The sequence below is a fragment of the Chironomus tepperi genome, unplaced genomic scaffold, assembly GCF_022539635.2.
Source record: "Chironomus tepperi strain 1889 unplaced genomic scaffold, CSIRO-AGI_Ctep_v1 contig_219, whole genome shotgun sequence".
NCBI classification, from domain to species: Eukaryota; Metazoa; Arthropoda; class Insecta; order Diptera; family Chironomidae; genus Chironomus; species Chironomus tepperi.
Window position 1 is genome coordinate 2359419 of NW_027226341.1, and position 123016 is coordinate 2482434.

General features: G+C 30.2%; 12 protein-coding genes and 1 long non-coding RNA gene across 15 annotated transcripts in view; 5 read left to right on the forward strand and 8 right to left on the reverse strand.

Moving 5' to 3' along the window:
• The window catches only part of LOC139090784 (coiled-coil domain-containing protein 170), a 5522-nt gene extending 1374 nt beyond the window's left edge, over positions 1–4148 (forward strand). Inside the window, exons 2-7 of the mRNA XM_070640607.1 lie at positions 693–1446; positions 1707–1888; positions 1984–2406; positions 3106–3378; positions 3495–3665; positions 3745–4148. Of these exons, the coding sequence (XP_070496708.1) occupies positions 693–1446; positions 1707–1888; positions 1984–2406; positions 3106–3378; positions 3495–3665; positions 3745–4113 (2172 nt within the window). The 3' untranslated portion in view covers positions 4114–4148. The remainder of the gene's footprint in view (positions 1–692; positions 1447–1706; positions 1889–1983; positions 2407–3105; positions 3379–3494; positions 3666–3744) is intronic.
• A 278-nt stretch (positions 4149–4426) lies between these two features.
• LOC139090613 (uncharacterized) lies at positions 4427–16920 on the reverse strand. The gene is made up of 4 exons (XM_070640391.1): positions 16548–16920; positions 8231–8453; positions 5599–5845; positions 4427–5516 (listed from the first exon to the last, which is right to left on the reverse strand). Exons 2-4 carry the CDS (start codon positions 8411–8413, stop codon positions 5248–5250), a joined length of 699 nt encoding a protein of 232 aa, XP_070496492.1. The 5' UTR covers positions 8414–8453; positions 16548–16920; the 3' UTR covers positions 4427–5247.
• Positions 16921–17838: 918 nt separating this feature from the next.
• Positions 17839–30903, reverse strand: LOC139090705 (dynein axonemal heavy chain 7-like). The gene is given in 14 exon segments (XM_070640503.1): positions 17839–18717; positions 19116–19924; positions 19927–20109; positions 20177–20382; positions 20471–21886; positions 21954–22057; positions 22126–23208; positions 23266–25161; positions 25222–25482; positions 25544–26965; positions 27026–28655; positions 28719–29008; positions 29073–30589; positions 30654–30903. Coding segments are annotated over 14 exon segments (11946 nt in total).
• A 9657-nt stretch (positions 30904–40560) lies between these two features.
• On the reverse strand, positions 40561–69452 carry Hr38 (Hormone receptor-like in 38). Of its 3 annotated transcripts, none has more exons than XM_070640584.1 (5): positions 69072–69452; positions 45491–45612; positions 44438–45166; positions 43206–44307; positions 40561–43015 (listed from the first exon to the last, which is right to left on the reverse strand). In XM_070640584.1, exons 2-5 carry the CDS (start codon positions 45512–45514, stop codon positions 42759–42761), a joined length of 2112 nt encoding a protein of 703 aa, XP_070496685.1. In that variant the 5' UTR covers positions 45515–45612; positions 69072–69452; the 3' UTR covers positions 40561–42758. The 3 variants fall into 3 exon arrangements, with proteins under 3 accessions (XP_070496685.1, XP_070496682.1, XP_070496683.1); XM_070640581.1 differs by having other exon boundaries at positions 68613–69452; XM_070640582.1 differs by lacking the exon at positions 69072–69452 and adding an exon at positions 45691–45718.
• A 29165-nt stretch (positions 69453–98617) lies between these two features.
• Positions 98618–99521, forward strand: LOC139090722 (heat shock protein 23-like). The gene has a single exon (XM_070640523.1). It carries the CDS (start codon positions 98786–98788, stop codon positions 99350–99352), a length of 567 nt encoding a protein of 188 aa, XP_070496624.1. The 5' UTR covers positions 98618–98785; the 3' UTR covers positions 99353–99521.
• Positions 99522–101672: 2151 nt separating this feature from the next.
• LOC139090736 (heat shock protein 27-like) lies at positions 101673–102547 on the forward strand. Its single transcript, XM_070640538.1, has one exon. The coding sequence runs from the start codon at positions 101796–101798 to the stop codon at positions 102381–102383; it is 588 nt and encodes a 195-aa protein (XP_070496639.1). The 5' UTR covers positions 101673–101795; the 3' UTR covers positions 102384–102547.
• Positions 102548–102676: 129 nt separating this feature from the next.
• On the reverse strand, positions 102677–103881 carry RpS11 (ribosomal protein S11). The gene is made up of 3 exons (XM_070640266.1): positions 103790–103881; positions 103270–103395; positions 102677–103080 (listed from the first exon to the last, which is right to left on the reverse strand). The coding sequence occupies exons 1-3, from the start codon at positions 103802–103804 to the stop codon at positions 102751–102753; spliced, it is 471 nt and encodes a 156-aa protein (XP_070496367.1). The 5' UTR covers positions 103805–103881; the 3' UTR covers positions 102677–102750.
• LOC139090530 (thioredoxin-related transmembrane protein 2 homolog) lies at positions 103863–105073 on the reverse strand. The gene is made up of 2 exons (XM_070640263.1): positions 104739–105073; positions 103863–104651 (listed from the first exon to the last, which is right to left on the reverse strand). The coding sequence occupies exons 1-2, from the start codon at positions 104960–104962 to the stop codon at positions 104039–104041; spliced, it is 837 nt and encodes a 278-aa protein (XP_070496364.1). The 5' UTR covers positions 104963–105073; the 3' UTR covers positions 103863–104038.
• A 48-nt stretch (positions 105074–105121) lies between these two features.
• On the forward strand, positions 105122–106480 carry LOC139090529 (minor histocompatibility antigen H13). The gene is made up of 3 exons (XM_070640262.1): positions 105122–105392; positions 105452–106299; positions 106361–106480. The coding sequence occupies exons 1-3, from the start codon at positions 105210–105212 to the stop codon at positions 106455–106457; spliced, it is 1128 nt and encodes a 375-aa protein (XP_070496363.1). The 5' UTR covers positions 105122–105209; the 3' UTR covers positions 106458–106480.
• A 739-nt stretch (positions 106481–107219) lies between these two features.
• Prosbeta4 (Proteasome beta4 subunit) lies at positions 107220–108117 on the reverse strand. The gene is made up of 3 exons (XM_070640264.1): positions 107967–108117; positions 107530–107886; positions 107220–107473 (listed from the first exon to the last, which is right to left on the reverse strand). The coding sequence occupies exons 1-3, from the start codon at positions 108055–108057 to the stop codon at positions 107316–107318; spliced, it is 606 nt and encodes a 201-aa protein (XP_070496365.1). The 5' UTR covers positions 108058–108117; the 3' UTR covers positions 107220–107315.
• A 75-nt stretch (positions 108118–108192) lies between these two features.
• Positions 108193–111421, forward strand: LOC139090820 (tRNA (34-2'-O)-methyltransferase regulator WDR6). The gene is made up of 2 exons (XM_070640651.1): positions 108193–108299; positions 108357–111421. Exons 1-2 carry the CDS (start codon positions 108242–108244, stop codon positions 111227–111229), a joined length of 2931 nt encoding a protein of 976 aa, XP_070496752.1. The 5' UTR covers positions 108193–108241; the 3' UTR covers positions 111230–111421.
• Positions 111422–119649: 8228 nt separating this feature from the next.
• Positions 119650–120317, reverse strand: LOC139090792 (uncharacterized). The gene is made up of 3 exons (XR_011544453.1): positions 120296–120317; positions 119932–120056; positions 119650–119854 (listed from the first exon to the last, which is right to left on the reverse strand). It is a non-coding gene; the product is annotated as an uncharacterized lncRNA (long non-coding RNA).
• Positions 120318–120337: 20 nt separating this feature from the next.
• Positions 120338–120754, reverse strand: LOC139090706 (putative RNA polymerase II transcriptional coactivator). The gene is made up of 2 exons (XM_070640504.1): positions 120689–120754; positions 120338–120628 (listed from the first exon to the last, which is right to left on the reverse strand). The coding sequence occupies exons 1-2, from the start codon at positions 120752–120754 to the stop codon at positions 120338–120340; spliced, it is 357 nt and encodes a 118-aa protein (XP_070496605.1).
• Positions 120755–123016: the final 2262 nt, after the last annotated feature.

Genomic DNA, 123016 nt, shown 5'->3' on the forward strand with positions numbered 1-123016 from the left:
TACATGTTTAAATTGTGAAATTTATCCATAAATATTTAAGTGTACTTCAAAGTGTTCAGAATTTTTTGTGTTCAATTTTACAAGGCATTCATAAAAAAAATTAGAAAAATGCCAAAAGATCATCATCATCATCACCATCACCACAATGTAAATTGATGAATTATGCTGTCTAAGTTAGATCTTGAATTGTCAAGCTTATGAAAAAATTTGGTTAAATTATTATTGAATTATGAGTGACACAATCAAAGTCAAACCAGCCTTAACAGACAAATTGCATGCTCATGAGTATGCTCACGAAATTGAGTATCTTCAATCAAATTGATTGAGTATACTCAAGAGAACACTCAATTAAGTGGGTATGCCCATTGTCTGTCAGGACAGGTTTTACAATTTTTAACAAAAATGAAGCATTAAGTACCAAATAGCTAATTTATTAAGGAAGGAATGTGTTATAAAATTGCATGGTATTTTTTGCAAACTTCTGTGAATCTATAAATAAAAAAAAGTCCTTCCAACGAAGATATCATAAGCTACCATAACTCAAAAAAATTATTTCTATCAATAAAAACAAAAATGGCAATAAAAGAGCCAAACTTTGACCTAATTTTCCCAATACGAAAGCTTACAAACATATCCAAATGAATAAAAAATTTATCGATTTCTATTAAAAAGCTAAAATATTTATTTTCCAGGTTGAAGCACCATGTACAGTCGATCACCTCACAGGTGATCATTTATCACATTCAATTGACTTAGTAACGACATTACGCAGCGAGCTTGCTGCGTTAACCTATAAACGTGATCGATTAATGAATGAATTATCGGAAACTAAAGGTTCATTATGTGTAAAAGACAATGAATGTGAAACATTAAGAGCACAAAGTGCACGACAGTCAGCACTCATTATATCTCTGCAACAACGGCTGCAAGCAACAGAAACGCGCGAGAAAAATATCCAGGCGCGCAGCGAACATACATCTCATACTTTACAACGAGAGAAGCGTGGATTGGAGGATAAGATCAAGGATATGTGTTCCAAACAGCGAAGATTAGAAATTGATTTGGCATCAGAAGAAACTTTACGGGAACAAGCAAAACAACACCTCTCAGAACTAGTAAGAAAGTTGGCATGCTGCTTTGGTATGGATGTTAATGATAATCTAACATCTGATTGTGTTCTATCAAAAGCCAATGATATAGTCAATGAACTTCAACGTCTACGTTCAAAATTGGCAGCAACATGCGAAAGCCTTACATCATGTGAGGCGGAGCTTCATAATATGAGAAATGCAAGCAATACAGAACGATGCAATTTTTTGGCACAAATTGAATCGCTTAAAACCATAACAACAGGCCTTGAAGCCCGATGTAAGAGTACCGAACGTGACCTACAATTGACACGTGATCGATTGACAGAAACTGACATGGGTGCAGATAAGCTCAGAGGTTTGAGAGATTCCATAATTATTAAAGCTTCTTTCATGTTTTTCTATTACTTTATCCACCATATTTTAAGCATGCGGATTTAGTCATTTTAATCCCCTACTCATTATTCATTTTGGAGCATTTCCGATAGTTTATAAATGCGCCACTGAACATATTTTAAGTTTATCAATATTATTGACAATTTATGCTGTCTATAATAGATTTATTTATATTTATGATAATCAATAATAAATTTATGTTTACCAAAAAATCAAATTTAGAGGAGCTTCGTGGATTTGAATCACGATGTTGCCGCTTGCAGTCAAGTTTAGATCGCGTACAGAACGACCGTTTAGTATTTCTTAAAAATATTGGCTCGATTATAAACGTTAGTGAACCGTGTGAGTCTCTCATCAAAGATAAAGTCCGCGAAATAATGAATGAGAATCAAACGATGCATAATGTGAGTTTTTAAGCAATTCTCTCATGTGACCTTGTTACTTTATACAAAAATCCGTTAATCTCAAATGATTTTTTTTTTATTTTCTCTACTTATAGCAAAATCACAATTTACGAGAGCAATTGAGTGTTGAGACAACACGATTACGTGAAATTCAAGAGACATCACAATGTCGTATAAGAGCTGAAGAATGTCAACGTGCTACTGCCGAAGAAAAATTAGAGAAATCGTGCAATGAATTGTCTCATTTGAGAGACGAACATCTTGCATTATCAGATTATCTTGTGAGATTATCGAGAGCTTTATGTTGGAGTGATTGCATTGATCCACCTGCACATGGAAATGAAACACATGCTTTAGCAGAATCTTTGTTAGAAAGAGCTGAGCATTTAACAATTCATAAGGAACATCCAGATTTGTGTGATAAAAATTGTTACGATTTGCCAACACCACATCATCATCATCATCATATGCCGAAGATTAGACGAGAGAGGAGTTGTCATGATATACCATTAAAGGATGTGAGTAGTTATGAGGTAATGTTGGTGTTCTTTATATACGATTCTGAATTTTTAGAGCATTTTGAGAGAAAGTTTAAGAAAAAGTCCAGTTTATATCGATTCAATGAGAATTGATTAAATGACAATAGTCGAGTGTCTATCAAGTGTAATCAATTTTCAAGTTGAAACTCAAAGGTCACAACTCGGCATTCTTTGAAGTTTGATAGAAACATTTCTTTGGCATCTAGTCAGTGTCAAATATTCATCATAATCTCGTAACATTTAACAGTGTCGTCTAATTTTATCTAAGACTATATTACAATAATCAGATTTCAGTTCATCAGTGCATTTCAAAACGATTTGCTATAAATGAATAACAAGTAAAAATGTGATCACTCTTGACAGATGGAAGCGCATTTTTCCGCAATGAGCTATGTGGGGCTACTTAATTGGGAGTTATACAGGACTAAATTAACTAAGCGTCAACAGCATTGATCAAAAAAAGTTTTAATTGTAGAGTTAGACAGACTTAATGAATTAGAGGACAAAACGCGGACAAGAGCACCTCTTAAAAATATTGTTATATCAATGTTGACCTTTAAACCTTAAACCGTTTCAAATGTCTATTTCATAAAAGTTTCAATTTAATAATCACTCATACTCCTTATTCCAATTCATTTCATATATGAACCTCCTTTATTATTCATATTGTTATTACAGAGTTCCACACTTTATTCTTTACAACGAAAAGTCCGCGTTCTTCGCGAGCAAGTTCAACGACGTGACCTGCACTTAGAATTATTACGTCGTAAAATTGCCCTTCTCGAAGAAAATGCACGCGGTAAGGCCATTCTACAGACAGAACGTGATGAGGCAATTTGTCGAGCGAGAAGAAATAACAAGCAAACTGAAAGAACAACGCATCAATTGTTAGAAGTCAAGACACAACTGGCTGATGTAAAGGCACAACTTGCTGATGCAACTGATTATAAAGTAAGGCAAACAAAAAAAGAGACAAGAAAATGAAATGAAAGAAGAATGAAGTTCCATTTATGTTTATTTAACACTTCTTATATTTATTTTGTGATTACTTTGCATTATATTCTCAGATTACAGCATTAGAAAGAGCTCGAAAAATTGACGAGTTGCAAGGGAAAATTCTTTGTTTAGAAAATGAAAAGAGTAGATTGATTACACAATTGTCAGCATACAAGACGAGAGCTAGATCTGCTGTTGATTCATCGAATGATAGGAGATTGCGAGATGAAGCGATTATAACTGTAAGTTTTTTATGTCACTGACCTCCAGTCTTGCAACATGATTCATTTTGCTTTTTTACTTTTATTGCTTTTCTTGCAGAATTTACGCGAGGAACTTGCACGAGTAAAAAATGCTCTTGCAGATGCAAATCAAAAGTTAAATCAGTTGCAAACTTTCCGCTCGTCAGTCGCAAGAATGCTTCACACTCGAGAACATCCAGAATGTGAAATTCTTCAAAAGCTTCAGACGGTTTGTACAGCTCATCATGAGTTTACGATGTTATCAAAAAGATATGAAACACCAACGGGACAAGACAATGCTTGTTCAGCATATGAAGATCCAATACCAACATCATCGTCTGCACCACCATGTCGTCCAATGAGCTCTGGAAGTCCGACTCATAGACGTTATATTGACTCCGGTTTTGATCATTTTGAGGACGATTTTGAGTATAGTAAAAAATTCTAAATCAAAATTATGTTAAAGAAAGAGAAGAACGTTATTTAAACACATGAATAAAACTATTTAGATGCATAAAAATGCTTAACGGATTTTTTAAATTTGAACGAACTCAAACATTCAAAAATATTTTTGTCGTTAAATGAAACTTACAAACATGCTGTAAGCAATGAGACAAATGACATGCTATTCATTTTCTGAAATAAAAAAGGACAATTAACATCAATTAAAGACATGAAAAATTCTCTTTTAATTACTAAATAAACACTGCACATCGGCATTTTTATGGGCAATGAATGGAAGTCATATAAAAGAAGAGGTATTTTTTTAAAAAAATTGGATATGCTTTCAATTTATTTTGATTAATCTACAGATCTTAATTTTCTAATTCCATTAATAACAGCAGATGTACATAATACATATTTTTTATGAATAACATGAATATGTGTGTGCTTTTTTAACTTAACAATACAAATATGACACTTATTATTTTATGCTTCAATTAATGAATTACGATACATTTTTTGAAACGGCTTTTTCGGCCATTTGTGTATTTAACGTTTCGTGATTGTGCAATTTTGAGCGATCACAGCTTTATTCTTTAATACAAAAAACTTAAATTTTTGCTTTTTGTTACTTTACTCCAGTGTTGGTCAACCTTTTATAGTTTGCGGCACACCTTGGTTGTAGGCTTGGACCAAAACCATACACGTCAGATTGCTCATGACTTTTCCAAAAAGGCACTAGAGTGTCGCGTCACACAGGTTGACCACCACTGCTTTATCCTCTTTGACTGGTCATAAAACTGAACATTTTTGTTGCTATTTCTATTATTTTAAATGAAAATAGTTTTTGTGTTTATGCATTCTTAATGTTTGTTCACAATATTCGATCATTAATAATGTTATGATACTGATTGCGTAATTAATAAATGTGTGTATGTGTAAAAAGTTGCGCATTATAAATATATATTCCATTTTAATGCCATTTTGCAGGCTTGTCTACCCTCCTTCAGTCTGATAAATATTTCTTTTTCTCCTTCATTATTTTTTACATATATGCTGCTTTATTCATGACTATAATACTGTTGCTGTGCATCATTTTTCATTTTGTTTGATCTTGTCATTCTATCTAATCGTCAATTTACTGATTACTCTTGACAAATGCTTGCAAACTATAATATCGTGCTGTGTCTTCGACGAGAACTTGTGTCACATGAGAAAATTGACAAGGCAGGGAGATTTGTGATTTCGGCGGAAGAGGTTTGGCTTTTGGTCGTTTAATTTTTCTTTTTCTACCCGGCGCAGACAATGCAATATTCTCAGGGTCACTAATTAATCTTTCGACATTTTCCCAAAATTCCAATGCTGAGTCTTTTGTGTCGAAGCTGAATCCCATTTGCTTACTGTGATCTATATGTTTATTTATGGAAAAAATATGTTAATTAAATATTTTTTTTATTGGAATCGTTAAATAATAATAATATGCACAAACCTGTAGACAGACACATCGTGTGAAAACAGGGTCCAGTGATTTTATAATTCGACAAGTTATCAATAGTATCTTTCCATAATGCAAAACATGTTCCACGTTCAGCTAATACAAATGTTACACGCGGTGAAATGCGACTTCGTGCTGATCCCTTATCAAGCATCAATACTGGAACTCCGGTATATTTTAACTGCCAATCCCTTTGTTTTACGCCTTCATATAAATTTGCGAGTGATGTGCTTACATAAATCTATGTTTTTTTTATCGCAAGCATTGATTTTATGATGTGAATGGGAAAGAAGAAATGAAATTAGTGGATCAGTATTATTTGTTAATATTTCATTGTTACTTATTTGTTTTGTTACTTTCTTCGTGATGGATATAGTGAATGTTTTTTCTAGATCGATTTATTTCTATTCAACTATCGAGCTATAAATCGCAGCAATATGAGATTTTGAACAGTACTAAAATATAGGTTAAATGTAGATTCTACATTCATATTGCTTTCTATACTCAAGAAGCTATTTTGAATGAGTGAAATAATAGAATGCCTTAAAGCAGTAGTGAGTAACTTGCGTTCCGCGATACACTAGAGGGTCGTTAAAACCGGACACGGCGGTTTAGGTCGAGACTTTTCACGACGTTGTACCTCAAAAAATTAAAAGTTTGCCACCACTGTCTAAAGATATTTAAAATTCTTTCTAAAATAGCTATTATTCATTCAATTGATGCTTGAGATGTTCTTCAAATGTGAAGACTCAATCTCTGCTCAACTATTAACATTTAATAAAATTTCATCGTAATCAATAAAAATTAAGTAGAATTCTTTATTAGTCATATATGTATTTCCGCATGATTGGCGCCCTAATCAAAGCACAGTATTAACATTTCAATTGTTAAGATATTTAAACTATTTCCCATGCAAATTAACATGCGTGCTAATATAATTATTGTAGGTAATTGTTGCTTAATTTTCTTTATATCTATTCAAATTTCTACAAGATTAGCATATTTTCTACTACTTCTTCCGCACGCTAAACTAGGCCATTGAGATTATGGGAATCTGATGAAGCTTAACAAATAGTAATGTAAGGGATATTTATATCATTGTTGTAAGACATGCTTCGTATTCCCATCAAACTATACATGAATCTAGTAAGTGTTTCAAATACATACACAGAAGAATCTATTCATGATTTTTATCGACTAAAATGTCAAGAATTTATTGAAATTGATGATTTAAAAATAACTTTACATAGTTAAATGATGATAAATTATTAAAATTCCATCACTTGAGTGTCTTGCATATTTCCGGAGCCTTGCTCATTAATTTCAAAAATAGCCAAGCCATTCTTCGAAATTAATTGACGTGCAAACAATAAATTTATTTTTTGTTCAGCCAAAAAACATAAACAATAAATAGTCTGTGGATGATTCAGTAAATATTGCATATGTATTGATATTTTTTTGAGAAGCTTAAGCATAATGAAAACACGTGAGACTTGAAATTTTAATTTTCTCACCAGAGACTATAATAGCGCATGTTTTTTCACTTACGTAATAAATCAACAAGTTGATTTTTTCGCTAATTTTTTTATGAATAACTTGCTTTACGTTTCCGTGCTCACATTTTAATAAAGATAAAATTTAATGAGTCAAAGTCATTAAAGGTTCTTGGAAATTATATATTAGAATTTGATAAGATTCATTTTCATTTTCAAGTTTCTAATTTATATTCTTTCAAGAAATAAGAACTTAGCTTCATAATGAATCACATTGTTTGTCAAATTAAATTCCTTCCACTTGTTTAGCTTACAGTTTAGAATAACAACGTGAACAAAAATAAATCTTAAGTGATTCATGCAATTCATCATCACTAATTTAGAATGAAAAGCGATTTAATAATTCACCTTTAAGATTTTGTAAATTTTTGAGGCATTTGAATGTCAAAAGTTGAAACAGCAAATATGTAGTTTAAAGTTTATTCTGAAATAGCACCCGGACGACGCAAATTAAGAAGACTTTGATATTTGATTTGAACAGACAATTTTTACGATCTGGGTGAAAGCACCAGCAACAGAGTCAGATGGAAATCATTTTATTGTAACCCAAGCCACACAAAGGAACATGGTTGCAAAAAGTAAGTAAGTAAATGGAAGCCATTTCTTTCATACTGATGCCAAATAGAAGCGGCTTCCATTTAGTGTTAATAAAAGGCCTTTAGTGAAGCCTTAAATGTTTTGGGGCAAAGCTTTAAAAAGTCCATTACAAAGTCCTCTTCATTTGCGCCACGAGTGGGCAGTAATTTCAGATACATCTAAATATTCAGTCCACATGAAGGCAATTAAAAATTATTGCAAATAATGACTCATCTTCTATGAATTCCCTCAGCTGTAATTCATTACATTCAAGCACCAAAGCACAAATAATATGCCATAATTTGAATGCAGTTTCTAATTAATCAATATAAAAAACTCTTAATTAAAATCTACTGACATAAACAAACATTAATTACGAAGCATGAAAAATTCCCTTAAAAATACAAATTTTTTTCTCAATTAAACGTTCCATCACGACAAATAAGTACTCAATGTCAAGTGCACATTTAATTTTAAAATGTATATTTATATTTTACCTCAGTTCCCAAAGCGTTAAATGCACTTTCAATTTGTTGTCGTTCGCAATCAGAGAAATCTGATGTCGTTTCCAAATTCAAACGTAAATCAGATAGATCGAGTGCTTCAGAATTTTCTGATACATCACTTGATGGTGAGCTGTGATCGCTCATTGAATTTAGTCGCTGTCTCTGTTGAGCCATGCTTAATTATAATACAAAGGTTGAAGGTTGCAAGATGAATCTGAAAAGATCGAATAAATAATAAAGAAAATAAGAAGATAAGTAAGATTTATAAATTTGAATCAATTTCCTGTTAATCAGCATAATGAGATTTAATTAAAATTATAAATAGTATTGTAGAATTAATTGAACAGAAATATGAGTGAGCATTTATTAACCTTGGGTTAACTGTGCTTCTCATATTGTCATATAAATAAAATCATTATTTATCGTATTTATAATAAATTAAAGAGTGTGCAAAAAAGGTCATATGAGAGGTTGGCAAAATAGCGCAAATAATAAAAAGAGTCATTAAAGAAGATGAGGAGATTTGTGCAAAAAATAGAAGTGAGAAAGAAAGTTTCATCGAAGGTGAAAATTGAACAAATTGTGATTGGACTTTTTTTGTCTCAATCAATATCTAATGGAATTTTTTGTGATGATACAAACGGCAGTAGGCATAAATAATAATATCACAGCAGTTCATTGTGTCTAGCATTTGACACTTTAATAGGAAAATATATTCACATTTAAAAAATGTTTATATTTTTACAGGAAATTGAAATCGAAATGTTTTCACAATCTTAACACATAAAATAAAACACCTTGCGTTGAGGCTTTTCCTCAATCACATAACTATACCCAAACCTAAACTAAATAACATCATCACTAACAATATTTGTCGTTTGTTGATGCATGTAACACATCTAACGACCGCTCAAATCAATTTGCAATGTAAATTTGTATTTCGTTTCGGGGAATCGTCTTATGAGTCATTTTCGTATTTTAAAAACGTGAACATAAGCGTTGAAATAATGAAAATAAATAAAACTGTGTTTATAAAAGCTTACAAGGTGAGTTAGAGGCAAGTTGGAGGAAAACTGTTAAAATGATATGATAAAATGACTTTATAATGAAAATTGATATGAGGTCAAGTAAGTTAACTGGGCACTAGCCCAGGGGTGTAACTAAGAGGTGTGAACCTCAAAAGTTCAGGGGGTTTGGGAATTTTGCCTCGAAAATACCTAGAAAATTGAAAATTTTTTTGAAAAAGAAGGAAGGAGAGCTGACCCAAAAACTTGGCTAAGAGTCCAACTAACAGTATAGAGGCCCTCTATACCCTACTCTTCTCTAGCAGTTAAAAACCATCTGTTGATAACCCATATGACTTTCATATTTTAATTTGCTGTAAAGTAATAAAATTAGGCATGATAATTATTATGATGATAATTTAATGACTGAAATCGAAAACTTAATTCGCTAATAGCAAACGTGATATCATTGAGGCGTGAAAGAAGCTATAAGCGAAATGTTTTCAAAATTAAGCTATTGTTTAAAATTCTAATTTGCTAAAATACATTTCAACAACAATGTATAAACATGTGTCTTTGCCATTATGAGCTTCTCCATTCTATGGAGTAATTATCGATTTTCCATGACGATTTATACCTCACGAGTTTTCTATTAAAGCTTTCTTTCCTTAAAAACAAATTTCTTAAAGCACTATGCATAACACAAATCATATTGGCTTACTGTTTAATGACTGAAAAAATTATGATTTAAAGATTTACAACATTGCATAAAACAACTTTCGTTTGTTGTAAAGACTCCATCATATTGTGATTACTGCTGTGATGATAAACAATTTTGAGATTTGTTTGCGGCTAAACAATTAAAAAAATCTATAAAAATTCAAATTTATAGAACTTAAATCATTTATTTAAAGCTCATAAAATGGCAGTTAACATGGATATGCTTTGTTCTTAAACATTCGGAAATCTTTATGCTGAACATAATTTTTGTAATTTATGCGACAAATTTTATAATCTGCCTTATGAATAAAATACTGCGAAATACATGAAAATTGTTTATTCAACATCCAACAACTGACCGATGAATATACATGCCTTATGGCATTTAAATTTTAAAATGTCTCATAAATTTGCAATCATGAAATTTTTTAAATGCAAGAATCGGCTGATTAAAGTGAATTTTGCCGAAATAATTTAATATGAGTACTCAGTTACTTAGTCATGCAATAAGTGACATAATTGTTGAACACCTCTCAAAACATTTGTGTTATTTAAATAGCTAAAAATGCCGTGTCATATGAGCTTGTTATTAATATAATTTCTACTCTCTCATTCTCTTCATGTGACTTTTTATCATAAAATTATGAGTACACATTAGCTCATAACAAGTTAGTAAATGCATAATAACATTCATAATCTTAATTAAAAGTTAATTTACACTTGCGTACTATACAATATCATCATTCATATTTAATAACGATGATGTTGATTAAATTTAGATGTGGAGTAAATTGATGAATTTGCAAGATTAACAATTATGCTCTTTTGTGACTAATATTAATGATATATGTTGCTATACGCATTTAAGTAGTCAAGGTAGCATGAAAAAGAAGAAGATTATAAGAAAGGCGCATTAGTACATGGTCACATGTGTTGCGTAATAATATTATTTTATTATCGATCGTCTCGCAGGCCAAGAAAGGTCCCGAGAGGAAATTCAAATTAAATTTAGTACTACAGCATGCATAGCCATGCTAAACTGGTTATTACTTTATTATAGTATGTTGAGCCTTCACCTATGCTCATCAATTATCACAATACAATATATTCAATGAGACGATTTCAAAAAATTGCTTGTACACGAAGTTTTGCGTCATGTATGCACAATTTTCATGTACGCGTAAGTTAAAAATTAAGTACTTGATTAACAATGAAGTCAGTATAATACATGAACAGAAAGAGGGTCTCAAGCAATTTTCATATAAACTTAACGAAACACAAGAACTAATTGAAACACAATGAAACAAGTTCACATTTCAAAATAAGCAAAAAGACCGTCTGACTCAAAGTGAGAATCATAACGTGAGAGAATTCCATTCTGAATAAACAAAAAAAGAAAGAGGCAAGCAATTTTGTTGTTGTGAGCTTCATGTTTGAACCAAGAAGATGCAAATAAATTTAAATCAAAAGAATATGCAAATTTTAGAGTCAAAACAGCGATGAAGAGAGATGCATAATAAATGACCGCTTCATTTTCTAAGCTTTCTTTGTCTTGATTCAATGCAGTATTCTGCACTCATTTCTGTCTGAGTTTATTCATGACTTATCAGAACCTAATTTATAATTTCCATATGAAAATGAACTTTGTCAATAGATTAAAATATGGAAAATTTATTTTTCGCTTTATTATTAACACATTTATTTAATTTAATTAGCAAATAATATTTACAAGCAGTTCAGCAGATACACGAAACAAAGAAGATCGTAAGCACCTAGAGCAGTAGTGGACAACCCTTTATTTTTCGCGGTACACCTTGGTTGCAAGCTTGAACAAAACCTCACATGGCTCATAGTATTTTCCAAAAATTCACGAGTGTGCCGAGGCTCACAGATTGTCCACCTCTGACCTAGAGTATATTAAAGATGGAAATTCCTATACACATGTATCACAAACAAGTAAATTCTCTTATTTTTTATCAATTTACATTAATTGACGCTTTTAATATTTTTCTCAGTCTTTTTCTTTCTTGGCATTCTTCTTTGAACTTTGATTTAAAGAATAATAATAATAAATAGAAACAGACATGAGTTCCTACATTTATATAAGTATGATTTTGATAAATGAGATGGTAGATGAAAATTGAAGTCAATGTGTGAAATAAAATATGATCATATTTAATTAAAACTCCTCCCTTTTGTAGTTGGGAATGTATATCAAGATCTATATGAGTATCAAAAGTCTTATGGAAATGAAACTTAAAGTCTTTATCTTAAAATTATGGAAAAAATCATTATTAATGTATTGTTGGGTCAAGTCGATACATTTTGAGGTGGTACTACAAAAATGTATAAATTATGATTTTAAAATCCACAAAATATTAGATCATCACATGCAATAATTGATTCTTTTTGCACAGAATCCAAAGATAGATGTAATAGGCTGGACATGTTATTAGAAGACCTAATAAATGAGCTGTCGATAGAGACAGTATTGCACTTGGTATTGGAAATTGGTAGACAGAATCCAACGATAGAGCCATCTATCTTGGAGGGAAGCCATGGATCACTATTGATCTGTACGACCAGCGAAGTAAGTAAGTCAGTAAATTCTTACAGAAACAAAGAACTGAAATCGAAATTTGTTGATTTTCTTTAGAAAGATGTTTGTGCATTTTTGCCAATTCAGCATGATAAGCATTATAGAAATTAAAAATTATTTCAAAAAACGTGCCCAATTAAAACTCATTAGTACGTGCTTGAAAGCGTCAAAACATTACGTAGATTGTCAACAAACTCATGCAATGATAGCAGTTTTTTACGTAAACAGTTTCCTTTACCTTGTAACTTTTAATTACTGAAAATTTCTCTCAAGCAATTCAAATGTAAGTAAAACTTGTAATTGTTAATGTGATAATTCTCATACTATGACGAAATTTATTAGCTAGAATTGCTGTTAGTTTTGAATATTACACGTGTTGTATCTTATAAGAAATAATTTTTTTACAGCAATCACGTGCTTTGGTTTTTCGAAATTAAAATCACGACCAGGACTTAAATATAAAATTTATCGTTCGCTGTTTGGAACACTTGATTAATGACTTGACCAATGACATCAAAATATATATAATATATGATAAGGAAGAGAAAGATTTAAAGTATTATTTTGCATGTAAATATATTATTCACAAACATAAACCAGATTCATTATGAGGTCAACGAATTAAATGTATTTATCTGCTGCCACATGAAATTTATTATTTCTTCTGTTTTATTTCAACTTTTCGCACATTTAAACTCAATCATGATTGAAAGATCTCGAGAGTATTTTTTGGGAAGTAGAAAATCGTGTTGTGACTTTTTTCTTCATCTCTTCTAATAACATGCCGTCAAATATTGCTTATATACTTTCTTGCAAAACAGGCTTATGCTTCTCATGTGTGCTTACTTTGTGTGCTTATGTAGACTTTATCAATCTTTAAAGACTGCCGTAAATTGCGAGAGTGAAAAAATTAATTGAAATTGACTAATTAGTGGAAGTAATGCCTTATTGACTTGAGCATGTATATATACAAGATATGTGGCTATTGATGTGAACTGTAGAAGCGAAAAATGTATAAAAACATCAACTTTGTAATTTAAGATTTGCAGACTAATGCACACAGAACATAAAATCTCATTTCCTTATTTCTCTACATTGACAGCATTCGTCTACTTCCTAAAGACGCGATGATATTAAAATGTTTAGACATCATTGAACTGAAATTGTGTTATGATTACCAATTCTAAAACGTTCAATTATAACATGTTTTTCATTAAATTTTGCACATTATTCCATCTCATATAAACACATTACGTAAGTCACGTGGTCTGTTTATTCTCACTGTCATCTATTAAGTTTCTATTTTTGTTCAATATTCCGATTATTTCAATTAAATTTAATATTATTTCAAAATCTTAGAGCCTAAAAAATGATACTTTTAAGCAGGTCCGTAGTTTAAATTTTTCTTTAAGTCACGTAATAATTCGAGTTAATTTAAAACTGATCAAGTTAATCTGAAAAATTATCCAAATTGATCATTAAATTAATAATCTTCTTTCCAAACTGAAATTGATTAATAAAATGTTAAGACACGACTTAAAAAACTTTCAACTAGAAAAATAAATTTTCAGTAAAATGGTCTTATGACATCTAAAAGATTTATTGAGTATAAGGAAAAAAGCACCAAAGTTATGCTAGGTATTGTTAAAATTTCATAATTACCACTTTCGCTATTTTGCATAAAATTAAAATAACCATAAAAGAAGTAAATTTTTTTGAAGGGCGAATTTCCTGTGTGTGCATGAGCACTTCCATAAAAGTGTTTAGCATTTTTTATAGGAATTTAGTTCCCATGGAATAAGTGTGAAAAAATAATAACAAAAAAATGAAAATAAATAAACATCTGTTTGTGCATAAGAAGTTGAAGAAGAAGAAGAATGAGACATAAAAAAACATAGATCGGATGTACTTTTGAAGGATCCTCTCACTTTTTTATGTCTATATGCATTTTGAATTATCCTTGTTCCATATGTTGAACACACGCATCCGATACGCGTTTATGAGCTGATATATATGAATATGAAAATTATAGACCCTTATATCCGGTTAAAAAATGAATTCTCGAATGTGTTATTCTGCACTTGCATTAAGACACATCGATACCGCAGGAAAACATATATAATTAATGAAAAAAATAGCATGGTGCAGTAAGATGTAGAGACAAAAAGTCTACCGTTCATTAAAATGAGTTTAACAAGTGACTCAAGCTTTAATTAATCGCTTTCCGAGATTACGCGACCAATCCAATTTGTGACTCATTTTGTAAACCGATCTTTGACGCTTTTATGCTATATTAATGACGATGATGATGAAACCTGCTCTTTGGTTTTTCATCAACAACGGTTTTCTTCAAATATTTATGTATATACAACACATTAGCCATAAATTTTTATAATAAAAAGATATTTCTTTTGTCTGCTTTGTTTCATATTTTTTTGATGACGCAGTCTTCGGTTTAGGTGTGATAAACTTGATGATATTTCTTTTTTTGCATAAAATTTGGTTTAGTCTGAAACTTAGTAAAGGTCATATACTAATGACGTTCTTCTGTGAATTTGATTTTGAAATTATCGTACACAAGGCATAAATGGGACCGGATTTTAAATAATCAAAAAAGCGTGCAAAGACTTGAAACTTTCTTCATTGGACTTCAAATTAGGAGGGTTCTTAGAATCATATTTGGACCCAAGAGAGAAGAAGATCAGTGTAATTGTAGGAACCATTCAGAATTGTATCAATTTTAAGACTAACCAAAGAAAACAGGTTTTAAAAGGTTGCACATGCTATTAGAAGACCTGCAGAAGATATATTAAGGCATGGCTCGAACTTGACTCGGATTTTGCATTGAAAAGTTGAATTAAGTAGATCGACTCCACATAAAAATCGAGCCAACTTCTAACTCTGCATTAAGATAACATTAGTTCCTTCAAAATTTCAACATTTCAAATATCGTTGCTATCCAAAAGCTGTATTCTTCATTCATTTCTTGTTCTGTCTATCCTCAAAAGTATAAAATATTCAAAACTCTGATGCCGTCATTTTTGAACTTCATCTCTACACTCTGACTTTTATTATCATCGATTATAGAAAAAGAGACGAGACGAGAAGAGACGAGAAATAAAAATGAACAACTTTCATCTTCATCTACTGGTCAGTGTGCATTATAAAAGAGTCTTCCTTATTTATATTAAAAAAATGTCAATATTTCTTCTTTTCTTACATGTATCGTGTTTAAAATTTGTAATAAAACAACAATATTGCTGGAAAATTATGTGCAAGAAGATGAAGATCGAGAAATTTTAATTTCAATTTATTTCGATGTTGTATTGAGAGTTCAACAATCTGAAATGCATTTTACCACTTGACAATCTGCAAAATATCGAGTCTTACATATAACTTAAAGATATGAAAAAAAATTATGTATGGTCAAAGGAAAGTAAAATTAATTCTCCATTCTCTGTGAATCATGTGCGATTCCGACTCTTTCCTTACTTCTCATTTCTGATAATTTTTTTAAAAAATGATTTTTTTGGGGTAAATGCCTTACAGAAATAACTCATTTATGGCTGTCTCTTCTCCATCCTTTTTCTTTCTCTTCTCATTTTTATGTATGCAGCAGCATCATTGTGCAGCCCATACACATATTTTTTTGATGAAAATTTTCAGCGTGCATACATGAAATAAAATATTCGCGCAGATGCCCCGAAACCTGTTTTTTATGCCTGAATGAATTGAACTATGTGAGTTCTGCTGTGGACTATAGGTATGAAATCATTCGCTGTTTCATGCATTGTGTAAATCGATTCTTATTCTTAAAACATTTTTCTTTCCTCGTCTTACATTGTTCAATTTTCAGTTATATTCTCTCATGACTTAATGTATAAAAAGATTTATCTATTCTTTCAACTATATGCTAATTTTGAATGCGATTAAATAAATAGAAGTCTTTAATATCTGACTTCTTTTTGTCTGGTCATTAACTTACCTTTTGAACCTGATGACTATGTTTCAACTTTGAATTAATTGACCTTTTCTTAGTTCTGTCTTTTTCTTGATTTTTTTAGCACTTTTTAAGATTTCTTTTGTTGTTGGTCATTAAATGTATGAGTTTATCTTATTTCTCGATATTCCTTGCTTTGTTTTAACTTAAATCTTTAATCTTTCCATTTATATTGCTTTGTGCTTTATACATAAGATTTTTTTAACTTTCAATTTTCTCCAAAAAAAAACCAAATTAAATAAATTGAGACATTTAAATTGTCTTTTTTTATTTCTCCTCTTTCCTCATGTAATTCAACTTAATTATCATCAACACACAAATCACTTTGTTCAACTCTCTCGATTTATGTCTTTTTCAGTCGACTTCAACTACAGAAATGACTGTATGTTTGGAAATGACGATAGCCGGCTTGATTTAATGTTTTAAAAACATTGTGAAACATTGGAAAACATTGATGTTTTGATGCATTGTTGTTACTCCTCAATGCTTCATCTACAACAAAAGAAATATTTCTTCTTCATCTAAATTAATTAATTGAATTAGTTAATTTATGTTATGACGACTTTATGAATTGCTGGATTAAAACTTGTTTACCCATTTAATGTTTTTAATTTTTTTTATCAAATTTAGATTACTTGCAAGTGTTTGAGCAAAGTCGAATGTGCTGCATTTTGTCGATTGATTGGAATTTATAGCTTAATAAATAGTTTCGAAATAATAAATTTATTTGGCTGAGTGGACAATGTACTGCATTTTAATATTTATTTTTTTTCTTCTTCTTTTATTCATGGCCATGACGAATCTAATTATAAGTAACAATGAGTCCAACACATACCAAATAAAATTTATGATGTACAATTATTTCATATTTTTATCTCTCTCTCGTATTATACCCATTGTGGTCAATAAACCTTTTACAAACATAAATATATGCTTGTATCATGAAAAATAACACGAGACATAAGCAGTGTCTGGAGATGACGATGACAAAATTGAACTGAAAGGAATAATATTTTCAATTGCATAATAGTGATGAGATGTGATATATTTGTAGAAAAGTCACGTTTTCTGTGATTTGCAAAAATGAATCTTCTTCTTCTTCATCACCTCCTCTTTATATTCTTTTGTGCAATTGTTGTAAAAACTAGGCCGCTTTATGTGCACATGATATCATGCAAATTATAACAAAAACAACGCAAAATTTTACACGAAAAAATTCATTTTTAATTCATTACAAAAATTTCACACACAAAAATATTATGCATATAAAGCAGCTTTACTGACTCAATTGACATAGCAAAGCACATCCTCTCATAATCCAATGGTCGGGACTTTTATCTTCTGAACAGTCAAGAAGCATTGCGATTACAAAATTCGTACTGTGGCCTGTTGTTGAAAGAATTCCGCGACGTTCAGCTGTTTTGTATACAGGGCATGTATACACATGTCTTGGCTTTAATTCATCTTTTTTCATTGGGCGAAGCCATATTAAAGGCATTTTATCATGAAGTACTCTTGGATAGGATTCTTGCAAGCAATGACTAGAACGATCCCAACGTGCACCATCAAGAAATAGACCGTAAACATAGACGCCATCATCGGGTGCAGAATCAAGTTCATCAACACTTTGTATTTCATAATCGAAAATTAGCAAGTCAATTGGAATTGAATATTTTCGTGCATAATTTTGTTGAGCGCCTGTCAAAAATGCTTGCGTAAAATAAAAGCCAGAAATCCAATAATTTGTCGGTGGTCCATCATTCATCCAATTTTGAAGGAATTGCAGTCGCTCAAGAAAATCATTAACATAACTTCCTAATGGTTTTAAACTTGGATACGATTTAGCTGCCCACATTGCTGGAATTTTTCCTATGACAATTGAATTTACAACTTGCTCAACTGCTGGAGTTATTGATATAAGACCTTTAATTGCTTTTATGACAACGTTAAGACTGTTTCTTATGTTTTCAAGCATTATATTAAAACGTCCCATTTCCTGTACCAAGACAGTATTCATACTTTGATGATAGCTTGTTGGATATTTGATGCCTGCTGCTTCAATGTCAAACTGTTGCGGAAGTCTTGCCAAAATATCATTTGAGACTTCTATAACGAGCTTCTCACTTTTACTAAAACTTCCAGCGCCGGATGTTGTCTGAAGTAACAAATTCAATTTTAATATTAGAGAAATTAATTTTTAAAATGAAAGTAAAAGTAAAAATTTGATTTGGCCAATAAAGTTAATTAAAGTGAGCATAAAAACCTCTTCTTCCATTTTATCGAGACACTAAAAAAATTAAGAACTTTTTATGGAAATTGCAAACTTATTTCAAAATTATCTTAAAGCTACCTCTCGTTTGTAAATATCCTATTAATTAATATAAGCATGTAAGAATAGATATACAAAGTTAAATTCTAGGGAATATCATACAAAATATTAAAAATTACCATACGATCCTATTATAATGATTTTATGATACAATGAATGCATTAGAGATAAATAACAGATTTTATGTGTAAAGGAGTGAGAATATGAAGCAACCTATAACTTGCCTGTGTCAATAAAACATTCAGCAACAATGTGTTTGTTTCTTGTTGATCTTTAATTATGTCAGCATTATCATGTAATCCAAAAACTCCTGGACTTGCATCAGCTGGTAAATTTTTGATGTACTTGATGTTTTCTTCATATTCAGATAATCTAGGTACTGTGTATTTTCCATTGTCGTCAAATGTGTAGTCTTCATTTAACAAAACTTCTGAATTATAATATTTTCTTAATATAGTATTGAGACAACGTCTATCCCAATCATCAGTAACTCGACCACCATAATTACATTCGCCCGTCAAATATTTCAATGCTGTGTATTCAACTTCCTCATATTCATTGAGGAACATCATCAATTGCCTCACGCTGATTCTCAAGTCAGTTTCATTAAATTCATAGCCAATATTCCATCCAATCGGTCCAAATTGACGACGTTCTTGTACAACACCATGGAAAAAGCATAAGGAAAATAGAAGCTTCTTGAAATTTCTCGACTGCTTGTTTGATTCAAACCATTCTGGATCATTGATTGGGTCACTTTGGAAAGAACGCAAAATATTGTTTCTTAATCCTTTTGGAGGTTCATTTGTCATTTTTACGCCATTTTGCAGAACAACAACAGGAAAATCATCAGATGGATACGATGTCAACCACAAACGAAAATCTGGATGTGTTGTATCTGGCATAAGTCCTTCACAAATTCTCTCAAGATTTCCCATCCAACTCTTAGCCAAATGACAATTTTGAAGAATAACCCAATTTCCAAACTTGGTTCCTTCATCGATCTTTTTTGTTGCAATTGGTCCTTGACCTGACCCAATGACAGTGAACATAATCGATTTGCTCCATAGCCCTGGTCATCTGCAAATTTCAATAAACTTGCAACCGGATCAGCTCCTGGTGTGAGGATGAAAATTAATGGAATACAGCAATGAGAATCTTCATATGACGAGCTAAGATCAAATGGAGGTGGCTCGACAAATTTTTGTCCCATAATTGCTGAAAGAAAAAGTAAGCATAATTTTGATATACTCCTTAAAGATATGCAACTTGAATCAAAACTCACATTTCACGTAGTCTTTAATAGCAGGAACTAATTTATCTGAACGGAAGCAGCGTAAAATTAGCATTTTATGAAAATCATTGAGTTTATCCCAGGGCTTCGGTAATGGCATTTTATTAGGGGCATCCGAGTTGTAATATTCTTCCCATACTCTCAGATTCTTCCCAATGGTTTCATGTAGTCCTTTAAATGCTTCAAATTCTGATAATCTATGAAATTCAAATATGATTTAAGATACATTTCATAATGAATGCTGAGTAGAGCATGTAAAAAATATTTAAATTTCCTTAATTTTACCTGCAAATCTCATTCCAAGTTTTTGTTGGAATCCATGTGCTCGGATTTTCGTGTGGGTTATGAAGACCAACACCTCCAGTCAATAAAAACATCCATTCCTCTTGCTTCAATTTACCTTCATCTTTCATTAAATTCACTGCCAAAAGCAATGAAAAAAGAAGCTTGTCTCGTTCAAATAAACTTCGACAAATGTTAACGTATAGATTGTATGTAAAATAGCTTGTCAATTCCGATAGCCTTTGCTCCAAGTCATCAACTTTTTCCGTGTTATCTATTGCATTTGTAAATAAATTAACAAACCATCCCAGACTGTATTGATACATAGGATCTATGTTTGCAAGCTCAACAATGGAGAAGAAGAGAATCGTAGAATGTTTTGCAATTGGCGTATAGCCAAGTCGTGCAGTATCGATTTGCTTTTCTGTCACTTCAGCAACTGACTGCTTTTCATTAATTTCATTTGACAAGACTTTAGATGAACTTAAAACTTGAACAGCTGATTCATCTTCAAGAATATTTCCTTCCGATGACAGTACTTCCAAAATTTTATCTTCTATTTCCTTCAATTGCTTCTTATTTTCTGCACTTTGAATAATCAATTGATTCTTCTCTGTCTCAAGATCGGGTCTTTCTCGAGCAACAGTTATACCAAGCAATTGATCTTGAAGACCTATTGGTGTAATCATAAAGTTTAATAAAGTCACTTTGACAGCAATTTCAGGCAAGTAATGTGGATTTCTCATTTTTGTTGTAATATAAAATCGGAAACTGTCATTGTATTCAATAACTGATTCGCCCAGCTTGATGCACATTGTACCACCTTGTTTGAATGTTTGTCGCAACAATACAGGCTCAAGTAAAGGCTCAATTTCTTCACCAATATTTTCTAACAATACAGGCAGACCAAATTGAATCGAATTCTCTAAAACACGAGTATAGTCAGGCTGCGATAATCGTATTATGCCAAGTCGATTTGCTTTCTCCATATTTTTAATCCACTTGTTTGCTTGCCCTTGTGGATCAATACAAAGTGGCCATCGTCTTGCGTTATTGATGATAATTGCACTTTCAATTGAAAATGAATCACTTGGTAGACCAAAAATATTCCATGAACGAATCAGCACAGGATCACCAAGGACATTTTGTAATTGAAAATTTGTTGCACACATAATTCCCATAGATTCGCATTTATCTCTCCATTCCTGAATTTGCTTTGCACGAAAGCTACTTGTAAAGGGTCCAAGATATGCAACAACTCCTGATGCAATTAAAACATCTCCTGTTAATGTATCATAGACTTTTCCAAGATGAGTTGCTGCTTCACTCCATCGAGTTCCTTCTCCACCTAGTCCCGAGATTAATTCAGTTGCACGTTCAAGCTGCTTCGTACAGGCTTCAACTTGTGTTTGCTTTTCACTATTTACAGGAAAAAGTAAAGTTAAATTTAGTGTTTCAAATCTTTTTTGGAATCAAATTCACTCACTTTTGTATTGCAATTTGTTCATCTAATTGCCGCTTCAATTCTGCAAGATTTGCCTCTAATCCAGCCAACTGTTGTTTTTTAGCTGCTAATATGGACATTGCACTCTAAAAATGTAAAATAAATATAATTAGCTTTAACTGGACTTAAATAAAGTCATCAACATTAAAATTACATTGTAATTAGCTTGAGCTTCCTCCAGAGCTGCTCGTTTTGGTGCCACAACTTTTATCACTTTATCATATTCAACAATAGCACTAATCCATTTGCATAAACCTTCACAGGCTGCTGATGCAGCTTTAACTTTCTCGGGATCGAAACTTTCATTGGAAAGCACACGTTCTTGAACTTTCTGAATTACTCTGGACGGTATATTATCTTTATCAAAGTGTAAAAGACTGTCAAGGAATTTCATATCTGTGAGAACCTTCTTTGACGCTGGCCAATAATCTTCTATTAAGCCAACTCCACTTGGGTTAGGAACCTTTTCTGGTTTTACATCCTTCATTATACAGATTCCTTCCATTACAATTTTAACAGTAAATGGAGGACTTTTCATTGTTTTTACAATTGTCACATCCTGTGGAGTAAGTGTTTGCAATGCTGCATTGGCCTCTTCCAATTTTGGAACGGCTTCTGATAATTTTGCATCACATTCTTCCTTTATAGCATTTGCAATTGTTGCTTGATCAATAGCAGCTCCTTCATCTATCATGACTTGCTCGCGTTTTGTATTTGCAATTTCTTGATCTTTCTGTACTTGAGCTAATTGTTTTGTGACAGTTTCAGCTGCAAGCTTTAAGGAAGGCTGCAATTCTTCTAAATTTGCCTTCAATATGTCAACCTGCTTCGACGCAGTTTCTAGCTGTTCAATTCCAGTAAGATATCTTGTTCGTAAACTTTTAGTTTCATTCCTTTTCTTTTGTAGTAATTCCTTAAATGTATGAATAAGTTCTAAATATGATGTTGGCGTTACATAATTATGACGATTTAATCTTTTCAAAAATTCATCAGATAACTTTTCCGTTGCTGTATGAAACTCCATGCACATGTCAATACAAATTGGACGTTCCATATCAGACAATTCAATATTTCCAAGAAATCTGGAAGCAACTGCAAGAAGTGCATCATCTGGCCAAGGTTGGAACCAATCAATCGTACAACAGTTGACTATAGCTGGGAATTTACGAACACGGTTTCTGAAAGCACTGCCAATCGGTGACATTGAAAGAACCACGTGTAATTGCTCACGAACAAGCTAAAATTAATAATTACGTTTAAACGTTAATCAACAAATTATGGACATTTTACTTACATTCACAAACATATTAAACATTGCCACTGGGCTTCCATCTGTCTGCAAGCTTTTGTCCTTGGCTCGATCAATTTGCCTCATTTTCTCCAAAATTTCATTTTTTTCTTCCATATTAAATAAATTTGGAACTTCGCCAGTATTCAGTAAGTTACTAACATCTTCCAAAAATGATTCCTCTTTTATTTGTACATCAGTGAATAGAAAAGCTCCTTGTGTCTCGGAAGAACTAACTTTTCTTACAATATTCTTCACATCCTCATGCCATTCGTTCATGCCATATTGACGAGAAATTTCAACTTGAAACGTTTCATAATCATTGATATGAGCAGCTAAACGTGTTAATGACTGCCTTCCTGATCCACCAACTCCGATAAGTAGTGCGTGACTTCTTGGCGGTTTTATGATGCGACAAATTCTTGACAAATGTTCAATGGCAAATCTGAACAATACAAGATTCATTGGTTTTTTGCTCATATTATTAAACTCTACTAAATAAGCTTCTACTGTATAACGAAGCGATTCTAATTCCTCGACCTCCAAGTACAGTTTATTATCAGCTTTAGGATTTGTGAAATCACAGAATAAGAGCTTCCTCAAATCACTTTCTGTCAATGGTTTTTTCGGTTCTCGAACACGTGCAAACAGTTCCTCTGGATCAACACCCATTTTATCTTGTATAGTCTTATAAAGCATGTCAAAAAGCCACATTCTATCTGCTTCGTCTACAAGTCGATCGCCATAAACTCTTATGATTTCATGTGTCCATAATCTTCTCATTGTATCAATTGTTTCAGTTCCTTCAGGTACGGATAATAAGACACCTTGTACAACACGTGAAAAGTCGCGTAAATTAAAAAGATAATGACATTTTGTAGGTGTTGGAAGTAAAAATGTTCTTGCTTCTTGATAAATGGCCAATGTTGAATTTACAATTTCCACAATACATGGATCAAACTCTTTGGAAAATCCTCTTGTATCCAAATGCCATAAAACAATTTTACTGAATATAGCAATCAATGTCTGTTCTTCAAACTCATTTATGACAAGAGTATTGAAATGTCGTGAAAATCTTGGAGTTATTGTATTTCCTGAACTCGGCGGTCCCAAAGCACAAACGAAATGAATATCAAAAAGCTTCATTGGAATGTTCTCCTTTCGATCATACCAAATTCCATGATCCATCCACATTCTCAGCAATTCTATTGGCGGTTGAGCACCATAAGCTTCCTTCATAGGCATAGATACATCATCAACAAAAATTACACATTTTTGTCCTAATGGTGGACCGAAAATTCCTTTTCGTCGTTTATCTAATTTCGACATAATTATATCCTGTGTTTGATTAGCAGTCGTTTGAGCTGAGAAATTCATCAGCAGTGGTTTAAAGATTTCTGTATCATTTTTCTTTAACAGAAAGTCATTAACGTAAACAGATTTTCCAGTTCCTGTTGGACCAATTATCATGAAATGTTTTGAGTGCTTTACAAGTAAATCAAGTAAAGTATATGTCCGTATGGTTTCAATTGTTGGAACTATAATTTGGTTCACTGGTTTATCACGAGGAATAGCTTCCATTTGTTGGACATCATCTGCCCATGGACGCCATTTTCCTTTGCCTTCTTTGATAAATCTATAATCAAAAATTGAGCCCATCTTTGGTATCGGAAAAATGAAAGGCTTTTGAAGTGGTGGGACTCTGACATTTTCCGGAATCTTATATCTTTCATTCAACTCATCTGGAAAATTTTTCTCTAGCAGTGCACGAAAAATTTCGGAAAATTTGTCACGACTTTCTTGAAATAGTGAGCCACCAAGTGCCCATATTGCTGAGAAGAAGAAGATTCCCTCTATTTGTGCTCTGATTTCAACTTCACGTACCGAAGCATCCTTCTCTTTCTCCTTATCCTTATCTTTACTGTTATTTTGGTTATCTTTTTCTGTTGGCGGTGGCGTTACAATTTTCCACTCATCCATGAAGCAATCAAAGATGTTCATTACAGAACGAATCAGGTTTGAATCAGAAGTTGGAAACATTTCCTTAAATCCTCCTTTTCTTATGAACCAAAGCAGAAGTGGACAAAATCTCATGAACATTTGCATGATTGTTGACCTGTTGGACGAATTGATAGCTGCTGGCATATCATTCATCCACGAATCAAGCAAAGGCTTCCATCCAAGAGATGATGGTTCCATATAAATCATGCCACAACGTGAAACCTAAGAAATGGAACATTTATTAAATACTTAAGCTTTAACGGTAAATATAAAAATTACTTACAGTTGCAGGACTAGCCGCTTCCAAGTCCATTGGTTCGAAAATTAAATTCGTTGTAGGTGCAAGCTGAATAATTTCTCCTGACATTAAACACAACTTTTTGTTGTCATCAAGTACAGTGTTCATATTTTCAATCCAAATAGCATCAACAGGTCCATCAAATATCAACCATTTACGCTCAGATGTTGTACTCATCGCAAAATGTCTATAACTAACGGCTAAAATGCCATCACTCCATTCATGTGAAATTGGATCAAACTGTCCATAAAGTTGCCCCATCGTGATTGATTTCGGATTAATAACTGTGTAAATTGCTTTATGTTCATCCATTCCACCACACTCTTCAATTATTTCTAAAGCTCTTGCAAGCATACGATATGCTGTTGTTTTTCCACCAAACGGATATCCAACAATCATGAGACCATGACGAACAAGAATCATTTCATAAATTTGCTGTATCTTCTCTAAGAATGGATCTGTACACTGAATATTATTTTCATTGCAAGCTTTGTGTACAGCATTATTAAAAACTTCATAGTCAGATTCTGGCAATGAAATTCCAGGAAACAAATCAGAAATAATTCCTTGAAACAATGGCACATCATGACTCAAAAACTTGGCAAGATTAACATCTTTAATTGACCGTAATATAAGAATATTTTCAGACTCATTGGGATATCGTAATTTTAAAGCTCCTGCTGCTTTTAATACAGACTTTACAGCTCTCATACCATAATCATAATGAGATTGTGATGAAAGTTGCTCACTACAAAGTCGATAAGTTGCAACAATTTTTATTGCTAATGGTTTTGCTTGTAAAAATCCATATGAGTAAAGTTCAATTTCAGCAATCAAAGCATAATCAGGCACCATCATAGCTACAGATCTAAACAATGATTTCAAGTTGTCAGGTAGTTCACTACGTCCAGCGTAACCAGGATTCATAGTAATAAATACAGCACAGGTCGGATCCAATAATATTTCAGTTTCTTCAAAAATTATTTTCGATACTCCTGAATTGATTCCTCGTTGAATTGTAAGGATCTGTTGAGCCACAACAGACAATACTTCCAAATCAATACGATTAAATTCATCAAAGCATGACCATGCACCGCATGATGCAAGACCTTTGAAGAATTTTCCTAATGCAATGTAATCAAGTCCATCACTACAGTTGAACACAACACATTGTTTAGCGACAGCTTTTGCAAGATCCTTTGTTGTTTCAGTTTTACCAGTTCCTGCTGGACCTTCAGGAGCGCCACCAAGATGAAGATGTAAAGCACCAAAAAGCGTTCTGAAACAGCGATCTGTTAATGGTGTAATAACAAGCCTAGTCGTGTTTCCTAAATATTCGTAGCCATAAGGCAATGCTGAATTTATCATTCGAGTCACAAGCTGGTCGTTCTCAATATAATAACGGAGCTAAAAGTAAACAATATCGTAGAATATTCACAAAGATACTAGTAAGTTTATTTCATTTACCTGACTTAACCAGTTAAAATCATTGTCCTTTTTCGTATCATTTTCAATTAAATCTGTTAGTACATCACGTCCATGGACATCAAGGACTACCAAAGCTCCTAATGTTATTCGATTTTGAAGTGACAATTTACCTCGAACAAGATCAACAATTTGACCAATTTGTTCCGAGCATTTTTCTGAATATTGTCTTAAAGCATCAACAGGATCTGGCTGCATAAAGCAATCAGTTATTTCAATCGTCCAATAAGTCGTTGAGATCGATTGAATGCATTGACCTGGCCAATCAAGTACCCATTGATGACGAACAGAACCTTTATATGATTCCAATGCAAGCATTATTTGATTTCGAATGGATTTTTTCATGGATTTCTCAAGTTCGGAAAGCCATATTTCAACTTGTCCACGAGCCTTGGCTGTTGAAATGACATCATCAAGTGTGACTTCTTCTCCTTCACTCGATTTCATAACTGTTACATCCAACGATTCAGTAAATGTAAGCGTTGAAATTCCTTCAAAGCATTTTTTGAGATGTGGTTGAACTCTTGTTGGATCTTTGGTCTCAGACAATATTTCAAGAAGTTCATCATTTGATAGGAAAAAGAATCGTGGAAAGAATGTTCTCTTTTTCTCTAAATACTCATTTAATCCCTTTTGAATTTGTTCCAGCAAGCCATAACATTTCTTTAATTTTTCAGACATTTTGTCAATTTCAATGACTGCCAAGACTTGTGTATCTGATGCAACAGCTCTCATGAGATCCTTCCAAATTTTATCAACAGCACTAAATCTTCTTCCTTCTTCCGGCATCTGAGATTGAATATCAGGACTGCCGAAAATTGGCTCTAGATACATCCATGTAGCTTGTACTTTAAGCCAATCATCAAGAATTTCTTGTAAAAGCATTAACTTCTTCTCCCATGCATGAATTTCCTTTTCGAATGGCTTAATATAAGGAGATCCTTTCATAGTTTGAGTTTTGATAATATGATCATCAAGAAGTACTTGAATGTCGTCAATAGATGCAAGAATGTATGTTCCTGTATCGCGATAAGAATTTACAACAAAATTCATGTCACCCCATTCATTTATCATTTTGGACATTCCTTTTTCGAGATTGTTTTCTTTGGTTGCACTTTCAGAAATTGACTCAAATTTACTGACATATTCAGCAAGTCCATAATCGATTAATTTCTCAAGGGTCATATCAGGTGACTTTTTAATTGGAAATCCAATAATTTCAGATACTTGTTCCCAATGACGATCCTTCATTCCTGGATTTCCAAGTGTGTTAATCAACGGCATGTGCGTTTTAAACTCATCAATCGAGTTCTTAATTCCTGTTGCTAACTGTTGTGTATTTCTTGAATCCGCAAATTGTTTCTCTAGTTTGTAAACAGCTCGATAAAGATTTCCAATCAATTCTTCAATATGTTCTGGTTCATAAGTTCCAACTTGAGTGTGCATCCATAAGTCATGCTTATCCATAAATTCTTGACCAGCATCGAATAATTTCTTGTATGGTAAAAGCTTGTCAGCACATTGTTTACGTAAAGGATACTGAGACATTTCCCATGAATATGCTGCTTCCTCTTCATTTATTTCATCTATTTTCACCATTGCAAGCTGAAGTCTGAATAAATTAAAGTATAAGATATGTTATTGCTTTTTAAATCATATAAAAGTGGTTGCTTACTTTTTGTCCAATATTGTTGCCTTCTTCTTGTATTTTGATAATTTTTTCAAATCACCCCACTTGACATATTCCTGAACTTGTTCCCAGAACAAATCAAGATCACGTCTGAAATAATCAATTCTCTTTCGAAGCATCTCCTGGTACTCAATGACTTTTTCTGCAATAATCTTCTTATGATCTTCAAAAACTGTTGGCATCTTCAAATACCATTGGAATGTATTCGTATTGACTTTAATTTCCAATGGAGTCAGTATTGTATAGTCTGTTAAATACAATAGTTGTTGGAGATTCTGGAAAATTCAAATTAATATTCAAGACATGACTCAAAAGTAAGAATTGAGTATGGATACTTACCACTCGTAAACGGCTCTCCATTGCTGGTATAGTAGTCTCTTCAGTATGTATTGCATACTTTTTTAGTTCCATTAATGCATTTGTGTCTTTGGGAATTGCTAATAATTTTGATGAAATGTCTTCATATTCAGCTGTCATTTTCGACATTGCATTTTGTTGGTCTGCAGTAACTTTTGTAATTAACTCTTGTTGCATGAAACGTGCTAGACTTTCTAATGTGTCAATTAGTCCTTCGCGATGGAATTCATAAAATCCCATTGTTACTACACCAAATACTTTTCGTGCAATTTCATGCTCAATTTCCTTATAGTGCTCAATAAGCTCACAATATTCTTCAAACTTTGGCTTGCTTTTGATGAAATTTTCGATTTCATCAATATTCTTTCCATTCATAAGATCCATATAGTCATCAAAATCTTGCATCCGCAGTTCCGGTCCAATTCGTTGTTCTTCAAGTAGGAAATAAATTCTTGCTCGACAATTTTCAATGATATCATTTGGAATGGCTGGTCTTAAAAATTCACCAGTTGGTTGGGAATCAGCATAAACTTTAGCTTCAATTCTCGGTAAGGAATTCCCAGCTTTGACAATAAGATCAATCATTCTCAATAACTCTATACGAAATTTCGCAAATGGAGGGGCAAATGCGAGTGTCTCTTCATCTTCAAGCAATACTGTCAATTTAAAACCTTGATTGGTTTTTCCAACATCACATACATAATGTGTATATTCTCGTAGACTTCTAATGCACATGTCTTGTAGCTGTTGTGTCATCAAGGCTGCTACGGAATTATAAAATCGTTTTAATAGTCGTGGTTTAGTTGTTTCAGGGACAAGCTTCTTTTTGGATCCACGACTTATAATTGCTTGAATTTCACCAAACCATTTCTCCTGAAGCATTGTTTTGGCATCCTCAATTTGTCGATTTATAATCATTGTAAATTCTGATAAATCATATGCTTGACCTTTGCTAATTATTTTCTTCATATCTACGTAGCATGTATTTTTGAATGACGTATACCAAATTTCCAGGATTTGCGATAAGCACGGATTAATAGCAAACAATGTACGTTTAATTTTCATTCGATTCTCGTCAAATCGATGACGCCACTTCATGGACATTTCTTTTAATTCCGCACGATATTTTGATTCTTCCTGTCTGTTGATGTTTTTGCTCAAGGCATCACCTAGCACAAAGTCTATAACTGCTTTTTTAACGGCTGTAATATAATCCTCTTTCATTTCTGCAGTAATTGACTCCAACACGTCATTCCATTTTGTTAATTTTTTTGGAATTAATTTGAGGACTCGCGTCAGAACTTTCTTGTCTAAAGGTGCTACGTGAACAGTATCGATTCCATGTTTGATATAGTAATAATATCTCATGATTTCTTTTTCCTTCGCATCAGGAAATGAACCATCGTCACGGGCTATTTCTTCTTCAGAACTGATAATAAGGTTGACTAATTTTTTGCGGAACTCCTCTCGTTCCTTTCGAACAACTGTGTAAGATTTTACTTCTGAAATAAAAGATAGAAGAATAAATCAAGAACTGATTATGATAAAAAATAATTGACTTACTTTTTATTGCTTTCTTTGTCTTCCTCTCATGTGGACCTTTCAATGGCTTCAACTTTGCCGAATGTTTCAGCAACTTCTCGGGCAACGAAAAAATATTTGGTCGCGATAAATCCAATGGTGATGTAGGCAGATTTAATTCTCTCCATAATTTCTTTGAAGTATATCCAACATTAGCTTTGCTACTAATTGCTCTATTTACTATTTCTTTAGTTCCAGGAACTTTTGAAAAGTCCGGATGCCTTACGCTCATTTTTTTCTTTTGAAATTTTTAACAAAATAAAATTATTGAATGGTTGCTATGATTTTAAATAAAACATGCATCCTTGACACCAGACTTGATTTATTTGAAATTGAACTTTTAAGGAAATTACTTTAACACTTTTGGATGTTATATCCTTTGATATTTATGTTTATCTTGTGATATTATTACAGCAGTTGATCTTAATAAGTAAATAAAGTCATTATTTAAAGTCAAATTGTATGTTAAGCACATAAATTTTAATTTAATTTTTCGATATATCTCTTTTTAGGTCTTAAAGCTTTAAAATCTCCACTGCAACTAAAAGTTTGTTTGTTTTTCCTGTTGGAGTTTTTATTAATCGATGTTACCATGGGAAATTGTTTGATTTTTTTGGGAAACACCTGTTGAAGAAGCTCTGTGGTAATTGTTAATGAAAACTTGTGGAATGTAAATATCAACAAGTGCCAGTATATACAATTTTAGTTATGTGTGGAGTTATTTGGATTGTAATGCGCAGTTTTAGTTAGGTGTGGGGTTAGTTGAATTGCAATGCATTTTCATGATCATACTCATGTGAGGTTAAGCTTCTGCTATTTCACAGAAAGGAAATAAAGCTTTTAAAAATCACAGCACGGGTATTTTAATTATTAATAATATTTTTGAATTATTTGGTGTATCGTTTCTTAGAAAAAATGACAAAACTGTTTTTATTGATCCATTAAACATTCAAGATGTTGACATGCTCATGATTTATAAAATATATTGAAAGTAAACTTCATGTCTATATAAAAGTATCTTCGAATCTTTCTTACTTCCATTCAGTTATTTGAATTCGTACTAATAAAATGAAGGTTCTAATATTGTGTACATTGTTAGTATTTTGTGTCATAAGGCCAGCTTATACATCTAATGGCAGCAGTATCAGACCAACAGCTTCAACAATTGCAAGAATTTTACACGATATTGTAGATGTAACGTCTAAAGAAGTAAACATTATAGCACATCGGGGTTGCTCATTTGTTCGAGATATTGTTGATGAATTTATGAAATTAAATAATGGAAATTCTGAATCAATGTTTTTAATTCAAAATCCAAATCTTTTGCATGCTCAAACTGATATTATTCTCCAATGTTCAATTGGTCAGCTTTCAGAATATGATTCAAATTATGGAACAAGGAGTTTCGAGCTATCGAGATCACAAAATAAATTCATTTTTTGTCCGGAACTAAAAAAAGGCTTCATTTCCACTTTTATTGACTACCGAATTTCCAATGCTAAAACCTTTTATTTGGTTGACAATGATGAAAACATTCAGATTATGAGAATTAGAAAGCATACTGAAGATAATTGTCAAAAAGGACTGTCAATTGTTAATTCTTTTAATATTAAATCAAATACGTGGACTGTTAAAAATACAAAAGCAATGTATCAGACGCAAATAGACTTTAAAGGTTGCCCTATCATATTTGGAATAGGAGATTATAAACTACCAAATATTTTGATGTCTGGACTTAATCACGAAATTTTAATGGCTATGCAAGGGAAATATAATTTAAATGGACAATTAATAGTCATTAAAGACAAGTCAATTATGAATATGATAGACATAATACTAGATGTGAAGACAAGGAAAACTTCAACACCTGATGATTTGTACTTTCCATTGGAAAATATTGAATTGTATTATTTGTTTTCTAAAAAATATGAGGATTACACCAATTGGGAAGTAAGCATTAAACTTTATTTATATATGAAGACTCTTTATCAGTGGTGGGCAACTTGTGTTTCGCGGTAAGCTATTGTGATTCCAAAAATACTTTGAAAATTCCATGAACCAAATGATGTTTCGATCGAGGCTTAACACGAAGATGTTCCGTGAATAGAAAAAGTTGCCCATCTACGAGCAGACAACGAGCATTTTCATGAATATGCTCATAAAATTTAGTATGTTCAATTATATTGATTGAGTATGCTCATGAGCACGTTCATTTAGGTGAGTATGTTCATTGTCTGTCAGGGACCACTTCTCTATATCCCTAAATATATAAATTGATTATATTTAAATTTGACTTTTTTTTAGAAAATTTTCATGACTTTTGATCAAGACACTTGGATTCTTATTATTATCACAATCATTGTACCAATATTATCCATCCAAATTATAAACCACTTTGACAAGTCTGTTCAAAACTTTATCTATGGAGGTAAAGTTTATTCACCAACATTAAATGTATTAGCGATTATGTTCGGTGTCCGTCAAACTCCGCATTCTCGAGGCTTACCAAAACGTAGCTCTACAAGAGTGATTTTCATTTTATTCATATTTTACTGCTTGATAATAAGAATATGTCACCAAAAGTTGTCTTTTGAATTTTTAACACATGGAAATTACGGTAATGCTCACTATTCAGTTAATGATCTGATACATAATAATTACACATTTATTTCTCTTAAAAGAGACTATTTTTATCATAATACTAGCGGGTTTCCAAATTTTAAAACTGTGGATCCAAACGAGTTCATGGAGATTATTACAAAAGAATGTAAAAGTGTCGATTCCAAATATGTGATTATGATGAACTCTTTATTAGAAATGCAGATTAAAAATTTTCTAAATTATTGTAGTTGGATTAAATTAACCATTAGTGTTAAAGATACGTTAGTTTTGTCCGTTCCTCAAAAAAATCAGCTATCAGATATAATATATGAAACAGTAAATGGTTTGATGAATGCTGGCATATTTAATTTAAGGGTTAAACTTTTTTTCGTCAAGAAAAATACTTTCATCATTTTTTACATTTCCCAAAAGTGTTAACTCTTGATGATCTAAGCTTCTATTTTGAAATTTGGTTGACATCTCTTTCATTTCCAATATTTGCTTTCTTTTGTGAATTTATTATTTATAAATGTCGAAGTCATTCAAGAATCTTGAAGAAATATAAAGAACAAGACACATTTGGATTTATTAACATTCCTATCAATGCTGAAGAAATTCAAAATAACCAAGTTATGGAAATTACGGAAAGGAAGCTTGAAGTTCATATTGAAACAGAAATTGACACTCCAATTTCAATCAAGGAAAATGAAAATGTAAATGGAATAGCTGAAGATCAGTCACAAACTACAGAAGATGTAACAGTTCCTAATGATTCAAAAGAAGAAGAAGAAGTTCAGGATGTACCTGATGAGAATGACTCTGTTAAAGATGAAGACAAAACAAAAACTGTTGACGTTGCTGTTGACAATCCGGTTGATATGCCTAATTAAAATCACAAGTTTATTAATACAATTGATATAATCGATGTAAGCATTCAGTATTTGCAGTTTTAAACTACCTATTGAGCACATTTTTGGAAAAATCAAGAAATAAATGATTTTTGTTTGTGGACCACCAGTAATAACTGCTTATCAAAAAAACATTGTTCTGTTCAGATATTAAAATAACTTCCTTTAATGGAATGATTTTTTCTGATTTTTATAAAGCAACTTATAACAACTAGTGCCATCTCTTTGTGAAAGACAGCAACATCGAAAAAAATTATTGCTGTTAAAAAAATTACACTTTACTCTACAGTTACATATGTAGCATATTCAAAACGTTTTAATTTAATGTACTAAATGAAAATATCTATTAGATACAGTGTTATTTGCTCACTGCAGTCAATTTGTATTTGTAAAATGTGTCAATCTAAAATTTAGAGAAAAATATCCTAAAAATTGCAATTTTTGTGCCTAATAAAGGACATAGATCCAAAGAGTATGATAAGATTCAATTAAATTTTGATTTTAACGGTCTCGGTTCAATATTATTATTGTCACTTCTTAAATACCTCTAGAGCAGTGGTAGGCAACCTTTTATTTTTCGCGGCACACCTTGGTTGTAAGCCTCGACCGAAACTGCATTATTCGGTACATAGCTTTTCTAATTTTTTTAAAGGCACACTAATAAGCCGCAGCACACAGGCTCTCGTTGCTCTAAAAGCATAAAAAAAAAACGTTTTTTGATCTCCAGTTCCAATTCATTTGTAGGGTTTTTGATTTTATTTCTTCTAAAAGCATTATTAATTTGAATTTTTTCCAGAAATGATTTGAGCTCTGGCTACACCCTTGATTCTGTCCTTTAATTATTTTTTTAAACTAAAAATGCGCCAATATGATTAGTGTTATTACTATATGAAGTGAATTTTAGACGCCAATTGAGAGAGGCCATGGATCACAGAAGATATGTACGGCAAGCCAAGTAAGTGAGCAAGTAAGTAAGTACGTCACACAGATAATAAATTTTATTGCGCTTAACATTTTAACAATTTCAAATAAAAAATCATTTTGTAAGTCAAATTTTTAGTAATAAATCATGCGAATGGTACCTAAACAGGTTAAACACGTTTCTACCTTCCTCAATATTTTTATGAGACAAGAAGAAAATAAGATACAAGTAGGATTGATCATCCATTAGGTGAAAGACTGTGAGCATCTTTATAAATTTATGCAAACAATTTTTTTGGAGGACATGGAGTGTTGAGAGAAAGAGATACTTTTGTTTTACGTAATTTTTGATAGATTAAAGGAGTGTTAATAGTTCTTCTTACATCGCAAATAGGTTTATAATCAAAAATCTACAAATAATATACAACTGAGCCTGAAGAAAACTCGTGCTTCTTAAAAAAAAATCCAATAAAATATTATTTCGACAATAACAACACTCAACCAATCTACTTGAAATGAGCAAAGAAAAAGGAAAAAAAACTTTCGTTTTCAGTTTGGTGCGAAATTCGCAAACGATTAATTTTGACTGCCGTTGATGCACGCTTGTCTCTTCTCCTCATCGTACAATGACCCAAAAAAAAATATATAAAATTTTGGCATGACATGTAATTTTTTTATATATACACAAAAATTTCATTTGCAACACTTGATGATGAGCATTTGCTAAAAACATTTTTAAAAAAAAAAAAAAAACTTGTCTTTTGAAATTAAATTGAAGATTTCCTTGGGTGCAATGAGTGGATAGATACTTTGTTGATTATATGGATACGTTAAAAAAAGAAACGATTAAGAAACATCACATTGGATACTTATATAACCTGTACTTATGTCAATTAGATACGATTAAGGTGAAATGGGTTTTTTGTGATTTTTTTATTTTGCTAATTTGTAAAAAACATGATTAAAATGTGAATAAATTATTAGATATATAATAATTTATGTATGTTATAGTTGCATGTTGTGAGCATACCCGACGATTACCGATTATATATCATTCAAATAACAAAAGACTTGAGGATATTATTTGTATGCTGTTCATACCATTTAATTAATGAACTACCATACCTAAAAAATTTCAATTTTTACTATTAGCATTTTTTTACTTTCTTAAAAGTGCTCTACCTTAAGCTAAAGAATTTAGTAAAGTATTTTCCCACACATCCTACAGAAATAAATTTTAAAAACATATTCTTTAACCCTGATTGCATTGAAATGATTTCTATAATTTTGATCGTACAAATGCAAAATGCAAAAAATTGAACAATAAAAACAGATAAGTATAAATTGCAGTAATTCCTTCTGGTAGCGAAAACAACGTACAACATACAAATCAGAAAGAGTGAGAGAGAAGAATTAATTGAAAAAATACCGAAGATTTGTTTCAAATCTGCATTAATGACACAGAGTCAGAGAACATAGCAAACAAAAAAACAGTAGCGTCTCATCCAAATGGTAAATGAATCGAAACAATTTGCAATTACCGGGGAGACAATAGTGATCATATCGAAATTTTTCGCGTGCAATTGTAAATGCATGCACAATGACGATATATTGCAAGTACTGAATTAGCAGTAATTCATGTTATCAATCCTTCCTCTTTGTAATTCATCAGTAAAGTGAATTTTATGTCGGTTCTCTTTCTAATTTCAATTTATTATTCTTCTTTCTTCTTCTATGCTACCTTAATTTGATTACGAGAGGAAGATGAAACTGGTATAAAAAGTTATGTACAGCAAACGATTATGAAGCATTTTTCAATGACATCAAAAATGGTAGATTCAATTAAGCAACATGCTCACTTACTTACTGTCCTATGCAGAACTTAGATTACAATAAAATGCTTTCCATCTAACTCTATTGCTAGCTCTGTCAAGTAAATTGTACAAATTCTCTGTCCGCACGTTAAGCTGACATTCCATCATCACAGTTTAGCTATTTGAGCTCCAGGACATCGTTTACCTTGCGGATTCCAACCAAGAGCGGTGTAACAGACTTATGTTTCTGTCCCATCATTGACCTTCTCTCTCTCTAACATTATTTTATGTCCAATCACAACGTACAAAAAGCATAACTTGCTTTTTTCGCTAAACTTACACATCAATTGTGATCAATGACATTCCTTAAATTTGCCCAAAAACTGACAAAATTCGTTGAAAATGAGAAATGGTAATTAATTTTCAAAAATATATATTAATATCCTGTTGAGCCTTAGTTATAAGTGGCAATCATATTTTCAAACTAGTCAACTTCCAACAAGTTTTTTGTGATTGTGTATAAAAGTCTCAAAGTGACAATTTTCAAGACGATATTTTCAACAGAAATATGCACAGAAGTTTATAAACCTCGATTTATTTTTGTAGATATATTGTACAAAAGAAATATAAATTTTTCAGTGTGCTTTATTGGATAGTTTTGCTGGTGATCATGTTTCAATCAACATAGATAAATTTTCCCACAATGCAGCTTCCACAACCTAAATGAGTGTCTGTAAAAATTAGAAATGCAAAAGAAAAAACAATTTTTAATTTATTTTGAAATCAACATTTTATTTTTGTAATTTTATGGGATTATAATTGTTTCATTAAACATGTAAACATAATTTTAAGACGGCTATTTTTTTTTTTTAATTTTTAATTCTCTCTCATTCAATTAATTCTCAAAGTATTTTGTGTATGTGCTTATGAAATTGTAATGACAAATTAAGAAATCATTTCATTCATTTATTTAAATTTTCAATATAATTTGAAAATAATTTTTACATAAATTTGATATGTACTGATTTAAAAAATGAAGAAATGACTGGTCATCAATAAATTTTAATTCGTCTTCTATTGGTAAAACAGTTAAGCACTAATAAACTTATTTAAATCATTCAAAAAATCTCAACATAATAAAAAATTTCAACAAAAACAAAAATGCTCTTTGTACATAACTGGTTAACATAAAATTAACATTAAAAACTAAAGATTGCAAGCTACTAAATTTTAAAATTATAATTTTTTTTGTCTTTAATTGTAAAATGGCATGTCGGATATTTTTTAATTTCATTATTCTTAACTTTAATTTTACTGATTTTAAATTTAATGAATTTAAAATAAAAAAAAAAGTTAAAATTTCAAAAATCATAAAATTGTATACTTTTGTATCTTTTATGGAATTTCCTTTAATCTTCAGCTAAGCATTGTTAAATTATCATTTATAGAATTTATGCATTCACTTGTGTTTTTTAGATAATAAATTTCGGAATCAATTTCATTGATGATTAAACAATACCAGCTGATTTGAACGATTTGCATATCTATACATCTAAAAGATTTGAAACATAAGTTAAGAATGATTTATTTGTAAGGTATTGGAAGAATAGGAAAAACTATGATTGTATTATGGTCCAATATCAATGCTATTAAACCCTAACAGACAAAGAGCTTGCTTTCATCGTTCAGAAAGATCATTTCGATACCTAAAAACGATCTCGTTGCTTGTTAGGGTAAAGTTAAATTAAACAAAAAAAACTAAGAAAAGATAATCAAAATTTTAAAATTTAAAAAAATTCAAACAATTTTGTAAGAAATAAAATTAAGTCAGATTAGTCTAGAATCACACAATATTGAAATTTCAAACCAAAAATAATAAAGTCAAAAGATTTAAAAAGTAAATTTTCAATACAAATCATTCAAAATGAACTATCAGTTCAAAATAAATTACAACTTAATTTTATAAAAAAAAAAATTCACCAATCTTATATTGTCGTCCCAATTTGCAACCCATATCACTAAGTTACAAAAAAATTAAATATCACAAAAATTAAATTAAAATTTTTTTTCCCAAATTCATTTTTTTACTGATTCAAATAGTGTGCTTTATAAAAAAGATCATTTTATAAAGTTAAATAGTTTTCACATCTTTACGATTAAAATTTAATATCAAAGAAGAAATTAAGCATCTCGCACAAGAAGATGCAAATTTTGTAAAATGTCATAATAATTCTCATTACGTATGAATTTCATATAATTTGTGATTGTATATTTAATAAATATAGAAATTGTATTCAATTTTATACTATTTTTTTGTTTGAAAAAGGCATAGAGTGTCTTGTTAAATATATGATTCATATATTTTATCATTTTTAATTTCCACATAAAAATTCTACCATCCGAAAAATAGATAATTCAGTGATTGTAATTTTTTTCATTCATTATTTCTTTATAAAATATAGATGTACTAAAAATGGCACTTTAAGGTTATACTTTTTTTAAAAATTTCTTTTTTTTTCACATTCGTTTTTAATTAGAAGAGATTACGAATAATAGTTTAATATGTCAGTAAACCACGCGAATAATACGTAAAAGAATTTATCATATTCGATAATTTTATTTTTATTTTTAAGAGTGCAGTTGTAATTTTTTTCATTATGTCGAAGTATTGGATATTATGTAATAATTCAGCCTAATTTTAATTAAGCTTAAAAAATTTATCAATCATAAATGAAGAAAAGAAAAAAATGAGAGTAGACTTGATTGACATAAGTTTTAAGTAAGAATGCGTGATACTTAACGGATAGTCGGGTTAAGAAGCTTACCGAAAAAAATTAAAAATTAAAACAAATAATAAAGAAATCGTGATGGCTACTTTAAGTAAATCTCCCTTTCGTAATTTGTACACTTAAATGGCAACTAAAGTAATTAAATAATCCAAAATCATTCACATATTTTGTAATATATATGATAATGTTCTTATTATTTATTATGTAATTATAGTGGTAACAGTTATTATATCAACCTAAAAATATAGTATTTGGACAAATGCTAATGCGAATCTATTTATAAAGTTACAAACAACTAAAACAAAAAAAAATATAATAAAATAGTAAAGTCTTCTATCACTGGCAGTATAATAATGAAATTCATTCACCCTGTACCCTAGCTCCATTAAAAAAATTAAACACTAATCTTAACCGAAGGGAAGGAAAAGAACTTCTCAAAACACGCACTTCAAAATTTAGATAAATTAAAATTCCTTTATTAACTCGAAGCCAAAACATAATTTCACGATTTTTAAATGACAAATGTACTGAGAAACACGTACAGACTAAGAGCATGCTCATGAGTATGCTCAATTATATTGATTGAGGATACTAATGAGCACCTTCATTAAGTGGGTATGCTGATTGTCTGTTAGGAAAAGGCTTTTTAAAATGAATCGGTTCTGAATAAAATATTCAAATTTCGGGAAGGTTTTGATCTTTTATTGATTAAATCTGAAGAAATTTGAAAAGATTTTAGAAAATTTCACATGCAAAAAAATTCATTGAATTTTCTATGGAATTTAAAAAAAAAATTAAAAATTTTTCTAGCATATTAAAATTGAATTATTTTATATTTTCGTTTAATAATGGCCAACCTCTTATTTTATTGTATACAAATAACGATAAAAATTTTGAAACGAAATTTTCTTGACATTTTTTAAACATTATTTTGTTATCTGATAAGTATATCATTTACTTTTAGTGATGAAAAACAACATCTAACTCACGAATATAGTTTAAATTACTTTCGTTTCGTATTCTATAGTAAAATATGAGAACTAGCTCAAATTTTTATTTATTTATTTTCTTAAAAAGCACGATTCAGCTCGGCTGTATTTCAATTAATCAAAGAATACATTTAATTTCATATTTCTTCATAGAGAACAATTAATTAGTTGATGTGTGATATTTATTTAATTTTTTTTATGTCAATGGATGGAAAACTTGTAGAAAAAATATCAAAATCAAACTAAAGATTTGGCAAAAAATTGCAAAATATTTAATTAAATTTGACAGTCAAATATTACTACACACTAGTCCTAATTGATTATGCACACAAAAAAGAGGAAAGTTAACTATGTCAATAAACTCATCAAGTCTTTGTGTAAATTTTTTGTGCAAATTAAAGCAATTTTCGTCTATAAAATTAGTTCAGTTGCAAAATTTCTAAAAAAAAAGTTAATTTTTTTATATTCATCCATCGAAGTCCACTTATATTCTTATATAGGTAGTAAATACACATAAAATTTTCCATATTTAATTTCATCCTATTTAGATTTTGCGAAAATAAGGTATTGTAAAAAGATATCTGTCAAAATTTTCATAATTCTATTCATGCACTGCATTCATTAATTTAAAGTGTAGAAAAATATATAAAATATTTTTTTTTTAATAGTTCCATTCGCTTAAGTCAATTGCTTCATTGTACTTTTCCCAGACCTTTATTTCCCTCCTCTTTCTTTTTTTTCAACTTCTTTCCTCTTTGAATTTCAAATTATTTTTTTAGTTTTTGTTTTATTTTCTCTAAACAGTTAAATGTCACATTTGATATAAAAAAAAGCTTTTTTTCCTCTCTCTGTTTTTTACTATCTTAAGGTACATTTGTAGTTCTGTGTTTTGTCTTCTTCTTATTTATTGTAACATATAAATCTAATGATATTTTATTTATTTATTAAAAATACATCTACTTTAATATTTATGTATGATTATTGTGAAAGTCCAAGCAAAATGCTACTCTACCAATTAAAAATGAAGATTTATGTTTCTTTTGTAATATTTTTTCTTAGTTTTAGTTTGTTTCACTCTTATCTTCTTTATCATAGGTATTTGTAAGGAGAAAATAATCAGAAGTAGCAAATAGTTTAATGATATTTAATTAACATTTCCTTTTTACCTTAAAATCTATCATTATTTCTAATGCCGTCTTCTATGTAATTTTAAAGCATATTTTATATGCTATAAGCATTTTTAATGTCATATTCAAGTACTGCACTCTCACACTAATTCTATTATTTATTTTAATTACTGCACTTATCAAATATAAATATATTTTATATATCTCATATGTATTATGGTAACATATTATGTTTCATTACATTGATAAGAAGGAGAAGAAAGCATGAGACACTTGAGGTTGGAGTATGATAGAAAATCAGAAATTAAACCTAGTGATGGACAACCTTTTACCTTTCACGGTACAACTTGGACCGAACCATATGGCATACAGTACCCTTACAGACAAACAGAACGCTTTTAGGTACCATAATGGTATTACTGTACCATGAAAGCATGCTCTTTGTCTGTTGAGTCTGGGATAGTTTGTCACGGCACACAGGTTAACCACCACTGTTTTAAAAGGATTGTTAGAACATAAATCAAAGTAAGAAAAAGAATAATTATGAAATGTGAAAAATCTCCATGAAAAGTGACATACTTAAGTAAATCTGATCACAAACCAATCAAAACTAAACTGGATTTAAAAATAAATTCGTCATTAAATTCATTAGGTAATTTCTTCTCTCCTTTAAGTCCAATAATAATGATAGGACATAACAATAATGGTAATAATATGATTTTTTAGTGAACTGATTCCTTTATCTTTACGAAGTTATAGTTGATTATGATTGTAAGTTGTCAGGTCATTTGGAGAACATAAACATGTTTTTTTGTGTTCCTTGTCGTATGAATTTTTAATTTGACAGATGGAATTGTTTAAGATATGTATAAGTTAATCATTTAAAACAGCAATATTTTATCAATTTTTTTTTGATAGGGGTAAGTCAGGAATTAGATTTAGAAAGGCAAGCTGGCAACGAACATATTTTCGATGAGTGGTGGTGCTGGAACTAAATCTTCAAGTTTAAGATAGAAGATTCGTTGCAAACCTTGAACACTCAATGATCGTAATTCAGGTAATTTACTCAGTAATCTACTGAAATAATGTGGTTTTCGTTGTGCTTCAGAGTTGTATGTGACATGATCGCGTAAACTATTAATCACTTTCAATTGTAATTGTTCAACCTTCTTCGGTTCCCTCAATCCATGGCGCTCTGTTGGATAAAAAAGAGAGAATGATATAAAAGTTATAGTAAGATATTTAATGCAAAGAAGATCATGATGATGTTGATGTTGTTATGATAAATAAGTAAAAGCAATTAAAATTGCTGTATGCGAAATTTATTATAGACTTTATTATGGAAATGAGGAATATTTAAATAAAATATTTATTTTAATGCTTACCTGTAACGAGTGTTAAAGCGCACAGGCACGCAAAGGCTGAAATATCAATTTCCATTGCGTGTAGGCTTTTACTAAACTCAAGAATGGCATTCAACCAATCACCAAATGATCGCTGACACTGGAGTTTATGTAAAACAGTTCCATTGCAGAAAACAATCTTTGTGTCGTCAATGCGTGCGCGATACGAAAGTCTTAAGACAAATAGCTCTAATGATGCTGATTGAAATAAGAGATCTTGATCTTCACGACATAAATCGTTAAAGCCGGGTAGCTTCTCAGCAAAATGTCTGATAACATCAACGGAAGATGTTAGTAAATTGTAAAATTGTTGGATTTTCTCTGCTTCGGATATTGATGGCTCAACAAGTGATGGCTCACGATATTGATTGTAATCTAATGTGGAAAGATCGGGACTTGTATCAACATGTGCGCGAACTAATGCTGTTATAAGTGACACTGGTGGGCTTGGCGGTGATTCTTGTGGTGATTTTGGTTTTGATGGCAAACGTCCACGACGACCCTTTAAAGAGTCAGTTCTCACAACTTCTTTAACCATGCCGACAGCAAGACATTTTTGAAATCGACAAAATTGACATCGATTTCTTCGTCGTTTGTCAACTGGACATGCTTTATCAGCAAGACATACATATTTTGCGCCTTTTTGGACAGTACGTTTAAAGAATCCTTTACATCCCTCACATGTACGAACACCATAATGTTGACATGCTGCAGTATCGCCACAAACAGCACATAATTGTGATGGATTTTGATGTGCAATTTTTTGAGCCATTGCTGCTGATGATCCACAAATTGTCGTAATACCAGACATTGGTGAAATTTCATTTGCATTTAAAACATTTGGATTGTTGTTGTTAATACATGATGGCGAACTTGATGCAGAACTGGAAGTGCTTTGCATTGTCGTTGAATATTTACTATAAATAGGTGTGAGTTTAGGTGGCTTTGGACTCTCGCTGCTCGATGTTGATTCAGATCTTTGTAAAGGTAGCGATGCACGTCGAGTTGTTTGTGCCGTTACATTGAGATCTGACACAGTTGGGAATGTTGGTAACGAATATGTTTCGTGAGATGTCGTGCCGTACTGTGTTAAGTAAAATTATGTAAATAAAATTTTATCATCAAAAATTTGAATGTTTTAAGAGGTAAAAACAACTTTTATAATTTTTTTTAAATCTACGTCACTAAAGTGTATTTTTACAAAAGCTACTCACCATCGGATGTGAATCGTAATGATGATGTTGATAAAAGTTACCAACATTTTGCAAATATTCTGAATGTGTTTGAAATCCACTATAAGGAGTGGCATGATGACCTTGCTGATAATTTGCAACACCCGTTGTGTGGCCAGCAACATTGAAACAATCTTCGTCCATTTTTAAACCAAAATCGGCAAGTTGATTGTACTTTATTGGATATGTATCCTGAAAGCTAGGCAAAATTGGATTTGTATCCAATAATTCAGCAGATGTTTGTGGTCGTTGAATATTCACTGGAGCTGCTGGTGATGATTCGACAGGCTGTCTTGATGTATTTGACAATGTTGGATCACTACTTGATCTCAAACTCAATAAACCTAGTTCTTCCGTTGACGATGTCTCAAATATTAAGTCTTGTTCTTGCTCGACACTACGTGGATTTGTTGGCGTATGTGGATGTGATAGAAACGGAGGCTCTTCTTTAAATTGTGTAATTGTAGGCGTCAATAAATCTTGTGATGTCTCTTCCTCAATGCCAACAAGTGTATCACTTGATGAATTGGAATGCTGTGCCTGATGTTCAATAAAAGCACGATCTTGTTGATTTTGTGAAAATAAAATATCCGAAAATGATGATTCGAGATTGTGAATTGATTGCTGTTGTTGACTTAATAATTCTTCTTGTTGTTGCTGTTGTTGTAGTAATAAAAAATCTAGTGATGGTGATATAGAGCTGAAGGAACTCTGTAAATAAAATAATAAAAAAAATGTTTAGTATATTTTACATGCTCAGTATTATTGATAAGTTTATATTTTGTTCCCATACGTAGAAATTTTCACATAAAATTGCTCCAAACTCTTTTTTTTTCTCTAACTCACGATTCTGTCTATCCACATTTAATTTTAATTTTATTTTTTTCTCAAATCTACGTTAAAGATAAGCACATACTGAACATTTTTTTCTTCATTTCAGTACTCTCATCATTATTATGATCTTTATCTTGCGGGCAAAACGTCAATAAAAAAAAAAGAAAAAGTGTTAGGATTGCGATTACAATTGAAACTTACTTGTTGTGGCTGCAACAACAACATACTTGAAACAGCTAAGCTATCTGTTAGACTTCGACGAACAGATATGCGCTCTTCACTGAGATTTGAGTCTGTTTGAGATCTATCAGATATTGATGCACCTGAAAATAGCAAGAAAAACAAATAAAATTATTATTTCTTTCTACATTTTTCAAAATAAATCTTGGAAACAGCACAACCTGAACACAACATTTTGCACAATTATAAAAATATTCTCTCCCTAATAAGAATTCTTATGTTGTGTTCACTTCCAAGGTACTGTGACGAATGTTGTTTCAACAAAACAAAAAAATAAAATAAGGAACAGATAGTAAGTGTGAAAAATTATACGATGCGCTAACATAAATTGATAAACATAAACTTATAATAGAAAAGGGGATGCACATGCTTATTATAAAGAAGTGATTTGTGTAAATATCCATAAAAATCAGTGATATTTAGCAAGAAGAATATGAAAATTTAAATATCAATGAGTTTTAATGAATTTTTATTCGAATATCATTTTTTTATGCTTTAACATTCCTGATTTAGTTATGGATGAAGTGGTTAGGAAATGAGTTTTAGGCATAACAAAACTAGTTAATATAAATAGTAACAAATCAAAACAGATATTATTAATTTTTTTAATTAAGGTGAATAGTTAAAGGGGGTTGTTCATTTATCACGTAACGCTCTCTGGGACGTTCTGCTAAATTCTGTTAAGGGTGTCAAAAAGTCGATTTTTTTGTCGCTTTACATAAGAGAACCGTCCCAAGTCTTTACAAGGAGTAATCAGTAGATGAGTTCCCAATACATTTTTTGTTGACTGTTAGGCATTAATATGGTCAGTTCTTAATAACCCTCTAAATTATATGTGTAAAATAATATCAGTAAAATTTAAATATTTGAAAGGAATTATATGGCTGTGAAGCACAATAATATCAAAATATATTTTAACTTTTATTGCAAAAACTTGTTTTCTAAAATATCACAGCGGTAGCTGATTCTCCAGAATTAAACAAAAAAAAATAAAACTTTGATGATAAATTTCTTAATTCTTGATTGGACAGACAACGTAATACTCGTTTTTAATTTAAATGAGATAGAATAAAAACTTGATATTATTCAAATAACAACCATTCGATTCCCAGTTTTATTCAATTTTGAAAGTGAGAGTGATGAAATAAATTTTAGTGATTGTATCAGATAGTATGCAAATTTTATGGGAGCGGTTTCTTGAGTTGAAAACTTTTTGAAGACATAGTAAAATTGAAACTCAATGTCTGTCATATAAATTATCAGTTAAATCAGCCCTCTTGTTACCCGTACTTAAATCACAATTAGTAATGGCTTAAAATAATTGAAAATTAGATATTCATGTGCAGTTTGATAATGCAAAATTTACATTCTTAATTGAACATTTGCAAAACTATAAATCTTCCATAAATTTCCTTGAAATGAATAAACACTCAAATTTGTTAATCAGATGGATATAACCCAAATGTGGTGATTCCCCTCAAATTATCAAATCATAATACAAATAGTCGCTTCGCTCAATAAATTTCGTTATATTAGTAATATTTTTTTTAATTCAACATAAGAAGCTCCTCGAAGCATAAAAAAAATAAGGAAAACAAATTAATACACGAAAGCATAAAAAATGAGCAGTCGTGAATCGAGTCGCGCACATAAATTTTTCACATAATTTTTAGTTGCATTAAAGTAAGAAGGCAAGAAGAGGGTAAAAGAAGGCAAAGCAAAAAGTGAGATTGATTTATTAACTTTTCAAAAATAATTATATCATTTAAAGCATATTGGCCAACGTACGATCATAACATACATGCCAATATTGTTAACATAAAAACTATCAAATAAAAGGGTACGAAGAGGTTAAGTCAATAAGCTCGCACTGATTTATGGACAGGTATTCGATTATTAAGTGCCTTCTGGCATCACGCAGACTTTTGTTTTCAACATTCTTGATCATTGCGATATTTCAGCACTTAAGTAAATAAATAAAAATATCCTCTCAATTAAACGTAATTTTCTTTTAATGTAATTGATCAGGGCGTAACAAAGAGTATCTTCGGCATCTGCCACGAATTCTGTTTATTGATTTATTACCAATTGCATCCGAAGACAATTATCATTAAAGTTGTGTATTTATGTTTTATAAGAATTGGAAATCTTTAACTTTTTGTTAATGTTTTGGTCTTCTTTTAAGAGAAAATTTATTTTCTACATTAATTAATGATGATAGGTATGGGGTTGGAAATGAACTTTTGATTATTTTTTAATATGCTTGTTATTTAACTTTAAGCTTTCTTAAAATAGAGTTTTTTACAATTTAAAATTTTTGGATAATATTTTAAAAGGACATACATCCCACGAAACTTTAAATGTTTTAAAATTAAGCTATTTATAATTCAGGCGTAAAACGTTAAAAATAGCTTCAGAGGAATGCAAAATAATTGCAACGAAAAATACGATTACAAAAAGAGACCACAAGTGGTGCAACTCAATGTGATTAAATTTTAATAAAGACATCAAAAAGATCACTTGGACTACCAAAAAAAGGGAATGGAGCTGTTGATAGAGACAGTATTGTACTTTGTATACGGAAGCTAGGGATATAATCATCTTTAGGCGCCATCTGAGCTAGACTATGGATCACATTTGATCTGTGAGGTCAGCAAATTAATTAAGAAAGTGCGCAGGACTAATAGTGAATTAAGATGACTCATATAATATAATAAAAAGATGGATTAAATTTTATATAATAATTAATTAAAAAATCAAATCTTTATTTTTACTGTTGATGGCTTCAATAGTAAATTGTCTTTTCAACACTGTAATTTTATTTTCATTCACCCGTTCCGCTCTTTCTATAATAAATCATATCCTAAAGAAATTTTTTTCCATTACAGGCAAAATCAAAATTAATGACTAATTTTTCATCACTATTACCGCCCATGGGTATGATATTTTCATGTATCGATGTTTATGCATACTCATAAAAAATATTGACATGATAATTGAAATGCAAAATTTTATCAATTTCATTATTTCTGTATCATCTTTTCATGTTCTTTCTCCTTATTAAACTCAATTACATTATTGATATGATATACTCATATCCACATATTATTTTGGCAAGAAAGATAAAAACATTTTCGTTAACAGATTTCAACAACACCATGGGTGTTTATACATACATGAAACGCATAAATAAAGATCATCGTGACATGTAATTCATTTATTATTCGACCGGAAAATATGAGTATTGACTTTTTTAAGCTTTACATTGAGCTGCCCACAATGAAAGTACTTAAATTAATGTGATATATTTAATGATCATCAGCATTACAACAACAAACCACAAATCAATTGCTACATGAAATCGAAGCAAAACTAAAGAAAAATATGTTCAATCTGTCTTATCGATCATCTGTAACTACTCGAAATTAACTTTATTTTTTATTTTTATTTTATTTTGTCGCTTTCTTAAATTTCAGCAACTGAACTTTTTCATTTTAAGTCGTTTTGTTCATTTCACTTACAATAAATTATCATGGGAGATGCATAATGCATTCCGCAATTCTTTGTCTCGAAACTAATTTTCTTCTTTATGTCACGATGCTCTTCTTTTACAGGATTTTTACTTTATTTATGCAACAATTTAATTTTTCATTTAGAAATCGTAGATCATATTATTGGCCGTAATGATCTTTTGTCATCTTTTATTATGAAATTTATAGAATTAAGCACAGTCTTAATATTTATGAAACAAATTATAAAAATTTATAAATTTAAAAAAACCTTAAAAAATTTAAACAAATTTAAAAATTTGAACGAATTTTGAAAAAATATTAAAACATCTATTAGACATCCACAAAACCAACAAAGAGACGAAGATTCAACTTCAAATTATTTGTATGCATTGATTTCATGGAAATGCAACAAAAATTAACACTATGTTAATTAATTGAATTTTATAACGAATGGAAAATAAATGGCAATCAATTTAATTTTTATGAGATTAGAGCTACTGCCTTCCAACAAGCCTGTTTATTTAAACTTTTTTGTTAAATAAAGTAGAAATGTAATTGCAATGGCAGAAAGAAAAAAAAACGGCGACAAAAAATATTCTGCCATTGCACATGATATTATGAAACGATGGCAAAAGAGCGACACGGGAATTGCTTCAATAGTTCACTGCATTAGCAAAGCCAATTGAGGTTGATTGCCATTATGAACCTAAATGAAATGGGAAAAGAATTGGAAAAGACCTCTCGAGATGCAATGCAATGAGACAAATTTTGTCACAAAAATCGTGCAATTTTATAGAAGTCAAGCAGATAAAAAGAAATTGCAAAAATATTCGATAGAATTTGTGGCATGGGAGCTGTTTCCTCAAACATTTTTTTCACAGCATTTTTTGTGTAAGCATTGGCTGTCAATTGAATCTAAAGATCTGATAACAGCTGTTCAAATCGAATTCGTTTTTGTTTTGTTTAGTTTAAGTATTTCGAAATAAATCAAATGACACGTTTTATGAACTTCACGTTTAAAAAGAAGGTATAAAAGAGAGAAGATCTTCATACAGTTGTTTTCGCAAAAAAAAAAAACTAAAAATATTGTCTGTTTTCACTGGATGCAGCTATATTATCACATTCTAGCATCTCAAACCTTTATATAAATAAAATTAAATTACATGATGATGATTTCATGATTGCTACGAGTACGGTTGCTTCGATGAGTGCGAAGCAAAATCCCAAAAAATATACATCGCAATTGTTCATCGACATTGCACCAACTGAGCCAAAGCAGCAGGGCTTCTATATCGTTACAATTTTTCAAAAACAAAAAATTTCTTTATTGCTGAAATTGATGATGTAATGGAGCAATTTAGTGGAACTATTTGAGGTGTTCACAGTGATGATGTGAGAAGAAGTGATGAAGAAGAAAAAGCAATCATGATCGACACTTTAAGAAGAGAGTAAGAGATAATAAAAACCTCAAATCAACCAATATACATGATCATCTGTATTTCAATTTGAAACATGTTCATTCATAGGTATTGTATAAAAATTACCCGCAATAACACTTTGACTCGAGAAGTTAATTTTGATTTCATGAAACCTAAATTCATCGTCGTCATCATTTTATTGGGCATCTCATGAAATAAATGTGATGTTAAACGTTTTGCTTAAAAAAAAAATTTTTTTATGAAGGCAAACTCAATTGCAAAAACTTTCACTCGATGTACAAAATTTATTGGAAGATGCTCCATGACACGATCTCTGGCATGCTCTCTAGGTCTTTCTCTCTCTCACACATCTTCATACATGTTGTTGACTGACATTTTTTCTTACTTCTTGAAATAATTTCGGAGGAGTTGGGATGTGAAGATTAAAAATTTTGTGAACATGAATTTGATTGACTTTTTTGCGAAATTTTTAATAATTAATGACTTTTAAAAAGGAATATTAAGTAATAGAAAAAAAATTATTTTAATAGGATATAAATGTCTGCGAAATCTCTTTGATTGCCCATCTTTCATGTATGTAATACCATAAATACTTGAGAAGCAAGAAGTTAATTCTTTTGGAATGTAAAATATAAAAGAAATTCAAGAAATTAATAAATTAAGATTAAATGATGAAAAATTATTATTATGAGAGTAAGAAGAATTGCAATAAAATTATTACAATATATCGAATGTACTCGGTATGGTAATGAAGCATGCAATGTGAATATACAACAACATAAAAAATGTAAAATAAATCCGAGAAGAATTTTTTAATGCAAATCATTTTTAAAGGTTTGAAGGAGGTGACTGCTCTGAAATATCACTACACATAGATTTATCATCTCATCCTACTGATATCACTGCTTTAAATATTATCACCAGTAATGTGTATGTACGAAAACATTTTTAGCGCCTTTCAGCTACAATCACAATTAATTTAACAATCATTAATCAGATAACTGTAATAAGTTACTTAAGTACATTTTTTATCGACTTTCATTTTAAGATGCTTCCTTTTCTTCTTCCTCACTTAATGTTTCTTTTTCGCAAGAAATGAAAAAAATTAATTTTATCGATGTTAATAAAAGTGAAAAGTGTTGACTTGTGTCCCTTAGTCACTCGTTTATGCTTTCAATTGAAAAATTACCGAAACTGCATAATTCATGTTATTTTGCTCTTTTATTTACCCACATTTTACCGCCAATGCAATTTAAAAGTGCATTCTACAAATGTCATATTGTTGGGACGTGCGAGAATGTAAATGTGTTTCTGTTAATTTCTTATTTATCATCATTTTTTTAAAAATTCAATAAATATGAAGGAATTTAATCGCATTATAAAAGTCTATCTATATCAACAGTTTATGATAATTTATCACCATTTGAGCCATAAACGTGTGCTTTTAGTATCTTACACGACTAACAAAAATATATTTTTTTGGTGCTCCAAATATGTCAAAATTTTGCGTAAATTTATTATAATTGATTTCTATCCATATTTTTAGTATTTTAAACATGATAAAAAAAGAAGCTTCATTGGGTAACGAACAAAAGCATCATCATCATCAACCTGTTTGAATCAAGAGTAGTCTTGTACCTCCTTAGATCACCATCATCGTGTTTTTTGTGATAAAATGGTGTTATTAATATTTTTTTTTTTCGTTTATACTATTCACATTCATGCAGTTTTTGTAGACATTAATTTTCTTTTTATTCTTGCAGATCGTATAAAAATGTAAAATTTTAGTGACAATATTTCTTTCCAGCGCTTTATTCAAAAAAGGAAAAAAAAAACTTTTTTGTCTTTTATACAAAGGAGAGGCGAATTATGAGTAGAGTTGGGATATTTGCGTCTCCAAGTAGTTTTTTTGTTAAATTAAATTATTCATAAGAATATGTCTTTTTCAAATATTTGAATCATTAGAAATCAAGGATGACGGCAATAATTTAATATTTATGGTATATTTTGATTCATCTGTTGAATCGATTGATTTATTGGTTTTTTATCTGATGGATGTTTAGACTGTCTTAAGATATAAAATTTTAATGTGGCACGTATCTCATGAAAATTAGTCTAATCATAATAAATGCCATTATGTGTGTGTGTGATCTTAATTGCTCTATTAGAATAAATAATAGCTTAACTTTTGTAAATTTATCAACTTGATTAAAAAATTTTGCCCATCCTGCGATGAGATAAAAAAAGAAATACAATTTTATGAGATGGATTTTTGAATAAAATTTGCATTGATTTCTAACCAAAAACGTTTTTTTTTTTTCGATATATAAAGAGAATTATAGCATCTTCAAAATTATGTAGTCATCCTAATATACAAATAAACGTCGATATATTTGCGTTATAAAATGATATAATTTTTACGAGAACTAAAATTATTCAACCGCTCTATATTTCCAAAAATCAAGTAAATTGAAGCGATCGAACTAAAAGACGACAAAGATTTTGGATGGTTTAATTAATCATTGTCAGGTAAATATATTATTATTATTTGCAGATAATCCTGTTTATTTGCATATTACCTAATTTTGAGAAGCTTCATATTTATCCAGTTCTTGTAGCCAATGTTCAATAAAAAAAACTTAATTTGAAATTCATTTTTTTGGCGTATTATTCATTCTTTTCGGGAGAGGATTTAGTCTAGAGGAAACGTGTGCAAGCCAGGGGCGAATTAATAGGATAAGGAGTTGAAGGTCATCCACTTTTTTTTATAAAAATTCTTCAATTTTCTAAAAATCCCGTAGATTATTAATGCGTTCCCTCGAAAATATTTCTGACTACGCTCCTGTACATACGTAAAAAATAATAGTCATATTTATATTAGAAAAATCCAATAATGAGCTATAAATTTTTGAATTATTAAGAAGTTTTATGAATCTTAAAAATATGCAAAATATCCGCAGATTATAAAATTTGCATTTCTATTATTCTTTTCTTTACGTATGAGGCATCTTAAGATAGTTTAACAACACTAAAAAATGCATCAAGGACACCGACGTTTATGATGCTTCGATTTCATTTTATATTGTTTTTTCACATAAAAACAAAACCCAGTAATGATCGCTAAAGTCTGCTTGTACGAAAACTATACAATTCTCTCTATTGCTTCAAATTAATCCAAAGTCAAGATCAACATGAACAAAACATAAACGAAGCAAAATTATTGTAATATTTGTAAAGCACACGCTTAATCTCAAGGGCTTATAGCTTTAGGAGAACTTAATATAGACAAATTAGGAATATTCTTTATAAAGAATTATCTTACAGACTTAGCCCAACTGTAAATATACCTTGATGATGATTAAGTGAGCTTTGATCATTTAAATTAATTATTAGGTGCCAAGAGTCATCCACATTATGCTCATGATGTCTTTATTGCTATTGCAATTTATTAAATTCAATTCATTATGTGAAAAAAAAATATTTCTAGATGAGATTCTTTTTGTACTTAATAGACAGTTTTGTTGCAATTACTGTTAAATGTCAAAAAAAGACTTCAATCTATTACTATTATTACGTTTGTTAATGTCGGCCTATAAAAGGATGCTTTAGTAAGCTTTTAAAGTAAAATCAAATGAATCAATCATGTTTTCTCAATAAACAATTTCGGACATGTGCAGGAAGTTTATCGAAAAGAAATCCTGAGAATTTAATTAGATTTCATTTCAATGAAATCATTCGATTGTTGTGCGAAAAAATATGATGGCTTTATATTCCACTTAATTTAAGTAAATCATTATAAATGGATCTTTCCATTCGATTGCATTGCAAACAATTTGCTAGGAAAGGCCAACGAGCAGATATATAGATTTGCGATCATTTACAAAATAAATATCCAGCCAAATTGAAGCATTAATTATTTCATTCAAAAAAATTTTTTTTATTTCTTTTTTCGTCTATTTTATTTTATTATTGTGCTTATAAGGGGGGCTTCATCTTGTTAAACTATTATGTTTTATTGCATTGGCACCAGGAAAAATAATGGAATTAGTAAAATATATTGAAAGCGGAATCGCAACGACCTTAAGCAATTACCGAAAAAGTGAATTTATTTCTCTCTTTTCAATACGAATTCTATTTGTGAACCGAAACGAGTTACTGTTTGAGCTTACATATTTGAACAGTAAATTCCAAATAGCTTCTGTCTTCGTTGTACATTTGAATTCATTTATGGTTGTTGACTATGAATCACATACTATATGTATGAGGGATTAAAAAACGACGATTGAATACGTTAAGAAATTATCAGTCAAAAAAATATTATTCACATATTAAATAAAAATCATTTATAACTTTCGCAAAAATGAGAAGAAGATGCAGAGTTTGTCAAAATATCAAACAATATTTCACAATTGCATAACATCGATATACAATGTCACTTTCAAGCAACTTGAGAAAGATGTCAAATATACACATGCATTATGCAAAAATTAAAAAGTAAATTGGAAAATAAAACTTGTCGCCTTACAGCTCAGCTGAAGCGGCAACTTAAAACAAAGATGCAAAAGATGTAAGTAATGATGTTGTATGAAAAACTAACAGCTTCTGCATGTATATTTTATGAAAATTTAAAAATTATTTTTTTCTAAAGCACGCGCTATTTATATCCTTTATATCAAAATTTCTTTGATTTAATCGCCTTTTAACGATATCATAAATATTTTTACGATTCGGAAACCATCACTTTATATGTAAATTAAATCTGACTTGACTGAAAAATATGCAAAAATTATTCTTGCAAAATATGATTAAGTTTGAAATTTTTTTCTTTTTTTTGCCAAACCCATCCTTTATTTTTGCATACTCAATATAGTCATCAATATAGTCCAAAATGCTTGCTGAAGATGGAATTTTTCTTGCTACTCTTGCTTCTATCAAAACCAGTTCAAGAGGCTTTATGCACATCAACAATATAAAACACTCAAAATTTTCAATCCTGAATCACCAAACAGCTCATAAAACTTAATACTATTTCTAATTAAACTTCTTCTTATAATTAATTTGCATTGTCTAACAAATCAGCATTTTCTCTAAATTGCTTTTAAATTAATATTATTTTCCTAATATGGAAGGAGAATGAAATGTATATACATCATGACACATCAAAGTCAAAAAGAATTGAATGAATTTCAAATCTGCATTTAAAACATCCGTGATTGTTCATTAAGTACAAATTGATTTGATAGAAATAATACTACAACTGTAATGTTTCTTGTTGTTGTTGCTGTTGCTGCTATTTCCCATGATTCAGACTGTAGGAATTGACATACAAGCTTACACATAATACGGAAAAATTAGATGCGAATAATTTCTCGTTTTTTTAATTGTTAAAACTATTCTGTATGTGCATAGAAATTGTCAGTTTTATAAGTAAATATATTCTTGTCGATGCCTTGTAAAACTTTACGGAAAAACTAATAAAAAATTAACAATTTACAATAAGTTCACGATATATTGTTCTTGACATTGATTTGAAAAATCGGAATCGACAAAAAAAATTTACGAAGCTTTTAAGATTTACTGAGCTGGACAAAAATAGGAAACTGGATATTAAGTGTGTTGAAAATTCTTCAGAATTTCTAAACAAAATTAATTTGCATACAGAAATGGTTAAGACCTGAATCCAATCTGATTATGTTGAAAAATGAGTATTCGTTCTCTACTAGGTAGACGGCAGTAATGTAATAAGGGTTTTTTGGGACTGAGGAGGTTGGAAATTATTCAATTTGTAATTACTGTCCATTCCATTAGCTCGTAGAAGGAAGCTGTCGACAGAGACAGTATTGCACTTGGAATTGCAGCTTTAGACACCAATTGAAGGAAGCCAACGATCACAAATGATCTAAACGGCCAGCGAAGTATGTTAGTAAATATAGCCCACTACAGGTAGTCAACCTGTTCATTTGCATTTATTTACATTCACTTGAGATGTGCTATGCAGTTACGAAACTCATTAATTATTGTGCTAAAGAGTTAATTGATTACCAATGATATCTAATGTTTTATTAAGTTAAAGCGTCAAAAAGCTTTAGTCTCTAAGAAATTAAATCTTTAGATTTATTGCCATATTTCTACCTGTATGAAGTAAATTTTTTCGTAATACATGTAGAAATGTCTATACAGAAACTTTAATTAATTTGCATTCGATCGATCGTAAAACTGATGATTTTAGTGTCATTATCACACATTTTTATTTTCTTCATCATCAGTATCGATTCTCTATATCATTCTGTACAAGTCCGGGAAGATTTAAAATCTATTCTAATAAAAATTCAAGTTCCTTATCGTTGTAAGCTTCTCTATTGCAATTTATGGATTTTCATTTGTAAAATATTTTTTTGTAAAAAGATTTATGTTATTGAGACGCACAGCGTTAAGGACATTGCAGCATCAAAAATCCGGTTTTTACAATCTAAATTGTTTTGCGTTTCTTTTAATTTAATTCAAGCCTGAATGACATAGTATTATTATTGGAGCAATAAACAATTGTAAACTTAATCTCCTATTGAATTTTGTATGAGCATATAGCCATAAAGCTCAGTTACAGTAGCGCCGTACATTATTACATTCATTTGATATATCTTTTCGTAATCATTGGATTATATTATGAGAATGTGTTAATGATATTTTTTTTACTCAAAAAAAGTCTATTGACAGCCATGTGTACGCAACATTAGCCGGCTTTTGAATCTTGTCTTGTCTTTTGTCGTCTTTCTTCTCTATTTTGCCTTACTTCTCACATTTCCAGTTTGGTTTCTACCTCAATCTTCAAAGCAAAAGCTTAATTCAATTTTTTTGCTGTCCACAGGCTACATCTAACCCATATAATGATGAAAACAACAACAAATGTATTTACTTAAATCTCTCATATCTCTTCTTCTCCTTCGTCTGAATGAAATCGAAAGTAAAGTTATATGAATATATAAAAGTGTATAAATGTGTACATATAAAAATATAAAAAATCATCTCCTCTTCATCTCGTGTGTTCGACTAACTTAGTAATTTATAAGATAAATTTTTGTATACTTCTTTGGTGTTGTAAGCAACAAAGTGAGAGAGTGTCGTGCGATCATTATTCGTTCGCACTCTTAAGATGCATCTCTCATAAAGTTGAACTGGTTTTTCTTCTCGAGTCATAAAAAATGCATAAGATATTAAGGTTAAATTGATGAAACATAGCAGCAATAATAATAATAAGGAACATCGTGTGAATCGACTTAAGAAGTTTGAATATATACGTCTACATATGATACTACCGTAAACACGATATCTCATACAGAATTACATTTTGCATGGCAGAGGGGATTACACTTTAATAATACAACATTTTGACACAAATTGCAATTTGCCTCTGTGTCAATTGTTGATACTTATCTCATTTTTTTTACTTCTTCTTTCATTCTGCTCTGATTATCTTGCACCACGCAATGTCTTTTGGTATTAATTTGCATTTCATTCCTACATGAATAAATTCTTCACGTAATATTAATTATACACATCTCACGAGTTCAATTGCGCAATTAATTAATAAAAATTTTTCCAATTCAATCGAAGGACATGTCAGATTGCCAACACAATGTAGTGTATCTCAGTTTCTTGACATGAGAAGCTGACATTTCTTGTAGTTTTAAAAACAAATCAAAAATCGACAAAGTGAGTGCAAAATATGTAATTGAACGTTGACATAGCAATAAATTGAATCGATGACAATGATGATGTCATTTTAATGGCTAATACGCATTTACTCAATTCAAAGCAAAGTATATACGGCGAATTTCCTTTTTGATATTTACAATACTTAAAATAAAATAAAGAGAATATCATTTACGACTTGATGGTGCTGCTGCGAAACGTATATAAAAATCCTTTTGACGTCACGTTTTCTTACTTACTGCCGCTACGATTTCATCACCATCATCTTCGTATTTTTCTCTTCTATAACAACTGATTTTCAAGAATAGTATGAGTTGAAATGGGAGTCTCGTTGCGCCCGTCTTACAATTTCGTGTTGTTTGGCATGAAAGATGTGTTTTGTTTTAAATTATAAACATTTGTTGTTGTAAAAGGAAACTAACTATGATAAAGTTCTATCAGGATATGCACGTAGTTTACTTTCAAGGAGGTAAACTGATTTGAATTTAAGTTAAAACGTAATTAAGACATCACAAATGCAAATGATTGATTAGAACTTTTATGTTTACAAATTTGCAACTGACTTGATAGCATGTAGGTTGATTTATTAAAAGAAATTGTCAACAGTAAATAAAAATGTTTACCTCTTTAGAGTAATAAACAACATTCATGAAGAATCTCTCATTTTCTTAGACAATTTTTTAATAAGAATTTTGAAAACAATTTTCTAAGATTTTCTAAGAAAGCTTCATATATTTTCTTTATACTCTGAATGGAATTTGAGAACATGACGATAGTACGTATCATCGTAAATGATACTCCCACACTGTCGTGAGAAAAGCAATCATCTCTTTCATATTTTACGTCATAATTTTCTCGTAAAGAGTAAAGTACTCAACTTTATTTCAAGTATTTTGTTTTTTTTTTATGGCAACTCATTTTCCAATCAGATTTTTTATGAAACTAGAATCCATATAATTTCGAATATTCATGGACCTACCCTTGATCATACAAAAATGTATAAATGAAGCTTTTGCTATATCTTTAATTATATAGTAGTGCTTGCATGGCAATGTACCAAAATAACCATGTTAAATAAATAGTAAAGAAGCATGTATACCTGCATAAATGTGACTTTTCCAGTATATTCTGATATGTCTCTCATGTGATTCACATCAACAAACCCACACGACATACGCAGAACTTTTACTCTTTAGAAATGTTTTATATAAGAAAACCATTACGTAGATACTATAAAAGGAGGAAGGAAGTTCCCACATATGTCGCGACATTATACGTCATCCGAGGATTTTCCTTTTAAAAATATTTATAGAAAAAATTACAGTGTGGTTACCAATATAGCAAATACGAACTGAATTCATTGACTAACTTTAATTTGATACTTTTTTATTTCATTCCTTACATTCACGTAAACAAGTAAACATATTTTTGTGTGTTGAAATATTTTTATTTCTTTCAATCGAATTTAATGATTTTTTTTTTTTTTTTGAAACGCATCAAAAAGAGAACTTACGTAAGTATACAGTAATAACACTACACATAGAGTGTACAAGCACATTAAAAATATTTTCATTATTACTCTTTCTTCTTTTCATACTTTTTGAAAGGCATGGCAAAATTTAAATGATGCATATAGGCATATTATTTTAAGTTACAACAAAAAGGATGTTCAACTACCTATTTCATACCTAAATTGTTTTTTTTTGTGCGGATCAATTGATTTTGAACTCAATGTAATGAACATTTGGCAACTGTAGGCTTAGACGAACTATAGGGTTCACTGGGATATCCTGTCGCGGTCCCGTCTTAGACGAACTAAATTTTAGCCTATAAGGCACAGCCTAAAAATACAAGCCTGTGCAAATAAAATGCAGGAAATGTAGGCCTGCAATTCTTGTCCCAATTCTACTTTAAATTAATTCTGATTTACTTAAATGATCACTTAAATTAAATTTTTGCTTAAAGAGTGGCAACAAAAACTGTAAAATTAATTTATTAACAGTAAAATTACATCTCTGCCAAAATTGCGTAAGAAAGAGTTTTGCCCATTTTAAATTACTTAAATAATAAAAATTTAGATATAAATTGGTCATTGGGATACCACTTAGGTACATCACTTATACACTATTGTTTCCTCTTTAAAACACATTACAAATTGAATAGACTGTAACAGTAAAGACAATTTCTCTCTTATAATGTTCAAAATAATTGAATTTCGGTCAGATAAAACTGACAACTCATCTCTTTGAAGACTGAAGGACTTCTTCTTGATATCAAACATATACACATCAAAATTATATAAGTCTTTGCAAAAAACGACGTATTCACTTTCTTAGTACATTAATGAAGACACTTTAGGATGTAAAAAAATATTTTCTATTCGAATAATGCACGGATGTTCAAACCATGTAGCTGCGGAAATGCCATGAATGGTCGAGGATTACCACCAAGGTGTGCCGTGGCACAAAAAAGTTTAGACAGCACTGGAATAATGATAGATATTAATTTAAAAAACGATTTAATTCTCAGAAACTTAGATAACTTTTCATTGAAAATAAAGACACAGGTGGTAATGAATAAATCGCATCAGTCGCTAATTTGCATGATGTTGCATGGTATCAATCAATAAATGTTTTTGTCAAAACTAACTGTGACAAAAAAATGTCATTAATTGAATTAAATTTTAGATGTCACTTTCAGGATGCATTTAAATAATCTCCATAATTCCCGAGCGACACAAATATAAAGCTCCGTTAAGGAGTTTTAAAGTCCCCGCTAAACCTCTTTTATTGATATTAAATGATATCAAATAATCATTGAAAAGAGGTTTAACGGAGCCATTAAAATTCCGTGACTCTGTGTCGCTCGGGATTCTAACTCTTAACAAGTTGAAATATGAGAACATCTTGAGATTTGTTTTAATTTATCATTATTATCCTGACTTTTATTTTTTTAAAATTAGGTAATATCTGTTCAAGGTTGATTAAGAGGAAAAAAATGTTTAATCCTATAGTCATTTGATTTATCATAGCAGCAAAATAATAATTTGAAGTCATTTATTTAATGCCGATTTTCAAAAAATGATTTGAATTTCAAAAATATTATATACGACGCATCTAATTCCACTTAGCATAAATATTTTGCAAAAATGTAATTTATTAGATTTTGAATAAAAAAATAATTTTTAAATTCCTTATTCAAATCCAAAAATGTCCTCTTTTGCCATTTAAATTATGAATGATTATCAAACATGTAGGATTATACATGTAGCATTATACATTTAAATAGTCAAAATATGTTGATCTATAGACAGTCTAGTCTTAGCAACTAGCAATTTTAAGCAGCATCTTCCAACACCGGAAGCTGTTAATTGAACAAAAATTATCAAAATACAATGATGTTTTCTTCCTCAAAGGTACACAATTTCTTTTCATCATTTGTTTTCTATTCATCATCATTATCATCATCGTCACGAATAGAAAATGAAATTGGTAAGAAGAAAAGAGCAAGATGTAAAATAAAAATTTGCAAAAGACATTAGCGGCAACAAATAGTATTGCCAACAAAGGCTATTTTTAAGTGAGAGTGAATTTGCGGGAAGGCAGTAGAAGCACAGTATAGTTCATTAAGATCATTACAAACAAAAAGAAAGATTATAAAAAAAATTTATTATTGTGTTATATCATCAATCATTTGAGTCAATACTTTGATGGATTTATACTGTTTTTGGAATGCGTATTAGATGCGCCTTGTAGTGATGAATTTTACAATTATTACATTTTCAAAAAAAATAAGCTTTTATAACACAGGCTGTGCTCTAAATTAACAATTTTTGTTCAGCAAAAATGCACAAGCTTTCAGCTAGATTCACAGAATCTATTTTTAAAAATAAACAAATTCATAAAATCACAAAACCGGAAAAATCTATCTTTTCTTGACTCATGAATTAAGTTTTGTTTTTATTTTAAAAAAAATCAAGAGAATTATAATCATTTTTGATGACCAATTGGAAATTATCGGACGATTCTAATCTTAGATCATACTCTTCTCATTTTAGTTTTTGTTATTTGAACAGGTTTTAAGAAATTGAATTATTGTGGTCATTAAGCAGATTTATCATCAAATCAAGACACAGAAAAATCTTTTTTGCAAATTAGAGGAAAAAAAATACTTTTAGTTTCAACATGCTAAAGTAGTGTTTGTGTTGAGCAATTTGCACATATCAAAATACCAAAACATCTTCTCTTCTAAAACTTAAATCATATGAAACAAATGAAATCGAAAGTGAGTTGGCAATAACAAACTCGATAGATGTTTGAACGGCAACTTAATCTTCTTAAAGAGATGCGTGAATATGATTGTGTTTCGCGTGCATGTATATGAACGCTTAGCCATGACAAAGAAGAAAAATGATTGTGATGGCCAAAAAAAAAGACTATACGAAGAAAGACCAAAAAAAATCGCAGACTAAAAACAAGTTTCAATATAAAGTATATGACATGGTTGGATATTATACATGTAGTGCTAAAGATGAGAAAAAGAAGATAAACAGCTTTGTTCGATAAATTATTGAAAGAAAATCGTCTCGAAATCGACACCGGCTTTTTCTCTCCTCATCCTAAAAATATGTATATCTTTTTGTAAGTAATTTATAGAAATATATGTGCATATAATACTGATCTTTTTCTCTTGTCATGAATAAATATGTCACAAAAGGCTTCTTCTTATTAATTTAAATCCATTTTATCTCCTATAGATTTCTACCTAAAGTGAGATCACTAGTAAATAAGCTTTAATTGAAAAATATTTTTACTGCAGTCGCTGCTGCTAATTAACAGAAATTGAAATAGACTGGAACTTTGATACGTTTGTATACCGTCAAAAAGTAGGATTCGTTCAAAACTGAAGACAAAACACGAGGCCTGCAAAGACTTATGACGCCCTCTCCCCATAAGAAGCAGGGGCTGGTACGTTGAGGTGTTAGGCTATTAAGAACAGTCAAGAACTGCAGGCCTGTGCATCACAAACCAAAGGCAAGCCAGCGTCTTTTGACCGAACCATACAAAAACCCAATTCTGCCTTCCATTATGAAAGAGCTAGATTTGTCCCAGATACTAAATTACAGGTGTATAACTACCAACCCTGCTATTAAATTATCATTAGCTATTCATTGCAATGTCCAAATGAAGAAGAAAACATTTCTTTAAAAACTGATGAATTAAAAAGATTGAAGAAGATGAAAAAGATCAATCGAAAAAAATGAAACAAACAAAACTTTTCAATAACTTAAAAAAAAGTATCAATTTCTGTTTTATTAATTATTTGTCTCCTACTTAAATTAACAAGCTACAAACAATGACAGCGAAATAAGGAGAGTAATAAAGAAGGAAAGAGAAGAAGAAGAAAAAAAACTTGAAAAGACCCACCAACATGACGTAAAAAGAGTCGATTTCTTTACAATATCTTTCGGTAGCATCTAGGTTACAACATGCCAATACATACTAATTAATTAATAGATCAATTAAAGGAATTCAACGATGTAAATTGTCTCTATTGTTATAATGCCATTCACTCCGATGAATGAAAAAATCTTATTATTTTTTTTTTCTTCTCATAAACGCCCTCGAATTCGATTATAATTCATTTTCATTTTATTCGTTCCCTAGCCACGACATTGCATCATATCTCTCAACTCTTCAGTGCTGAATGTTTTTTGCATGAATAAATATTTCAATTTCTCACGAATAGGTGAAACTTAAAAAATATTATTTTATTGAGATGCTGCGCCTTCTTTGAAGCAATCGGAAAGAGTTAACATACTTGCATACAATAGTAATAATAATAATATTATTTATCGAAGGAATTCATGAAATATGTGTTTTGAGTTTAAAAATCTTTTCAGCACAGATGAACACATGAGAATCCTCAAGGATATCTTTCACTTTCAGTCGTCATCATCATCAACAAACAAAAAATCATCAAGTGTACCAAATTACTATTGTCCAATTTTTTTGTGTCATTACATTTAATTAGATAGACACAAATTGAAATCAAAAGACCATCAAATGTGGTCAAATATGTTCATCGACTACAATAAAAATTTAACAAAAACAGCAACAAGCTTAAAAAACTATAAGCACATTTGAAATACTCAATTCTCAATGATAGGCACTTTGATTTGCTTTGAGAGTGAAGAAGAAGAAAAATGGATTTAATGACAGTGCTAAAAGAATCACATTTCATTAGCAACATTGAGTGACGTGATGAGTATTAAGTGCAACAATTGAGTATCTTTAAATATAATGGATGATGCATGTCTTCATTGCTATTATTACTTCATATATTGATGCCTAATTAGCACTCAATCAGGTATTAGTTTATAATTCCATTATTTTCAATGGATCTTTTTTGGGCCAGTTCCGCCGATCATTTCAGAGAGAGACTCTACATGTGTCTGTGTCAGCAAATATATTTACAAATAGAAAATATACTTGAATTTGTTCATCTAATTGATGAGAAGAAAAAACATGTAAAAGAAGACGATGTGATGATGATAGAAAAATTGCGTATGTTAAGTCTAAGTGTCTCTTATTTTTTATTATGCATCGCATATTAAAAAGGAAAAAACAGAGAAGCAAAAACAGATTTTCTTTAAACAAGACACACTTGTGAGCAATTTTTTAAAGAGTGAAGCACAACACAGCAAAGAAGAAGCTTAAAATGTTCATTAAATGACCAATTTGTGAATTGTTACTTTCAATGGACAACTTCTTGTCCACACTATTCATACTTGAGACAATATATACGAGGACAACATTAAATAATTTATCATAAGGGATCGAATGTGTGACATGACAGATTTAGTCACGTAAAAAATCATCACTGTATGTATTTATTAATTTTTTTATAATTTTCAACATAAATTACAGCCGCTCATTACTTTGATTGTTATTGATGTTGTTGCTATTTATTTTTACTTTTTGACATTACATAATTAATATACTCAATGCGTAAAAACATTTGTTTCCTTCATTGAACATTAAGCTTAACATGTATATGAATTGACAATGAAAACGATGCATTGAAATGAAGAATTTTTCTCAATGTCCATTGAAGTTGTTGTGAAAAGTTTAATTAAATTACAAAATTAAATCATGAGGAAATTAAAAAAGCATTAAAATATTTCATAGTTCCATAGATGGCAATAAGCATAATTATGAGAAATTATCAACATAAATCACATTGATGACTGAAAATTTTCCCAAAGTAGTGTTACAGTAACCCAAAATTAAAGTTCTTTAAAGTTAAGGACACAGTCCGAATTAATAAAAATTTCATTAAAGCTTCAAGAAAATGGAACAAAAAAAAAGACGGAAAAATAAAACGAATAAATAATAAATGGTACAATTTGTTGTGCTTTCATTAATGACGTCATTTATGAAAAATGAAACCTCATCGATTTTTTTTTCTTATAACAGCATGAAAACTCATCATACTGTGTTGCTCCTTTTTTTGTGATTTTCATTGTATTGCCTCAGTAAGAAACCAATTTTCTGCTGCTGAATAAATGAAAAACTTTTCTTTCCCTTTTTGTAATTTTTTTTTATATCTTTTCTGAATCGAGAATCATCACCATCATCGTCGGATTTCACAATGACGTCATAGATGGAAAAAACATTTTCTCTTTCTCATGCCAGGTGCTGTGTTGCCACAACTTTGCCGTCATTGCTTTTTATTGTATGTGAGAAAATTTTTCATTTCCCAGCACACGTTTGTGTTAGTTGATGTAGAAAATATACTTTTTTTTTGTTATATTCTCAATGACGCCTACACTCACCACTCTATGAAAGCACATAAACGAAGCTTTAAATATTGTTGTGAGTGTAACTTTAAAGAAGAAAAGCGGTGGTTGATGGTAGGAGGATAAAGCATCACCGAAAGGGAAATTATATACGAGTGAGTGAAACGGAATACGGTAACGAGCGATTAGGGCAGACTGTAGTACTCCAAGCAGAGCAAATATTTATTCACCGCAACACGCACATGAATTTAAAAAGAGTTAGTAAGAAAGAGAGAAAAGATGAACGACTAGGCAACAACAATATACATTGTGAGAAAAATATAAATGCCGGGGGATGATGTTGCACACGATGAGTTTTACGTTCATATGACGTCACAGAAAAATTGATTGGAGTTTATTTTTTGTACCTCGACGGCACGAAAAGGGAAACTTATAAATTTTTCATAGCAATGAACTTGAATGTGCGACAGTCGGCATATGCTTAACAGCTGATTTTCAACTATTGAATTAAATTAATTAAGTCATATTCATCAATTATCATCGACTCTATGACAGAATCCATGAACATGAAATTAATTTCGATGATGCTTTTTGTTTCAAACTCTTGTTATTCTTTCAGCAATGCTAAGCCATGAGTGTTTCATCATTATAAAAATGCGAATCGGTTTATATCCAATGAATGTGCGTTCATCAAGGACATCATCATGAGTCTACATATGTACAGTTTAATAAAGAAGACGAAGCCAATTTTATTACATTCAGGTATGTAATGTATAAATATGAGATGAAGAATATATGATGCTGATGATGGGCAGTTGTTGTGCCAAAAATTTTATTTATGCAACATGCAATATCTTTTGATTTCTTTTTAAGAAACAAATTTTCTAATGTTAACCATACAAAAAGTAATAATGTCTTCAATGTATGCATCATTTTTCCAAAAACTTTCAAAAAACTAAATTTTACCTGTCTCTATCTCACTTGTAATCGTAAATCACTGTCACAGTGAATAGGAAAAAAAAGATTGTCTTGCAGAAATCCACTAATCGTTAAGCTCGCATAATCCGCGTACAAAAATGTGTATATGGATATGATGAAACAAGTGTCATGATGTTAAAGCTTTTAGCGCACTTTTCGATTAGTGTTAATTTGTATCGCTGTCAGATATGTGATATCAAGAATATTATACAAATCAATTATCGAAATTTTTCGCATTTCTCAACAGTCTATCTTCAAGTTTTATAAGTCTTTTTATTCAACTGCGCTCAATTCATATAGCTTTAATAAAAAATTTCATTTTATTTTCGGTTTGGAGCCAACAGATGTGCAACAACAGCATCAGCAGCACATCGAAGAGAATTGAGTTTCGCAGCTGGGGGCATTCAAAGGAGAAATATGAAAAAAAAACTTAATGAAGATTATTTTAATAATTTTTTCAATTGCATTTGACCATTTTTTAACCGCGAAAAAATATGTTTGCGATTTTTCATAATTAATTGACGAGAAAATAAAATGAGAAACATATCTTAAGCTATAAATAAGCAGCCAAACATCTCGTGCCGTTTTTTGATTGCAAATAAAACGGTAGAGGGGTAGGATTTCATAGAATGGCTATATATCATAGCATAAGTGTAAGTGTTTAATCACGTGAGAAATAATTGCTGTTAGAAATAATGTAATTATTAATTATAATTAATTCATAACGTTTACTGAAAGATGAACGAAAGGAAGACGAAAAAAATGTGAAAAAATCTCAAAGTAATTAATTTCCTTAAATAGTTTTCCTTTTCATGTTCATGTTTTTCCGCCTTTAATATAAATAGAATTGAAATTAGATTAAACATAAATGCTTTCAATTGAACGTGAGCCAAAATGTGAGACTCTTTCATCAACTGTACAAGAAAATTCTATATACAGAGGCAAAAAAAATTGAATTTATAGGAAGCAGTCTCTTTCACTCACTCCTTATTTTCGCCAAATTATTTTTAGTCACTCGAAACATGAACAAACATATATACATGTACTTTTGGACAGCGCAAAAAGGAATTAAAGAAAAGTGAACAAGAAAAAAAATTGCATAAAGTAGCCGTGCACGTCAAACTATTTTCGCGTGCACCAACGATTTTATTTTTATAAAAATTATATATAACGACGTTAATACATAGTTTTATATCCCTTAACAACTGAATCATTTGTGCATATTGCGTCCATTTATAGAAACTTAACTATTGTAAAATCTCAAATTGTAATTTAATTTGGCAAAAATTATAATTAAATTAAAGCTTTCAATTTTTACTTTGATTGAACAAAACAAATTACTTTTTGCAACCATAAAGCATTCCCATAAAAATACCTTACATCAAAAATGCATTAATATATTCGACAAATTATTTGAAAATTTTCAAATCTCACAAATTCTTGGTTTTTTGCCATATACATTTTCCTCATACATTGAAGTCTAAAATCATCAGACATTAAAATCATTAATTATAAATTATTAGCACCTTTCTAGCATGTTAGTAATTGATTATGAGCAATTGTGTTAGTCTTTTCACCCAATAGCCATGTTAGGATACAGGAAGAATAGGCATATAGAACAAAATAAAATGATCCTTTCTTACTCTTTTTTCCCAACAAAATTGAGTTTAAATCCTCAGGTTGATTATTATTGCAATCATTTTCACTTTTAATGGTTATAAAGTTATTATTGTTCTCTTCACCATTTTCACTTATTCTATTGCCATCAATGCGAAAATCCGGAAATTCCTGCTTCACAACAATCAAGGGTGCCAATTCCGTTCGCATGTCCGCAATTTATTGAATGTTATATTTTTTGAGGAAATTTTTTAAAAAAAATCACAAATTTTCCATTTAAAATATTTTTTGGATTTAACTTTTTATGTTCAAGTTTCTTTTCATATCCTTTTTTTCTTCTTATTAATATTTAACAGCCAAAAAAAAATCTTTTGTAACAAATTTTTCAAATCAAATTATGAAGAAAATAATAAGAATGAAAATTAAAAAAGGAATAAAAACAGCCAGCACATTAAACAGCAACAATTTTTATATTTTTTAAACACCTGATAAAGGGGACTCAGATGAAGTCCTCTGTTGGTGCCTATCACTTGATTCTTCCTCCAGCACGAATTAACCAGTAATGATTTTAGTTTTTTTACTGTTTCACTTTTTATATTAAATTAAACTTTTCTGATTTTTGCACAATTTTTTAACAAATCACACAAAAAATCGTTTATATTTCAATTGAATCTTTAATTATTTTTTTGATCTTCACAGAATAATTTTTATTTCCTTTTTTTTCTTTTGAAAATGTTTCAATTTTGTTCTTATAATGTTCTTGATTAAATCACTAAGATCTACAAAAATGATCTTATTTGTTTAAAATTCTGTGGAAAAATATAACTAAACTTGATGCTGAAATTGGCTCGCTCAAGTCGCGTCTGAATATCATGGAGTATAAAAACAAACTGACGAGTTATCGCATTCTATGGGCACTTTAGTATTTCTTTCTTCCTTTTTTTCTGTCGTCTTCATCGACATCATTACTCTCAAAACAAAAAAATCCCTCTCGCAACTTCTCCACGATCTCTCTCAACAAACTATGACGTCATGAATTTTGCTTATTCTGAAAGCATGGCGCGTGTCGTCATTGATTTTTTTACAGTCATACATCTTCTCTGAGAGATGATTTTCATTCATACAACTTACTCAAATAGCGGTGCCTTGTGTAGGTCTTGCTCATTACTCTCGTTTGTTCTCTCTTTCTCTTTGACATAAACTTTTTTTTTGTGTGGCTTCCTTTTTCTCTCATACTGTTCATGTCATAGGAGTCATATAATAAGCTCTGTGCTCACAAAATGTTATATGTATAGAAACATATAATCTGTTTTATGACGTCATCATTATCAGACGAAAAATAATGAAAATTTTTAAGGTATCATCAATTTTTGTTCTTTCTTTTCTTATGAGAGAGATACTTCTTATAGTGCTGAATGAGAAGCTGAGAAATTTGACTGAAAGAATTATGCAACAGGTCTTGGTGATTACGAATTTTTGTCACAAAGAATTCATTAGAATAAATTTTTATTTGCACGAAAAAAAATCCGCCTTCAGTGGAGCTTTAATAGACATACATTAATCATTATGATGTATACAAGGAAGAATATGCTGAAGTTTAAATATTATTTTTTTTTGGACATTATTTTTCATCAATTTGCGACGAATATATATACTCAATGAAGTTAATTTATTTAAGCTTGAGAAGTAAATAATTTGCATATCTAAATAGGTATGCAGTTGGTTAATTGGTGCTAAGAACAGAAGTAATTTTTCATATTCTTTATCTTTTCATAATTTCATTGAAGCAAAAACATCTCAAATTTCAATTAAAAATGAAATATCAAATAAATTAAATCCACAAAAGCCACAATCATATCATGTTTTGTATGGATGGGGTAAAGGCATACTTACATGCCCAATGGAAAAGAAAATCAATTCAACCAAAGTTGAAGTTCAGTGTCAGAAATTCATTTACATTTCACAGGTTTTGTGGGAACATGCGCGTACCTCATCATATATGTGAAATGTACCTCATAATTGATTTTTCCTTTTTTTCTTCTTCTCAATTGCGTAATACTTTATGCTTTTCACGGAACGTCATGGAACAGCTTTTCAATATTTGTTTCATTTTTAAAACATGCAATTTCTCTATTAATACACATGAAGTTTTTAATTATAAGCTACTTGCCCTGATATATGCATGGCATAATAGAAAAGTTTCATGCTAGTTACTAACGCGTTGTTCTATAATGCTGTTAAAAATAGTTTATGCTAATTTATGGAAACGGGAAGTTGTATTTTATGCTTTTTAAATGCATTTCATTGTCAAGGACATGAACATCTAGCATATGAGAATTTCTACTAATTTTATAACTTTATATTTTTTCTTTTAAAAAATGCATTAATTTTGTATTTCCATAGCTTCTCGCAATCCTATGAATAGAAGCGCACATGCTATTTATTTAAGCTTGAAAGGAAATAAAAACACCATTTATTAAATTAACATGATAATAGAATTATATTAATTCCTATATAGTTCTATGCTTTATTAATTCTAAAATAAATAAATCATATTTATGAACTGATAAATATGCGCATAATCAAATAAAATCTAGGTATAAGGATGAGTGGAAATTCAATGATTTTGTCTGATAAAAATGTGATACCATTAAAATTTTCCAAAGATTGATTTTATTTCTTTTTTCAATTATTTTAATCTTACTTCGCTGGTCGTACAGATCAATTGCGATCCATGACCTTCGTTAGACGTCTCCTAAAGCTTGCTTCATCGCTGGCTTCCGCCTGCCAATTACCGAATATCAAATGTAATGCTGTGTAGTTCAGTGTGTCGAGGTGGATCGGTAGCCGAATGATTTCGCACTACCTAATTGATGTGAAACCGATTTAACAGTCTTGAGTTTGAGACTTGGCAGGAGAAACTTTTTCAGATGTCCTTTTCCGAATCATCTGCAGTGCAAACACAGCTCAGAGCCTCCATGTGTAGGCTGAAGACATTTAGCAGACCATATCCTCATTATTACTGAGTAAAGTGGCCTGGTGCACCCCCACTCGTTAAAATCATTACCCACAAAACACCCTAGAGTAGCTATGGATCTCAATGAGAACACAATCTTATCTCTATCGACAGCTTCTCTCCATGAGTTCTTGGGATCATATATGTCAAATTCAGATCCTTAATCCTTGCCAAATGTTTGTCAAGCTCTTGCATAATACTTTATAAAATATCACCAAAAATTAGTGAATACATTTTTCTTAAATATTAAATTTTCCATTAAATCAAACAACTTGAGTTATAATGTCTAATAATAATAAAAAGTTCAAAACTGTAGAGATAAAAATTGATTTAAAATTGATCGGCTAAATCTTTTTTGATTTATGTCCACACAATATGAAAGATATATAAAAATATTTTAACTATAAAATATTTGAAGATGTTATATCTATCCTTCCTCCTATAAATATTTGAAAAATAGCTAGATGAAAGTAAAAACTGGTATCATATTCACACTGCGTGTCAAGTATGTATACAGAACTCTCCTATGTATATCAAAACGTGCCGGTGATTATTTGGCATACTAGATATAAGTTATGATGCAGAATCCATACATTAACATATGATCGTTATGAACTTATTTCTTATGATATTTAAAAAAAAAAAAGAAGAATCCAGTATATGATAAATAACGTCATAAGAATAACTAGATGCAAATAATAGTCAGATCGAAGTTTAATTAAACTCGCATTTCGGATCAAAAATCCAAACTTTATTTCTATTATTTAAATAATATGCAAACAAAATCAGCAGATTATAAAAATTATTCAAAAAAAGTGGGCAAAATGAGCACGGTTGAGTGTTGCTTATAACGAAAAATTATTCATATAATGATTGGTTATGGCCTCTTCTACCTTATGTGAATTTTTCATATTCTAAGAAATAGCAAAACAGCAAAAGAGCAGAGTAGCAAATACTCTTAGCAAAGAAGAAACAACCGAGTACTGAAAAGAGCGAATCGAGTGATTTATATGAAAAAAATTCAAATGTAAAAAAGAGAAAAATCCATTGAGGCTATAAAGCGAGGAATATTATTTTTAATAAATGCATTGGAACATAGCACAGATATCGTGACTTATTATAAATATTGTACAAATTATTTATGATACTTTTTTCACTTCAAGTGAAAATTTTATTTTTTCTTCTAACTTATAGAAATTTATGTACAATGCTAAATGTATTTAATAGTCGAACATAAGAAAAATTACATAAAGCATAAAAGTCTCTTTCTTCTAAATCGATAAGTTTGTTTTGCAATATTTAGTTATAAACTGTTTGATTCTTTGAAAACCATTTTTCTCTGTGGTTTCGTCTCCTCCTATGTGCAAATTTTTCTTTCATTGTTGCTTCAAAAGGCTATTTACTTCTACTTCTTTGCTGCTCAATCTAACTAATTTATCTTTTGAATGTTCAGTCATTACGGTGTTTTGTGTAAATTATCAACAGAACTATGTGTGAGGATTATTTAGGGAGTGTGAAGAAATTTTATAGTTATTTGATCATTTTTTAGAGCCAATGGGCTGTGCAATATGTAAAGAAATGTTGAACAATACTTATTAAGTATAATTAAAGAACTTCCTAATGGATTAAAGTAAGAATGATGTTTATTGTTTGAAATTAGAAAACAGACTAAATATTTATATGAAAGGGTTCGCAACTATATGAGGGGAAATTAACTAACGGCAAGTTTAAATAAAATTTGAATATTAAACGACAGTTGACATACACAACAAGTTAAAATTGGTTATGAAACCTAAAATTTTATCTTTTTAATATAGAAAAAAAATTCCCAAACTCAATGATGTATTATTTTTAAACTTTTCATTTCAATGATACACTAACTGTCAAAAATGAAACCTGTCTAGTTTTTATCCTTTCATAAACTGTAATTTAATAATACCTGCAAACTAAGTTGTTGAAATATTTTTAATTATTTGATGTCTAAATGTGGATTGTATAACAGTTTTCAATTTCTGCTCGTGAACTTATGATTGAAGAATATGATAAATTACAAAAGAAATTTTAAAATTTTGTGCAGATTGAAAAACTCCTTCAAATTGGATATGCTGCGAATAATTAGAAAAAATTAACGAACTCCAATTTTAGCCAAAGATTTTTGCATTTTAAATTGTAGAATTTTTGATCTTTGATGTTGAAATAGTAATGGATATTTAGCTTTATATATTTACATAGCTATGTGTCTTGTCGAATAATGAAATTTTATTTTTTGAAAACTAATAGTCCAGTTACTTAATTTTCAAAACACTATGTACGAATGAATATTTGCAAGGAAGTAAAAAACAAATTAAAATCAATTTAAGGCAAGCAAAAAAGAAAACAATTTTGACTTTTAGGGGCGTTTTAGGCTAAATTTTTGTAAAATCCATTTATAATGTGTCGATTGTGACGTGAAATAACAAGTTTCCTCTTTTAGAGTAAATCAATGTTTATGGTAAAGGAATTTAAAAGAAGAATCGAAGAAGATGAACTCGAATGATTCAGTTTTTTAAAGGATGCTACTTTATTTTGATATGAATTTTATTGATTTTCTATTTACTTGTGTATTGCATCCAAGGTATCAGATGTTCAATAAAATGTTCAACCTTGAGACTTGAAAGTTGTGTAGCATTCTTCTAATTTTATCTGTATCTATAAATTGATTCAAATTATTCAAAACATTTAACAAAACTTAAATAAAAATGTGATCAAAAAATGCAGCAATTAATCTTCGAAATTCGCATTAGCTGATGAAGCAGAAGCGAAAAGATAAAGATATAAAAATATTGTCTTTTTTTCAACAATTTTTATTTTATTTCACAAAATTTTTATTGAAAACATTTGCTACCAAAATTAGGCAAGCATCAAATTAACAGAATCCGTAGAACGATTCAACGCGTTCTAGTCCCGGATGATCAACATCTTTTCGCAATTAAGTGTGCTCGAAGGACACCACATGTTGAGGCGATTTATATACAATTCTTTTTGCCTTGTATTTTGTTTTCTTTTTCTTTTATAACAAGCAATGAAGAAAAGAAAGACAGCAAAAATATATGATCGTCTGAATTGGATGCTTCATACAAAGAAACAAGTTAGACAAAAAATGATCTCATTTTTCTCGATTTCCCGTCATTTTAATCATCTGTTGAAAAATATTATGTTTATGCAGTCATAAAGTGATAAAAATTTGAAAATATGATACAAGATGAAGATATATGGTTAGACATTATAGAAGAGATTGGACACAATATGTTGATTGTTTGCTTTTCATTTTCGATTTTTATTGGATTAATAACGTGTTTTGTGTACGACATTTCGAGAATTTATTATGATGAATGTAAATCATCATCCATGAGACATAAATTTATTTGTTACGTCTTCTTTATTACACAATATGTCTAATTTATTTGGCCATGCTATGTCTGAGAATCAAAGCTTTAAATTCATTCTAAGCGTTAATATCGATAATATCGAAAAAATCCAATTTTTTTCACATCCATATTACCCAATACAAGCATTATTATATATCAATCCACGCCAGTATTATCATGAATGGATACCAAATATTTATGAGGAACAAAAGCCAGAAAGAGAAGGAAATATTGTGAAAAACTTCAGTAATCAATTTTTCTGTGACGTCATATGAACGTAAAACATACTTTTTACCATCATCCCTCAGTCATTCTTTTTTTTCTCACAATGAATATTGTTGTTGCCTAAGCAGTTCATTTATTTCTCTTTCCAGCTAAAAGTTCGTTTTCAAATTGTGCGTACTGTGGTGAATAAGCACAATAGACTATTCTAAACGCTTAGTGTCATTTTCTGTTTCATTCAATCCTATAAAACTCGCTTCCTTTTCTTTCTATCAACAACAGTAAATAAGAGATTCTTATTCAGCCTTGTTTTCACTGCGTGCTTTCTTCTTAAGCTTTTTATATATGTATGTGCTTTTCATAATGTTTGTACTGTGTGGGTGCCTTTGAAATGAAAACTTTTTTCCTCGTTCAAACTCACACAAATTTAAATAAAAGTGAAATTTCCTCACACACATTCATGCATTAATAATGACGGCTGTAACTGAGGAGCACAGCACCTGGCAGAGTGAATAAGAAAGAACAATTTTATTCATGACGTCATCATAAAATCCGATGATGATGATGATTTTAAGCATTACGAATGATATCAAAATGATAAGAAGAGAAATAAAAATGAAAACAAAAAGTGAAGAGTTTTTCATTTATTCAGCAGCGGTAAATTAGATTTTCACAGTATTTGTAACATAAACAGCATCGGCAGAAAAGGAATAAATTTAAGGAAATTATTATTCAATACTTATCATAAATAAACATTAAAGAATTGAAAAAAAAGCAATCAAATTTTTACTTATTTCAAAAAGTAGCATAAAACATGCTCAATACCAGAATTATATGTCCAAACTTGCAGAAATTGATTAAAAGGTGTGGCATAAAAAAAGATTGCATTATTCATCTCCCTAATCATTTGACTTTTCTGTTTCATTTGTATGAGCCCATATTACTGAATTGCAGTTCAATAAGGTGTTGAGAAACCCATTTTTCATTTTCATTATAGCATTATTACCAAGCACTGCCTTGTTTATATCCAGCTGAGTGAATTGAACTTCAAGCATGCATGTATGAATTTTGCATCAATATTTATTTATTTAGGTATTGTTTGTTATTATTTTTTAAGTCTATTGGGAATTTTGATTAGATATTAATGAAGAAATTAGAAAACGAAATTTTAGAGTAAACAAGTAGCTTTAAAATTAAGTCCGTCGGCAGAAGATCATTGCTAGAAATCACAATACGTATTTATTGATAAGTATAATAAGAAGAACTTCCTTACGGATTTGATAAATGAGATGTTTATTCTGCGAAATTCTAAATCAGACTAAATATTTTTATGAAGGGGACTAACAACTAAAAAAGGGGAAAAATTGTAGTTGCAAATATTTGGCAAATATAATTTGAATATTAAACAACGTTGAAATATTTTAAGCAACTCTGTTCAATTTATTTTACGAACAGCTTTTCCATATTTTACAGGCTTATATGGGATTTTTCTTTTCTTCTTTAAAGTGTTAAAATTTCAAAACTATTTCATACCATTAATCAAAATATTTAAGATTTTTAAGCTCTTTTGCTATTCACTATGCTGTTGCCTATTTTTGTGTCACAGATAACTTTTCAGCTCTCAATTGCACTTGCTATATAGCCAATTATTACCAATAGACACAATTTAGATAATTTTCTTTTCGTTTCTTGCACATTAATTGGGAAGAATTCTGTTCAAAGCAGCGCTAAGCACTGAGATGAAAGAAGAGAAGACGTTTTTTCTGACTTTCTTTAATTTTCTGTATTTTTATTGACAAAGTAATAAGCACAATTCGGAGGATGAATAAATTGCATAAATCTTACATTACTTTATTTTGATGCTGGATCTAATGAAGCCATTTTTTTCAGGCTAGTTAAAATATTTTTATTCAGTTAAATTGTTTTATTTAATGCGGCATTCGTTGTGGGAAAATATAATTTAATTATACAATTTAATGACGGTTGATTATAGGGGAATTAGAGCTTTGGCAACTTTATTACATTGTTAAGTATCTAATGTAAGATGGTTAGTATATTAAACTTTTTTACCTACTGAAAAGCAAGAAAAAAAAATATTTCACGTTTAATAAAATTACATATTGTGATGCAGATCTTATATGTGCAGCACAGATTATATTGAATATATTCTTATGCCTATGAACATTTATTAAATTAAAAGATTGATTTATGATCATAATTAACTATGATTAACGTTACGGTAAGTCTATGACAATTCATCTGTTGCGAAATAAATTATCCTCTTTGTGTTAGGAACATTAGAGTATTCTTATATGATGCATAAACTATTTTAAAACAAAAATGTACAATAAATATCCAAGAATAATTCCTAATGTCATAATTATTATGAATTGGTAAAATATTATATAAAAAATTCAACACGCATTTTTGAAACTGAATATGATTGCTTCTCAATGTTGCTCTATTACTTAATTTGCATGTTTAAGGATGGCTTCCAAAATCGACAAATGTTTAAATATGTATATCAAAACAGCCATTTTTCAGGATTTTAAAAATGTCGAGGCTAGTGGTGAACAAACTTATTTAAGTATCGCAACACTTCACGTGATGCAAAAGATTTTCGGTGAAACATAAAGGAAACTACACATTTTTTATTTTTCATCTTATGATGGTCAACCAGAATCCGAGTGTTGTGTCGCAAATTTTTTGGACTAAGGATCTCGAAAATAAATTTTTAGATTTCATTACCATTCTTCAAACAAAAATTTATGATCATTCCAAAACCGGTCTTTTCGAAAAATCTTCTCACTTAGGATATTTTGAACAGCACTGGTCTACGTGCCTACTTGCTTCTCTAAAAATGGTGATCCAACATTGCTAGCACTGGTCAAGGAAATGACAAAAAATATCAAAATTTTTGCTATTCATATTTAATATTTTTGAATTATTAATAATGATGACTTAATATAAATCCTCTTGGTTTTAAATTAATTTCCATAAAATATAACAAATGTTAGGAAGATCTCGAACTCAACTAGACATTAGCTTGTCTTTAACTAGTTATAATGTATGTCTGTCCAAACGGAATGTGCTCCACTAAACCACTTTTATTGATGCTAAATTGAAGCTTACTAAATTTGGCAACTATATGGATAAGAGGTTATGCGGAGCCTTTAATATTCCCTTGTGGAGCCTTCTTCATTTATGTCGCTGGTGGATTTAAAATGAAAACAAACTATAACTCTTCTAGGTATATATATTGTAAAATATTTTTCCTTCCTTACGTTGTTTACTATGCTAGCGTTATGTCTCCAAACAAATCATTTCAGAAATAACTCAGATTAATGCAACTTTATTTTTGCATCTAATAGTCTTTTATTGGTACTTGAAATAATATACTATTTTTATATAGTTGGTAATTAGTTAAGCTATTAATGGATTTATTTTCTTATTTTATGCTTAATTAATATTAAAACCAATTGATTTTCCTGAGTATTAGAAGTTACACTCTAATAGTATCTTCAGATGTTAATTATTAAAATCGTGTGTCAATGGCTAGTGTAAGAGAATGTAGATGCTTATTTTGGAAGTAAACGGTATTATTTTTAGTATTCTAAGAATATCGATTGATAAGCGCAATTTCATCCAGAAATAGAAATTTATTTTAATCTAAATTTCGTCATTATGCTAAACTTAAAATTTAAACTGGACCTTTATTGTTTTAATTATACGAAGCTCAGCTTGACTTAAAAATAGAGTTCAATAAAATAACACTTTAAAGTATATTTTATTCACCGCATTATTTGAAAGAATATACATCTATATGACCTTTTAATGAAGTCATGGAAACAAATCTGCCAATAATACCATGCCTTCTTTCAATCGTCATCAATTTGCATCAACAAATCAATTTCACCCTCAAAAACTTAAGCAAGGCGTCATTTAAGATACACAATGTAAGACAATAACCTTGCCCAAGTGAATATCATATTTCAATCATGATAGTCATTTACGAAAAAGCCAAAAAGAATCGACGAGTTTAAAAGAAAAGTCAGGAGATGTAAAAAAAAATACTTCCAATCAATTTAATTTTTTGTTTCTCTCGTTTTAAACATTGACGCTTCTTTTTAACATTTACAGTCACCACAGAAAAGTGACACCTTGTTGTTTTTCATTGTGTACGCATGTTATTTCGGTTAATTTTATTTGTAATCATCTCAATTTACAATAAGAAGAATTTATTTTAACACCAAATCAATCAACGGCTTCTTTCAATTTTTTTGAAGTTTGAAACTTTTTTATAAGTGACATTAAATATTGTATAGAGAGTACAAAAGCGATGTCGCGTGTGCAAAATTTCACATTATTCTTCATGCATCCATTCAAATGTTATAAATGATGAAAAGTCAATGCATATGAATAGACACTTAATAGGATTTTAATGAAATATGTACATTCAATTATAGGTGAACATCTCTTAATGTACACCGTCTTTAGAGTACACTACTTATAAATAATATACATATACTAGAAGTTAAGTGTATTGTAAAGTGTCTAGTTAATATTTCCTCAGTAATTGATGCTTCAGGCTGCTTCTCATCGGAACAGATTAATAGAACATTTAAAATTTATTTGAGCTTTGCATTAGAAAATTGCATTTAATTTAAGTGACATTAAGATGAAGATATTTCATGAGTTTTCATCTCTGAAGTGTAATACTCTATTCTTTAAGTGATCATGTGTCAAGCGATAGTGATAAATGGAAAAAGAGATTTAAATTAATTTTCCCCGCGAATTATGTTGCTGCTAACTATTTTCAAGGAGATCAAATTGAATGAAACTCAAGTCAAATGGAAGCAATATTTTGCACGAGATTATTAGCATCGATTTATGTCATGAAACTTTATTCAATTTTTATTTATATTGAAAATAAATACAGACGAATTTCAACAGCAATTCCAGCGGAGGATGAGTTTTAAAGCTACATATTTGAATTAGAAGCTTTTTATTTCTTTATAAATACAATAAAAATGTCGTTTCGTGTTGTGATCGATATAACAATTTACGCGTGGACCAATAAACATCAAATAATTGGAATTCAACAATGTCTCGCAACGGAACTATAAGGAAGAAAACTAGAGCAGTGAATTGACTTTTTACAACAGCTAATTTGATGACTGTGAATGAGACACGTATGCGCGTTTTTAAAAACACATATTGAATTATCAATAGACATCTATAGAGGAAACATTTATGTCATCATTTATATCAAACAATAAAACTATTGTCAAATTTAAATATTACAAAAAAAGACAAACTGATAGCAATTATAAATCGTTTGATAAATGATCGAATCATGACAACCAACAATTTTTGCAACGTCAATTTTCATATCGTCTATGGGCGTTATGAGCCAATCAACAACATCCGAAATTGATGACATTGACTTTAATAGATAACTTGCCATTTATTTTTTGCTTAAATATTTCAATGAAATTCGGCATCGAGTATCACACTTGTCACTGTAATATGCACATTTAAAGTTTTAACATAACCAACCCTCTCAATCGATCTTTTTGAAGATGAAGTTATCAGATGTATGTTCAATCAACTCCTATTGCGAAACTCAATCATTTAATTTGTTCATTGCCAAATTCTTGCAGGAAAACGTGTGAATTTTTAAGAATCGTTTGACTTTCAACAGCTTTTTGCTCGATCAATCACAAAGGCTTCTATAGGTTTTATTAAGATTATGCTAGTTTTCGACCTAATGTGAACTTTTAAAAGCATGAAATTGTATTGGTAATTTGAATGCAGTCAAACTCGATCAAACTTTATGGTAAGATTTGTGGATTTCTTTAGGTATTTTTTTTAAATATATGAATAATTTTGAAATTTTTAGTCAAATTATGGAGAAATTTATTGTCTCTGTAATCGGAAGAGGAGCTTAGCATTTTAAAAATGGTAAAAGCTGTCACAGTGATGCTTTCTTTGTCCAAATTTGCTTCGGAAATGATCGGTTGTAATCCTTACCATCCCTAGTCTGATTGTGAGGTGCCGCTTTTCAGACGAGGTGGTTTGGATAGTCTTTTACTAAATGCTTCATCTTACTTATCCCGGGACATAGCTCGGACAATAGCGGTGTATTTAAATAGCAAAATTTGGTCATCTTCGAAGTGAAATTTCGGGTTCCAATATCCCTCAGCCGTCACCATGTCGTCAGAGAAACTTCGTATCTTAAACGGTGACATAGCGATGTCCTTGCGAACACGTTGTGCTATTCAGGAATGTATTAAAGTTTCAATTAATAAAATTAATTCAATTAAAGCTTTATAAACAAATAAGTATACATAGCAATCAAATAATTAATAAAATGTAATGATGACAACAAAACCAGTAAATCCAATCAAGTATTATGCATTAATAAAAGAAAAAAAAATCAATTACTTTCTTAGCTTTTATTATTAATATCGTCTATTACACCAGCATTGATTTTTATGAGCAATGCAATAAAATCATTTTACTATTCCAATTTTCGCCTTTTACAAGTGTTCCGAAATGTTTTGGCGAGTCTATTAGTTTTGATCGAGATTCGTGAGCATCCGTGAGAAAATAAATTTTAGCTGCTTTCAAATATTGTTCATGAATTTATAATCCAATGAACAAAAAAAAATAAACTTGCTATTGTATGGACCAAAAAGCAAAACAAAAGACGAAAAAGAGGTGCAGCACCAGTAACAGTAACAATAAGTTTTTGTAGACACATTAGATGAAAAAATATAAAAAAATATCGTGAAACTCAATAAAAAAAATAAATACGCGAAAAAGTTAATCAAAACAGAAAGGAGCAAAACGAGAGCTGATTAAATTGGATTAATCTCTATTGTATGCAAAAACAGCAAAAATCAAAAAAGTTTTGCATTGTTTTGTGTTTATTTTAGTGATCTTAATAATATAATGGAAAGAAAACTTAAAAAATTTATTAAAACTGTCGCTTTTAAGTTACACGAGCACAATAATAAAAGCCCTTCTGAATAATTTTCATTTAATAAATTTAATAAATGCATATTGTAATTGGTTAACGATTATTGCCTTATTTATTTTTATTGCGCTCTCGACGCTCCACACTCAAGCAGCGAAGCGAGGCAAAAATAATAACGAAAACGATCTTGCAAAGTTTAAACACTTATGTTGAGTGATTATTCTTCTCAATTTATATTATAATGAACCTGAATGATGCTCCTCAATTTATGATTAATTTTTATGGTACAAATATTGTGTCCTTAGGGGTCATTTGCTATAACCTAGAAAGCTAATTTACCCCGAGTGGACAACTTGACATAATGTCTTCTTATTAACTAGATCTACGGTCGACAAATGACATATTTTGGAGGTCGTTCTGGATAGGATTCAGGTCTTATAATTAACTGAACTTTGTGTCGAGGAAACTTGAAAAAAGCTGTTGATAGAGATAATGTTGCAGTTGGTTTTGGAAGCTGGCAAGTGGAACTCATTGTCAGTTAGGCATACAGGAACAGAATACAAGAATTGTTGTAAATTAAAACAATATGTGGAACTGCAAACTGAAGCCATTTCACTCATATAACTTATAGTTATCAATACAGTAGAGGACAAACTGGTGTAAAATTCTCAATATTATCCACAAAATCAGCATTAAAAAAGGAAAGATTAATCTGAGTAATGAATATTGTATGTTTACTGTACTACAAATAAATGTGGCAGCGTTTAAGCAATGCGGAGGTTCTAAAGTCTCACACAAAAAGGAAAAAAAGAGAAAAAGACACACAAGGTAAAGAAATGACAGCAGTTTTCAATTTTTAAAGAGGCAATCGTGTCTTGCGCTTCGCATTTTGTAAATGAAATAAAACAAAACAAACTGATCTTGATCGAGCGCCATAAATTCACACTATATTGAAATAAACAACATAGCGACATAAAGAATGAAATAAGAGTAAGTAAGAGAGAAATATAAAAAAAATATTACATTGAAGGACAAATTATAGCGAGAAAAAAAAATGGAAATCGAGATGAGAGATTTTACTGACATTTTCACTTAATGCGTGACTTATCGATAATAATAAAAAAATACGTATAACTGCTTACGATCTAAATAATTTTAATCACAAATTGTATGAATCACTTTACTCAAACATGACAACTAGTTGACATTATATGACAGCACATACATAACCTAATGCTCTTCCTTGATGTATATTAAAACGCCTCTGAAATTGTCAGAATTGAATTTTTTTTTTTCCTTTAAACTCATAAAAAGGCTTTTAATTTATTTTTTTCTACACTTCCAATATTTAGATCAAATCGATTTCGTGAAGCTCTAACGAGCTATGTACTTATTATTGTAACAAATATAATATTTATTTATTGAATAAACGATTCTTTAGCATTAAAGTGCAAAGATTTATGAGTAGCGTATTTTATTATGCTATGAGATATTAAGAATTCAGTTTGAACTCAGTCTGGATGAAATGGACAGCTTATTACACAATTTTGTTAGACTTTAACACAGATTCGCTTCATTTCCACTGACCAATCGATACTTGATGTATAACTTTTTCGTGGTAATACATAAAACATGGCTGGTTACAAACAGCAATGTAAAATATTGACAGTAATTTGAATTTGAATAAATAAATTAAAACCATTAAACTTCAACGAATGATGATCAATTATTGCGCTCTACTTGATCAATAACAAAGTTAAGAAGATCACTAAGCACATCTGTTGGGCTATTCACTTATTACGTAACGGCTTTCTGTGGACTGAGATTTTGTGACAGTTTAAAAGTGTTTAAGATAGAAGAAATGATAGAGCGTTGGTCTTACTTTTGAAAGCTCTTTTTCCGTTCTAGTTATCAAGCTCGGCCTGTGTATTGAAAGCAGTTTTGAAGTCTTTGCCACATTGTGTGTATCCTCTGATAGGTATTCAATAATAAACTGGTATCTGGATGATCTTCTTTACGAAATCTTGCGCACACGACTTGTAACTGGGTATAGTGCAGGATACGTCAGGTCTTATGGCATACTCGTGTCCTTGCGATGTAGCTTGCAAGTCGTTCGGATATCAATATAAACTGCAGGGCTTAAGGGTGTGGTACAATAGATTATTAATCGCAGTGCTTCTAGCTCATAACGATAGACCATCAAACAGTATATGAAAAGTCTTAAAATATGATTCTTGGGTTACGTAATAAGTAAATCTCCCCAATCCGTACAACAAGTTACATTTTATTGTGTACAACACAGCTTATGTGAGATAAATAAAAAATTATCAATCAATTAACCGCAGCAACGACCAGCATATTTTATGACAATTACGAAATAATTCATATACATTGCGTATTGGAATTGCTGATTGATATTCTAGAGAGAGAGAAAAATTAAAAATCATGAGTCATGACCTATCGCAAAAAAATTCTACCGACAGATGTTTGAATATGTCTTCCTCATAGCTCTGACGTGAAAAATCGCAAGTTTAACAAAAAGAAATTAATGTTTAATGAAATAATAAATGAATTATTAATGAGAAGACATTAAAAAACAATGATGTATTGATAATTAAGATGTAATAGAAGCGATAATAATGATGATTAGAAGGGAAAGTTTTTATATTACAAATTGAATTTTCATCAACATTTTAATTGATATGATAAAAAACATATATTTTGTAATTAATATTCATTGAACTTTTCTTGAAAAACAAATTAAATAATTATTGATTTAAACAACTGAATCAAGAATTTATTTTATTCGATTTCATTGAATGAAAATTTACTTATAAAAATATTTTTTATTAATCAAAAAGAAGGAAATTCTTCAAATTTCATTCATAAAAATTTCAATAATGAAATAAGAAAAAAAAATTAAAATTTTCAGGTTCAGTCACTAGATAAGTTTTTATGAAAGTTAAATTATTCTGTATCTATTTTTGTCCCAGCGATCAGTATTTGCTACGTCATTTTCCCGACCTAAACAAAAGGATCCAGTAAGGTTTAAGTCACCGTCAAGTCACCGTTTATGAAAATCATCTTTCACGGGATTTTTATAATTAAAACTTAGAAAGAATCGCATCCATCCTAGAATTAGGTTGGATTATTGACTCGAGTCCATTCCAGAAACCTAAATCCAAACATAGCGCCTATTCGGTAATACATTGACATAGCAGTGCCTTAACAATCGCAATGTATTTTTCGGGACATTTTCACAAGAAAAGCTGCTATTAATGAAATTTAAATTTTAAAAGCTTTCTTCCATCTCAATAAAATCATTTTTATGGTTTAAGAATTCACGTCAATGTTGCGAGATCAAAAAAAAATTGTAAAATTTTATTCCCTTTATTTGCATTTTATTTGCACACGCTTATGATATTTGAATATCGGTTTTATGTCTTATTCATAAGATTTGTTTTCCACCTCCACATTCGACATAATATTGAGTATATTATGAAGAGTAAAGTCGGCAAAAAGATGAATGAATGAATGAATTACTAAATTAATTTATTGTAGCAATATCATTTTTCTGAATTTCTACGAATATTTGATTTCTAACGTAGTCCTTCACAAAGAAAACGAAAAAAAATTATTTTGACGTAACACATCTCATTTCCAAGATGATATTAATTGATGATAAATGTTTTAAACGCCCTCAGTATAAATGTTATACTTGTTGTCGACCAGAGAGAAGAAAAAAAAACAATTGAAAGTGAATTAGCTGTCTAATTACTGTGTAAGAGAATTACGAGATTTTTTTTAATTATCTAAGAAGGAATTTACGTAAATTTTTGTCCGCCCACTAATAAAAAAATATATATCTTCCACAAAAGTTACCAAGTTACATGAAGGCGATGCATATTTGAAATAAAAATTTACGCACGAAATATCTGCATGCTTCCATTTATTATTTCTATTATTCCTTTTTTATATTTTATCTCTTCAAGCTCAGATAAATTCACCTCTAACGCAAATATACGATAACGCAACGTTTATTGTCTTTCTCTCAATTTATTTTACTTTTTTTTTATTTATAGAACAGCGTCATGATGATAATAATATACATACAACCATAATATCATCATTAGTGACGCTAGAAGAAGAGCAATGAGAGGAAGAAAATGTTTGTGTTTCTATCGATTGATATTGGCATGTCGAATGCACTCGCGGCTGAAAATATCATCTCGCACATTTATTGGAAGCTTATTAAACTCATTAATATTTTAATTTTCACACGATTCTTTTTCATTTGAAGTCGAATAGAAGGAAAAAATAAAATAAAATAAAAGAAATTGCACTCAGCGAAATCTAAGAAAGAGACGGAAAAAGAAGACGAGAAAAAGTTTCAAGTCACGAATTTTAAGCCAAAATGCTTACAATAAAAAGGTACTTCTTTATCAAGATGCACAACAATTCCCTTCTGTCAGCTCGACATTTTCGTTAACATTTTTTTGCTTGCTTGCTTGCTTTGTATATTAACTTTTTATTTAAAATGTATACACATATATATACTTATTGACTTCACTCCCAACAATATTATCACATTTTTTTATGGTTGATTGGATTGTTGGATGAAAATTGAGAAAATTGTACTGCATGAATATATTTATTCGGAGATATTTTCAAAGACATGTAATTAAGTTTCATACTTGAATTGCTGACATGATTTAGGTGAGGATATCACTTGGCTGTATTAATAAGCCATTTAATAAACAACATGGATTAATTCCGATATTATGTAACAAGAATTTTTTCAAATAAATGCTTCATCAATTTGAGTTAAATTTGCACCTTAACTTACTTACTTCCTTGGTTGGGGCTCACTTGGGCCTATTGCCGAGTCTAAAGCCGGTTCTACCAATTTTCTGCCAATTTTAAATTCTAAGAACTTAGGCGTCCTTTTCAACACATTCAATCCAGTAATTCGTTGATCTTTCTCGAGATCTCTTAACATCCACAAAGTAACTCAAAATACTGGGGCATCCTTAATGCCGTTCACTAATATGAGTATATTCATTGTCTGTTAGGATACAAATCATGTACAAAATTAGTTTTAACAGCGATTAACACGATGAGCACATCGTGACCTCACTGACCAACAATTCACTTTCATTCGAATGCCATAAATTCATTTTTGAAATCATCACATCGCTTCCACCATGTATTTCGATATCATAGCATAAATATTTTCATTCAAAAAATTAAAAGAAATCGTTTAAAGTTCCATTTTTCATTCGATGATCGCATTTTGTTGTCTTCTTGTGTCCTTCATGTTATTACATGATATGTGTCCATATAGTTGTGGAACAATGTGTCCAGAAGCGGGAAGAGATGAAAATTAATGAGCGAAAGTTAATCGTTGTGAAGGTGGGTCTGTGGGTCATAAATATGGCATTATTTAATAATAAATTCATACACATACTACAGGGGTCATCTTGTTTAATATGTTAATGACAATTTGGTAACGATAAAGAAGTTAAAAGATAAATTAATTCCATACATATTCAATGCATTCAGTAAGATGAAGTTAAAATTGAAAATTGATATTAAAGACTTTCAATGAATTGTACCTACATAAATAATGTTCATTCGAAATAAATTTTCAATTCAATTTGCAAAAAAGATTGAAAGAGCGTGAAATGAATGTATTTATATATGTAGATATGAATAACATTAAGTATAAAAGAAGGAAAAAAGAAAAATAAAATCAGTGATCTTCCGTAGAATCTCTAAATATATGCATATTTACAGTGTATAACATAAAATGTGCACGATTCACAAATGTAACTACTTGTAACACTGATTTTAACATATTTTCAAAGACCGAAAATGACACAAACAACTTACTTGAATGTGTATACCATTAGACTTTTGATTTATGTTGAATAGACTTGCTCTTTTATTTCCCTTTTGCTTTATGCTTTTTGCGATGCGATGCTTAAGTATGCAAAAAAAAAGAAGGAACATAAGAAGCTGAGTATGAAAGAATAAAGGAATGAAAAATAAGTTAACAGAAGTGCAAGTTGACATTCAGATTATTAAATAACGCTTTAAAAGTTGTAATTTTACACGCTGTTGAAATTGTTCCAAAAAACATCCAATGAACTGTAAAAAACAACATTTGATGATGAGTCATGGTCTACTCATGAATATTAAAATTATTATTAATTACGCCAGCCCAATATCTAGTTACTATGAAGCCCTTAAACTTACTCAAGCGATAAAATGCAAAATAGCAAAAAAGCATTTACGTTAAAAAAGGTACAAAATGGTCTTAGGCATTTTTAAAAATATACTTCTAAACTTAGGTACGCACATAAATACACTTTAGGGCATTGTCTCAAAATATTTTTGGATAAAGATATTGATGAGTGTACCCACATTAAAAAATTATTCTAGAAGCAGCTCCTTACCTACACCTTTAAACCTTTAAATTTCAAATGTGTCCGATTTCTCACGTGCATTCTTCAACTAGCAATGTTTCACATGTATTAACCTCACATTTCTTTCCTAAAGCTCTATGTCATAAATGCTTAATATCTTAGTTGTACTCGTGTATGTACAGAGGCATTTAAGTAGAAAAAAACACTGCAAAATCATTTTCTCTCCATCAATTTTGCTGAAATCTATTCATAAGAAGAAACGATACAATAATAAAAGTTAAACGAAAGTATGTACATTAAAAGACAGCAAGCAGAAGCAACAGTAGAAATTGCAACAATAATACCACATACTGAGCGATTTACAAGACTTGGCATCATATTTATCTTCAATTTATGCAGATCCATTCAAAATGACAATATTCTCATGTACATATATCATGTGTACCAATCATATTGTTAACTAGAAAGGTGCGCTAATCTTCCAATCACTTAATGTGACACTAAATGGCGAGTTTATGACAACCGTAAAACTAATTTTTTAAATAACAACTAATTGCTAGTAGTATTTTTGATGGACTTAAATTATGCAGTGTCATTTGCACAGGTTACAATAATGAACAAGAAGACACTTAAGAAGTATCTCTTTTATATTCAATTTATATTGTATTGGAATGTTCATCACTTGACGCCACGTCTTCTACATCATAAAGGTCTAAGATTGAGAGAAAAAATCAACTTTCGATTTATTTTGGAGTATCATTGTGGATGCAAGGGGCAGAATGAAGTTTCTTGAATAATTCCGCTTTTTCTGACTTTAGATGGGGTTGGGGCGAGGTGGACAACCTTCTTTATCCACGTTATACATCCTTACGGTAAGCCTCGACCAAAACCACACACTCATCCGGTTCATAGCATTTCCAAAAAAATTTTGACGACTCACTAGTGTCCCGCGGTATACAGGTTGCTCACAACTGAGTTAGTCTCCCCACCCCTAAGGAACCTGACTGACAAAAACTGAGCTTTTGTGATATCCAACGAAATAATTTCCAAAAATGAGCTTAAATGAGAATCTTGAATATTTTTTCAGACTCCATACCACTAATAGCTGCATAAACAATAATAGTAGGAATACTTCAAAAATAAGAAGAAGAAAACTATTTTTTGCTTCTAAAAAAGGATTTTTTTTAAACCATGTACTTAAAGCTTGATATTCATGTTTTTCTTCTTTCTCTTCGCAGCGAGGTCAAGATTCACAATTCGATAATTAACATTGATGGCTATTGATGGACTGTCATTAGCTCAACTAATTACAGTTCACTATACGCATTAATACGGGACAAATAAGAAAAACAATAATCCAATGTTTCAGCACCGAATATACACCGTATGTAAAAATATGAATATGAAAGAGGAAAAAGTTCAAGGATTTGATTTATGCCAAATAGGAATATTCTCTAAAATCATCATCAAATGACAGTTCAGGAAATTGCAAAAAGCTTTTATTTGTTGAATATATTAAGAAATAATAATAAATTATATGAAGCACTTAAAAAGAATGATCTTATTATGTTGAGCAAACAGATTGATGACATCATATCGTCGGGTAATATTGTGTAAGTACTCAAGAGAATGCATATTTATTTTGAGAGGAGGAAATCGAGAGAGAATCGAAAAGAGCAAAAGTAATTTTCTTCTTTGCATAAACAAACACGACGACGTCATCATTGTCATCTATACCTCAATCCTACATCATGAAACTTTTCTTTTTTTTAATGTGAAGGATGAAGGTATGTTTACAAGAGAAAGAAAATTTTCTTGTCGGCGTGTGGTTTCTAGCATAACGACAGCTGTTGCTTTTCCTATTCAAATTCTGCGTAGGCTCAATGCCTCACTCTTATCAAATTTTTTCTACTACACAAAATTCATTCATAATCTCGGTTGTTTTTCTTACGCATTAAGATTATTATCATACACGATTTATTTACTTTTTACTGTATGTAATAGCTTTATAATGACGTTAATTTTTCATAATTTTATATAAAAAACAGTCAATGAGTTTTTTTGTAGTACGAGGAAAACGCTACTTATTCCTATTTTTGCTTTTGCCATTAAACTCTGTTGGATATCGAAGCATTTTTGTTTATTTTGTTAGAGTACTTGTAAAATCTTCTTTGCTGTCAGTTGCATACATTGTGCAAATTATATTAAAAAAAGCTATATACCAAAAAAATTAGTGAGGTGCACCTACTTGCTACATATTTTATATTTCTGGCGTTTTCGATACGATTTAACGAGCAAGCATTTAAATTTGGTTTGCAATCGATCTGTTTTCGCTATATTTTATATGTTTAAATGCATAGCAAAATATTAAAATCATAATTGAAAATCCAAATCGTTTTAAATGTGATTTACATTTTTAATAAACTAAAATTTTGAAAAAATTATAAAATATTAATGACTTGCCAATATCGTAAAATGCAATTTTTATGATGAAAGACTAGCAGTTATATAAAAATGAGCTATAAAGCAAACTATTTTTTAGGAATAATGTCATATGGTTTTATTTTTGCTGCATATAAATTAATCTTAATTTTACGACTTCTTCAAGATATTCTTTTATAAAGGATTGATTTTTTCATATTCGATTTTTTATCTTTGACATCTTAAATAAGAGCAATAAAAGTTGTGCATAACACATTGTATTTCACAAATTAGTTAAATAAAAAATAATAAAAATCTTAATCCCCCTTTATTTTTAGGTATAGGATCTAAAACTGATTAGTTGCTAAAAATAACTTTGGAAATACAGCAGTTAGGGGTTTTCAGTTTTCTTAATTGCTCAATAATATAATACCAATAGAAACCCCAATTTATATTTAATATTTAAGAGATCATTTGCATATTCATCCAAAAAAAATTTATTTTTGGTTTTTTATTTGTGTGAAATACAGGTTTAAACCCTCATTTCAATATGCTGGATATTAAGAGTTATGTAGAGCTGAAATCTATGAAAGCTCAATTTTTCTGCAAGTAAGAATTTCATTAGTGGAAATTTTCATTAGTGCACTACACCTCAAGGTGGTCCCATGCTCTAATGTTGGTCGCAGCTTATAGTTATCGTCATCCAGATTCTTTTGAGCATATTAAACTACAGTGATTAATTCCTTTGGCTGCCATGAAAGTGCTCTCAAGTCATATCATGACAAAGTGTCATAACGCCAGTGTAACATGGTCCGCATTGTTTACAAGACCGAATGGTGGATTGGTGATCAGTGTTAAAAACGAGTAAATGTGTTGTGGAATTCGTGTCCTGTTTGATCAACTTGTATGCACCAACATTAAGTGTAATAATCCAAAAGTTCAATTAACGATCCACCTATTTTGAAGGCGCTTAGTGGTGGCGCCAATGCAAAAGTGCTGCGGCACAGTTCTCATTAAAAAAAACTCCTTATTAAAGCGCAAAGCCGAATGGAATGATTTAGAATGATGTGTGAACACCTTCGGTAATAAAATAATTATGATTTTTATTATTTTGTTTTCAACAGAAGTTTTATTGCGTTTCAAGGTTAATAAAGACACTTCATGAGATTATTTTCATAAAAAATGCATATGCACTTTCAAATGAAGTGAAGATTCAACTTTTTTACAGTTCCGCAAGAAGATGCTTTGCATAAAAGTTCAAAAAAAAAGAGAATCTATTCGAAAGTTCATAAATTTTAATTAACACAGAGAAATTTTTTCATGTCTTGCAATTTATTTCACTTGTAACATTAAAAAATCATACCATACATTTACCTTGAGAGCAACAAAGATTCTCAATCTATATAAAAGCTCGATTTGTGTTTAAAAGAACATAAATGAATCATGTCAAATGCCATGTAGGAAAAGGAACAAAAAAATAAATCGCTAACTAAATATTTTAATTATGTTCCATTAGCATCAACAGGCAATAATAATAAAAGCATCTGAGAGAAGCCAATTGAGGCAAAATGATTTATGTTAAGTCATGGGAAAATATTTCAATTTTAAATTGACGGATTTTTATTAATTAATATATTTGATGAGATCTACAAATGCACCTTTTAACTTTTGACAGAACATTTTGGCATTTTGCAATATATAAAAATCGATTTAATTGAACGCAAATTCTATTAATAGATATTTTCTTAATGCCATTATACAATAGCAACATTCTTTCTACATACCATTGCTAAATATTTCATATGATGCTCTACAATTGCTGCCAGCATTCAATCTATGGTTTCCCTTTCAACCCGCCAGAAAATCGCTTTTGATGATCATTCTTTTTTTTTCTTCTTGTATTCCTTCTTCAACATCTTTCGTGGCATCAACATAGGCAATTTTTAAAATGTAATAGTAATTTTAATTAATTTCATGATCTTTCTATGCACCATTAAAAAACGTGACATTGTTGACCTACAATGGAAATGTGTGAGAATCGTTATAACATAAGATTTTTTAAGATCGATTCTAGTTCCTTGATGTATCTTATTCTCTGTTGTTTTTTGATCAAATGTGTGAGATTTATCGAAAATTTCAAAGTGAATAGTTTGCACATGTAGAGTCTTGCCAACTCATTTTCATTTTCTTCTAGCTTATTAGCTTGCCATCATCATTGTCAGCAATAAAATTTGCATCAATTTATACATAAAATTCATTCATTGTTGCAATGATGGGAATTGTTTCTTGATTATGTTCACTATTGCAAACTATTTAATGCTTCGGTATGAAAATTGGATGCAATTATGATGCTTAAGTGAATCTAACAGGTAAAGACGTTTATTGGTGAAGATGAAAATTGATTGTACTCAATAAAATAAGTCTCACGAGCTTGAAATGTATACTGGTTAATATTATTATTTTGCAAAAAATATAAGTTATTTGCAAATTATAAGGTTCACGCTTTTATAAACCTTCAAATAAATCACGAAATTTCAAGTTTTATTAAATTTAATAAAATATTCTAGTTAGAATTTTGACTGGGTCCATTAAGCACAATTAGAGGTAGTACTAACATAAAATAAACCTTTAGCTATTCTGATCATTGAGTTCCAGAGCTGCACTTCGCGGCTAATGATTGTTTAACGAGTGAGAGTGAGTCAGGCCACTGCACTCGGTAGACCTTCAATTTATATTGTGATCAGTACCGCTCCTTTAATGACACTATTGCCAGCTTATTGTCTTCAGCCTACAAAGGGATACTGTGAGCTGCGTTTCCACTTCATATGATTCGAAAAAGAACAGGTGATAAAGGTCCTCCTGCTGGGTCTCGATCCCATGACCGCTTGATCAGTAGTCCCAATATACGAAGGATAACAAGGGATCCCTAAAAGTTGAGTAAGATTCCATTGAAAGTTCATAAAAATAAAATATCATCATGAATTCACACGAAATGACATAAGTTGTACATTAATTCCAATTTAAATATCAAATTCGATTTCAATGGTGCCAAGATTCATTTTTCCACCATCTGCATACATATATTTATAGCAAACACAACGATCAAGCCTGAATTTTAATTTTTTTTTCCAACTTATATAGAAACAATAAAGTCAATTGCAGATTCCACTCATAGAAAAGTAATTAAAAGAATTATTCATAAGGCACTGTGAGATATTTTCTTACGTTAAAAATATCCAATTTAATTCTATTGCATTTTGAATTTAAATCGTCACGACAAGACGATGGTACAAGAGTATTATAATCAAACAGGTTAAAGATGCATTAATGCGACTTTAGAAATAATATAAAGTCTCTCTATCCACTTCTTTTGTGTATCTCATTCGTTTGCTCATTCTGATGTTAAGTATTCAAAAAAAGTTTTTGATCAAAAATAATATTTGGGCATAAACGTTCACGATTTTTGTGCTTCTCTTAATATTTAACAGCATTAATGCACTTTTGGAATTAAAAATATTATATTGTGAATAATTTCCATTCGCGACGACTAGCTTATATATTTTTTTTGCGATATATAAATTTCATTAGAAAATAAAAATTACTCTTGTATTGCTTTATTGTTATGAACGCCCCCTTTTCATGATTATTTTAATTTTCTATAGCGAAATTTAAACGTGTAAAATTGTGTAAGACTGATTGCAACCAATCGTGGCATGAGAGCTCTTTTCCCATTTCTATTTCGATGCGGTAAATTTTTTTCAAAGCATAAAAATTTATGATTGTGCAATTTGACAAAGAAATGTAAAATTATTAATACTTTGAAATGCTTTTAACGTAATTTCAAGTGAAAATTTATAGAGTTAACATTAAAATTAAACAATAATTTATCCATAACAATTCATTCACTCATTGATCCATGGATACATTCATAATGAGCAGTGTAAATGAAGATGAGGTCAATAGCTCTTTGATATGGGATCATAAAGTCATCTTTAAAGCAGTTATTATTATTACCTAACAGGTGATTTTTAAACTACCTATTTGACACGATTCTAATGAACATCTTAATCTTGATCAGCGTCATCTGAAAAGTACGATCATATTGAACAAGAAGTTAACAGGCTGAATATTTATAATTGCACTAAATTAGCTTTTATCCTCCCTAAATATAATGCTGACACATAGTAAAAATTATGCTGGTCTTTTGAAGTGAAAAAGGCGTAAAATTCTTAATTTTAATTATAGTGTGTATTCTGTTATCTCCCGAACAGCACAGTGTATCCGCTACGACACTAGTATGTCACCATTTAAACGGTTAGAAGTAAAGTTGTCCTGACTGCTATAACGTTCATTTGAGATTTGAATATTATTTATTGTACATAGTTGAAAACCCCTTTTGATACGAAAAGTCAGTCTATTTTAGAACTTCAAACAATAAACATCTTTATCATTAAATAAAGTTGTATAAGAATATATGGCCTGATCATAATTACAAAACTGACGATCACGGTTACCGATTACAACCCAATTTTACAGCAAAAAATACAGATTGGTAAATTGTGCTGTTCGGTTCTGTTAGTTATATTTAAAGAAATAACTTATTAAAACATAGCAAAAACTCAATCTCTAATTAGTGATGTGTTGAGTAAACTGCATCACAATATTAGCAAAAAATTGAAATCTTGTAAGATAGTTCAAACTCTTCTCAAAACAGCAATCAAAAGTTGAATATCTAGCAAAATAAAATCAATTTTTTAATATTTTCCGCTCTTTTGTTTATTGATTTCGCCACATAGATAATAATCTCAACAAAATCAATTGTAGAAATGTTGTAGATCGAGCCGTAAAAGAGAAATAATAGATGCATCCAAGCCCACTTTTTTTCGTTACAGTTTTCCTTCTTTTTCCTTTATTGTTGTTTCGATTAATAAAAAAATTTACTTCATATAAACAAATTACTTTCATTTCATTTCAAGCCCACAATTTTTTCTCTTTCTTCTTCTGTTATGTCTTCCTTGTACACTAGATGAAAAGAAACATGTTAGAAGAATAAGATTTAAAGTTTGTATGATTATCTATGTCGAATTTCTTTTATCTAGGCGCATTTAGGGATTAGATCAATCAATCAAAAGCATGAATATAGTATGACTTTGAATATCACTAATAGTACTCGATAATATCCAACTGATCCTTAACAGTTTTACATAACGTGAACCCCCTTTACTATGGTGATTAACCCTAACATACAATGAGCAAAGTCACCTAAATTTTATGAGCATGCTGCTTGAACTAACTCTCAGATTCTGAATATTTTGTACAATTTTAAGCTATTTGAGATATGATTAATAGACTTATTTAAGATGATTTATGTTTCATCAATCACTGATCAACAGTAGATAAAAAACAGCAATATCCATAACTTGATCTCTTTATCTTGAATAAAATTAACAGGTAAACAAGAGTGGCTCAATTTAATTTTGGATTTTATTATCCAAAAAAACTATATCAAATTCCAATGTTTACTGTCTAATATCCAATCATTTCATGAATCAATATTCATTGCTAACTCAATCAAATTTTATGTCTTTTTTCAATATTTTGATGATTACATCAGCGAATACAATCAAATGTCCAGAAAAAGATTTGGTTACTCTTTGATATTAAATTATATTTGATGACATCAATGCATAAAGAATCCTGAAATAATCTTGATAAATGCAAACCGTTTAATCCAGTGTTGGACAGCCTTTTATATTCCGCGGCACTCCTTGCTGATAAACCTCGATCAAACCTCACACACAATACAGTTAATGGAGTTGTCGAAAATTTTTGACGGCGCACTAGTATGTCGCGTCACACAGGTTGCCCACTACAGGTTTAATCTATTATTTTGTGTCAAGACATTCATGTTGATCATTAATCACATTCTTTTTAGTAGTGTTTATCCTTAAAATGGGAAATTAAGATAGTATATGAGGACAGAGAGCATCATATCTTGCTCAAAATCAAGCTAAATTTCATGATAATAGGGATGCGAATATTGCTCTTAATAGTAAGTAATAAAGCGATCGATATTCAATGGTATATCTTGATCATTTTATTACTCTATTGAGACGCACCAAACTAGTATATCTATTATGATTTTATGCAGTTATATGCATAGAAATAAAACGGTATCAAGTGAATTAAATTTCGTATCAATTGCAATCAGCATCAAAAATCAAAGAAAAAAATCATAATATTATGCAATAAATTTCATTTAATAAATTAATAAACTCAAAGGCGAAGACAATTGTTTTGCGCGGTGTTCTTTCTCTCTCTTTCTCTCTTTGCTTTGTATACTCTCTATTTTTTATGTTATGTATTTTTATATTTCGCGGCAAACAGATACAGAGACCCCACAGGAAAGAAATTCACAATAAATTATCTGCTTCGTTTTATTGCCTACAGCTTAAAACGATTATCAAAATGATCAACTGGTGCTTGATTGTTGATTGTTTAATGCATACAAAGATTGAATTGTACAGAGAAAGGCGAAAAATGGAAGAATTGTGCTTTCTTCTTCCCAGCATCTCCATTAAGGAATTTTTATTTCTATTAGGCTTCGATTTTTGTTACATTATATTCATAAAAAAATTATAATTTAATAACAATATCGAAATAATAATAATTCATGCTTTCATTCTATTCATTTCATGTTCATCCATAGATGGTAATTAACGTTTTATGAAAAGGATTGCAATATAGAAGGTAAAGTACAATAGATATGATTTGATGCGATGCATGCCCTCAATATCATCATCATCATTCATTAGATTCAAAATTATGATTTTTACAGTGCACGCTCCGAAAAAAACTAAATTGCAAATTTGTTAAAAAAAATATGTTGCGAATTAAGTATTAGAAAGTAAAAAAAATGAGCAATAAATTAAAACTGCTAGTAAGATAGGCGACATAAATCACCAATCGATGAGGTCATGCAAGAGGTTGCTTCATAGATGTAATGCACTTTTGGTCATAAATCTCTCAATAAATTGTTTGTGGATATTTTCTTACTTCTATGCTTTTTTTTCTTAATCTCTTTCAGGCGCTAACGATAGATCAAGGGATACCTAGCATTCTTCGATCATTTGATTCATTATTTTTTCTTCTTGTGCACGATTAGCACTTGTTGAAGTTACTTAATAATGATTTTCACCATTAAAAGCAATTTTAAATGTAATAAAACTTTTATTTATCTTTTGCTAATTCTTCACAACTGGATATTCATTACCAATAAAACTTGATGCATCCCATAAAATCAACATATTTACATGTAATTATAATTTATCTTATTAATCATTCAAACAAATGCAATGCTTCATAAGAATTCAACCGTCAAAATAAATTTGAAAAAGCTTTTTTGGAGACTTTCAATTTTTTTCTCGAAGCTTCGAGAAATTATTTAAATTTTATCCGTTAAAGCTTAGAAACTGGAGACTATTTGAGAATTTTCAAGAAATTTCGTTCTTTACGTTAGTGTTATTCGGGAGCATTATAAATTCGACACTCTCCTTGTGCAATTTAATCAGTTGCAATTCAACACTAGAAGTGAAAAGAACTCGAACTAAACCAAACTAAAACAAAGTGAAAAGTTGAAAAAGACAGACAGAGCAAATCAAATAAAAGCAAATCAAATTCAATATTTTTGAGTGAAAAAGTCAAAGTCAAGTGAAAAACAAAAATGTCATTACTTCCATTAATTTTCGAAGATTATTACAACTACCCTCGACGTTATCATCAGTATCGTCACCATCCATTCAACGATTTTGCTTTCGGGCTGAATCCTAACGAATTGACAGCTATCCTTGCACTACCAACAGAAATGCGTCCACTAGAAAATCGTGCAAGATGCCCAAAAAAATGTGGAGAAAGCAAGATGATTCCAACAACTGGCAAGGATGGTTTTCAAGTCTGCGTTGACGTACAGCAATTTAATCCAAATGAAATAAGCGTAAAGACTGTTGATAACTTTGTTGTAATCGAAGGTAACCATGAAGAACGTCAGGATGAACATGGATTCATAAGCCGCAAATTTACACGACGTTACGCATTACCAAAGGGATATGATCCAAATACTGTTACTTCATCCTTATCTTCTGATGGCGTTTTGACTGTAAAAGCACCAAAGCCACAATCTTTGGAAAGCAATGAACGTGTCATTCCAATTACACATACGGGACCGGCACATTTGAGTGTTAAGGAAAACAAGGAAGCCAATGGAGAAGAGGAAAAGAAGGAAGAGAAATAAATTCTGACATTTTTTAATTAAGTTTAATTTTACACATTATATGCATTTAACTAATGATAATCACCTAGGTGTTACTGTAGCTTATACTTTCCAAAATTCATTGTAATTCAGTAAATATTTAAATTCAATAAATTTAAAAATTAGACATTCGCTTTATGCTGTATCCAAATCGTTGTTTTATACAATATCTTATTGTTTTTCAGAAAATTAATAGAACTTTGATTTTGGAATTAGATAAAATGATTGATACCTGACATAATTAAATTAATTTGAGTTATCACTGTCGAAAAATGATTTTTGAAGAAATTTCAAGATTCATCTGAGTCATTTATTTTCGCAACTTTTCCAGCATTTTCTTCATATCTGAGAATTTGTCATTTCAGTTAAGTCATTATTAAGCCGGCATAGTAAACAAACAAAATATCATATTCACCAAAACAAGCGGCACGTGTAGGATGAAAAATATTTTTAAACCACTACATACAGCAGTTTTATCTGCACATACATTTTATTTCATTTTACGCAATATGATTCAAGTGTTATTTTTAAAATGCGTTTAATAGGAATATATGCAGCATCAATTTATAGCTTCATAGGTCAAGGTCAAATACGTTGATCTTAAGAATCTAAAAGCTTCATGTTACCTAGATTAATGAAATGTATGTTTCGTGTTTAGATACATTAATTAATTATTCTTATGGTTATGGCAGTGGACAACCTGTTAGTTTTTGCGGGACACCTTAGTGGTAAGTCTCGACCGAAACCGAACATGGCATACGGCTATTAGCATTCCAAATAATTTTTGGCGGAACACAGGTTATTCACCACTGGGTTAAACTATGTTTATGTACTGTAGCATATTCCCATTTATCCATATTTTTATTGAATTGTTTGAACGAGTAAATTTTTTTTAAACGTTATATTTTATTTAGGTATGTACTTCATGAAAATAATTCAATTTTAAGAGACCAAATCACAGGCTTTTACAACTTAATTTTAGATATGTTTATTAATGAATTTTTGATTTCGATGCTTTTCAAGCACTACAAAATGTTGATTTTTTTCCAATGAACGTTTTGCTATTCCCAGCTTTGCACACTACATTGCAATCAATTCAACGCTACAATTTGTGTGTCGCGAATCATACAATCCGAGTTAGTGTGACTAGAACAGCGAAAAAGCACCCGAATGCAACTAGACTTTCCCTGGGATCGAATCCGGGATGCTTTTTCTTTGCTTTATGAACGGGTAAAGTAAGGGTAGAAAAAATTTTTTTTTTTTTAATTACTTGCGATTCATGGCCTCTTTCAGGTGAGGCTTATTGCTTTATCTCTCTATCGCTGACTTCCGCCTATCAATAAATAGAGACAGTATCTCTATCAGAGCTTCCTTCCAAGAAATCTCGAGAAAAAAGTTTACCCTGAGTAGTCAACAAAAAAATCAATATTTTCAGATACCTAGAATAATCTGGAATGATCTTAAGATTTCGATCAATGACTCTGAAAAATCTAGATAATTCTAATAAGGTAATAATTCATAAATTCAATATTTGGAGAAAATTATTGGTTTAACATAAATTCATTCACAAGTTAGATGATTGCAAAATTTATTGTTGTCAATTTTATTTTTATCTGCTGTCCAATTAATATAATGAAGGTTGCTTTAATTAAGAAGGCTAATAAGCATTAACGTACTCAATATCATTAATTATTTGTCCATTATAGTAAACAAAATTGTTCCTATCAATGGCACATGTAAAAAATTATGCTTTAAGACGTATGCATCAAAAACTTCCTAGACGAGTTTTAACTTTATGCTTCAAACCTTTACATTGTTGCCTTTTAACATTAGGCGTAATTTATTTTTCCCGAAATATCTAGAATGACACCTCTTTTTATGCAACTTAATTCGCATTTGTAATTAAAGTTTACATGACATAATCGTACTATAAGAACCGGCGAATTATATTTGTATTGACTGTAAATATTAGACATATGTTCGTTTAAAAATAATGCAAATCCCATACAAACAAACAATGCAACAGATTATTTCACAATACTTATGTACAAGCACAATGAGACATTTAATCCATTAACTATTGAATTTAAATCTATTTTCAGTCATCTGATTCATCTGCTTCCACCTACCAATTTGCATTATAGAAAAATATTTACAATATAAAAATCATTAATGAATTTTCTAGAGTCATGACAACAACAAATACACACAGAAGAATTTTCGCGAAAAACATACCCTAATAATATCGAAATTTCTGGATGTAGTGGTGAAGAATATATAAACGGCTGTGCAACGAGCGGATACAGCAACATTTACAAAAGAAAATTCAAAGTGAAATAAACTAAAGAAAAGAGGAAAATTTGAAAATTTTCAAATCGAAAGTTAAATTAAAGTTCAAAAGTTATAAAAAGTAACAAAATCAAAGATGTCATTACTTCCTGCATTGTGGAGAGACATGGATGACTTCTACGTCGATCCATGGAGATTACATCGTGAATTGATTCCATCATGGCGCAGACCAAGATCATTCTTTGACGATTTTGGTTTTGGTTTCCATCCCAATGATCTTAACGAAATGTTAAGAATGCCACGAGAATTAAGACAGATGGAACAACGTTCAAGAGAATTACAAAGACGAATGATGGGAGATGCTAATGAAATAGTTCCAACAACTGGCAAAGACGGTTTTCAAGTGTGCATGGATGTCCAGCAATTCAAACCAAGTGAAATAACTGTCAAAACATCAGATAACTCAGTAATAATTGAAGGCAAGCATGAAGAGAAACAGGATGAATTTGGACACATCAGTCGTCATTTCATCAGACGCTACACACTTCCTAAAGGCTATGATCCCAATTCAATTACTTCTGAACTATCTTCTGATGGGGTTTTGATTATTAAAGCTCCTCCACCGCAAGCTATTGAAAATAATGAACGAGTTATCAACATTCAGCACACAGGACCAGCTCGACTTAATGTCAAAGAGAATAAACCAATTGAGGACAAAAAGTAAAAATCGCCAGTAATAAGTTTTCAAAGCATTTCGCACTTTCAAAATTTCCAGGTTTAAATTATTTGGTCTGACAAGTAGCTTTAGATTATTAATGCCATTAAACTCATAATTTGTATCATTAAAATCACTTAATAAAGAATAAGCTTATTAGAAAAACACGTAAACTAATGACTTATAGCCTCCAAATATTTCAATTTACAGGACTGTAAGTTGATTGTAATCTGAAAATAAAAAGTTAGTAAAATAAATAATTGCTTACTTCTTAAGATGACCTTAAATTACAAATATTCCAATGAACTTTTTCTTGGTTTTATTTAGTATTATGTTCTTGGATGTTGATACATAATAATGAATGTATTTGAACAAATTAAAATTTCTGGAACTTCTTCTTTGATCCAGCAACTTTGCTGACCTTCAATACATTAAACTTGACTGTCTTTGAGAGTGGACGACATTCTCCAACTGTGACAACATCTCCGAGTTCAACATCACGGAAGCAAGGTGACAAATGTACGCTCATGTTTTTGTGTCTCTTTTCAAAACGACTGTATTTTTGAACGAAATGTAAGTAATCACGACGAATAACAATTGTTCTTTGCATCTTCATTTTTCTTACTACACCAGTCAAAATTCTTCCACGGATTGATACCATACCAGTGAATGGACATTTCTTATCGATATAATGTCCAGAGACTGCCTACAAACAAACAAATAAATCAAGCATTAGTTTTGAATTCACTAAAATTCTTTATAACTTTTTAAATTAGGTTTATTCAGATTCGGGATAATTTCAAGAATCAACATTATTAAAATCTGTAGACCGTCATGAATGTTCTCATCACAAAAATTCTTTTTACAATACTCATAAATTAATACTTAAACATACCTCTTTTGGTGTTTTGAATCCAAGTCCAACATTACGGTGAAGACGAATTGATTTCGGCTTCTTGCCTTGGAACTTGATGTTACGGTTAAGATTAACTCCTTGTTGCTTTTGGAAAGCACGTTCGACCTAAAAAATTTTAAGCAAAAATAAAGCATTAGTTTATTGCACATAAAATTGAGTGAGGTTAGATGATGAAAATCATTAATTATTATCAGTAAAACTAAAAAGTGGATCACTTTCCTCCGCATATATGGATCAGAAGACCGTCATGATTTTTATCATCATAAAGAATGTTAATTAATTTAATGAGATAAATGTGAAAATATTATTTTAAGCCTTACTAAAATATTTCGTTGAACTAAGTATTGTTTATATTCGATTTATTTAAAAATCGAGCACTTTTTGGCGTTTCCTCCATTTCAATTCTAGAGAACATTACTTTGTCTCTTATTTTCACTTAATTAAATACTCCACAAATATCTCATTCTATTAAAATTTAATAAATTTTAGGAAACATTACCTGATGATCAGCCATGTTGAGCGAAAAGAAAGAATATTTTTACACCCCGCGAACCCTTGAAAAAATACGCATATTTCAAATTTTGAAACGACCGTTATTTTATTCTAAAATCATAATTTTAGCTACTGAGAATTTTCTGGACATACTGGGACATAAATGAACATGAATGAACATGAAAGAACAAAACATAAAAATAACTCTAGACGACTAGAAATGCATGTGTGCTCTATGCTGTGCGATTTCATTTCTTTAATTTGTCTTTTTCTCTTCATCATTGGTTTTGATTGCTTTACGAGTCTTAATTGGATTTTCTTTACATTCCTTGTATATACTATTCAAGTCAAATGCTGCTTTCAAGTTATCTGCTGAGAAGAAAAATTTGACCAATTTTCCTTTATTATCAGCATAAGGTCTACGGCATTCCTCCTTTCCATTTTTAAACAGAACAACTGTTGGCAATTGACGACTTAAGGAACTATCAGACACGTGGTACTTCTTTCCATCGTCAGGAAGTCTACCGATATCAACTTTACCGAACTTAAAATTATCAAGGCTGTATTCGTTCGATAGCTCAGCAAATATTGGTGCAAAAGTTACGCAAGCTGGATTCCATGTAGTATAAAAGGTAACTAACCAAGTGACTCTCTTATCTCTGTCCAATTCCTCTTGTAAGCTATTTGGTTGTCTAAAATAGATGACATTATCCGGTCCGGAGTAAGTTGGTTCCGGAAGAATTAAAGCAAACAGAATGAACAAAACTCCATAAATAATTCCACATTTAATATCCGAATAAAACCATAAAATGACATTAGCTAGCTTCGTATACAGGAAAGAATTTGTTAAATAGTTAATCATTGTGACACTGAAATGAAAGGAGAATTTTATTGTGTAAATGTTCTTTAAATTGTCTAATGACCTAGTTAAGTCTACTTATGTTTTCTATACATACCTTCCAGTTTTCCTTGAACGCAGCATTACAACAATAATCAGAAAGAAAAGAATCTCCGTTTCTCGGCCATCAAATTCACATGATTCTTCTTGTGGAAATATATATGGATGAAGATAGCTACATAGTCCTGGTGTCTTCTTTGCTGCTATATAAGTCAAAGACAATATAATATTTATCCAATAATATGGCTTAACTAAAAGTTTGAGATCGTTCTTGAATGACATGTCTTTAATTCAACAATTATTGACTGATAACACTTAGCAAATGTAATGATATTCGAGAAAATCTCGAAGAAATTTGTTAATTTTCACACTTTAGAAAAATTAATGAGAAAAGAAAACTCCCTTGTGAAAAATAAATGTTTATAAACAAGACAGTATTCGTCATAGTTTCACATCCCTGGACTTTTGACACGTACATAGTAGTGAGAAAAATTTACTAAAATAATATTAAGTGATTTCTATTAGAACAATGGCTGATACAATAGCGGAGACTGTTCAAAAGGCAGCAGAAAACATCACAGAAAATGCCAATGTCAAAATTCCAGCAACTCCAGAAGGAATGTTTATTGCTTATAGCAGTTTAGTGATAATGGCACTATTACCAATTTTCTTTGGATCAAAGAGAAGTTTAAGTAATCAGAAGGAGCACAAGGTAATACATTACATTTCTGAGTTAAACAAATTGTTAATCTAGTGTTTAATTATTTACAGGCTAGTGATTCAACAGAAAAACCTGATATTATGACGAAGAAAGATGCTATGATGTTTCCAATCATTGCTTCGTGTGCACTTTTTGGTCTCTACATATTTTTCAAGTTATTCTCAAAAGAATACATCAATCTCCTGCTCACTGGATACTTTTTTGTATTAGGTGTTTTAGCATTGTCTCATTTAATGGCACCCGTCATTAGTAAATTAGTTCCATCGTCGATTCCATATGTTCCATTTCATATTAAGTTTACAAAAGGCACAAATGAAGATCTTATTGATTATAAATTTACATCATATGATATTGTATGTCTGGTCATCTCTACCACAATTGGAGTTTGGTACTTATTCAAAAAGCACTGGATTGCCAACAATCTTTTCGGATTGGCATTTGCTCTCAATGGAGTTGAATTATTATATTTGAATAATGTAATAACTGGATGTATTCTATTAGGGGGACTTTTTGTTTATGACATTTTCTGGGTTTTTGGAACAAATGTCATGGTAACAGTCGCAAAGAGCTTTGAGGCACCAATTAAACTCGTTTTTCCACAAGATCTTCTCGAAAGAGGCTTAGGAGCATCAAACTTTGCCATGCTTGGACTTGGTGATATTGTAATTCCTGGCATCTTCATTGCTCTTCTTTTACGTTATGACTACAGTTTGAAGAGAAACTCCAGTCTATACTTCTATGCAACATTCATTGCCTATTTTATGGGACTTATGGCAACAATCTTTGTCATGCATGTATACAAGCACGCACAACCAGCTCTCCTCTATTTAGTTCCAGCCTGCGTGATTACACCTATTTTCATTGCAATGATCCGAGGAGACTTGAAAACTTTATTTGCGTAAGTGCTTGTGCATTTTTCCTTATCTAACTGATTTAATGAAATAAATAATTTATTGCAGCTATGAAGATCATCCAGAAGAGAAGACCGATGAAAAGGAGGTCAAAGAGAAGTCCAAACCAGAGCAGTCAAAAACAGAAAAGAAAAAGACAAAATAAACCATTTACTTACCTACACATAATTCTACCAATCAACAAATGTTTTCCTTCCAAAATTTTATTACGAATATCCTCCGCAAGATACAGTTCATCGATATTTCATTATTAAAATTTTAGAGCGGATATCTTCTGCTTTAATTTTTTTGACAAAATCATTAATGACACAAAAAAATAAAAGAAAAATTAATATTGAAATATTAATGCACTGCCGTAATTCCTTTAAAATAATAATGAGACACTTAGAAAGTATAATTAAGTTTAGTTTGCAATTGTTTTAAAAACAAAAAGATACATCTTAAGTTATGAGCAGCTTGAGAAATAAATATATGGAGAACAAGATATAAGATACAAATTTGGATAAGTTCTAAGCTGTTATTAACATCTCCAATGTCTTTATTATTTAGGTATACATGGATAGACTGCTAAAGAAATATGTGCTTCATGAAATCTTTTTTTTTTTTGTTGTTTGACTAGTTTTACATGCACAAGTTTTTTGCATTTTTGATTTTTAAGATGATTTATACAGAACATAATTAATTCCTTTTTATTCCTGCTGCATACAAACCATTTTAGGCTATATCTTTTACGGAAACATTAAATTAATGAACATATATTGTGTATTTAGGATATGATGTCAAAAAGATAAAAAATCAATTATTTTGAATAAAATTAAAAAATATGCAGAGAAAATTTTTGTCATCTAAACTGACTGTCTTATTGTATATCACTAACTGTTATGCTGAAACTGATCAGAAATGCAAGTTTTATCGAAACATGTTCCTTTATTATTTTAAATGAAAATTGATTAAGAGAATAATTCCCCAAATACATGAGACTTACAAATAAAGTAGAAAAACTTTAATCTTTAAGATTTTCTGTTGTTATGTCCTCCAATCGCTTGACACCGTTTGCATCCACAATCTGAACATGGAATTTTGGTTGGCTAATAATTAACCGTTTTTGAATTTCACGAGCGCACTTTCGCATAATTTCATAAGCTTCTTCTTGAGTTAAATCTAAAATAAAACAATAATTAATACTACTGGCAGTAGAAACAATGACTGGAACTTACTATCATGATGATATTTATCAAAAATACTTCCACAGAACATTCCTCCGTATCCGTGAGCACCATGTTTAACGGATAAGGTATTAGAAAGATAATCAATAAAGGTAAGTTGTGGTCCTTCCTTTTTATCATATCCAGCAACAAGCAACCATACTTGGTAAGCATATCTTGTTCTCAAATAATCAGCTAAATTCTTACGAGTAAAGTATGCTGCCGATTTTGGGCTCAGTTCATATCCATTTCTCATTTTGTACAAGAGAATATTTTTCGAAATGTACTCAACAAATTGTACTGTATCACCAGCATCTCCAATTGCAGCAATCAGCAACGAGTCGGAAATTTTGTGGATCTTATTTTCATCTGAAATAATTTTGTGTAATGTTAATTTTGCCGAATCATTGTTGGGTTAAAAAAAATTCACTGGTTTTCTCTATAATTACCATCTTTTAGGACCATAATTGAATGTGGATGAGTGCTATCGGCAGCCAACATCACAAAATCCTTGCCTTTAATTCCAATAATTGTTTCCATTTTGAAAAATTAATAAAAATTAAATTTTTTGTCTCAAATTTGTTTTGAGTAAATGACAATATCTACAAATTTGATCTACAATGTCTACTTGATTTTTTTTATTCGCGTAGTTTTGACCCTTTGAATTATTGAATGTAAACATTTTCAAATATTTAGTAGTGTGATTTCATTAAAATTAATTATAATGAGTTATGTAGATAGTATCTGCATAAAATTTCTGAATCCATCACTTGTAATTTACGGTAAAAATTAAATTAAATAATAATTCCATGTAATCATTATAAATTTCTTATTTACAGGTAGAGGAAACAATTTGTTTATACAAAATGAAAATATTAAGGAAAATCTTCAATTAAAAACTTATGACAAGATCCACAAAATATCATTTTTGGACTGTGGAGATGGTATTTATGATATAGTTTGCTCTGCTGGACGTGATATATTGCTGACTCGAGTTGTTAATAACAAATTTCAAGGACCCGGTTTACTAACAAGATTTAATGACTGGATATCATCAATTCAATATTTAAAGGACGGCATTGCAATCATTACACGACACAATATTGCTGCACTGCTAAAAATTGAAAATGATAAGTTGATTGTTCAGAAGAAATTAAAATGCGATGATAATTCGACATTATATTGCTCATTTATTCATGGAAATGTATGGGAAGATTTGATATTTTTCTCGGGAACTGCTCTTGGTGAACTTATTATTTGGAAAAAGGATGAAGCCAGTGAAGATGCCAAGACATTATATCAAAAATCAACACATAATGGAGTGATATTCTCAATAAGCTACAATGAAGATTTTCATGGAATTGTTACTGCATCAGATGATAGATCAATTAAAGTATATCGACCAAATGACAGCTTTACTGACTTGAAAGAATTATGGCAATTGTTTGGTCATACATCAAGAGTTTTTGTTGGTAAAATCATTAAATACAAGGACGAAACAAAATTCATATCAGCAGGTGAAGACTCAAATATATGTCTTTGGACAGAGAATGGAATGTTACAGTCGAAGAAAAATATCAGTGCTTCAGGCGGTATATGGGATTTGGATTATGACCCGAAAAATGCTCGTATAGTAACAAGTAGTAGCACAGGGAAATTGAATCAATTTATATTAGATAAAATTTTCTATGAAATTCATACGGAGGAAGTGATATCAACATGTGAAAATGTTGAGCCATCAAAATTGGCTTACTTAGAAAATGGGACATTATGTGTAATAGATAGCATTACGCAAATTTATACAAAAAATTCCACGAAGAAGGAATGGATTAAAGAAGATATACCCAGTTTTTCTCAAAAGATTGTTGCTATGGATGTATATGAGAATCGATTATTTCTGGCGACCAAAGATTCGGTTTTAATTTTCGATTATTCCAACGTTTGTGAAAAATTGAATTTTACATTTGAATTGAACGTGGACGAAAAATTTCCTCTTCAACAAGAATCAAATTATATACGTGCTATTCACGTCCTTAATCGTAACGAAATTTTTCTCTCAGATGTTTATGGCTCTTGTATGGTTGTAAATGTCGAGAGTAAAGTCGTAAAAAATTTATTTAAAATTCCAAAAAGCATTGAACCATGGACAACATCGGTAGGAAAAATAGATGATTATTGGATTATTGCTGATAGAATTGGTTCACTATTTCTCTACCGCAATGAAGAAAATGATTTGAGTACCTTTCAAATGCCGATACAAAAATTATCAAAATTACATGGTAAAACAGGCGTAACTACAATTCGTCCGATAAATAACGATTTCATTAAAACGACTGGTAATGATGGGACGATAAAAACATTGCATTTGAATAGAAAAACCTCACAATTGGAATTTTGTCATTTAGAACGTACTCATGTACATTTCATAGAGAAAATTTTAGAGTATGGTGATGAATCGTATGTTTACGGATTTAATGATAATTTTTTTGTTGTGTACAAAGATCGTGAGATAATTTACGAGCACAAATGTGGTGGAAGACATAGACATTGGGATGTAACATTAATCAATAAAGATGACTGTAAAGTGCAATTCGCCTACATCTATAAAAAACAAGTTCATTGCGTAGAGTTCTATCTTAATAATTTCAATTTTGACACACCTTACAACAACAAAAGCGATATAATCTGGCACGCAAAGCCATGTAATGTACTTAAAGTGATTGATGATTCTGGGATTTTGATTTCTGGTGGAGAAGATACGATCTTAAAATTCACAAAAATAGAAATGATGAAAGATGGAAATGTATTATACAAGAAGATTGCAGACATAAATTCGCACATTTCAAGCATTAAAGCAATTGTTACATGGAGAGAAAATGATGAGGAGAAAGGTGATGACCTAAACATAATTTCCATGGGTGGAAGAGCTCAAATTGTTATGACGAAGGTTATTAAAATGAAATATGTTAAAGAGGAAATTAATTTTATGCTTACAAATTCAATGCTTTGTGGTAATTCAAAGCAGTCGACCTTTGATACTGAGACCCGATTTACGTGCGCTTTTTATGATGTCAAAAGAAAACATCTCTTTGTTGGTTGTTCAGATGGATATCTTAGGGTATTTAAACTCCAGTATAATGAGTTTTCCAGTTCATTGAAACCCTTCATTGAAAGCTTCTATGGTAAATGTATTCTTCACATTACCATGATTAAAAGCTTTATTCTAACAATGGCAACTGATGGAATTGTTTGCTTTTGGTATTTTAATGAGATGCAAGAAGAGGTAGAACAAGGACAAAAAATAAATCAATTAAATATCATCCACAAACTACAACATAATCGAAATGGCATCAATTGTTTTGATATATTTACAATCGACGATAACCATTATAAAATTGCAACGTCTGGTGACGATACTGGTCTTCATGTTACTGAATTTGAAATTGTTGACAACTCTTTAAAATGTTATAAAACAATAAATAGTTATGGAATACATATTGCACAAGTTACGGGCATCAAATTCATAACAGCAGATAAACTATTGACCGTGAGCGTTGACCAAACATTATGCAAGGTTGAAATAAAATCTGATAACTTTACAATCATCGACAAAAAGTTCACATGTATTTCTGATGTCAAAGGATTCTCGTTATTTGATAAAAAGTTTATATTTGTTCACGGTGCTGGACTTGAAGCTATAAATTATTTTTAACTATCATGCGAGAAGTAGTTTTTATATTTTTATTACATCACGACTTTATATCATGGCTGTAATACTTTTTTATGAAAATTTATTAAATGATGAATTATTAAGTACCTACCTACATTCAGAATGAACGTGTTAATATGTTTTAAAAAATCAGAAACAACAGCCTGTTAATTTTTCAATGCCAATAAACATTTTTTTATTTAATAATGCATAAATTCATTAATAGTTTAATTTATCAACAAGTGCAGATTCTTTGTCATGTCGTTAATATTAATATGTTAATTTACATTCAAAAAGAGAAGATGATTAAACACAGGGATGGCGTGATGGCTCAGAAATTAATTTTTGTTCATTTACATTTTTTTATCACTTCACTTTTGCTGATTACATTCAAATATTTTCTGAGCCTCGTTTTGAATAAGCCGATAGATGTACAGCATTGATTCCATTTTTGGATTACATCCTCCTTGTTGTGGTGGCATTGTCTGTGGAATGACATTCGATGAATCTCCAAATATTGATTGAGTGGCTGTTGACGCTCGTTTGCCCCAAGAAGGCGAGAATGTCAACTAAACATTTTTTTAAGGATAGACATAAAATTAAAAGTTAGAAACGAGATGAAAAAAAGAAGCAACTCACTTGTGATTGACATTCAGGAACTTTAACACATAGCACAAAGCATGCGGCAAGAAGAAGGATGTTTAAAAACTTCACAAAATTCATTTTTAATTAATTAATTTTTTTAGTATCCTTTGGTTTGGTACAAAACAGTAACTTTTATCAAGACACAGAAATTCTTCTTATTGTCACTTGATTAATAAATGTTAAGTCACTTCCTTTCAATCAATAGATCAAAATTGAACTGATTGAATTTCCTTTGATTGCTGTTTAATTTATATGAAAAGTTTCCTCCTTACATCAAACATGTCAAGCATTATCAAAGGACAGGGTTATGACGAAGAAAAAGGGTACTAATAAGGCTTCCATGTATATAAGGATCATATATGATGACTTTCTATTTGTAAATTGTTCGCGAGATTTGTAATTGTGTATGACTTAATATATTACAGCATCTATATCAAACCACAGCATTAGCATGTACATATAAATAAATAATGTTGCTCATACATGTACATTTATTTGTTCTAACAGCTAAATTAACAAATGTATTGGAATATACCAGAATATATTAGCATATAAAAGTGTTAAGTAAATCAAAATGTAAGCGATAGCATTGATATGTGTAAGAAAGTATGAAGCCTTACCAAATTAGTTTTAATTGACGTGGAAAAGTCAACAACAGAGTATTATGGAAAGTAAATGAGTCGAGAGTATGCTTTAAAGATGTAGGGGTTGAATACAAAGGATATAAAACTTGTCAAATTATGCCTACCTTAATACAATTTATTTTTATTTCCCTCAATTCATGTCAATTTTCAAAATTCTAAAAATATCATGTAATAATGTTCTGATCATACATAGTACTATGTATGCTGTGACAAACAAACAAAAATCTTAAGTATTGATGCATGTATTTAAATAATATATCAACATATCAACACATACCTAACTAAATACATTAAACAATAAATCACTTGGAAACAGATTATCGAAACTGACGGCAATATACCTTTTTTCTCGTTGACTTCTTTTTATCGTATTAAGTTTATTTATGATATACAATTTCCACTACTTTAGTTCTTTGCTTTATTGCTAGTCGGCACTTTATATCATATTAAGTCACACGGATTTATGAAGGATTAAAAACAAATGATATGACTAAAGAAAAAGTAGAAAATGAATTTAAAGTGTGTAGACAGCAAACAATACATGCTTTTGTTGATACGTACATGAGCATTGTTGAAGAAATCGACAGACGTATTCGAGTGATGTTTAAGTTCTTTAATTCCTGTTAAATCTCAATGATTTATTATTGACAGCTTTTCCACTTCTAACATCTTAACTTGATGGAAGCAAAAAAAAAACGGAAATGAAAGAATTTCCTGTGAATTCACGATTTACACATGTAGACAAAGAGCACTTGAGCAGGAAAAAACGTAAAGAATGAGAGAAAAAATGTTACATGTTATTTTCCTTGATTTATTGAACAATTTTCACGCAAAAAAACGAATGAAATCCTCACAAAAATGCACAAAAGATTTTTTTTCGTACCGTCTAAAATGGAGCTGTTTGTACTATACCTAATACTCTCATCTATCAAATGTATAGGATAGGAATATATTTTTATATTTCAGTATTAAGGCTCACGGAGGGTAGCAAATGAGATTATATAAAATCTACGGGTTGTTAGGCATTACAATCATTTGAATGATCTTTGTATGGAAGGCTACATACTTAACTTTCTAAGTCTAATTAATAGAGACATTCAAAAAGGCAATTTCCATTATTCTCGCATCATACTTTTGAATTACTAATGAGCAGGGTTCAATCTTATAATCCTTTCTGATTATATCTATGTCTTAGCTTGACGCACGATATATCATAAGAAGAAAAAAATACTTAATTATGATATGATGAACTTTATGCTCAGATCTTTATGCTTTGAGTAAACTTTAATATTTTTTTGTAAATTCTTTCTGAGGGATGAAATTAAAAATTGCCTTGCCGGTCCTGTATATATCACCTATCGTTTTTGAGGTAGGAGTCGTCATTTTAACATATCACCCCGAGCGATACAAAGCAAGAGGCAATTTATTTCTTAAGGCAGCGATAAAACTGTTTCATTAGTATCAAATGAACGTCACCTTCCTTCGACGTCATCCATATGGCTGCCATTTGGCATTCTAGCAACTATTATGTGCCGCTCGGGTTAGCTGCAAATTTCGTTGATCTTTGTTAATTATGAAGCCTCAAGAAATCAACAATGGATGACGTATTATTAACTTAATTACTTGAAAAGAATTTTGAACACTGCCAAATGACGCAATTCTCTAACAATAAATGATTTCCATTTCAATTTTACAATATGTATTTAAAAGTCATTAAGGATAACATTAAAATTCTTTGAATTCTGTTAATTTATGCTGTTTAAGGACAGATTGATGAAGGTCGTTTTGTTTTTTGTACCCTTATGTATAGTTAAAAAAAGTCATTCTTCTTATCTATATAGAAATTAAATTTTCTTTAAGGCATTTTACATACATATGGAATGTTTAAACAAAACACAAAAAAAGAAAAGAAAATTGTTATAGAAAAAGGAGAAACGAGCCTTTTCGGAACTGCTCATGTAATACAAAATTGCTCTTTTTGGGTAGAAGAAGCTGCTTTTAACTAATTTTTTTTGTTGCCTATTCTACCCCACAAAATTTATAATGACTTCTAAATAATTTATGAACCCATGAAATGTAAAAGTTTTTCATTTTACAGAATTTTTCTCATTTAATTTGTAATTTGTTTAAATTTTATGTTGTTGTATAATCATTTTAATGAGAATTCTAAGATCCTCGAGAGGAAACAGTTTTCTAAGTAAAACTTTCAGTTACTTTTATTTTTCTTACCTAAAGATTACAATAGCACAAAATTGGTAAAATAAAGCAGAAAACTTAATTATAATTTTAAGAAAGCACAATCAGATGAGAGAACAATAACTCCCATTTACACATTAAAACATTTAGTAACTTAATTCTAATGATGGTTTCAGTCTCATACTAAACATCCCTCTTCATAATCAAAATTTCAACAAACAATTTTAAATTATTCAAAAACGCATTCTACATTAATATTTAATGTCAAATGGGGATAACTTAAGTGTAAGATGGAGAACTGACAGAAGTAGCAAATTTTTACTTTTGACATGGTGCGCATATGGGGAATTGGGAAAGTTGAAGTCTGTCTCCGAAGCTGACTAAATGTCAAGTGTATACCTTCTCGTTGTGTTCCCTAATTTCGCTAAATACACTGTTGGCGATCAAGGCATATGCATAAATACGTTAAACGATAGAGTAAAAGTCTATCCAAAACACCTTGTCTGAAGGGAGCAAGCTAGGAATGAAAAGATTTACAACCTATCATTTCCGTAACTAACACCACCCTTGGTTAGAACCTGCAAGGAAAAGACGTCAGGGAGCTCCAAAAGATAAAAGTCGCAGAACAGTGATGAAAGAAGGTCAGCTTATGGTGCGGACAGAGTTTCTGTACAAACTAGATAAAAGAGCCAGTTGAGAGCCAGCAACAGAGTCAGATGAAAAGCATCTTGTTATAATCTAAGTTCTACATTGGAACAAGGTTACAGTAAAGAAGTAAACATGTTTGTCTGACAAAATAACGATATAACCAAAGATTATCAGACAAAATACCCACCGACATTAAAATTATTCTTATTTTCGTTTTAATTCTGTCAGCATCTGCCCTTATTCAGAAGAAGTTTCATGGAAAAACTGGAGAAAAACAACGAAGATAATAAAAAATGTAAGAAAAAACTGTCTGCATTGTAAAATTTTAGAAATTATTCATTCGAGAGCATCTCAAAATATGAAAATTTAATTATGAACAATCGAAAAGAATAGCAAAACCAAACGTATAAAGTATGAATCTTAAATGAGAGAGGGGAAAATGCTGAAGCAAGGAAGAGAGCACTTAATACACGCAAATAAAAAAATTGAGATTTTCGTCAAGTTTTTCTTTTTTTCTCTTTCCCATTTTTCATCCCTATGTCTTCTTATTAATATTCCTCTAGAGAATTTTTATACGTTTTATGTTGTTGTAGCTTTATATTTTGAAATGCATGTCAAACAATAACAATAGGACTTGATTTTAACATTTCTTCGGTTTTCCTTTTCGACTCTAATAATTCACAATATTTCATTCTTTTTGTGAATAATTTATGCAAATGAGAACTGTTCAAGCTGCGAAATCCATGTAATTTTTATTCCTTTTGACTCGTGATTTCATATTCTATGTATTTATGTATTATCGATAACGATTTCTTGTATTTACAATCAGCAACGCACAACGAAGAAGATGAAGAATGTAGGTGGAGGATTTGATAATATCTGCTAGCATTTTATACTCCTTTCATGTTAAAGCAGTTCATATTTTTGTCAGCATGTCAAAAGAGATTTATTGTTAGTGGATTGAACAATTTAAATAAAGCAATTCCGTATTATAAGCAAAACTTGGATATGTCAACAGATTAAGTAGTAATTAGTCACAAAAAGATTATAATCCTTTTGATAAAATGCGCTACAGCTGACTACATATAAAAATATGTTTTCCTACCAGCCGCGATTTTCATTTCTGATTATTTTTAAAGAGTTCGTATTTCACTGGAATATCCCACATCCCTTTGAGGGTTATTAAAGTATTCTGCTTCTGCCATTAAGTATGCAACAAGAGACGTCACTCGTTAATAAGAAAAAATATATCCAATTTCTAGCTTTATATGAGATCGAAAAATAAAATAAAAGTCATTGCGTAATTTTCCCTCTTTTTGAGCAGACTTTCCTCTGATCTATCAGTTCTGTCATATTCAAAACTCATTATGAAGAATCTGCTGATTCTTTTATCGCTCTCATAGTTCTGCATCAAACATATGTGTCTAATGTTATTTTTATTTAAATTGAAAAATGTTAATCATAATGTTCTGAAAAATTGTGAAACTTCTTTTGTTCTTCCTTCCTTGTATATGACATAATCATAATAATAATCAAATTTACAAATCTTTATGCTGTGATGGAAATTTCTCGCACGTGTTACACATCAATTTTGGTGACTATGTGCTCGAGTGTTATGTGTCATGAACAAAATTGTTTCTGCAGAATTCTCATCATATCCCTTATGTCCATTCATTTTTTTCCACAACATTCATAACATACTAAATTTCTTTCATTTCTCTCTATTTTCCCTTATTTGTTACTCCTCTCATTAATAATAAAACTTTTATCGTCACCGTTGCTGTTCCCATAATACAATAAAGTTTAGGAAATAATAATCACACAATGACATACAACTATTCATTTTTGCTACTCGTATCCAACATGATCAAAGTGCTCTTCATTTATCACTCATTTGTCATATATGTAAGCGATATAAATGCTCGACTGTATTCTTTTTACTCATTCCCTTCATGCATGATCTATTTGAGGCAAGTTTAATATAATATGAAAAACTCTTCTTAATCTACCATCTGCGTGTTTTCACAACGGACAGTCACGTATTTTTAAACGTTGTCCTGCATAAACCTTGAATTTTAAAAGGTTCTCTTAATATTTTAAGCTAAATTGATTTCCGGTCAGTTACGTCTAATATTTTAGAGACAAAATTTAATTATTATACTCTGTCAATATAGGTTCGTGACTCGATAATGAAAATTTCCTTACAAATCCTTTTTGGAATTTTATCTACTCGAAACATAGCCAGTACAGTCTTGTAGACTAAAACATGCAATTTCGTCAAACAATGCGTCAAATCCCATTAAAAACTGTATATTAAACAACTTGCCTTTAAGTAAAAGAATTTTAAAAATTAATCCCCAATAAAAATTATTCAATTCTACTTCAGATTTGTGAGGACATTCAAACCTTATCTTACTGTGTATATCTTATAAGAGTCAGGAGAATGAAATTTATTGAGAAAAAAATTTCATTGTAAATATTGAAGGTCCTGTTATGCTCGAATTGAATCTCATGTTTTTGACGTGATATATATGAAGGTCGAATAGAAAAGGGATTTGTTTTTTGTTACAAGTACTAGAAAAATAACAATGAATGGAAATGTTTTTATGCTTCAAGTGATTTAAATATTCACGATAAAGTATGAGAAGTTATTGATTCTATTTTTTTTGTCTACTTTACTTTCATTTCATTCTAATCGCTTACTAAGCAGAGATGTTTTCTATTTAGAACAGATAATATTGAGCTTAGCTTAATAGATGCTTGATATGTACAGCACTTAATAAGAAATTGGCATAAACAGCCTTTAAGGTACCATCAGGACATCTCAAAATAATTTTAGATAGTTTACCGTCAGCACATCAGCCGGGCAACGTAGCGGTGTTTGAGAATTTGAATAAATTTCTAAAAGATATAGGAAAATGCTATTTTCAGTCACGTGCTCAAGAAATTTAAGGCTCAACTTTAAACTGATCACATTTATCCACGCAAGCAAATTTTTATGCGCTAGCAGTAAAAGTAGAATTCAACTTTTAGTCGTATTATTTGCCAAAAACAGAAATATATTTTTCCTTTAAGCTCTTCTCATGCTCATCTTTTCTGTTGATCTCATCCACAAAACAAGCATAAACTTCTGTTTATCACATGAGAATTCAACTTTAGTTTAAGTCCCTTATATTTGCATATAGTCGTGTTTTCTTTACTTTATACATATCACAAATAAAGTTTTCCGAAAAATAAATTCAGCTAAATTTCGCATACAGTTCCGTCGGTACACACATGTGTGATAATGAAATTAATTAGGTTTTCTTCCTATCCCTCTAACACCGTGTTTATACTCTGTAATATGTGTACAATATTAGACATAAAATATTTTTTATGCTTTTGAAAGGAACAAAAGGACGGACGTACATGTAATATTTTTCATACACTAAGCTACCGTCATGAAATGTGTACCGATGAACAATCATGAATAATTTCTATTTGATTTTTTAGTGCTATTCTTACGACACATTTGAGTCGTAATTATTCAAAACAAAAATACACAGGAACAGGAACAAGCACAAAGTTTTAATTGAGATATTTAACTGTACTTTCACTGCCAAAAGTTTCGCTTCTTTTATCGATCTAGCTTCATAGTGTGAATGTCATAAATCATATGCTTAGCATAAAATGGATGTTTTGCGTAAATAAAGTGGACATTTACATAGAGATCGAAAATTGAGTAATCATCACTTGAGACGGAAGCGGAAAAATTTTGGGTACAAAACATGTTTACTCGCATGATATTAAGTTACACAAGAACAGTACGGATTAATATTAATATGTGATTTCCTTCTTTCCAAATTTAGTGCCAAAATACCTTAACATTAACATACCTAATCTAATTTCATGAATATTTTTCTCTTTCGCATTCCTTCACTACGGTTTATGAAATGTACAGAAATATATTTTGAGAAGTAACGTACAAACGGAGATAAAAAAGGAAATGATTAGATGGATATGAAATAAAACTAGGAAAGAGAATAAATTCATGACGTACTCAGAACGAAAGGAATCAGAAATCAAATGCGTACATGTTTGTACAGAAAGTATTATGCGATATAATGTAAAGAATGAATAACAATTTTTCTTACTGTTTTGATATTGATTGAATAACTAAAGCATAAATTCACTCATTCTTCACGATTTCTTTTCCTCTTTTTTAGTGCAAATCGAAGCCAAAATCCATGATTCAGTTCAAATACATTCAATAAGAACTTTTCATGTCAATCGAAAAAAATGAGGAAAATATTTTGTTGCAAATAAATTTATTGCTGACTGACAGCGACTTCCATTGAGTTGAAATAGTTCTCATTTAATGCTTAATATTGTAAATGATCAGCCGAACAGCATGATAATAATCTATAGATTTTCGTAGCACGAACTTGTTCACAATATGATATCAATTAAACACGAAAATGCAATTCTTGTTCGTTTGATTTTTAATTTCCTGAATCTAAGCATTGAACGGAAAGATTTTAATTGAAGAATATTGCTTTAGAATCTTATATTTATGTTTATTTAAATCCTTACCGTGGTGATAGCCTTTATCTTGAATTATACATTTAATATTATCTGTCTTTGTAACTTTTATGAAATTTGCTCACACATCTTCCATTCTGTGGACCTTAAATTTATTGCTTTGATGACATTTAATTCTAGAACAAAAAAATAAAGCATAAAGGATAAAATTTAAGACTAGAATTTACATAACATTATATTTGATGAAATAACAAAAGGTCGGCATTTAATAGCGTTTCGCTTTTTATGTATTTATTATCCTCAGATGAAAACCCTTACATTTTCCCATGGTCACTGTTTCTTTAAACTGTCAAACTTCGACTTGTTGAAATTAAATTCCCATAACAATTCCATGTACCATATCAGTTTAACTTACCTAAACATGTCGATAATGTTTGTTTATATCAAGATGTTGAAATTATTGTTCGAGAGCGAGGTGAAATTGATCAGCAACAGCCTTCAAATTGTTCCATTCAAGTGCATTCAAAGTTATTCCTTTATTTCCAGGTTTCATTTTCCCACTTTTCTTATCTTCATAATATTCACGAATATTAATATAACGTTTTCCTTTAAAGAATGACGAATAAATACGGCGACCTCTTCCAAGTGAAAAATATTCATTTCCTTCATCATCAATTTCCTTTTCCGGAATATTATCGGACTTAATTTTCGTTTGTTCAGGTAATTTTTCATTTTTCAACTTTTTAGGCTAAAAATTTCAATTTTTTCATCAAATCTTATGAGTTACAGCAATTTAATCAATATTTACTTTTATATCCTCTTCATCTGAGCTTGAAAAGTCACTGTTATACTTCTTAACTCGTTTATTTGGCATGATTGTTTTAGATTAATCAATAATTATTTTTTCAGAGAATTTTATCGATGTTGTCTTTGATTTTTGTGTCACAATGAAATGGATAAAAATTTCAAATTCTAAAAAACCGTTATAAAAACAACATCGAAGATAAAATATTTAATTTGATTTTATTACATTTCTAATTCAAAACATTATGCCGGAAGCAATAAAAGAAAGTTGTTATTCGCACCCTATTTTATGATATCATCGATTTATCTAAATTGCATTATGAAATGTGTAAAATTTGAAAATCCCAAGTGTCTCATAATTTATTCCCTGCATTTCCCATTTTCATCTCGTTTTCCTCCTTATACACTGTTTTCTTGACATCCTATTAAGTATGACTGGTGGTTAAATGTAAAAATAAGAGAGGGATAACTGAATGAATGGTGGCATTTGAATTGCGCATATGCTTCCTTACAATTTGATAAAATTCCTTTATATCCATGCCAGCTATATCCAACTTCATTCTTTTGCAATATATTGTGGATAAAGAGGGAACTTATATCTGAAGGCATTCAAAACTACTTTAGGGAACAATTCCAGAATTCATTCAATGAAGTTAGTTAAGAAAATAATGCAAACCGTGCTGATGTTGAGCAGATAAACATACAATAACACGCAGAATGCCATCGTTTTTGTTTGGGGTTGAAAATATTTTAATTGAGTAGAAAGGTTTAATGTCTTGAATTGTGCAAATAGTTCACTTCATTAAGTCTGATCCAACACATGTGCTCGAGATTCATTTACACAATTTTCTAGTCCGATGGACTTTTATTTATGTACGAATAATTAGCTTAGAATTATAATTTCTAGATCCTTGAAATAGATAAAAACAAATCAAATGTCAATATGTCAACTTCAATTAACTTAAGTATCTGGTCTATCAAACTATTGTAATTTTAGAGCAATCAATTTTATAGGAAGTCCATTTATCAAAAGAATATGAACGTGTCAGGTCAATCTTTAAAATCATCTCAAGTTTCCTTTGTAAAACTGAGAAAAGCGGAAGAGAAAAATCGATCTCATAATGAATTACCTTCAGGGATTTACTACAAAATTTTTGGCCTTTTTATGCAAATAAAAAAAGTAAAGAAATTTGTAATTTCCTTTTAGCACGTAAGTGTAAGCAAGCATGATAATTTGGATATAAACAGCAGAATGAGTAATCGAAAGGCAATATGAAATCGTGAGACAGAAAAGGAAGGAATTGAAAAGAAAACTGAAAATAAAGCATGCCAAAAATTTAGAGTACAACGAGTGGGTGTGTACGATGGCTCTTAAACATGAATTCCAATTTTATGTAATCTAATTACTTCCATTCATTTTCCCATTTTAATAAAATGCTTTTGATATTTATGACATTTTATTTGCTTGTTTAACAACATTCCGGAATAATTTGAAGATATTTCAATCAAACTTTAATGCACGATAAACAATAATAATAACAAGTATATCCATTCAAGAACAAAAGTCATTAACCGTAAAAGAGTAGAACAACACTAAGTGTGGACTGTTTAATCGATAATATTCCTGTACTATTTTTAAATTTAGTCAATTTTATGTTTAATGTTTTTCTCACAGGCATGCACGTTGCATACAATCTCATTAGTTTACTCTTATTTTGTGTGTCGAGGGCATTTTACGTTTCTTCTAACAAGACTAGTGTTACAGTAGCACAAAGTATCAATTTGTTTTAAGTTTAATATTAAGAAGAGAAAATGAAAATTACCCCGAAATTTTCTCTTAATTTGATAAACAAATTGTAAACAGATGCTTAGCATTCAAAAGAAAATCAATCAGTATATCAGAGCTGTTTAACACAAAGGTGCTTTCACCAGATCTTGTCTATGATCTAGTTAACGATTGATTTCGACCCATTTTTACCGAAAAATCAAATACCCCAGGGATAATGAGGTGGGGAAAAATTCAGGAAAGGTGGGTGGGGTAAAGTAATAAGTTAACGCTCTCTTAATAAAAATCTTGAATTATTGCAATAAATATTCTTGGAATCAGAAGCATACTGAATATTGCTTACTACATAAATTTCAATTCATTTCGATTAATTATCATAAATGGAAAATATTCTATATCTACACCAATAAAAGAAGAAATAAAATATTAGTTTTATATTTATAGGATGCTAAGTAAGCATGTCAAGAATACTGCAGAACGTAATAATTTTATGAGCATCAATCAATCAGTGATTGGATTTTATGTCATTCATCGGTTTTAATATTT

Coding starts and splice junctions, on each gene's coding strand:
- LOC139090613 (XM_070640391.1), bottom strand. CDS start 8,413: ATGGCTCAACAGAGACAGCGACTAAATTCAATGAGCGATCACAGCTCA. Junction 5,846..8,230: donor TTAACGCTTTGGGAACTGAG/GTAAAATATAAA, acceptor AAAAAAACATAG/ATTTATGTAAGCACATCACT. Junction 5,517..5,598: donor CACGATGTGTCTGTCTACAG/GTTTGTGCATAT, acceptor ATAAACATATAG/ATCACAGTAAGCAAATGGGA.
- RpS11 (XM_070640266.1), bottom strand. Junction 103,081..103,269: donor GATTCAAAACACCAAAAGAG/GTATGTTTAAGT, acceptor GTTTGTTTGTAG/GCAGTCTCTGGACATTATAT.
- Hr38 (XM_070640581.1), bottom strand. CDS start 68,796: ATGCGAACGGAATTGGCACCCTTGATTGTTGTGAAGCAGGAATTTCCG. Junction 45,613..68,612: donor AATTTTGTTGGGAAAAAAGA/GTAAGAAAGGAT, acceptor TGCTATTTTCAG/GTGCATCAATATCTGATAGA. Junction 43,016..43,205: donor CGCTTTAACACTCGTTACAG/GTAAGCATTAAA, acceptor TTTATCCAACAG/AGCGCCATGGATTGAGGGAA.
- LOC139090529 (XM_070640262.1), top strand. CDS start 105,210: ATGGCTGATACAATAGCGGAGACTGTTCAAAAGGCAGCAGAAAACATC. Junction 105,393..105,451: donor GTAATCAGAAGGAGCACAAG/GTAATACATTAC, acceptor AATTATTTACAG/GCTAGTGATTCAACAGAAAA. Junction 106,300..106,360: donor GACTTGAAAACTTTATTTGC/GTAAGTGCTTGT, acceptor AATTTATTGCAG/CTATGAAGATCATCCAGAAG.
- LOC139090736 (XM_070640538.1), top strand. CDS start 101,796: ATGTCATTACTTCCTGCATTGTGGAGAGACATGGATGACTTCTACGTC.
- LOC139090722 (XM_070640523.1), top strand. CDS start 98,786: ATGTCATTACTTCCATTAATTTTCGAAGATTATTACAACTACCCTCGA.
- LOC139090706 (XM_070640504.1), bottom strand. CDS start 120,754: ATGCCAAATAAACGAGTTAAGAAGTATAACAGTGACTTTTCAAGCTCA. Junction 120,629..120,688: donor CAGATGAAGAGGATATAAAA/GTAAATATTGAT, acceptor TGAAATTTTTAG/CCTAAAAAGTTGAAAAATGA.
- LOC139090530 (XM_070640263.1), bottom strand. CDS start 104,962: ATGTCATTCAAGAACGATCTCAAACTTTTAGTTAAGCCATATTATTGG. Junction 104,652..104,738: donor CGTTCAAGGAAAACTGGAAG/GTATGTATAGAA, acceptor CTTTCATTTCAG/TGTCACAATGATTAACTATT.
- LOC139090820 (XM_070640651.1), top strand. CDS start 108,242: ATGAGTTATGTAGATAGTATCTGCATAAAATTTCTGAATCCATCACTT. Junction 108,300..108,356: donor TCCATCACTTGTAATTTACG/GTAAAAATTAAA, acceptor TCTTATTTACAG/GTAGAGGAAACAATTTGTTT.
- Prosbeta4 (XM_070640264.1), bottom strand. CDS start 108,057: ATGGAAACAATTATTGGAATTAAAGGCAAGGATTTTGTGATGTTGGCT. Junction 107,887..107,966: donor AATTATGGTCCTAAAAGATG/GTAATTATAGAG, acceptor AAATTATTTCAG/ATGAAAATAAGATCCACAAA. Junction 107,474..107,529: donor TGATAAATATCATCATGATA/GTAAGTTCCAGT, acceptor GTTTTATTTTAG/ATTTAACTCAAGAAGAAGCT.